This window comes from Aethalodelphis obliquidens, unplaced genomic scaffold (genome assembly GCF_003676395.1).
Source record: "Aethalodelphis obliquidens isolate GAN/ISIS:26980383/991018 unplaced genomic scaffold, ASM367639v1 scaffold36, whole genome shotgun sequence".
Taxonomy (NCBI): domain Eukaryota; kingdom Metazoa; phylum Chordata; class Mammalia; order Artiodactyla; family Delphinidae; genus Aethalodelphis; species Aethalodelphis obliquidens.
In genome coordinates this window covers 1,149,049-1,293,227 of record NW_020837980.1, presented here as the reverse complement: position 1 = coordinate 1,293,227, position 144,179 = coordinate 1,149,049, and the positions used below count along the sequence as shown (strand labels likewise).

At 38.2% G+C, this 144,179-nt stretch overlaps 1 protein-coding gene and 2 pseudogenes across 1 annotated transcript; 1 reads left to right on the top strand and 2 right to left on the bottom strand.

Moving 5' to 3' along the window:
• Window positions 1-14,862, bottom strand: part of LOC113632231 (S-phase kinase-associated protein 1 pseudogene) — a 40,500-nt pseudogene extending 25,638 nt beyond the window's left edge.
• A 19,959-nt stretch (window positions 14,863-34,821) lies between these two features.
• On the bottom strand, window positions 34,822-118,306 carry PKP2 (plakophilin 2). Its single transcript, XM_027129259.1, has 13 exons — window positions 117,978-118,306; window positions 105,782-105,894; window positions 104,760-105,433; window positions 96,843-96,978; window positions 78,663-78,870; window positions 71,750-71,927; window positions 49,537-49,654; window positions 48,510-48,674; window positions 47,420-47,593; window positions 42,176-42,329; window positions 38,079-38,268; window positions 35,256-35,343; window positions 34,822-35,125 (listed from the first exon to the last, which is right to left on the bottom strand). The coding sequence occupies exons 1-13, from the start codon at window positions 118,189-118,191 to the stop codon at window positions 35,057-35,059; spliced, it is 2,481 nt and encodes an 826-aa protein (XP_026985060.1). The 5' UTR covers window positions 118,192-118,306; the 3' UTR covers window positions 34,822-35,056.
• Window positions 42,222-56,005, top strand: LOC113632291 (very-long-chain (3R)-3-hydroxyacyl-CoA dehydratase 1 pseudogene; annotated as a pseudogene).
• Window positions 118,307-144,179: the final 25,873 nt, after the last annotated feature.

Genomic DNA, 144,179 nt, shown 5'->3' with positions numbered 1-144,179 from the left:
CCACAGCAGCACTATTCACAGTAGCCAAAGGGTGGAAACAACCCAAATGTCCATCAACTGATGAGTGGATAAACAAAGTGTGGTAAATCCATACAGTGGAATTTTATTCAATTGTAAAAAGGGTTGAAAAACTGCTACATGCTACAAGATGGACGAACCTCAAAATCATTACTGTAGGTAAAAGAAACCATATGGAAATGTCACATATTGCATGATTCTTTTTATTTTTTATTTATCATTTATTTATTTATTTTTGCGCCACACTACGTGGCTTGTGGGATCTTAGTTCCCTAAACAGGGATTGAACCCGTGCCCTCCTGCAGTGCAAGTGCAGAGTCTTAACCACTGGCCCACCAGGGAAGTCCCTGTATGATTCTTTTTATATGAAATACCCACAATAAGCAAATCCATAGGGACAGAAAGTAGATTAGTGTTGGTCAGGGGGTAGAGGAGGGGTGACTGGGGAGCTAATGGGTACCCATGTTCTTCTGAGGTGCTAAAAATGTTTTGAAGCTAGAGACAGGTGATGATTACACAGCATTGTGAATACATTTGATGCCACTGAATCGTGCACTTTAAAAAGGTTAATTGTATGTTGTCAGAATTTCACCTCGACTAGAAAAAATGCATGTTTCAGTGCTTACTGCATGCTATGAATTTCTAGTTTACCAAGATACTGAGACTCTGTAAAGATAGGTAATTTACCATATGTCATACAGGTAAAAAGAGAAAAAAGGAAGATGTACAGCCTTCTCCTTTTCTGGCTTCTCATTCCTGGGCATGACTCTCAAACACAAAAAATTGGGGTAACTCTGAATCTATGCCTCTTCCACCCATCCCTGCCTCACCAGGTCTCAGCGGAGACAGGTGACAATGATTAGGGGGTATTATTGAAAAGACACTTTCCTTGCTTGAGTGAAGACACTGACCCTCCCTCAAGTGTTTGCTGGGCTTTTTGTCATCACAGATACACCAAATATTCCAAAAGACTTGCCTCATCCAGCACAGAGATAATAATTAGCCCTGTGACCACAGCTGGCGGAAATGGCTTTCCATCACATTTTTAAAATGCCATTTTCCTCTATGGAGACTGAGAGAGGCAAGGTAATGGAACCAAAGAGCTAATTAGTTCACAATGAAGGGAGACCTCGGTCAGAGGTGATGAGAACTGAAGATTCCTAGCGTCTCCTGCGGAGCTGTCTTGAGAGCCTCTGAAGACACCAGGGAGCAAATCTCTAGCCATCCTCTTGGATTTTCTTTTAAAGAACATGTCTAGGGAAAAGAATATGGCATTTGGAGTCTGAGAATCTGGGGTTTTGAATTCTGGCTCTGTCATTTACTGGCTTTATTGCTGCGGACATCTTACCTCAGGAAGCCTCAACTACTTCATGTGGAAAATGGAAATTTAAGAGGTGCCTTGACATCTACATGTGGAACAACTCCTACAGAACACCTACTGAACGCAGGCAGAAGACCTCAGACCTCCCAAAGGCAAGAAACTCCCCACGTACCTGGGTAGGGAGAAAGAAAAAAAAAGAAAAAGAAAAACAGAGACAAAAGAATAGGGATGGGACCTGCACTAGTGGGAGGGAGCTGTGAAGGAGGAAAGGTTCCCCACACTAGGAAGCCCCTTCGCGGAAAGAGACTGCGGGTGGCGGAAGGGGGAAGCTTCAGAGCCACGTAGGAGAGCGCAGCAACAAGGGTGCGGAGGGAAAAGCGGACAGATTCCCGCACAGAGGATCGATGCCGACCAGCACTCACCAGCCTGAGAGGCTTGTCTGCTCACGCGCCGGGGCGGGCGGGGGCTCGGAGCTGAGGCTCGGCTTTGGTCGGATCCCAGGAGGAGGACTGGCGTTGGTGGCGTGAACACAGCCTGAAGGGGGTTAGTGCACCACGGCTAGCTGGGAGTGTGTCTGGGAAAAGGTCTGGAGCTGCCAAAGAGGCAAGAGACTTTTTCTTGCCTCTTTGTTTCATGGTGCGCAGGGAGAGGAGATTCAGAACACCGCCTAAACTAGCTCCAGAGACGGGCGCGAGCCGCGGCTAAAAGCGCGAACCCCAGAGACGGGCAGGAGACGCTAAGGCTGCTGCTGCCGCCACCAAGGGGCCTGTGTGCGAGCACAGGTCACTCTCCACACCTCCCCTCCCGGGAGCCTGTGCAGTCCGCCACTGCCAGGGTCCCATGATCCAGGGACAACTTCCCCAGGAGAACGCACGGCGCGCCTCAGGCTGCTGCAACGTTTTGCTTGCCTCTGCTGCCGCAGGCTCGCTCCGCATCTGTACCCCACTCCCTACCGCCGGCCTGAGTGAGCCAGAGCCCCTGAATCAGCTGCTACTTTAACACCATCCTGTCTGAGCGGGAAAAGACGCCCTCAGGTGACCTAAACGCAGGGGCGGGGCCAAAACCATAGCTGAACTGCAGGAGCTGTGTGAACAAAGAAGAGAAAGGGAAATCTCTCCCAGCAGCCCCAGGGGCAACGGATTAAATCTCCACAATCAACTAGATGTACACTGCATCTGTGTAATACCTGAACAGACAACGAATCATCCCAAATTGAGGCGGTGGACTTTGGGAGCAATGATATATATATATCTATATATATCTATATATATATTTCCCCCTTTTTCTCTTTTTGTCAGTGTGTATGTGTATGCTTCTGTGTGTGATTTTGTCTGTATAGCTTTGCTTTTACCACTTGTCCTAGGGTTCTAGCTCTTTTTTTTTTTTTTTTTTTAGTTTAGTTTTTAGCACTTATCATTGGTGGATTTGTTTTTTTGGTTTGTTTGCTTTCTTCTTTCTTCCTTTCTTTTTTTAAATTACTTTTTTATTTTTAATAATTATTTTTTATTTTAATAACTTTATTTTCTTTTTCTTTCTTTCTTTTTTTCTCCCTTTTATTCTGACCCGTGTGGATGACAGGGTCTTGGTGCTCTGGCCAGGTGTCAGGCTTGTGCCTCTGAGGCAGGAGAGCCGAGTTCAGGACATTGGTCCACAAGAGACCGCCCAGCTCTACGTAATATCAAACGGCAAAAATCTCCCAGAGATCACCATCTCAACGACAAGACCCAGCTCCACTCAACGACCAGCAAGCTACAGTGCAGGACAACCTATGCCAAACAACTAACAAGACAGGCATACAACCCCACCCATTAGCAGAGAGGCTGCCTAAAATCATATAACATCACAGACACCCCAAAATACTCCACCAGCTGCGGACCTGCCCACCAGAAAGACAGGATCCAGCCTCATCCACCAGAACACAGGCACTAGTCCTCTCCACCAGGAAGCTTACACAACCCACTTAACCAACCTTAGCCACTGGGGGCAGATACCAAAAAGAACGGAAACTACGAACCTGCAGCATGTGAAAAGGAGACCCCCAAAACACTAAGTTAAGCAAAATGACAAGACAGAAAAACACACAGCAGATGAAGGAACAAGGGAAAAACCCACCATACCTAACAAATGAAGAGGAAATAGGCAGTCTACCTGAAAAAGAATTCAGAATAATAATCCAAAATCTTGGAAATAGAATGGAGAAAATACGAGAAACGTTTAACAAGGACCTAGAAGAACAAAAGAGCAAAAAAAACAATGATGAACCACAGAATAAGTGAAATTAAAAATTCTCTAGAAGGAATCAATAGCAGAATAACTGATGCAGAAGAATGGATAAGTGACCTGGAAGATAAAAGAGTGGAAATAGCTACTGCAGAGCAGAATAAAGGAAAAAATAATGAAAAAAATTGAGGACAGTGTCAGAGACCTCTGGGACAACATTAACTGCACCAACATTCAAATTATAGTGGTCCCAGAAGAAGAAGAGAAAAAGAAAGGGACTGAGAAAATATTTGAAGAGTTTATAGTTGAAAACTTCCCTAATATGGGAAAGGAAATAGTCAATCAAGTGCAGGAGGCACAGAGAGTCCCAACAGGATAAGTCCCAGGAGAAACATGCCAAGACACATATTAATCAAACTATCAAAAATTAAATACAAAGAAAAAATATTAAAAGCATCAAGGGAAACAAAGCAAATAATATACAAGGGAATCCCCATAAGGTTAAGAGCTGATCTTTCAGAAGAAATTCTGCAAGCCAGAGGGATTGACAGGACATATTTAAAGTGATGAAAGGGAAAAATGTACAACCAAAATTATTCTACCTAGCAAGGATCTCATTCAGATTTGACAGAGAAATTAAAACCTTTAATTTCAAAAGGTAAGAGAATTCAGCACCACAAAACCAGCTTTACAACAAATGCTAAAGGAACTTCTCTAGGCAGGAAACACAAGAGAAGGAAAAGACCTACAATAACAAACCCAAAACAATTAAGAAAATGGTAATAGGAACATACATATTGATAATTATCTTAAATGTAAATGGATTAAATGCCCCAACCAAAAGACATAGACTGGCTGAATGGATACAAAAATAAGACCCGTATATATGCTGTCTACAAGAGACCCACTTCAGACCTAGGGACACATACGACTAAAAGTGAGGGGATGGAAAAAGATATTCCATGCAAATGGAAATCAAAAGAAAGCCGGAGTGGCAATTTTCATATCAGACAAAATAGACTTTAAAACAAAGACTATTTCAATAGATAAAGAAGGACACTACATAATGATCAAGGGATCGATCCAAGAAGAAGATATAACAATTGTAAATATTTTTGCATCCAACATAGGAGCACCTCAAAACAAGGCAAATGCTAACAGCCATAAAAGAGGAAATCGACAGTAACACAATAATAGTAGGGGACTTTAACACCCCACTTTCACCAATGGTCAGATCATCCAAAATGAAAATAAATAAGGAAACACAAGCTTTAAATGACACATTAGACAAGATGAACTTAATTGATATTTATAGAATATTCCATCCAAAAACAACAGAATACACTTTCTTCTTAAGTGCTCATGGAACATTCTCCAGGATAGATCATATCTTGGGTCACAAATCAAGTGTTGGTTAATTCAAGAAAATTGAAATCATTATCAACTATGTTTTCTGGCCACAATGCTATGAGACTAGATATCAATTTCAGGAAAAAATCTGTAAAAATACAAACACATGGAGGCTAAACAATACACTACTTAATAACCAAGATCACTGGAAAAATCAAAGAGGAAATCAAAAAATACCTAGAAACAAATGACAATGAAAACACAATGACACAAAAATTATGGAATGCAGCAAAAGCAGTTCTAAGAGGGAAGTTTATAGCAATACAATCGTACCTTAAGAAACAAGAAACATCTCAAATAAACAACCAAACCGTACACCTACAGCAATTAGAGAAAGAACAAAAGAAACCCAAAGATTGCAGAAGGAAAGAAATCATAAAGATCAGATCAGAAACAAATGAAAAAGAAATGAAGGAAATGATAGTAAAAATGAATAAAACTAAAAGCTGGTTCTTTGAGAAGATAAACAAAATTGATAAACCATTAGCCAGATTCATCAAGAAAAAAAGGGAGAAGACCCAAATCAGTAGAATTAGAAATGAAAAAGAAGCAACAACTGACACTGCAGAAATACAAAGGATCTTGAGAGATTACTACAAGCAACTCTATGCCAATAAAATGGACAACCTGGAAGAAATGGAAAAATTCTTAGAAAAGCACAACCTTCTGAGACTGAACCAGGAAAAAAGGGAAAATATAAACAGACCAATCAAAAGCACTGAAATTGAAACTGTGATTAAAAATCTTCCAGCAAACAAAAGCCCAGGACCAGATGGCTTCACAGGCAAATTCTATCAAACATTTAGAGCTAACACCTATCCTTCTCAAATTCTTCCAAAATATAGCAGAGGGAGAAACACTTCAACCTGAGAAACCTTCAACCTGATAGCAAAACCAAAGATGTCACAAAGAAAGAAAACTACAGGCCAATATTACTGATGAACACAGATGCAAAAATCCTCAACAAAACACTAGGAAACAGAATCCAACAGCACATTAAAAGGATCATACACCATGATCAAGTGGGTTTATCCCAGGAATGCAAGGATTCTTCAATATATGCAAATCAATCAATGTGATAAACCATGTTAACAAATTGAAGGAGAAAAACCATATGGTCATCTCAATAGATACAGAAAAAGCTTTCAACAAAATTCTACACCCATTTATGATAAAAACCCTCCAGAAAATGGGTATAGAGGGAACTTACCTCAACATAATAAAGGCCATATATGAAAAACCCACAGCCAACATCATCCTCAATGCTGAAAAACTGAAACCATTTCCACTAAGATCAGGAACAAGACAAGGTTGCCCACTCTCACCACTATTATTCAACATAGTTTTGGAAGTTTTAGCCACAGCAATCAGAGAAGAAAAAGAAACAAAAGGAATCCAATTTGGAAAAGAAGACTAAAGCTGTCACTGTTTGCAGATGACATGATACTATACATGTAGAATCCTAAAGATATCACCAGAAAACTACTAGAGCTAATCAATGAATTTGGTAAAGTAGCAGGATACAAAATTAATGCACAGAAATCTCTTGCATTCCTATACACTAATGATGAAAAATCTGAAAGTGAAATTAAGAGAACACTTCCATTTACCATTGCAACAAAAAGAATAAAATACCTAGTAATAAACCTACCTAAGGCGACAAAAGACCTGTATGCAGAAAACTATAAGACACTGATGAAAGAAATTAAAGATGATACAAATAGGTGGAGAGATATACCATGTTATTGGATTGGAAGAATCCAATGGCATGGACATATTTACACTACCAAATGTAAAACCGATAGCTAGTGGGAAGCAGCCGCATAGCACAGGGAGATCAGCTCGGTGCTTTTTGACCACCTAGAGGGCTGGGATAGGGAGGATCAGAGGAAGGGAGAAGCAAGAGGGAAGAGATATGGGGATATATGTATATGTAGAGCTGATTCACTTTGTTATAAGGCAGAAACTAACACACCTTGTAAAGCAATTATACTCAAATAAAGATGTTAAAAAAAAAAAGGGTGCCTTGCAGAGATAATATAATGAAAGATGTAGCACAGTCCTTGGCACACACTGTGAACTCCCAACATGAGAGTTATTATTGCTGTGATCTCAGGGGTATTGCTTTGGCATAACTGAAGTTGCTGCCTTCTTCAAAAAACTGTAGAGTAAACCCTTTGGAATAAGCTATATTCACCATGAACCATCTGTGTGGGAAGGTTGTATTTGTAGGATATATGTCTGTGGATAGGTAAGGAACTATGAATGAACTTGGGATGAATACCTGTGTTGAAAATTGGGGTTCAGTGTCGATTAATGCTTTGACCTAAGGTCTCTACAAGTATTTGTTTGTACTGCACTTTTTTAAAAAAAAATTGAAGTAAAGTTGGGACCTCCCTGGTGGCCCAGTGGTTAAGACTCTGCACTCCCAATGCAGGGGGCCTGGGTTCGATCGCTGGTCAGGTAACTAGATCCCATATGCTTGCCACAACAAAGATTTCACATGCCACAAGTAAGGAGCCCTTGAGCCACAACTAAGGGGCCTGCCTGCTGCAAAACTAAGACCTGGTACAACCAAATAAATAAATAAATATATATTTAAAAAAATTGAAGTAAAGTTGATTGACAATATTCTGTTAGTTTCAGGTGTACAGCAAAGTTGTATATATATATATAATTTTTCATATATATGAAAAAGAATATACATATTCTTTTTCAGATTCTTTTCTATTATAGCTTATTACAAGATATTAACTATATTCCCTGTGCTATACAGTAGGTCCACGTTGCTTATCAATTTTACTATAGTAGTGTGTATCTGTTAATCTCAAACTCCTATTTTATCTGCTCCCCGTTTGCCCTTTGGAATCCATAAGTTTGTTTTCTATGTCTGTGAGTCTATTTATGTTTTGTAAGTTCCTTTGTATAATTTTTTTAGATTCCACTTATAAGTGATAGCATATGATATTTACCTTTCTCTGATGTATTTCACTTAGTATGATATTCTCTAGGTCCACCCACATTGCTACAAATGACATTACTTCATTCTTTTTATGGCTGACTAATATTCCATTGTATATATAAACCACGTCTTTTTTTATCCATTCATCTGTCCATGGACATTTATGTTGCTTCCATGTCTTGGCTATTGTAAATAGTGCTGCTATGAACACTGGGGTGCCTGTATCTCTCCCCTTTTTTTAAACATCTTTATTAGAGTATAATTGATTTAAAATGGTGTGTTAGTTTGTGCTTTACAACAAAGTGAATCAGTTATACATATACATATGTCCCCATATCTCTTCCCTCTTGCATCTTCCTCCCTCACTCCCACCCTCCCTATCCCACCCCTCTAGGTGGTCACAGAGCACTGAGCTGATCTCCCTATGCTATGCGGCTGCTTCCCAGTAGCTATCTATTTTACGTTTGGTAGTGTATATATGTCCATGCCACTCTCTCACTTTGTCCCAGTTTACCCTTCCCCCTCCCTCTCCCTGTATCCTCAAGTCCATTCTCTAGTAGGTCTACATCTTTATTCCCGTCTTGCCCTTAGGTTCTTCATGACCATTTTTTTTTGTTTTTTGTTTTTTTTAGATTCCATATATATGTGTTAGCATATGGTATTTGTTTTTCTCTTTCCAACTTACTTCACTATGTATGACAGACTTGAGGTCCATCCACCTCACTACAATTCACACAATTTCGTTTCCTTTTATGGCTGAGTAATATTCCATTGTATATATGTGCCACATCTTCTTTATCCATTCATCTATTGATGGACACTTAGTTTGCTTCCATGTCCTGTATTGTAAATAGAGCTGCAATGAACATTTTGGTACATGACTCTTTTGAACCATGGTTTTCACAGGGTATATGCCCAGTAATGGTATTGCTGGGTCCTATGGTAGTTCTATTTTTAGTTTTTTAAGGAACCTCCATACTGTTCTCCATAGTGGCTGTATCAATTTACATTCCCACCAACAGTGCAAGAGTGTTCCCTTTTCTCCACACCCTTTCCAGCATTTATTGTTTGTAGATTTTTTGATGATGTCCATTCTGACCGGTGTGAGATGATATCTCATTGTAGTTTTGATTTGCATTTCTCTAATGATTAATGATGTTGAGCATTCTTTCATGTGTTTGTTGGCAATCTGTATATCTTCTTTGGAGAAATGTCTATTTAGGTCTTCTGCCCATTTGTGGATAGGGTTGTTTGTTTTTTTGATATTGAGCTGCATGTAAATTTTGGAGATTAATCCTTTGTCAGTTGCTTCATTTGCAAATATTTTTTCCCATTCTGAGGGTTGTCTTTTGGTCTTGTTTATGGTTTCCTTTGCTGTGCAAAAGGTTTTAAGTTTCATTAGGTCCCATTTGTTTATATTTCCATTACTCTAGGAGGTGGGTCAGAAAGGATCTTGCTGTGATTTATGTCATAGAGTGTTTTGTCTATGTTTTCCTCTAAGAGTTTGATAGTGTCTGGCCTTACATTTAGGTCTTTAATCCATTTTGAGTTTATTTTTGTGTATGGTGTTAAGGAGTGTTCTAATTTCATTCTGTTACATGTAGCTGTCCAGTTTTCCCAGCACCACTTATTGAAGAGGCTGTCTTTTCTCCACTGTATATTCTTGCCTCCTTTATCAAAGATAAGGTGACCATATGTGCATGGGTTTAACTGTGGGCTTTCTATCCTGTTCACCTGATCTATATTTCTGTTTTTGTGCCAGTACCATACTGTCTTGATTACTGTAGCTTTGTAGTATAGTCTGAAGTCAGGGAGCCTGATTCCTCCAGCTCCATTATTCTTTCTCAAGATTGCTTTGGCTATTCGGGGTCTTTTGTGTTTCCATAGAAATTGAGAAATTTTTTGTTCTAGTTCTGTGAAAAATGCCATTAGTAGTTTGATAGGGATTGCATTGAACCTATAGTATGCTTTGGGTAGTATAGTCATTTTCACAATGTTGATTCTTCCAATCCAAGAACATGGTATATCACTCCATATATTTGTGTCATCTTTAATTTCTTTCATCAGTGTATTACAGTTTTCTGCATACAGGTCTTTCGTCTCCTTATGTAGGATTATTCCTAGATATTTTATTCTTTTTTTGCAATGGTAAATGGGAGTGTTTTCTTAATTTCACTTTCAGATTTTTCATCATTAGTGTATAGGAATGCCAGAGATTTCTGTGCATTAATTTTGTATGCTGCTACTTTACCAAATTCATTGATGAGCTCTAGTAGTTTTCTTGTCACATCTTTAGGATTCTGTATGTATAGTATCATGTCATCTGCAAAAGGTGACAGCTTTACTTCATCTTTTCTGATTTGGATTCCTTTTATTTCTTTTTCTTCTCTGATTCCTGTGGCCAAAACTTCCAAAACCATGTTGAATAATAGTGGTGAGAGTGGGCAACCTTGTCTTGTTCCTGATCTTAGTGGAAATGGTTTCAGTTTTTCACCATTGAGGATGATGTTGGCTGTGAGTTTGTCATATATGGCCTTTATTATGTTCAGAAAGTTCCCTCTATACCTACTTTCTGGAAGGTTTTTTTTTTTTGCGGTACGTGGGCCTCTCACTGTTGTGGCCTCTCCCATTGCGGAGCACAGGCTCCAGACGCACAGGCTCAGCAGCCATGGCTCACGGGCCCAGCTGCTCCGCAGCATGTGGGATCTTCCCGGACCTGGGCACGAACCCGTGTCCCCTGCATCGGCAGGTGGACTCTCAACCACTGCGCCACTAGGGAAGCCCATCTGGAGAGTGTTTATCATAAATGGGTATTGAATTTTGTTGAAAGCTTTCTCTGAATCTATTGAGATCATCATATGGATTTATTTCTTCAATTGGTTAATTTCGTGTATCACATTGATTTGCGTATATTGAAGAATCCTTGCATTCTTGGGAAAAACCCCACTTGATCATGGTGTATGATCCTTTTAATGTGCTGTTGGTTTCTGTTTGCTAGTATTTTGTTGAGGATTTTTGCATCTATGTTCATCAGTGATATTGGCCTGTAGTTTTCTTTCTTTGTGACATCTTTGTCTGGTTTTGGTACCAGGGTGATGGCCTCATAGAATAAGTTTGGGAGTGTTCCTCCCTGTGCTATATTTTGGAAGAGTTTGAGAAGGATAGGTGTTAGCTCTTCACTAAATGTTTTTGTTTTATGGTATGCAGGCCTCTCACTGTTGTGGCCTCTCCCATTGCGGAGCACAGGCTCTGGATGCGTAGGCTCAGCGGCCATGGCTCACGGGCCCAGCCACTCTGCGGCATGTGGGATCCTCCCGGACGGGGCACGAACCCATGTCCCGTGCATCGGCAGGTGGACTCCCAATCACTGTGCCACCAGGGAAACCCTTCACTAAATGTTTGATAGAATTCTCCTGTGAAGCCATCTGGTCCTGGGCTTTTGTTTGCTGGAAGATTTTTAATCACAGTTTCAATTTCAGTGCTTGTGATTGGTGTGTTCTTTTTTTCTATTTCTTCCTGGTTCAGTCTTGGAACGTTGTGTATTTCTAAGAGTTTGTCCATTTCTTCAAGGTTGTCCATTTTATTGACATATAGTTGCTTGTAGTAATCTCTCATGATCCTTTGTATTTCTGCAGTGTCAGTTGTTACTTCTCCTTTTTCATTTCTAATTCTATTGATTTGAGTCTTGTCCCTTTTTTTCTTGATGAATTTGGCTAATGGTTTATCAATTTTGCTTATCTTCTCAAATAACCAGCTTTTAGGTTTATTGATGTTTGCTATTGTTTCCTTCATTTCTTTTTCATTTATTTCTGATCTGATTTTTATGATTTCTTTCCTCCTGCTAGCTTTGGGGTTTTTTTGTTCTTCTTTCTCTAATTGCTTGAGGTGCAAGGTTAGGTTGTTTATTAGAGATGTTTCCTGCTTCTTAAGGTGGGCTTGTATTGCTATAAACTTCCCTCTTAGAACTGCTTTTGTGCATTCCATAATTTTTGTGTCATTGTGTTTTCATTGTCATTTGCTTCTAGGTATTTTTTGATTTCCTCTTTGAATTCTTCAGTGATGTCTTGGTTATTAAGTAGTGTATTGTTTAGCCTCCATGTGTTTGTAGTTTTTACAGATTTTTTCCTGTAATTGATATCTAGTCTCATAGCATTGTGGTCGGAAAATATACTTGATATAATTTCAATTTTCTTATATTTACCAAGGCTTGATTTTTGACCCAAGATATGATCTAACCTGGACAATGTTCCATGATCACTTGAGAAAAAAGTGTATTCTGTTGTTTTTGGATGGAATGTACTGTAAATATCAGTTAAGTCCATCTTGTTTAATGTATCATTTAAAGCTTCTATTTCCTTATTTATTTTCATTTTGGATGATCTGTCCATTGGTGAAAGTGGGGTGTTAAAGTCCCATGATATGATTTTGTTACTATCGATTTCCCTTTTATGGTTGTTAGTACTTGCCTTATGATTGAGGTGCTCCTATGTTCGGTGCATAAATATTTACCATTGTCATATCTTCTTCGTGGATTGATCCCTTGATCATTATGTAGTGTCCTTCTTTGTCTCTTGTAACAGTGTTTATTTTAAAGTCTATTTTTTCTGATATGAGAATTGCCACTCCAGCTTTCTTTTGATTTCCATTTGCATGTAATATCTTTTTCCATCCCCTCCCTCACTTTCAGTCTGTATGTGTCCCTAGGTCTGAAGTGGGTCTCTTGTAGACAGCATATATACGGGTCTTATTTTTGTATCCATTCAGCCAGTCTATGTCTTTTGGTTGGGGCATTTAATCCATTTACATTTAAGATAATTAGCAATATGTATGTTCCTATTACCATTTTAATTGTTTTGGGTTTGTTATTGTAGGTCTTTTCCTTCTCTTGTGTTTCCTGCCTAGAGACGTTCCTTTAGCATTTGTTGTAAAGCTGGTTTGGTGGTGCTGAATTCTCTAGCTTTTGCTTGTCTGTAAAGGTTTTAATTTCTCTGTCAAATCTGAATGAGATCCTTGCTGGGTAGCATGTATCTATTCATATTAGAGTTTTCTTCTTTTCTGGATATATGCCTAGGAGTGGTATTACTGGATCATATGGTAACTTTATTTTTAGTTTTTTGAGAAACCTCCTTACTATTCTCCATAGTGGCTGTAGTAATTTACATTCTCACCAACAGTGTAGGAGGGTTCCCTTTCCTCCACATCCTCTCCAACATTTATTATTTGAAGACTTTTTGATGATGGCCATTCTGACGAGTGTGAGGTGATACCTCATTGTAGTTTTGCTTTGCATCCTCTAATGATTAGCAATGTTGAGCATCTTTTCATGTGCATGTTGGACATCTGTATGTCTTCTTTGGAGAAATGTCTATTTAGGTCGTCTGTCCCTTTTTTGATTGTGTTGGGGTTTTTTTGATATTGAGCTGTATGGGCTGTTTATATGTTTTGGAAATCAATCTCTTGTGGGTTGCATCATTTGCAAATATTTTCTCCTGTTCCATAGGCTGTCTTTTTGTTGCCAATAAATGGTGCCAGACAGTTACATATAGAAGAATGAAACTAGAACATTCTCTAACACCATATACAAAAATAAACTCAAAACGGATTAAAGATATAAATGTAAGACAGATACTATAAAAAAAACTCCTAGAGGAGAACACAGGCAGAACACTCTTTGACATAAATCACAGCTATATATATTTTTTTGATCTGTCTCCTAGAGTAATGGAAATAAATGCAAAAATAAACAAATGGGACCTAATTAAACTTAAGAACTTTTGCACAACAAAGGAAACTGTAAACAAAATGAAAAGACAACTTTCGTTTTGTTTAGGAATGGGAGAAAATATTTGTACTTCACTTTTGTGGGTGATATTGAGTCACCTGGAACCATCCTTGTCGGTCCAAGTCCTTCTTTCAGAGTACTTTTGAGAGTAGATTTTCTTTTTTTAAATTTTTGTAGCACTCTAGGCCAAATAGCAAATATATGGATTTATAGCTTTCTTGGTCTGGCCATAAGTGTACAATCTGCTTCTGCAGCTGTACTGCCATGTTCTTCAGGTATAAACTAAGAAGAATGCTGTGCCCACTTTAAAGGCTTAAGAGAGAGTTTTTCATTGAAATAGTTTTAGAACAAAGAAAAGGAAATTCTACTTTACACAGTGGGCAAATGATAACTATGTGAAACTTTTTACCAGTTAATGTTATATGGTGACTGCCGATTCTCAGTGAAATCACAGACCCTTGTAAGCCCCACAAGAGCTGGGTCATCTTCATCTTGTCATCATATCCCTAGTGCTGAGCACTGTATCTGACACATCACAGGCACCAAATAAATATCTGTTGAATAAATGAATGAAGGGTGAATAGTATTGAAAAAGTTTAGGTATGCTCAAAGATGGCAGAGCCTTAACATAATCCGAGGGAAAGTTGATAAGTATTTTTTGGGTATACTGGCTTGTTTATGTTGACACTGATGTAATAACTGTCATACTATCCCAGTAAATATTCTTTAGTACCATTTTCAGTGAGAGAATATTTCACTGGATGAATCCTTGAGCAGATGAAGTTCTTGAGAATTCCAGGTGGGTAGGTTTAGAGAGTTCATATCTGAATGGACATTGTTATACAAACAGACTGAAGAAAGGAATCAAAACGTTAATGAAGTTTTTACATTCCACTTTTAACCTGAAACCTAGGAGCCTTCAGATGCTTTCTGTACTCTTTTGTATTTTAAGCCACAATAGATTCTTTCTGCCTCTCTCAAAATTTCCCACTTGTTTTGTCATTTAGGAGGCCCCTTCTGAGCTTACCTTGTTGTTAAGCAGAACTGACCAAAGGTGAAGTTTTTCTGTTTAATGCAGACCTTAGAAGTTACCACCTGATTCTCAAATAGGGCTGAAAGACAAATGCTGGTATCATGTTCAAAATGCATTGTCCCTTGAATTCCTGTCTCTAAATATATCAGCCTTTTAACAGCAGCATGGTGATAACTAACGTGGAATTACTTACATTGGTAATATTTCTTTAGAAGGCAAAATTAGGCTTTTATATTTTGTTTTCATTACATTTAAGAAAGAACGTATCACATCCATATAAAGTAAAAGTAGAAACTCCATTTTGGTGTTTTGTATTCAAAATGGTACAGCACCTTTATTACTATAAGAGGTTTCTGATGAAAAACACCTCCTCAAGTTAAAGAGTTTCTGGACAGTACGCAATTTTGATAACTTGTCATTTTATAGAATGATACCTGTTTTCAATAATAATATGTAACTGTCATATTTTCTCAATGAACCTCAAATATTTCTAATATTTTACATAACGATTTAGAGCATGTTTATCTCATCACATTTAAATTTTCTGAGGAAAAAGGGGGCTAGACCTTTATAATCTCAATTTAACCAATCTGTGGATATGGGCTTTCCCTGGGAAGGGGGTTTATGGCTGTCTCTGGCCAAAGTCAAGTCCCAAAGAGGGACTCAGCTGAGAGATGGTGGTTGCCAGCACTCCTAGGAGGTGGGTGTGTGCACTTCAAACCCAGGATAAGGGATCTTGGTGGTACACAATGGCCTCTACTAGAAATGGAGGTGCAAAAAGTGTGTGTGACTGCCCATAGCTCGGGCTCCCTCCATTTTTTAATCATGGAAGCCCATATTTAACTTTAAAATTAGTTTTAAACTTTTTAATCATGACATATAACATACTGGAGAACTTATAATACATGTATTACAAATAGACCATTTTCAATAACTTGGAAGCCCCCACATGAATCTCCTTAATTGTATTCTCTCCAGAGGTAACTGCTGGCCTAAGTTTAGTGTTTATCATTTACTGGCTACTCTTCACAGCTTTTATTTATTTATTTTTTTCTTAATAAGAACGTCAGGCAGATTGGGTTAGGGTACACAGTTCAGTCTATAACAAGATTGTTTTTTCCTTACAAACATCTTTATTACAAGTGTTCTTTTTAATAATCCTTCCTTCCTCCCTCCCTCCCTCCTTCTCTCTCTCCCTCCCTCCTTCCTTTCCTTCCTTCCTTCCTTCCTTCCTTTTTGGCTGCATTGGGTCTTTTTGCTGCGCATGGGCTTTCTCTAGTTGTGGTGAGGAGGGCTACTCTTCATTGTGGTGGATGGGCTTCTCATTGTGGTGGCTTCTCTTGCTGCGGAGCACAGGCTCTATGTGCGTGGGCTTCACTAGTTGTGGCATGTGGGTTCAGTAGTTGTGGCGAATGGGCTTAGTTGCTCCACGGCATGTGGGATCTTCCCAGACCAGGGATCGAACCTGTGTCCCCTGCATTGGCAGGCGGATTCTTAACCACTGTGCCACCAGGGAAGTCCACATGTGTTCTTAAGCACTTTTGTACATGCATTACAGAAAGGCTGCCTCATGCATTCACTGATATAGTACTGATTGTTCTCAACATGGCAAGCAAGTAGCACTCTTACAAGCATCTTTCTTATATGTGTTCTTAAATGCTTCTCTGCATGCTTTCTTTTTATAGCTTTTGTTTTGTTTTGTTTTTCACTATTTATTTAACATTTTTATTGGAATATAATTGCTTTATAATGGTGTGTTAGTTTCTGCTTTATAACAAAGTGAATCAGCTATACATATACATATAACCCCACATCTCTTCCCTCTTGCGTCTCCCTCACTCCCACCCTCCCTATCCCACCCCTCTAAGTGGTCACAAAGCACTGAACTGATCTTCCCGTGCTATGCAGCTTCTTCCCACTAGCTATCGGTTTTACATTCGGTAGTGTATATATGTCAGTGCCACTCTCTCACTTTGTTCCAGCTTACACTTCCCCCTCCCTGTGTCCTCAAGTCCATTCTCTTTTTTATAGCTTTTTAAAGCCATATAAGTAACTATTCCTAATCAATATATTTTTTAGTTTAGTTTTGTTTTTGAACTTTATATACATGGAATCACCCCATTTTATATTGCCTTTTTCTGCTTAACATGATCTCATTTAGGTTTATTTTTATGGATGCTTGTAGCTGTAGCTCATTCTTCTTTACTGTATATCATCTCATTGTATGATGATTTATTATGTAATGTCACTGATTTGTTTTATATGGTCTTGTTTTGTTGGTTGGACTTTGGTTTTACCTTTCCTTTCTTTTTTTAAATTTTAATGGAAGTATAGTTGATTTACAATGTTGTGGCAATCTCTGCTGTACAGCAAAGTGACTCAGTTATCCACATATAGACATCCTTTTTTAAATTTTTTTCCTTTTTAATTAAAATTTTTTTAAAATTAAAAAAAATTTTTATTGGCGCTACCTTTCCTATGAGAATTTGTATTTTAAGAGCTTCTAATTTAACCAAAGCCTTAATCTCTAATTGTTGACTTCCAAGTACTGTGACAAACTAGATGTAAATATCTTATTCAAGTAGGAACCTTTTATTTTGATAGAAATATCTTCCTTATACCACCTAATCAGACTCTGTTGACCCACAAAGGATGGTTGATTTTTGTCAGGGCACAGTTAACCTCATAAAATTCAACATTTTGTGACTTTACAGTTGAAAGACTATATTCAGGAATACCGTCTTTAAAAAAGACGTCTCGGGCTTCCCTGGTGGCGCAGTGGTTGGGAGTCTGCCTACCGATGTGGGGGACGCGGGTTCGTGCCCCGGTCCGGGAGGATCCCACATGCTGCGGGGCGGCTGGGCCCGTGAGCCATCGCCGCTGAGCCTGTGCGTCCGGAGCCTGTGCTCCGCAACGGGAGAGGCCACAACAGTGAGAGGCCCGCGTACCGCAAAAAAAAAAAAAAAGAAAAAAAAAAAGACGTCTCATTTTAAAAAATGAGATTGAAAAGTTAACCAGGAGTCAGTAAATAACTGTGGTATATAGAAACAAATTTTGTGTATGGGCACCTCATGAATAATACTGAACATCATTTCTGAGTTTTATTGCTGTGATTGTCAAACATGGGGTCTTAGCCTGGAACACAGCTATTCAAAATAATGAATCATGGGCAATGAATCAAGAAATGTTGAACTTAAGCCTGCAACTCTAAGAATGGAGAATTCTGCTAATTGCTTGGGTTTTCATATTGTACTAATGCGGTGAATAGCTTTTCGAAAAAGATTAATTTGCCAAGCACAACATTTCTGGAAATGGCCTTTCTCTAATGGTTTTCCTCATGCAGAAGAAATTCCTACAGGAAACCTTGACCTTCAATGTAATTTCCAGTAGCTAAAGACAGAACAAATCAATAGCTTTTAGTTTGCTAAATGTCTAGGTCTACCCTGTTAGATCTATGAAGGCCCAGAGATACATTGAATTTTGTGATTGTAGTTTAAACTGCTTATAATTAATGACGGTGTTAATTATTTGGGATTAATTATTCTGTTAAACTTATCAGTTATTAAAATAGTAGTCAAAGATCAAGTAAAAGGTTTATGGAAAAATTACTAGATTTATATTGAAAATGACCAGATATTTAAATTACGCTTATGTTTAAGAAATACAAATATTTATGATATGCCAAAGATCCTTTTTAACATTAAACAACTCGGTTAACAAACAAAATTAGGCTCTTCTGGGAAACTAATTTCCCTAATTCCTAGAAAACATAAGCGACTGGAATACCATATTGGGGTTCAGTGAAGAAAACAGAATTCACTCTAGATATTTGAGTAGAGAGGACTTAACACAGGAATTTGGGTGTTTACACACTTGTGAAAGAGTTGGAGGAGCAGAAATTGGGAGGCCAGCTGCTGCTATTCCTGCCGTCACATGTGTCGCTGACACGGCTGACAACTCACAAAGCTGGTAACTGGACACTGGCACACTTATATCTGTTGGGACTCGCTTCCCAAACACAACAGCAGCTGGAAAATGGCCTTGACATTCATACCCAACTGTGTCATGCTTGAGGAACCTAAGCTGCATCTAAAACCCCAGCTATAAGACAGTCTGAAAAATGTAGGTTTTTGCCTTCTAGCCCCTATGGCACAGGAGGGAATTCAGAAGAGGTGGGAGTGGGTGCTAAGTGTCCAAAGACAAGATCCATGAAGCAAAAATTCCACAAATCTATATAGGTCTATTTATCATGACTTGGTAATGTTTCCTGAATACCATGATATGTAGGTCAGATATTAGATGCCTTTTGTCAGACAGAGCCCCTGTGAGACGCATGGTATTAGACAACTGTAGATGGTTTTCCAGTTGACATTTTTAAAATGTTTATGACCTAAGTTAGGTGTCTACTTAAGTCTCTTTTCATTGCATAGAAACTATTTTCTCTTGACATTTGTCAGCAAATATATCGTAGAAAATAAGCTTTTATAGTCACATAGCTTTATGTACTGTATTTCAGCTACTACTTCTTCCCCCACCAGGCAATATGCTCCAGAACATGCTTCTCTGAGGAAATCTGATACCATTATTTATTTTTCCATTGAGTAGAATTAATTCCACAACATGGCTGAAGACTGCTTTGTAAAGGACTTTATCAATAGGTTAAAGGGATCTGAGGTCCAAAATTAACTCACTGAATTAACTTCCCTTTCTCTGTATTCTTGCTAACAGTTTAACTGTGTAGTTTGCATTTTGATCTAGGACAGAGGCATTGTATTGATATCTTCTGGTTTGAAATTTTTTTAAAATTTGATTTTGTGCTAGATAATGGTGTCAAGAAGCAATAGTTAGGATTAAGTTTTATCGTGAGTTATAAAAACTAAGATAATAATAGCATAAACCCAATAAAATTTTATTTCTCTCTCTTGTGTGCAATGTCTGAAAAAAGTGGTCTAGAGCTAGTGTGACCAGGTTCCACTCAGGTCACCGTGCTGCCATACCAGAGCGTGGCCTTCATCCCGTGGTCCAGGTGAGTATCATCAGCATTCCAGGAAGAATGGGTAAAGGAGACAAAAAAAGCGAAGGGCACATGCCCACTGTCTCTTAAGGAAGGTTTTGAAGAGCTGTTGCGTTACACTTCACCTACATCCCACTGGCTAGCACTTAGTCATATGACTTTACTCAGTTGCAGGTGAGGCAGAGAAATGTAGTCTTTATGCTGGGCACCATGTGTCCTGTTAAAAGTCAAGTGTATGCCTTACCCAACTTTCATACAAATATTTACTCTTGAAGGTTATCTGAATACTCTCCCCGCAAAATCACTTTTTTCAGAAAAGGAAATTAAGTTTTACTGTTTGGCTGACCTGACACATTATTTACCTTGGGTAGAACAAATTATTTTAATAGAAAAACATACTCAATATTTCCACCTAGGTTAGCAAGAACACATTGTCTCCTGCTGCACCCCTAAGCAGCAAGAAAGGGAGTTGTTTCACTTTGTGCCCCTCGAAGTTTCCCCTGATTTGAATTCTTCAGGAGGATGGAGTTTGGTGTAAAAATGGGCAGGATAAGGGACTGTGGGGTTGTGGATCTCAGGTCAGCAGAAGAACAGTAAGCGAAACCTGGTGGCATGAGGAAGGACTGGAGGGGGCAAGGAAATTCAACACCCAGGTTTTCCTTCCTCTATCATTTCCTGTTTTACCACTATGGAGTTTGCTTTCTGCTTTAAGGTGATCCCTGGGACATCGAAAAGCAGAGGAATAAAACTGAAGGCAGAAACTGAAGCCTGGGGACCTCTGGGCAGCAGCCAGATCTACAAAAAGGAAGTAATCACTAGGAGCCAGGCATTTTGAAAACATCATCTCAGTTTATTCCCTCAACAATCCTATAATCAATAATTTTCAACTCCATTTACCAATGAGATGAAATTGACACTCAGGAAGTTAAACTCCCCAGAGTCTCACAGCCATTGAGAAGTAAAGTCAGAATCCAAACCCAATTCTTTCTACTCAGCTAAACTAATGTCTCATTGAAGTAACTGGAGATTATCCAAACACCTCAAGCTCAAGCCAACTTTCTTCCAAGGTAATTTGGTCAATGAAGGTACAACTTCTGTTCCATAATTAGCAGTTAAAGGTGAGGAATAGTAGATGTCAAGAAAAGGAGAGAATGAAAAAAAAAAAAGGAGAGAATAAAAAAGAGACACGGTAGTTTCTGAAATGATTTTATTCTACCTCTACAGTTCAATTGAGCATCATCTTCTTTTATTGTTCTCCTTGAAATCATGATTATTCGCTTAACTGCAGTTCCTAGCTCTCCTATCATTCTTCAACCATAAACTTTCAAGGACTTTGTCCTAAATGCAATGCAACAGCCATAGTAGATAAACTTGCTCTTTTATCTGCAGCATTTGAAAGAACAGTTGTCTTATAAGTCAAATGAAATCAGTTTGCTAAAAAATGTTAATTCTTTTTTCTTTGAGTGTCTCTACATAGGGCAGGCAATGTTGGTTGATTATTCTGCAGCCCCCTTTTTCCTTGCTCAATTATACACTGACTTTGTTCAAGTATTCACCATTCATGAGTCTCAGGGAAGGTAGCCCCTGCCTTCGGTGAAATATGATTGGTTTAAGAAAGGAATAGTAGGGACTTCCCTGGTGATCCATCGGTTAAGACTCCGCGTTCCCAATGCAGGGGGCCCGGGTTCCATCCCTGGTCAGGGAACTAGATCCCGCATGCCGCAACTAAAAGATCCCGCATGCCAGAACTAAAGATCTTGCACACCACAAAAAAGATCACGTGTGCTGCAACTAAGACCTGGCACAGCCAAATAAATAAATAATTTTAAAAATAATAAATTTATAAAAAAAGAGAAAGGAATAGTAGTTTCATTTTTCTCACCAGGAATTGATTTAGGAATGGATGTGTGACGTAATTCTGGGCAATATGAAATGAGGGATGTCTGATGGAAGCTTCTGGGAAATTTTTCTTTGTTTTAAAAAAAAAGAATGCAAGAAAGGAATGTTTACTTTTCTGGCCTTTGGACATGGCTCTGTGAAGGTGAGATGTTTGGAGTTGCTGCAACCATTTTGTCAACATGAAGAAATCAACCTGGAGACAAAACCTAATATGGTGAGGATGACAGCAGAAAGATTAAAGGAATCTGAGTTCTCTCTTTTTTAAAAAAACATTTATTTATTTTGGTTGTGCCCGGTCCTAGTTGCGGCATGTGGGATCTTTAGTTTTGGCATGCCTGTGGGGTCTGGTTCCCCGACCAGGGATCGAGCCCGGGCCCCCCTCACTGGGACAGCGGAGTCTTACCCACAGGACCACCAGGGAAGTCCCAGAATCTGAGTTCTTGATGACCTCCATGAACTGCTGAAATAACCAAACCTGAGCCTAAACCTGATGTTCCTGTTACTTAGGCAAAAATCATTTATTGCCTAAGCCATTTTGAGTTGGACTTTCTACTTACTCAACTGCAAATGAAGCATCTTAAGTGATAAACTAAAACAGGAGAAACACAACATGAGATGAAGAATTGGGTCATTTTAGAGATGAGACACCAAAAGTTGGAGTATGTTAATATGCTATTTAATATGTTCACACCTAATTCTTTTTAAAAAAAAGCTGCTTTGACCGTACCACTAAAATAGATTATTTATGTCTTTTAAATTTAGGACTGTAAAAATCTCCAATTGGAGCAAGGAGTAAAAGAAACAAGTTCCTGAGGAAAATAAATTTTGTCTATTTTCAAAATATTAGAATTTTCATGCACTTATTACAGGAGTGTCAATTCTGACTTAACCCCTTCTGGCTAAAAACAAAGGTATTTTCTTAATTATTCTCTGTTTCTCACTCTAACCATTTCTTGTTTTATGAGAGAGATCTATTCCAGAAGACCTGTGTAGGTCTAGAGTGCCTTAACCCTCACCACACAGTTGATGACTTTTCATTTCCCAGGTGAAGCGAAGGGCACTGTAAACTGTAAACTGTCACAGTGAAGTCAGTTTCATGAAGAGCCATGAGAGCTTCCTCAGAAAGGTACATCTCACTGGTCCTCAGCTCCAGGAACAAGTGCTCAATACATGTATGTTGAAAGATATCCTAATTGAAAATGGATACCCCTAACTTCCTTTCCAAAACAAGAAAACACCCAAAACACTGTTACTGGGAAGAACATACTGCAATGGTTCTAAGAAAATCTGCAACAATTTGGACTTGATTTTTATTCCTTGCCAGATGTGTGTTAGCAGCTTACAAGCAAAATTCAGGCTCCGGAGAGATTTAACTGCTTCTTGAAGTGGGATTTATGAAGAGGTCTGATCAGCCAGATGTAAGAATGTCTGTTGCTGTCTCAACCTGCTTCTCTGGGCTAATACGTACCTCCTGAGTTACCTTCTCATCCACAGATGCAGCACTCCAGGTGGGAATGAGATAAAATGTTCAGGAACTAGTCCTAAATCTATTGAAGTCGCTGATTTTCAGATTTTACTAAATGATGACTAAGCCCAGGTATGGTTTACTAGTAGTTCAGGTTTTTTTTTTTTTTTTTTTTTTTTTAACATCTTTATTGGAGTATAATTGCTTTACAATGGTATGTTAGTTTCAGCTTCACAACAAAATGAATCAGTTATATATATACATATATTCCCATATCTCTTCCCGCTTGCGTCTCCCTCCCTCCCACCCTCCCTATCCCACCCCTCCAGGCGGTCACAAAGCACCGAGCTGATCTCCCTGTGCTATGCGGCTGCTTCCCACTAGCTATCTACCTTACATTTGGTAGTGTATATATGTCCATACCTCTTTATCGCTTTGTCACCGTTTACACTTCCCCCTCCCCATAGCCTCAAGTCCATTCTCTAGTAAGTCTGTGTCTTTATTCCTGTTTCACCCCTAGGTTTTTCATGACATTTTTTTTTTAAATTCCATATATATGTGTTAGCATACGGTATTTGTCTCTCTCTTTCTGACTTACTTCACTCTGTATGACAGACTCTAGGTCTATCCACCTCATTACAAATAGCTCAATTTCGTCTCTTTTTATGGCTGAGTAATATTCCATTGTATATATGTGCCACATCTTCTTTATCCATTCATCCGATGATGGACACTTAGGTTGTTTCCATCTCTGGGCTATTGTAAATAGAGCTGCAATGAACATTTTGGTACATGACTCTTTTTGAATTATGGTTTTCTCAGGGTATATGCCCAGTAGTGGGATTGCTGGGTCATATGGTAGTTCTATTTGTAGCTTTTTAAGGAACCTCCATACTGTTCTCCACAGTGGCTGTATCAATTTACATTCCCACCAACAGTGTAAGAGGGTTCCCTTTTCTCCACACCCTCTCCAGCATTTATTGTTTCTAGATTTTTTGATGATAGCCATTCTGACTGGTGTGAGATGATATCTCATTGTAGTTTTGATTTGCATTTCTCTCATGATTAGTGATGTTGAGCATTCTCTCATGTATTTGTTGGCACTCTGTATATCTTCTTTGGAGAAATGTCTATTTAGGTCTTCTGCCCATTTTTGGATTGGGTTGTTTGTTTTTTTGTTATTAAGCTGCATGAGCTGCTTATAAATTTTGGAGATCAATTCTTTGTCAGTTGCTTCATTTGCAAATATTTTCTCCCATTCTGAGGGTTGTCTTTTGGTCTTCTTTATGGTTTCCTTTGCTGCGCAAAAGCTTTTAAGTTTCATTAGGTCCCATTTGTTTACTCTTGTTTTTATTTCCATTACTCTAGGAGGTGGGTCAGAAAGAATCTTGCTGTGATTTATGTCATAGAGTGTTCTGCCTATGTTTTCCTCTAAGAGTTTGATAGTTTCTGGCCTTACATTTAGGTCTTTAATCCATTTTGAGCTTATTTTTGTGTATGGTGTTAGGGAGTGATCTAACTTCATACTTTTAAATGTAGCTGTCCAGTTTTCCCAGCACCACTTATTGAATAGGCTGTCCTTTCTCCACGGTACATTTCTGCCTCCTTTGTCAAAGATAAGGTGACCATATGTGCGTGGGTTTATCTCTGGGCTTTCTATCCTGTTCCATTGATCTATGTTTCTGTTTTTGTGCCAGTACCATACCGTTTTGATAACTGTAGCTTTGTAGTATAGTCTGAAGTCTGGGAGCCTGATTCCTCCAGTTCCTTCTTTCGTTCTCAAGATTGCTTTGGCTATTCGGGGTCTTTTGTGTTTCCATACAAATTGCAAAATTTTTTGTTCTAGTTCTGTGAAAAATGCCAGTGGTAGTTTGATAGGGATTGCATTGAATCTATAGATTGCTTTCGGTAGTAGAGTCATTTTCACAATGTTGATTCTTCCAATCCAAGAACATGGTATATCTCTCCATCTATTTGTATCATCTTTAATTTCTTCCATCAGTGTCTTATAATTTTCTGCATACAGATCTTTTGTCTCCTTAGGTAGGTTTATTCCTAGATATTTTATTCTTTTTGTTGCAATGGTAAATGGGAGTGTTTTCTTGATTTCACTTTCAGATTTTTCATCATTAGTATATAGGAATGCTAGAGATTTCTGTGCATTAATTTTGTATCCTGCCACTTTACCAAATTCATTGATTAGCTCTAGTAGTTTTCTGGTAGCATCTTTAGGGTTCTCTATGTATAGGATCATGTCATCTGCAAACAGTGACAGCTTTACTTCTTCTTTTCCGATTTGGATTCCTTTTATTTCCTTTTCTTCTCTGATTGCTGTGGCTAAAACTTCCAAAACTATGTTGAATAAGAGTGGTGACAGTGGGCAACCTTGTCTTGTTCCTGATCTTAGTGGAAATGCTTTCAGTTTTTCGCCATTGAGGATGATGTTTGCTGTGGGCTTGTCATATATGGCCTTTATTATGTTGAGGAAAGTTCCCTCTATGCCTATTTTCTGCAGGGTTTTTATCATAAATGGGTGTTGAATTTTGTCAAAAGCTTTCTCTGCATCTATTGAGATGATCATATGGTTTTTCTCCTTCAATTTGTTAATATGGTTTATCACATTGATAGATTTGCGTATGTTGAAGAATCCTTGCATTCCTGGAATAAACCCCACTTGATCATGGTGTATGATCCTTTTAATGTGCTGTTGGATTCTATTTGCTAGTAGTTTGTTGAGGATTTTTGCATCTATGTTCATCAGTGATATTGGCCTGTAGTTTTCTTTCTTTGTGACATCCTTGTCTGGTTTTGGTATCAAGGTGATGGTGGCCTCGTAGAAGGAGTTTGGGAGTGTTCCTCCCTCTGCTATATTTTGGAAGAGTTTGAGAAGGATAGGTGTTAGCTCTTCTCTAAATGCTTGATAGAATTCGCCTGTGAAGCCATCTGGTCCTGGGCTTTTCTTTGTTGGAAGATTTTTAATCACAGTTTCAATTTCAGTGCTTGTGATTGGTCTGTTCATATTTTCTATTTCTTCCTGATTCAGTCTTGGCAGGTTGTGCATTTCTAAGAATTTGTCCATTTCTTCCAGATTGTCCATTTTATTGGCATAGAGGTGCTTGTAGTAATCTCTCATGATCTCTTTTATTTCTGCAGTGTCAGTTGTTACCTCTCCTTTTTCATTTCTAATTCTATTGATTTGAGTCTTCTCCCTTTTTTTCTTGATGAGTCTGGCTAGTGGTTTATCTATTTTGTTTATCTTCTGAAAGAGCCAGCTTTTAGTTTTATTGATCTTTGCTATTGTTTCCTTCATTTCTTTTTCATTTATTTCTGATCTGATTTTTATGATTTCTTTCCTTCTGCTAGCTTTGGGGTTTTTTTGTTCTTCTTTCTCTAATTGCTTGAGGTGCAAGGTTAGGTTGTTTATTCGAGATGTTTCCTGCTTCTTAAGGTGGGCTTGTATTGCTATAAACTTCCCCCTTAGAACTGCTTTTGCTGCATCCCACAGGTTTTGGGTCGTTGTGTCTCCATTGTCATTTGTTTCTAGGTATTTTTTGATTTCCTCTTTGATTTCTTCAGTGATCACTTCATTATTAAGTAGTGTATTGTTTAGCTTCCATGTGTTTGTATTTTTTACAGATCTTTTCCTGTAATTGATATCTAGTCTCATGGCGTTGTGGTCAGAAAAGATACTTGATACAATTTCAATTTTCTTAAATTTACCAAGGCTTGATTTGTGACCCAAGATATGATCTATCCTGGAGAATGTTCCATGAGCACTTGAGAAAAATGTGTATTCTGTTGTTTTTGGATGGAATGTCCTATAAATATCAATTAACTCCATCTCGTTTAATGTATCATTTAAAGCTTGTGTTTCCTTATTTATTTTCATTTTGGATGATCTGTCCATTGGTGAAAGTGGGGTGTTAAAGTCCCCTACTATGAATGTGTTACTGTCGATTTCCCCTTTTATGGTTGTCGGTATTTGCCTTATGTATTGAGGTGCACCTAAGTTGGGTGCATAAATATTTACAATTGTTATATCTTCCTCTTGGATCGATCCCTTGATCATTATGTAGTGTCCTTCTTTGTCTCTTCTAATAGTCTTTGTTTTAAAGTCTATTTTGTCTGATATGAGAATTGCTACTCCAGCTTTCTTTTGGTTTCCATTTGCATGAAACACCTTTTTCCATCCCCTTACTTTCAGTCTGTATGTGTCTCTAGGTCTGAAGTGGGTCTCTTGTAGACAGCAAATATATGGGTCTTGTTTTTGTATCCATTCAGCCAATCTGTGTCTTTTGGTGGGAGCATTTAGTCCATTTACATTTAAGGTAATTATCGATATGTGTGTTCCTATTCCCATTTTCTTAATTGTTTTGGGTTCGTTATTGTAGGTCCTTTCCTTCTTTTGTGTTTCTTGCCTAGAGAAGTTCCTTTAGCAGTTGTTGTAGAGTTGGTTTGGTGGTGCTGAACTCTCTCAGCTTTTGCTTGTCTGTAAAGGTTTTAATTTCTCCATCAAATCTGAATGAGATCCTTGCTGGGTAGAGTAATCTTGGTTGCAGGTTTTTCTCCTTCAACACTTTCAATATGTCCTGCCACTCCCTTCTGGCTTGCAGAGTTTCTGCTGAAAGATCAGCTGTTAACCTTATGGGGATTCCCTTGTGTGTTATTTGTTGTTTTTCCCTTGCTGCTTTTAATATGTTTTCTTTGTATTTAATTTTTGACAATTTGATTAATATGTGTCTTGGCGTATTTCTCCTTGGATTTATCCTGTATGGGACTCTCTGTGCTTCCTGGACTTGATTAATGATTTCTTTTCCCATATTAGGGAAGTTTTCAACTATAATCTCTTCAAATATTTTCTCAGTCCCTTTCTTTTTCTCTTCTTCTTCTGGAACCCCTATAATTCAAATGTTGGTGCGTTTAATGTTGTCCCAGAGGTCTCTGAGACTGTCCTCAGTTCTTTTCATTCTTTTTTCTTTATTCTGCTCTGCAGTAGTTATTTCCACTATTTTATCTTCCAGGTCACTTATCCGTTCTTCTGCCTCAGTTATTCTGCTATTGATCCCATCTAGAGTACTTTTAATTTCATTTATTGTGTTGTTCATCGTTGCTTGCTTCATCTTTAGTTCTTCTAGGTCCTTGTTAACTGATTCTTGCAATTTGTCCATTCTATTGTCCATTCTATCTCCAAGATTTCGGATCAACCTTACTATCATTATTCTGAATTCTTTTTCAGGTAGACTGCCTATTTCCTCTTCATTTGTTAGGTCTGGTGGGTTTTTATCTTGCTCCTTCATCTGCTGTGTGTTTTTCTGTCTTTTCATTTTGCTTATCTTACTGTGTTTGGGGTCTCCTTTTTTGCAGGCTGAAGGTTCGTAGTTCCTGTTGTTTTTTGTGTCTGTCCCCAGTGGCTAAGGTTGGTTCAGTGGGTTGTGTAGGCTTCCTGGTGGAGGGTACTAGTGCCTGTGTTCTGGTGTATGAGGCTGGATCTTGTCTTTCTGGTGGGCAGGTCCACGTCTGGTGGTGTGTTTTGGGGTGTCTGTAGACTTACTATGATTTTGGGCAGCCTCTCTGCTAATGGGTGGGGTTGTGTTCCTGTCTTGCTAGTTGTTTGGCATAGGATGTCCAGCACTGTAGCTTGCTGGTCGTTGAGTGAAGCTGGGTGCTGGCGTTGAGATGGAGATCTCTCGGAGATTTTTGCTGTTTGATATTATGTGCAGCTGGGAGGCCTCTTGTGGACCAGTGTCCTGAAGTTGGCTCTCCCACCTCAGAGGCACAGCACTGAGTCCTGGCTGCAGCACCAAGAGCCTTTCATCCACAGGGCTCCTTAATTTGGGATGATTCGTTGTCTATTCAGGTATTCCACAGATGCAGGGTATATCAAGTTGATTGTGGAGCTTTAATCCGCTGCTTCTGAGGCTGCTGGGAGAGATTTCCCTTTCTCTTCTTTGTTCTGACAGTTCCCAGGGGCTCAGCTTTGGATTTGGCCCCGCCTGTGCGTGTAGGTCGCCGGAGGGCGTCTGGTCTTTGCTCAGACAGGACGAGGTTAAAGGAGCCGCTGATTCGGAGGCTCTGGCTCACCCAGGCCGGGGGGTAGGGAGGGTCACGGAGTGCGGGGCGGGCCTGCGGCGGCAGAGGCCGGTGTGATGCTGCAGCCTGAGGCGCGCCGTGCGCTCTCCCGGGGAGCCGTCCCTGGATCCCGGGACCCTGGCAGTGGCGGGCTGCACAGGCTCCCCAGAAGGGCGTGTGGCTAGTGACCTGTGTTCGCACACAGGCCTCCTGGCGGCGGCAGCAGCGGCCTTAGCGTCCCATGTCCGTCTCTGGGCTCCGCACTCTTAGCCGCGGCTCGCGCCCGTCCCTGGAGCTCTCTCAAGCAGCGTTCTTAATCCCCTCTCCTCGTGCACCAGGAAACAAAGAGGGACGTAAAAGTCTCTTGCCTCTTCGGCAGGTCCAGACCCTTCCCCGGACTCTCTCCCGGCCAGCCGTGGCGCACCAACGCCCTGCAGGCTGTGTTCACGCCGCCAACCTCAGTCCTCTCCCGGCGCTCCGACAAAAGCCGGAGCCTCAGCTCCCAGTCCCGCCCGCCCCGGCGGGCGAGCAGACAAGCCTCTCGGCTGGTGAGTGCCGGTCGGCCCGATCCTCTGCGCTGGAATCTGTCCGCTTTGCCCTCCGCACCCCTGTTGCTGTGCTCTCCTCCGCGGCTCCCAAGCTCCCCCACTCCGCCTCCCGAAGTCTCCACCCGCGAAGGGGCTTCCTAGTGTGTGGACACTTTTCCTCCTTCACAGCTCTCTCCCGCTGGTGCAGGACCCGTCCCTATCCTTTTGTCTCTGTTTAGTTTTTTCTTTTGCCCTAACCAGGTACATGGGGGGTTCCTTGCCTTTTGGGAGGTCTGAGGTCTTCTGCCAGCGTTCAGTAGGTGTTCTGTAGGAGTTGTTCCACGCGTAGATGTATTTCTGGTGTATCTGTGGAGAGGAAGGTGATCTCCGCGTCTTACTCTTCTGCCATCTTCCCGGAAGTCCTAGTTCAGGTTTTGGCAAGATGAATTGGGCTAGACTGTGAACAAGATAAATGCCTTTTTTCCTCTTGACTATGGCTCACATCACTGCTGGTCACAGTGTTTACAACAGAAGCACAGCTTCAAGAATCATCTAGGTTCATTGATTGAACCAAAGGTTTGTGACATGCAACATACTGTAGCCCTTTTTGGAGATTTCACAATGTACGCTGCATATTAGGGGCTGTGAGAAGTCTTGTAATCCAGATTCTTTCAATATTTGTATAACTCAGCCCTTTTCAGACTTCAAGTATGGGATATTTCTTTTCACATAACACTTATAAATACTCCCAAAGATCTTGTGTTCTGAAGAACAGACTTTCAGCAACACTTGTCTGGGCCATATTTATTTTTCTCATTTCTACCTGGCCTTCTGAGGGATGAATCAGTATGTGTATGTGTGGGTGTACAAAATGCATGGCTGGGGGGAAGGTTGGGCTTTTAATTGAACCAACCTATCTGAGAAGTGAGAAATTTGCCCCAACTAACCCTAACCTTAACCCTAACCCTTAGTAGAACAGTCACAGTAAGTAGAACAGTCACAATTTGAGTTCAGGCTGGCTGGTCCTAGAATCAATCCTCTTAATCATTATGTCAGACTATCCTCTTAACTTGCCAAGAGACAAGCCAAAGAGAGCCCCACGTTTCCCTAGCACGGAGACCTGAGTCTTGCATTCTTGGCTCCCGGGGAACCCAGAGAGAAGCCATCCCACCTGGGTTTACATGGCCCCTCTGTACTTTCTAGCTATGCAGCTTTGGAATGTGACCTAACCTTTCTCTGCTTCAGGTTATTTTCATGTGTAAAATGTATTAAAAAAAAAAAAAAGAAAGAAAGAAAAAGAAGTACATACCTCATGAGGAGGCTGTGAGAAGTGCTCAACATATGTCCACTCTGGTTCAGTCAAAGCCAGTCACACAAGCCTCTGCCTACTCACCCTGGTCTGTCTTCTACTCTGTCAGGAAGACTATGTCATCTTCTACACCATGGTCTCTCAGATATTTAAAGACAGATAACACAACACCCTTCTTCCAGGCTGGATATTGCTGGGTTCTTTGTGTCTCCCTATGACTTTCAAAATGCTTTCCCTTAACATATTTCAAACTTTCCCTTAACATATTTCAACTTCTATGCCAATGTGTGGCATTTTGGTCTCTCTTTCTGAATAGATCATAAAAAAAGACAGTTTTCCAGGCTTCCCTGGTGGCGCAGTGGTTGAGAGTCCGCCTGCCGATGCAGGGGACAGGGGTTCGTGCCCCGGTCCGGGAAGATCCCACATGCCGCGGAGCGGCTGGTCCCGTGAGCCATGGCCGCTGAGCCTGCGCATCTGGAGCCTGTGCTCCGCAACGGGAGAGGCCACGGCAGTGAGAGGCCTGCGTACCTCAAAAAAAAAAAGAGTTTTCCTTTTAGTTACAGTTCTTAAAGGGTTGAAGTTTATTTCATAAGAGATGAAACTGTCATTTCCACTATAAATAAAACATTAAATCTAAAGCCGAGTTTTGTTTTGAAGAGTTTGTTTCCTTTTTAATCTATTTTCACTTCCACAATGAATACTTTAAAATGCAACAGTTACTGAATCTGAAGATAGGCCAGTTACAGGGTCATGTTAGGCATTAGTTGAATGAATGATTGCATGTTTTTCTTCTGTTACTTTAATAAGAACTGAGTCTTTTATGATACAAGAAGATACTCTAAAGAGGACTTGACCAGATGCCTTCTAAATTCCCTCCTAATCCTCAGATTCTGTGATTCAAGGCTTCTGCAATTTTGTTCAAAGTACACACATACCGAAGTCCTGCTCATTCCAATGCAGTGCCTTCATTATATATTTTATTCAGAGGAAATTTCATTTGTAACTATAGTATATAAATTACATATATATATACACGTTTCAATATATATTAAAACATACATATTATTTATATATTTAAACATATATATATATATATATGTGTGTGTGTGTGTATATATTTCTCCCCCAGCATTTTCTTCTAAGGAATTGCTTCTTCATAGGGTGATAAAATTGGTTTTAAAGTGGTTTATCTACTCATGCTGCTTATTTTCCCATTTGACATGTTAATCCCCTCTTTATCTTATCAGACAACCCTTTGGGTTTTTTCCATCTGGTATAAAATTTTTCATTTGATAGAAATCCAGGGCAGCAACCTCCCATATTCCAGAAGATCGTTAAGAATTCTTGACAAGGCAGCAAGGCCTTTAGATCTCTTAACATAAATGCATGCAGAGTCCCAGCTCAGTCCCTTTGTTCCTTTGATGACATGGGTACAGTCTGGGACACATAGAAAAGAAAAAAAGCTTTGTGTATAGACCTGTGATCAAAAGTGATATTCAGGGTGCTTCCCTGGTGGCACAGTGGTCAAGAATCCGCCTGCCAATGCAGGGGACATGGGTTTGAGCCCTGGTCTGGGAGGATCCCACATGCTGCGGAGCAACTAAGCCTGTGAGCCACAACTACTGAGCCCAAGGGCCACGACTGCTGAAGCCCACGCACCTAGATCCTGTGCTCTGCAACAAGAGAAGACACCACAATGAGAAGCCCGCGCACTGCAACAAAGAGTAGCCCGTGCTCGCCGCAACTAGAGAAAGCCCGTGCACAGCAACGAAGACCCAATGCAGCCAAAAAGAAATATAAATAAATTTATAAAAAAAATAAAAGTGATATTCAACTGCATAAGGACCTCCCTCAGAAGTGTTCATAGAAGTAAAGAAGTGAGGTTTTTGTAAACAAAGGGACAAAGCAGGACATGGGGATCAAGCATAGTCTATCTTTTCATGGTCACAGACCCACTCAATTTACTGAAATCTAGCAATACCTAGATTTGTATGTCTCTCCATTTTTACATGTTTTAGTCGCTAGCTAGTCCCATCTTTCTTATAGGAAGTGTTTCTTGGTAAAGAATTTAGGACTAATTAGGGAAGAAATACAGCAATTACAAAGTATTAAATCCTTAGTAATTAAAGTTGAATTTATGTCATGTCAATCATACCACATACACCAAGATACACAAATAAATCAGATACAGATACCAAGGCAGGCAATGTTATTTTTGCCTCATTTTGTGTTTAGTATTATTGAAGGCTCTACTAATGTCTTAAAAACACAGAAACTTCTTGAATATACATTAATTCTCTGGAGGAATAAATATACTCCAAATGCTTATCATCAGAATTCTGATAAAAGGGATATAATTTCTTTCTTCAGTATTTTAAAAATTGGTATCTAAATAATTTCATTTTGAACTAGGTTAGTAACCTAAGTCTTCTTCACTGAGCTTTTGAAATTGAAAAAATTTTAAGTTCCAAATATAATAAAGACTTTGGGAATTCCCTGGTGGTCCAGTAGTTAAGACTTGGTGCTTTCACTGCCGTAGGCTCGGGTTCAATCCCTGGTTGGGAAGCTAAGATCCCACAAGCTGTCTGGCCAATAAAACCAAAACAAAACAAATATAATAAACACTTAAGTACACATTCAAATTGAAAGTGACAATTTATTTCCTATTACACTTTTCTGGCCAAAAGGAGCTGAAGGATTTTTTTCCTTCTTACTTTCTTACAACAGATATTGTCAGATTTTTTTTTTAAAAAGCAAAATATAACAGAATTATAGTTAAGAAGATTAATTCTATCTGAATGTTATTAATCACAGCCCAGTTAAAATAACACTTAATATAGACTCACTTCAATAGATGATGCTGTCAACTTTAAAACATTAGTATTTCTCGTATCATTTCTGGACGGCCTAGACACATTTTTCCTCAACATAACTTCATTTTTTTTCTAGCTTTTCCTTGACTTAAAATAATGGCCTAAGGAAGGTCACATGAGTTTAGTGGTTCTATTTTTTAAATGTTGGGCCAAGTAGGGCTGGTTGATAATGTACTTCATTAAAATGAGCTGTGTTTTCAGGGCCCTGGCTGGTCCAGTAGTCTGAGAGGCCTAGGTTTCTTTTGTAGCCAAACAGTAGAGTCCATTCTTCCACCAGCCCATAGCAGTGGCTGAAGAAGTCCAGGAAATAGATTACACTGAATGCTACTGTCAGAAGAGATTTGCATTTAATGGTGTTAATATAGGTGAAGTATTTCCTTAAGTAAAAATCCTACTTATTCAGTATTTTGAGGGAACACTGAATTTCATAACCATAGTTGACTTTCTCTGTAGAAAAGACTTTTACATTTGCTATGATCACTTCCTTTCAATTTCTTTTCCTTATAGTCATGCATGTTCTGTGACCTAAATTTCTTAAGTTCATTGAAAATCAGAGGAAAAATTCAAGAGGATAAAAACAAGCACAAAGTAAACAAACAAGTAATTTTGTCATTACATTTTCACCTGGATAACCCCACAAATATTTCTTGTTGTTTCCATTCTGTTTCAACACTGCAGAACAAGACACTCATGGCTCAATGGTGAAGCAACGTGCATGTGAGTGACAAAACATGGAAACCAGAAAAGGAATATAAATGTAAATCAAACTTTTAAAATCCTAGTAATACAGCAGCTTCCTTCCTTATTTATTCTGTTAACGTCCATTCCACATGAATTCACATTTCGATTCCAGTAGGACATACACTGTCAGCCGTGATCAAAAAGACCACTATTTGTAGAGGGTAAAATCGAGCCTGTTGCCAGTATCCACTGGTGGCAAGCTTGCAAATGTCCTCTGGAAAACTAATAAAATTATAGTTTGATTATTTGTTTTCTGGATCCTGGGGACCATGGATATAGAAAAGGACAGCAACAGGACACGCTTTTTTGAAGTTTATTGGGCTGGGAAGTAGAAAAATAGGTGTTTTCCTTTGGGGCTTTTTGTGACTGAGAATGATGAGGTTCATATTTCTGAGAGCACTTTGTCATGTTCCTCAGTCTTTCAGGGAGTGGTAGGCTTTGGCAGTCCGGCTGTTGACAAAATCTGTCTTCTTAAACTGAGCCTTTGAATAAGCAAACAGAAATGTGAAAGGTTAACAACATTTTCACACAAGAAAATGCAGTTTTTAGTGACTTCTCACCAGGGTCAAGTCAAGCGGGACATTATTATCTGGCTCTTTTTAGCATTCTTACCTTCTTGTAGGCATTATGGAGCTCCGTGTGGGTCCACAGAGAATATAGGAGAACAGAAGCAGCTTTACTTGCTTTGTTGGAAGCACAGCTGAAAAGAAGAAAAGGACATTTTTCGGAGATCAGTGAGAAAGCATGAGGCTTCTGGATGCTGTCTTTGGACGTTCTGTAAATCTTCTTCAATTGCTGTCACTCAGGAGCCATCCATTAAGTCAGGCCACTCACCATGACAAGAGATTAGATGGTGAGCTTTAGGAGGCCAGGGGCCACGTTGGTGCTTTTGTTTTTTTAAAAATCTTTTCAAACCACTAGCAAAGTGCTAACAAATAGTTTATAAAGCAAATTCCTGATATTTATAAGGCATGTATTCTTAGAGTTTTATAATTTCTTGAATTTATTTATAGCATAAAATTTATATTTGTACATTTATATTACATATTTTTAGAAAATACTTGTATATTTATAACGCATATTTATATAGTACAAACGCATGAAAGTATGATTGAAAAATATGTGTAACTCTTAGACTTAGTGACTCCATGAATGTAGAGATTATGTACCTTTTTCAAATTAATAAATTCTTACTGGAGCAACTGTTATTTTAATACAGTTTCAAAATTTATGTTTTTGTATATATAGCAAATGGAAAGTGTGTTCCTGTTATAAATCCAAGTCCGCACTGAATTTGACATTGTACTTACTTTCTTTTTTGGCCACACTGTGAGGCATGTGGGATCTTAGTTCCCCGACTAGGGATCGAACGTGAGCCCCCTGCATTGGAAGCTTGGAGTCTTAACCACTGGACTACCAGGGAAGTCCCCTTACTTTTTTTTAAAACTTTATTATTATTATTTTTATATGTACTTTTTTTTAAACTTTATTATTATTATTTGTATATGTTTTTGATGTTCTGCTTTTAAATTTGTCTCAAACTTCTTGTTTCTGGCTAAGGATCAGTGCTTTCTTAGGTTTCTCTCTCTTCCATCACTTGAATTAGCACATGGCTGTATTTTTTCTTTTAACAAAGAAACAAAGATTTTATTTTTCCTACCATAGGAGTTTGTAAGCATGCAACCAAGAACAGAGAATGCAAAGCTGTATGAAGAAGCCCATGCTGGGTTCATTTAATAGCTAAAAGACCTTGCCTTTCATACCAGCAGTGTAAGGAGGGTAAGTAAAATTAGCACCTTACAGATTTTTTTTTTAGTACCTCAGGGACTTTTCAGAGTCACTTGCTAATAACTGAAGTACTAATAAATCCATGAAAGCTGTGGATCTCTAATATTTAAAATTGTAAGTTCTTAAATTGCAAGGGTGTTATAGTCATGAAGTTTGTTCATTAAGTTGGTTGCTTGGCACTTGGAACTCATTTATTCAAAGATGAAATGTAAATGGTGATTGGTTATCAGGCTAGCCCATAAATTATGGGTTAGCTATCCAACACTCTAGCAAGGAAGAGACAGTAGACCCAACTGGTAGGAGTTCCTTGTTGAATTTTTTTTTTCTTTTTGGAGACAGGGCATATGAGGACTGGCTCACAAATGGGACACTCAGTGCAATGAAAAATAACAGAATAGCACACCCTGTAATTTTCTAAGCTACAAGAAATTTCCAAAAGTGATGGTGTATTCCCATGTGCTTCTTACATCTGAATACTCAAATAATTAAAGTCATACTGTCTTATAGAGATTTGGTTAGAAGTTTGGATGACAACTTGGAATAGTCGTTTCTGCTTTTCAGCAATAATTCATACTTTCCACAAAGGCTGAGCAACTGCTACTTGGGAGTGGGTAAATATTCCCTGCTTTTGGGAAATGGACATTCTAACTAGGGCTCCTTTTAATCATGTGACTCGGAATGTAGTCCTCCTTCCATGTGAGCTTTGCCAAAGGGGAACTGCAGAGCACAAGGGACCTAAATTGGGCGGGGCCGTGGGGGGAAGGGTTGTTGTGCTCATTCGGGATACCACAGATCCCTATGCTAGCCTCTGCACAGCCAAGCACACATTTGTCTACTACAGGTCAAGTCCGTTTGCTTTGCAACTCATTAGAACTGGCCTATAATAACATTTGTTTTCTTTTTTGGTTACTTACAAAACTAACTTTATTTAACAAGTCAAACAATTCAGAGTCATATAAAGAGAAAAAAATAATCCTTTTCATACCCCCTTGGGATCCCATCACTCTGAGTTAACTAACAGTAATAATTTGGTTACACAATGTTTTTCATTCTCTTCTTCACCTTTTATTTTTAAAATGGGGAATATTTGAAGACACAGACACAAGGATGTGGGATGACTTACATGCATTAAACCTTCTACTTCAAAAGAGAATAAGAGATGGAAGAGATGTGATAAAGAAAACTGAGAAAGCAAGAATTTCTTGTTACGCTGCCTCCTACTTCCCCTCCTCATGCTATTACGGGTGACACCTGCTTCACATATTTAAGTGAGGAAAAGGGCATTCCTTGTCCATAGGACTCCAATTTGCCTACTTTCTTCTCTTTTTAAATCACAGCTGTGATTCTGGGAAACAATTAATTAGGTCAATAAAATGCTGGAATGCACGACCCAGATAAGCTATGGAGTTTTACTATTTCTGGATATTTTAGAAGAGAATGAGCAACTACTTGGCTTAGAGGATTCAGCTTTCACTTGCCTGATCACCAAGGACTGGAACAGATGATCTGGTCCGGCTTTACAATCTTATTTTTTGGCCATGTTGCCCATGGTACTCAATGCCTGGACATTCACAACTGCATTATTTACATATGAGAGTGGTGGTGGGGAAAGGGGAGACGCTGACAGGCAGATGCTAAAGGACTTACGTGTCACCTGTGCTTATGGTCATAATTTTCTGCAGGCCCCCAGTGTTTAGAAGATCCCGTGCATTCTGGTAACTATTTTGGATTATATTGTTCAATGTGTAACAGGCAGAGGCTGTAGTTTCAATGAGAAGATCAGTACTTGGGACTGTGTTGGGAATTATGGAAACCAAATCAGGTAGAGTTTCTCTGGCTACAAATGAAAGAAAAAAAGAACACTTGATTAAAAAGATTGTTTCTTAAACTCAAGATCCCAATAACATTTAAGAAGAAACATTTGGTTAACAAACGTATGGAAGGATGTAACCATTTTAATACTCAAATTATCAAAAAAAAAAAAAAAAAAAGATTTTTAAAAAGATGATACTTTGTGCTCAGTGTACTGGAGATCTTTCCAGAAAGCAATTTGACAGAAATGTCAAAATTTTTTTTAAATTTTCACATTTTTTGATTCAGTATTTCCACTGTTGAGAATTCATCCTGAAGACATCACTTTAAAAATGGTAAAAGCAGAGATCTTTATTATAGTATTATATATATCATAAAAAATTTTACAAAGCCTAAACATCCCAATAATATGAATATGATTAACTAAAGCACATCTGCAAAGAATATTGTGCACCCCAAAACATATCTATGAAGCATGTATAATAACAAGAAAATATTTGTTAATATTCTATGTGAAAATAACCGGTATACTTAAAGGATAAACACATATACAAGAAACCTGAGAAGAAATACACTAAAACAGTAACAGCCCTTGTTCTTCTACAATAGTATTAGTGGTGACTTAAAAATATTAAAAAAAAATTATCTGTACTGCCCAAAGTTTCTTTAATACGTAAATAACCATTATTAAAAAAAAAGGTAAAGAAACTATTTAAAATTTATTTTTTCACTACATATATAAAATCTTGGTTATAGGGTTTTCGTTTAGCTTTTTCTGTAGTAACAAGAGAGGTATTAATATTTGATGATGTCATTATACTTTGTCCTATGGTATATATTTCAGGCAATATGAATTTATACTTGATATTTTGCAAAAGTTCTTTCCATGTATGCTTTTTTTTCCTGTAACTACTTTGGACTCTCCTTGAAAGATAGAGAGCATGCTTCTATTGCTTTGTACAAATACTTCTGCCTAATTTTATTTTCTTCATCTGAGTTTATGTGACACCTTGAACTGCACTTCTCTCTCTGATACCAGACTGTAATTAGCTATGTGCCTGTCTGAATTCCAAATGGAGCCATGAGTTGCTTGAGGACAATTATTGTATTCATTTCTGGATTTCCAGCATCGATCACTATGCCTAAAATAGAGAGGTACTCAATAAAAGGAACGGAACCATATGTCTTCCTTTGATAATACCTGGACCTGATTGACAGGGAAGACATACCTTCTGCTCAAAGGTCTGAACACTTCCTTTTTCACTGTTGTCTAAGCATCTTGGCATAGTGTTAGGAGCTCAGAGCTCAGTCTTTGAAGTTACACTTTTTTAGTTTTAGTCTTGTCTCTGCCACTTCATGGCTGTGTGGTCTGGGTAAGTTACTTAACCTCTTTATGCTGCATTTTCCCAATTTGTAAAATGGAATAATAATAGTATTTACTTCACAGGACTGTTTTGAGGGATTAAATGAGTTACCATGTGCTAACTGTATCACAGTTCCCGGCACATAGTAAGCTCTCCACAGATGTGAGTAACTACCAGAAGGCTTCCTCCTCTTAGTAAGTTAAACCACAGAATGAAAGGCCTTGAGAACCTGAATTTTCCTTTTGCTGAATTTAGGTCGACAGCATGAAAACAAGTGTGAGACAATCACAACAGAAAATGTACAACTGATCTCTCTGCAGGGTGCATCAATGGCTGGCTGAGACCAGGCTGCCCACACTGAGACTGATCCCTGCTGAGAGAGTTCCACCTCTCCTCCCTCAGTATGACCAACAAGAATGTTCAATTCTACAGATCAATTTTACGGTCGAAACTTTGGGTTATGTCTGAGGAGGAGTGAGAATTAAGAGAAGTTAGAATCTCTAACATTTTATATCATGTTTGTTTTTCTTAGAAGAGTAGTATAACTGTTTACATCGACAAAGTTAAACACTACAGTACAGTAAAGGAGGGGCCATTCCGTCTCTCTACTCACACACACACACACACACACACACACCCTGAGGGCCTGAGTAAATACATTCACTTTGAGACAAAGTTAGATCTTTAATAGTGAAATATAAAATCAAAGGCCCTATCATGATATCGGAGGGTTATAGCTCAATGTCATATTATTGAAGGAGATTTTAGTTAATGCTGGTGCTTGCACATACATTATGTTATCTGATCCCTGGAAAAACACTGTTCTGTAGTGATTACTAATTTCATTCGGTTTAGGGCAGTTAAATGACTATCCAAGGTGACATGTGGCAAAGTAACATTATAGGATGCAGACCAATGTCTTCTGCATGAGACCTGTTACTCTGTCACCATGCTAAGTTGCCTATCTTCAAGTTTTTAAGAAAATATGTTTCAAGTTTATTTCTGTTAAATCTAAGTGAAATGTGATGACTTCATTCCAGGTCAGCCCATGGGAAGTTTTACTTGGCCTAGAAATCTCTCATGAAAAACACAAAGCTTGTATTTCAAACTGATTTTCATTTATTCCTGGCTATTAATACCCTGAATTAATACAAGTACTTTTACTCAAATTACATATTTGACATAAAGCCAATTTGGAATTCAAAAATTGCATTTATCTTGCTGAAGCCTCTTCTCACGATTGTCCTTAAAACAATCATGGGGAGGTTGATCAGTGAAATCACCTTATATATATTGTGGGGCTACAGCTGTATTGTTCCAACAGCTGGAGGACTGTGGAACTTAAGACAACAGCATTTCTGCCCTGAAGGCATAGGCACAGTGTGCAGAGCGCAGTTCTTCTCATCAGCTATGCTCTAAAGACGGACTTAACATTTCATTTGAGAAAAAATAAGTCAAAGGATAATACACCTGATTGAAGTGCAGCACAAAAGTCCATGAAAGACAATGAGAAGAACACTTTCATAATTTTGAGACAGTGCCTTTGGCAAGGTTTCTTTCAGATTCACGGAAAAATTTCCAGGCTCTCTACGTTCATAATGGGCACAAAGGCATTGTATGAAACCTCCTGTTCCATGTTGTGCTATTGGCTGTTTTTGAAAATGACATTGTTTAAACATAACCACAGACCTTTTGGCACTGTGTCAGTGTGTGTGTGTGTGTGTGTGTGTGTGTGTGTGTGTGTGTAGATTTCAAAATAATCCAATCCATTAAAAAAACAAAAAAAATTTTAGTGGAATTTTTGAAAAACTGAGTTTTAAATTGTCAGAAATGACTAATTTATGGAGCATTAGAAAGCATGAGTAATTTTAGCATTATCTTCCTATTATCTAATTTTATAGTTTATGACTTAATTCAAAACACATTTTCAGGTATAAAGAAAATGAATGAAAAACGTTATTTGAAAGTGTAACATAGTTATCATCTTTGTCAATAATATGGACTTAGAAAAAAAGGGGCAAGTGTGTTTCATCATATTTATTCTAAAACCTATGCCAAATCTGTTATATTCATGATTCCTTCTTTTTGTGATTATCTGTCCAACCATACCATTTTTTTCTAGTACAACAATGGCCAAGGTTCTGAGGTGAACAACCACTGTGTGTGTGTGTTTGTTTAATGTTTCAGAAGACTGGTGCTTAAGCAGGCCACACAGAGAACATTCTGAAAGACATGGCTTAAAAAGACTTCACTGGATGGCATAGCTGAGGGCTGGGAAATATCAAATATATTACCTATCTCATTAATTATTAGTACGGTCTAAAATTTCTCTTTGGTAGTAATTAGAACAAAAACAAAGCTGGATATTAAGAAAAATCCTATTTGAGACCAGTGCGAAAGCCAATGCTTGATGTCTAGGTACACAAAAACCAGTTGTATTTATCACATTTTGCTCTTTATTCACATTTTCAGCTCATCATTGTAAAAAGAATGTGATAAGGACAATGCTTTATTGCATTTGTATTTTCAATATATACACTTTACATCTAGAGACTTATACTGACTTACCAATTTCATTCTGCAGAGAAAGATTCCGAGACAAATTCCTCAGCAGAGAGACGGCAGTCTTTTTCACACTTGGATCACCGACATGCAGCATCTTTCGTGTGTGCTGAAGGCCATTTTCTTTCTGGACAACTGTCTGAGCTACTGATGCTGGCATCTGTTTTGTGAGACATATTCTATAAATACTATTGTATTTTACTTCATGGTTAAAATTTCTTAATTTCTGTAGATTACTAGAGATTGAGCGAGATGTTTTAAAAGCTAGAGATACTTTCTTTAAATTTTTATTAGGTTTTCAATTTAATTACTGGATACAGACAGTTTATTCAGTATTTTTAAATATAACACTGGATTTGGTTAGCTATTATGTTTTTTGCATCTGGTTATAAATAAAATGGGTCTGTCTTTCCCTTTCCTTTCTTTTTTATCATGATCTTTTTATTCACATTTTCAGTTCATCATTGTGAAAAGAAAAGGACGTTTTACAATCACAGTTACACTAATGTCATAAAATTTAGTGGGTAAGTTTTTTTCCCTTTTTCTATTTTCTTGAACTATTTGTGTAATATAAGAATAATTTCAACTTTGGGGGTCTGGTAGAACTCAGCTATAAAGCCAACTGAGCTGAGAAAAATTTTAAAGGGAGATGTCTTTGATTACTATTTCAATGTATTTACTGGTTGTTGCCTTATTCATCTTCTCTGTTTGTCTTGTTCAAATTTTGGCATTTTACATAATTAATAAACTTATTCATTTCTAAAAAGCTAGTTTATTCTGAAAGAGATACTGGGCTTTTAAAGAAAGGAATGTATGGCTAGTCAGATTACCTGTAACTCTATTCTCTGTATCAGATGCTGCATGGGTAAGTTGCTGGTCCAGGTCTAGGTCCACCAGAGGCAAACCTTGTTTGGAATTAGGCTGGTCACCTACTTTCACAGGGTCTGAGTACCAACTAGGCCCTTCCTAGCATCAGCAAACGTCCAACAATACTAAGACCTTAGCTTGTGTCTGCAACTTTATATATTTTTATTTGAAGCTAACATGAGGCTACCATGCCAAAAATCCATGTATTCTTGACCATTCTTCAGGGTGTCTATCTTCTCTGTTTATCTAAACTCTGCTTGCTTCCCCTACCTCCTGCACAGCGCCCTCCTTACATTCTCCACCGTACCGTCTAAAAAAGGGGTTCTTAATACAGGATCCAGGATAGGTTTCAGGGAGGGAACAGGAGGTCCTTAAAATTATTTTTGTGTTTATAGTAATTTTTTTCAGGGAAAGAGTCCATAACTTTTATTAGATAATCAAAGTGTCCATGACTCAAAGAAGTTTAATAACCACTATTTTGCAATGTTTGTTCCAAAGTTACACTTTGTCTTTCACTAATTTGCAGAACATTCCATTAGACTCTTTTCTTTCCTCTGGGAAGAATCCTTCACCTGCAGCCATTCTGTACAACTCCTCCTTGGACATGGAGGTAGATTTAGCATCCCTCTCTCTTCCCAATGGCCCATCTAAGTGATTATCTTTCCTCATATGCAAAAGCTCTGCTCTTCTGAGTCAATGTCGTCCAGCTCTATCTCTCTCATAGCGTTTTCTTTGTCATCTCAAGGCCTAGTATATAAAAATGATCACAGAATTCTGATTCATTGAGGGAAATGGGAGAGGCTGATGTGGAATGGTCTTTAGAATTTGCTCATTAAGGAAAATAAACAATCAGATTTACCAAATAGAGATTTCAGATTCCAGCTTTAGGGAATTTGTGAGAATGACTGTTAGTTATTTACAAACAGCACTTCTAGTTCATATTGCCCTGAGGTTGAGCGCCTTTTCAAATGTTTAATGGCCATATATACATTATGTTTTGTGAAGTGCCTGTTCAAATCTCTTGTCCATTTTTCTACTGAGTTGTCTATCTTTTTATTGTTAAATCGATGAGTTTTCTTTTATTTCCTAGATACCAACTTTGTTACTTATATATGTTACAAAAATCTTTTCCTCCTCTGTGCTTTGCCTTTTTACTGTCTTTTGATAGCTTGTTAATAATTTTAATGTAGTCAATTTATAAAATATTGACTTTATGTGCTTTTTATGTCTACTGTTAAGAAATCTTACCCTATTCCAGGTCAGGAAGATATTCTATGTTATCATTTAGAAGCTTTATTGTTTTACCTTCCACATTTAAATCTCATTGCTGTTGGAGCTGATTTGTGTGTAAGGTGTGAGACAGGGAACACATTTTGTTTTTTTTTCATTGGACATCAAATTAAGTGCCTTTAAAGTGTTTTAGAAACTTGAAAACTGTTTATTTCAATGATTTTTAACTTGTACAATGAATGTTTAATTTTACATGTATATACAACATAATGAGTTGATATATTGTAAAATAATTATCACAATAAATTTAGATAACATCCATCATCACACATAGTCACAAATTTTTTTTCCTTCTTGTGATAAGACCTTTTAAGATCCACTATTTTAGCAACTTTCAAATATACAATACAATATTGTTAACTATAGTCACAATGCTGTACATTACACCCCCAGGAGTTATTTATACTGTACTTTATACTTTATACTTTACACTATCCTTAGAGAATTTGCTAAATGGGTAAATTTTATCAACCCATCCCCTTTCCTTATTTATTATTTTGTGGTTTTTTGGTATCATTTAAAAAATAATGACCACTATACCTGAATTAATAAAGTTTACATTAAGGTATTCTTACCAGCAAGAAATTACTGCCATAATTTTATACTAAAATTATAGAATTTATCGTTTAGAAGCTATTCAGTCCAGTTCAGGTTCTTTGCCATCTAAGGCACATGGCCATCAATGCTCAGTGCTGTCTCAGTTATGAACACAGGTGAATGGACTGGGTATTTTTTGGAACTATGTTTAATGGTCTGCTTTTCATGTTTTTCTATTCAGTGATTCCTTTTAGAAATTACAAAGCCAGGCATTTTTTTTATCACACCATCTAAACATAGCAAAATTAGGGAAAGTAATAATTAGAAAAAATATACATGTAAGTCAAAATTTTAATAAAAAGCATCTTGTAACTTAAAAGAACAAAGGGTCCTCATATCATTGTCCCATGCTGCTAATGATTTTCTCCTATAAATCTCTAGTCAAGATCAACTCTAATAGCCTTGAGTATGGATTAATACCAGTTTAGTGTAGGTCTCCTTTCAGGGGACTGGACTGGTCTAAGGTTAGGTATGATTTAAAATCCATTGCTTGGATTCCTTTTGGACTTGGAACCCTTAGATTTCTGTTTGTTTATTTCTTTTTCCCAGCTAGATTATTACCAAACACAGGGATTTTGTCTTATTCACCACTATATACTTAGCACTAGGCTAGTGCCTTTTATGTAGAAGGTGCTCAAATACTGTTTGTTTGATAAATGAATAAAGGAATTATGTAGTCTGAATAAACTACATATTCAGAATGGCATATTCTTGTATGTTGGGTGGCAAATATTCCTGTATTGACAGAAACATGGAAACACCTCTGGATAGTTTGGATTCCATGAAAGATTCTGGAGTGGAAGAGGCTAAAATCCAAGCTTAAAGGGTTAGCTCATATTGAACCATCCTCAGAGCACAGTGAGATTAAATACATACAGATACAGCAATTTAATTTCTGACCTTTTCTATTAAGTTGGCTGGTAGTCAGTTAATAAGAGGGCTTCTGTAGTTTGGGAAAATGAAAGAAATGGTTTTGGGAAACCAAGCATGGGGAAATGGGAAGCTAAGACAGTAAATTATGTCTTTCTGTCTGTCAGGGCTCCCTGGTCACTCCCCATTTCTTTCTCTTTGCGCACAAGTACATTCTGAAGAATTTCAAAGAGATTAAAATTGGGTTGTATTCTTAACCACGGTGCTAAAATTAGAGAAATACTGGTTTTAGTATTTCACAATTCAAAACTGAGCAAAGAATGAACATGGTTCATTAAAGAATGAACATGGTTTCTCAAGTAAAGAAGAAATAATATTTTTGTTATCAACAAGAGTGCTTTCCTCTATGATGATGGATAATTAGACTGGCCATAGAGTGAACTACTTGGGGAGGGTTTAATCATTTTATGATCAAGGCAAAGAATACAAGCTTAGTTCAAATAATTAAATATTTATAGAATCCTTTATTATGTTGCAAGCTGTAAAATACATGGGGAAAGGAACAACTTTTTACTCTTTTCTAAAGTAATTAAAAAAAATTATTTTATTGGAGTATAGTTGATTTACAATGTTGTATTAAATTCTGTACAGCAAAGTGATTCAGTTATAAATATATATACATTCTTTTTCATATTTTTTTCCATTATGGTTTATCACAGGACCTTGTAAGTTTTTACTCTTTTTAATATTTTGATTTTGCTGGTATAAAGTACATCTGGAAAGAGAAGTAACTCTTTATTTTATAGTTGACTTTCTGGGACACAAAAGCACAGATAGCCTTTCCAACTGCAGTGGACATGTGTTGTCTCTGCCTTCTAGCGTTCATCCTTCCTTTCGGTAACAACACTCTGACTTTCCATTAGGGAGCCACTCCATGTGGTACAAGTGGTAGTGACCCTCGCTCACTGAAACCCCTGCCCCTGAAATTCATGTGTGAGCACATAACCCAGACTTGGCCAATTAGAACATCACAGGCTCCTGGCCACAGGTACTGGTTTGGAAATGGGCAAGTGAGACTCATTGCCCCAGTCCTTAACAGAGCTATTGGGAAAATAGTAGTAGTTTCTTTTCCTGTGGAGACACTGAGCTGGATAAGAGGTAAGCCTGAAATCACTGGTGGCTATCTTTGCCGTAATATGAGGCTAGCCTTTGAGAATGAAACCAACAGAGGAAAACAGAGTCCAGAGATAGAGAATCACAAATACAATTGCTGGGCACCTATGTCCCACCATGACAGAAGGAAAACCCACCCTGGACTCTTCATTTATATGAGTCAAGAAATTCCTCTCTTTTGCCTAAGCCAGTTCAGGTAGGATTCTGAGACTTGTAACAGAAAGAGTTCAGACTGATACTCATAAATACCAACGAGTCTTTCACTCGCAGTCTGACCTGGGTTTGCAGAAGCTGAGGCTGAAAGTCCTGCAAAGCCGAACTCTCTCTGGCAATTCCTGAGAACTGTCTTGATTGAAGCGAGAAAACTTATGTTCTTACTTCACTGTCATTTTCTGAACTTAATGTAGGTGTGTCTACAATGCCATTATTTTTAAAAGTAAGCATGATACTCACTGGTCCACTTCCTGCTGTGAGATTCTGGAGAGCTCCCAAAGATGCTTCTTGAGTGTAGTTTCGGACGCTCTTGGCAATCAAGGACAAATACATCCGTATCACGATGGAGTGCCACAGCCACTCCACGCCCTTGGGGTTGCTCTTTTCCTCTGGCATTGGCATGTCCTGGTATTGCTAACCACACACACGATGAAATCCAAAATTAATGCCTTCAAGTCATTTCTATAATTCCACACCCAAACCAAGAGACCAGAAGTACTGTCTTGTCTAGGGAGACTAATAATTAGCATAATAAGAAGCCCTTAAAATAAAAATGAAAAAGCAAATATGTATGATTCACAATCATTTAACTTTTAGCCCATAATGACTATTTCTCTCTCACAATACCCCATACTCACAACTTTACATTTCACAGCGAGAGAGAATGCAGAGAATTAAGCATTGACTGTTCTAGAATAGTTTTCAGGTTGCTGTTAAGCTAAAAGCTAAATTAGTCACATCCACTCTGAAGATAAGAAAAACAGGCCTCTTCCCTCAGAGTCTTGTGAAGTTGTCCAGGATAGCATCAGGATTCTAAATTTACCAGTCGTCCTCCAAGTTCACATACACCGTGATACTCTTGAGGAGTAGGAGAGATCACATTCCTTCTATTTCATGAAATGCCAGTCTGGACAGCAGTCCTTCCTATGTATGGGGTTTGCTTTTCGGATGTAAAAGTTTGTTTTTAGAATGTTTAAAGCTGAATGTCAGGGCTGCTTTTAATGTTAAAACAATGCTATGCCACTGGCCATGTGGCATTAAGCTTACTTCCTAACCTGCAGGGCATAGAGCAGTATGATTTGATGGCTAATAGTGTAAATCTGGGGCCAGATTACCTGGGATTCAATTCCATCTCCTCCACTAACTTGAATTATTCTGAATTAACCTTTCTGTACCCTCTGTTTCCTCATCAGTAAATGAGGGTATTAATAATACATACCTCATAGGGTAGATATAAGGCTTAAAAAAACTTAAAATGGAGCCTGACATATACTAAGTACTCAGAAACACACACACACACTTATACTTTCAAAGGCCTCCCCCAACATACCTCTTTTACTTTCCTGCTTCTACTGCCAAAACACCCAATACTTTTGTTGTTGTCAGCCTGGATATTCCGGCTTTGAAGATAGATACTCTGGGAATATTTCTCTGGGAGCTCTGCCTCCAGCTGGTAGGAGAGGTTATGAAGAATGCACACACAGTTCTCTGTGGCCTGAGAAAATAGGACATGAATATTGATCATATACATATAGATATCCCTTTGCAAGTGTTATACCACAGGACCTCTTAGGCTTTAGATCTTACAAGGTTAATTGGATGCAACAAGGTGCGCTTGGACTGCAGGGTGGCTGGGGGAGCGAAATGAGTACAGCTAGAAAGGCTAGGGCTAAATCATAAATGGTCATGAGCACAATGCTAAGAAGTAGAGGCTGAATGTTTTAAAACATTGAGGAGCAGTTCTAGTTTACTTTTAAAGAGTGTTCAGAATGATTTTAGATTTTAGGTACATTGTTTAGTAGCCACGTGGACTTGGAAAATAGGAGATATTGCTTATAGAGACCAGTCGACTACAATAATCAGTATAAAAGATGCACAAACTATGACAGCAGTAGTAGCATTAAAGAGGACTGGTTAAACTAAAGAGCATTTCAGAAGTAAAATGCACAAGATTTGTTGTCCAATGGATGTGGGATGTGAGGGAAGAGAGGAAGTCCAACATTACTCAGGTTTCTATTTTCATTTGGTAGATGGTAATAATTATTAAGAAGGTTTATACAGAGGAGTAAGTTCAGAGATGAGGGAAGAGGTGAATTTCATTGCTGAATATGTAGCATTTGGGCTCCTTTCAAATATCCAGAGTTGTTAAACAGTTAGAAATTTGGGTCTGGAAAGTAGGAAAAAAAATGAGGCTAGATAGATATTAATATTTATGAGCATGTATGGGAAATCTTAAGCTCAGCAAATCAGTTAATAAATAAAGCCAAACCCAAACAGCTACTTCAAGAATACTCTGAAGAGTCTTACTAAGACAAAATAAGTAATTCAATATGAGAGACATCTAATTCTTGTATCACCTTGTCATCTGGCTGGTAATCTGCAATGGTTCCTCTGACATAATGGACCAGTGAGTCAATCAGTCCATCACACCTTCTCATCACTTTCCTCCCTTCAGGGCCAGCTGAACTCATGTTTCTATCAGGAAAAACAAACAAACAAACAAATAAACGATCAATCATAAGACAGGCAGTGTATCTAATAGGTTTTTGTTTCAAAGTTTCTTCCAAGGGTTCGGAAAACTGTCAAATTTGTCAAAGTATGACAGACTTGTCCTGGGGTCAATAAATCATCAACTGCCTATGGTCATCAAATCTAGACACAACTTGTAAATATATTCATAACACATTGTTATGTCAATAAAAGTCTTCTGTCTACTTCATTCCAAGCACCAAGGTCAGAGCATTATTTATTTAATCTTTACACCATTTTGGAGAGGGTATAAATATATGAGGAAAACATTTTGCAGTTAAAAGGAGAACAAATGGCACATTAGCCATAGCAATACACATGTCCAAGTCCCAACTTGTGCCATGCCTTAATTCTAAGTAACTTAAAGCTACTTAAATTCTCTGGGCTTCAGTTTCCTCATTTGTAAATACAGGGTGTTAGACTATATTATTTGGAGGTTTTGTGGGTTTCAGCATAAACTGTTATTGACAAATATTAAACCAAATGATCTAAAATGTGATAATTCTATAATTAAAATGGCAGAGTGATGTCACGAAAAATGTAGTTTTACACTGCGTAAGACCTAAGTTAAAAGCATGACCTATAAACATCTTTGCAATTAGTCTATTTTTTTTAAATAAATTTATCTATTTATTTATTTTATTTTTGGCTGCATTGGGTCTTCGCTGTGGTGTGAGGGCTTCTCACTGAGGTGGCTTCTCTTGTAGTGGAGCATGGGCTTCAGTAGTTGCGGTGTGTGGGCCTAGCTGCTCCGCAGCATGTGGGATCTTCCTGGACCAGGGATTGAACCCGTGTCCCCTGCATTGGCAGGCAGATTCCTAACCATTGCACCACCAGGGAAGCCCTCTATTTCTAATTTGGCTAAGCCATGACACCTTTCTATAAACAGTGATTAAATCTACAAGTGCAAGTTGCTTTCTTATAGAGACTGAAGCTTATCAAACACAGCAAAGTAATACATGTAGGGATTATGTTTCAGATTCACATCATGTTTATATTCTGGTATTACTGTTACTATGTTCCTTTGCATTAAGTTCTTCTTGTCAGCAATTAACTATTTAAAAAATTTTGTTTTCCAAAAATGTTAACAGCTCCATCAACAAGAATGGCAAAAGAACAACGCATTCAGGTTTTTAGAATTTTGAGAACCACCCTTATTCCCTTTTGTTAATTTCACTTGCTAAGAACTATTCCTATAAATTTTATCAGACCAGTTCCTTTCACTGGTAGGTAGAACATTCAAAGCATATTCTTTTTTTTTTTTTTTTTTAGTTTGCTCCTTTTAAAAATTTTATTTAGAATGCCTACTTGTTGAAGTTGGCATCATTTTACAGATTAGAAAAATTCAATTCTTCTGTCTCTGCAAAGATTTATAATAGGTTAGGAATAACAGATTAGAAATGTAATACATTACAAAACAGTTGCCTATGACTATCTGTACATTTACTATGCACCTTAAGGAAAAGAATTCGACAGTGTGCTGTACTTACACTGCAGATAACATCCTTTTATTCTATTTTACAAAACTGACCAGTGGTAGTGTTTGAATTTATAAATGGCCATTAAACAGGATATTTAACTTAGATATATAGTTAGCGTGCTAAAAAGTGAAAATTTTCAACTGAAGTTCTGTGGCTCACAAAGCATACTGTTTTTGTGTATAATGTCTCAGTGTGATTCTGAACATCAAAAGAACTACAATTCTGAGAAATTTTGGGGTAGCATTTTCTTCTTCTTTAAAATAATACATTACACTAAGTGATTTTAAAAAGTTTCTGTTCCCAAATACTGTTTTCAATACATTTTGTCAAAGAACAAATGTGCCCAGCATTATATCAAGAACTGCAGGGAACAAGGGAGGAGTATCCAGCATTGCATCCTGCTCCCAGGGAGATCACATCTATAATACTTGACTGTTTCTAACCCATGAAAATGCAATTTCATAATCCAACCTATAGTTGAGGAGATAAGACAAATACACCTAAAACTAAGGATATGCTAATAATTTAGTGGTTGCTGAATTGACACAATGAGTTTTTGATTTTAACAAAATCCCTTCTGTGACTTTGGTTCTCATTTGAGGTTTCTAATGTAATTATTCCCGTCCTATTTTTCACTGTACCTGAAAGACTTTCACACTTAGTCCATTAAAAAAAAAAAGATAATGAATAGGCTCATAAGCTGTAAATAAAACCATTTTTCCTACAGTTTTTTTTTCAAGAAATGATTATTTGAACCAAGATCCTCTATCTACTCTCTGAGCCCTTTATGGTCATGGGATCTTAAGAAGCTTGACAAAACTGAAAAAGCATCTTTTACGGTCTCCTTATTTTACACATGGAGAAACTGAGGACCAAAGAGTTTAAGTTACTTTTCCTGGTGAGATTAAATTACTGGTGAAGTCAGGATAGGAGCGCTGTTCTTTATTCTGTGCTAAGGGCGGCTCCAGAGTAGAGCAAACCTTACCTAACATTCATTCAGTCTGCCATTTGTTTAGCAAGTACCATATGTCCCCCAACTCCAAGACAGCGTTATCATATTTTAAAGCTCCCTTTGACCTTTTCAACATCTGGCTTTGAGAGACGGCAGTAGTTTTAAAATTGCTTTGCCAAATCAAAAGGTCTCTCTCCCTAGCTAAGCCCACTACATACCTTGCAGATGGATGACTCAGCTTTGTTTAACTTCAAGTCTGTTTATTTTGGGTGAGAATGGTAATTCAATTTGGCAGTACTGCCAGTTCACACACACTAACTGTTGTCTTGTAGTCTGGTATTATCCAGACTCTACTGGCTTGAAATGGGACTTATCAGTGGTTCCTGACAGTTGATACCTTTGCTGACAGAAAGTGCATGGAACCCCACTGCTTCAGTATTTGCTCCTGCATATCAAAAATAGTTCCTACCTTACTCAACTACCCAGAAATATGAATGATAAGGGTGGATTATTTTATAGCAATACATCCATGAATAGAGGTCACTAGTCAGAAAGGAATTTGTTATTGTACCACTCTGAAAATAATCAGAAATTATTAGAAAATGATATATTCATCTTAAAGTATTTTTTAACAGCTAATACATAAGTTTTTTGGAATCAGAGAATTAACATGGCCAATCTTAGGCAGAATTGATCCTTTTACACTGTATCTCCTGAGTCCCGAGAAACATTTATCTATCACTGTTTCCTATATGCAGCCCAATAGAGGTTTAATCTGGAAAACTATCTTAAAACTATACATGAAATATATCAAAACAATTATCTTGTTGAAAAGTAAAAAAGAAAGAGCATAAAAACCACAGTACTCAATAAAAGTTGATTATCAGAGTTACCAATGAACATATTGGAAATGTTTAATTCAGTGTCTATGGTTTGAATTTGATTAAATGAGTCTATTTCCCCTGGTATAATCTAGCAGAAGTCTGAGTAAATATGTGAGTACCTTTTAGGAAATTAGAACTGCACACTGTTGTATACTGAAATTTAAATACCAGGTCCTTGGGACTAGGGGTTGGGGCCTCGGGAGGAGGTGGGTAAAGAAGGATGTGAACTACTCTAAACATAAAAGCAGGACTGTTTCAGAGATCTTCAGCTTCACTGGCCCTGAGTGGGAGGATAACAGCGTGAACTGTGGCTTGTGTTTGATATTAAGAAGAATTTTTCTGCTAATATGACTTATAAAGGGTGAGAAAAAATAGAATCTGAACCTCTGTATGTCTCTGAACAAAACTTCACATATTTACGAGGCTTCAGGTGATTTATCTGAAAACAAATCAGTGATTCCTGACTCTCTCCAGGACCATTTATCTCACACATTCCTGAGTGTCACAATGAAAAGGAGAAAAGAAAACCAAACACCCTGGACCTTGCTAGAATTAAAATAAAGAATGGTCTTTGTTAAGATTAAGGACAGTGTGACTAAATCTTAAATTTGTATGGCAAACCAAAGAGTGAACGGTGTCAAATGATAAGAATAACTGCAATTTAGTATGTGTGCTAGACATTATTATAGATACCTTGCAAATATTATGTTTTTACAAAATTCCTTAAATTACGGTGTGCTAGAATCTCATTCAGAACCCTGACCTATGACTGTTGTTTAAAGTCAGAATTACCTGCTTCTAATGGGATTTTTAATGCCTCTTCCATAAAAAGTTATCTGTGTGGGGCTACGTGCAGGCATGTTGTCAAATACAGCTAGTCTGCCAGCACTGGAAGGAAGTTTGTTATAACACAGAATGTCCAAACTTGGGGTATGGACAACTGGCCTGGTGAAATGATGAGCTAATATGAAATGTTTAAAGTAAAAGGCTATAGTTAATTACCAGGGCATGAGAATGGCAGGCAATAATAAGGCAGGAGTGAATCTTTTCAAGACATTTCACCAACAAGTAATTCTAAGATACAGAGATTTTTATTAAAAAATGGGGCTATTTCTACTGATAATAGGTGGTTTCCTACTAACATACAATTTACATGTGTATTAATGTGACCTGTCTTAAAGGTCTAACCAGCATACTGAGATAGTGAGCACCACAGTGGTTTTTAAAAAATTGTGGCTGTATCTTCATTTTCATCAATAATTATAGGCTTCCTAATACCATGTGTTATAAATTATATCCCAAGTGGTACCAGTCAATTAAGTGCTTGGTCCAAGTCCATTCAGAGACCCAATAGGTACTTGATAAGACATTGGCTGATAAGGAGGCATCCTTCTTCCTCTGGTTATTTGAGATTTAGGTCTGGGTTTTTGTTTAACTCTCAGCTGATACATATCAAACAGTTGGGCCTTGTCTGTGATTAACCTAGAGAAAACAGCAGAGGCAGTTTGTGGTTGCACAGAACAAAAGGGGAGCCTCATTTGAACTGGCAGAGGAACAAAAACTCTAGGTCAAAAGAAGGGTTTGTCTGTTATTCTGAGTCAACATCAGATCCTGCAGGTATCCGCAAACATCAGCCAAAGTCAGCTGTTCATTCTGCAAAAGGAAGCGACGTTGGGAATAGAACAAAGCTGTACAACCTACACGTCTTGTTCCTTCCAGGACAAGGAACATCAACTTAATAAAGATGTGCTAGCATCTATTACACATCAAGAAACTAGAAGGTGTAGGAAGAGAAAATCTATCCTTAAAAATCCTTTAGTTCTGCTTTCCTACATTTTCAGGTCTTCCAAAAGTATGCTGAAGAGTCAGTTCAGAGACCCCTGCGCGCGGCACATGGGGCGCCTGACGGCCGCGCCCCCTCCCACTCCCCTGCCCCTCTCATCCACGTCCCCCGGCTGCACGGCCACCATGGTGTCCAGCGAGGAGGACGGCACCAACGGCGGCGCCTCGGAGGCCGGCGAGGAGAGGGAGGCCGCGGGCAAGAGGAGGCGCCGGGGCTTGCTGGCCACCGCCTGGCTCACCTTCTACAACATTGCTATGCCTGCGGGGTGGCTGGTACTAGCTATTGCCATGGTACGTTTTTATATGCAAAAAGGAACACACAAAGGTTTGTATAAAAGTATTCAGAAGACACTTAAATTTTTCCAGACATCTGCCTTGCTTGAGGTAGTCCACTGTTTAATTGGAATTGTACCTACTTCAGTGCTTGTGGCTGGGGTCCAAGTGAGTTCAAGAATCTTTATGGTGTGGCTCGTTACAGTGTGAAACCAATATAATTTTTTTTTATCATCTTATATCTTGTTGGAGTTGCTGGTGAACTTCTTACAATATACGCTGCCTTACCATATGTGAAGAAAACAAGAATGTTCTCAATAAGACTTCCCAATAAATACAATGTCTCTTTTGACTACTATTATCTTCTTCTTATAACCATGGCCTCGTATATACCATTGTTTCCACAACTCTACTTTCATACGTTAACGTCAGAGAAGAAAGGTGCTTCACGGAGGGGTGACTGTCGAAAAGGATGATTAAATGATCCCTACAACAAGGTGCTTTTTCCAGAATAACCAGGATTACTTGAGTCCAACTTTTAATAACAAGAATAAATAGCTTCATGAAAAAAAAAAAAAAGAGTTCAGCCAGAAATCATCTGGTTGGTCAGCAAGAGTCATTTCCCCTTGACTTAGCAGGCTGTTCAAGGTAGAATGTCAAATTCCATTTTAAATGAATTATAACAGCAAACTAATTTTAAAAATATGCCCAGGAGCCACTGGAACTTGAGTAGACATTCTTAACACCTAAAGGAGAAGTTTGGGTGCTAGACTAGGACAGATGAAGATGCTTAAGATCTAGAGTAGTATTCTACTCTAGAATATGGTGCTCAGACAACCTGTATCTCCAAGATAGGCATATGTTTTTTAAAATTTATTTTTTATTGCGGTAACATTGGTTTATAATATTATACAAATTTCATGTGTACAGCCTGATATTTCTACTTCTGTATACACTACAGCGTGCTCACCACCAAGAACTGTTTTCATCCTTCACCATACAGTTGATCTCCTTTATCCATTTAACCCTCCCCTGCCCCCTTCCCCTCTCGTAAGCACTACTCTGTTCTTTGTATCTATGTGTTTATTTTGCTAGGTTTGGTTTGTTTACTTATTTTGATTTTTTGACTGTTTTTTATAGGAGTGAAATCATTTTCTACATATGAGTGAAATCATACAGTATTTGTCTTTCTCCATCTGACTTATTTCACTTAGTGTAATACCCTCAAGGTCCATGACGGCATAAACATTAACCACAGGATAGCAATAAAGTCATCAGTGGCTTTATCCAAATATATCAACTCACTTTTTTTTGATGAAGAATTTTAAAACATTTAACAGTAGTTCTATGACAGTATTAATATTTTTTGGAAAATGACTTCGAGTGTCATAAGATACAGTTAATAAGACACTACCTTCAATTTAAGATACACACAGAATTATTTTTCCCCCCCGTACGCGGGCCTCTCACTGTTGTGGTCCCTCCCGTTGCGGAGCACAGGCTCTGGACGCACAGGCTCAGCGGCCATGGCTCACGGGCCCAGCTGCTCCGCGGCATGTGGGATCCTCCCAGACCGGGGCACGAACCCGTGTCCCCTGCATCGGCAGGCAGACTCTCAACCACTGCGCCACCAGGGAAGCCCCACACAGAATTTTTAAACATGAGGATGCTTTAAAAAAAATCTCTGACAAAAATACACACTTGGTTTCAGCCTAGCACTGCAGATATTATCTGTTGCAGAGGGAGATGGGACCTTTGTGGAGAGAACTGCCAGATCACCCTTGACCAAGTGATCAAGCTTGACATCATGGACAATAGGCCAAAAGGATACCATGACACCCAACAGAAGTACACAGCATCACCCCCGACTTTTCTTATTAAAAAGTTTGACTTGAATCTAATCTTGAAGAAACAATTCAATAAACCCATACTGATACAGTCAAAAAAAAAAATCTCTGATAAAGACATTCTTGGCAATTTCATTTTCTGTTCAAGACTCATCTCATAAACTAACTGATGCAGAAAAACAAGCAAATACAGTCCTCTTGATATAATAAAAATTATTCTTCTGTTTCCTTCGCTGATTCTTCTTCCTCCATATTATCCCTATTCATGTGTTTTCTTTTAACAATTATCCCGGGGGGCTGGACCCAAAGTAGACAAATGATATTTATGAACTGGTTGGTAAGAATCAAGAATTTCTTTGGCAAACTGAAATGTCATATAATTTCTGTGAAGTACAACTTTTAATCTGGGCCCACCTGCTAAGGACACGAATAAGATAGTGGAAAATTTACTCTGAAGAGTGGGGACCTTTGCAAGGGGGCTGCTTAACATTTCTAATGAGAAAAATATTCTTTAAAACATTGGACTCAGGGAGACCAGACAGGGGTGACCAGGTAATCATGGCCATATTTGCTTCGTTTGTTTGATGTGTCTGCTTTAACAAGTTAATTATTGTTGACAGATTTAAAAATGACCTAAAACCCCTGAGGCTTAGTTTATAAAACAGTTATTTTTAAAAATCACTTATACCTTTTAAAATTACTTAAAGAGAAACTTACACAATAATTTAACTCATTAGGGCTTCCCTGGTGGCGCAGTGGTTAAGAATCCGCCTGCCAATGCAGGGGACACCGGTTCGAGCCCTGGTCCAGGAAGATCCCACACGCTGCGGAGCAACTAAGCCCATGCTCTACAACTACTGAGCCTGTGCTCTAGAGCCCTCGAGCCACAACTACTGAGCCTGTGAGCCACAGCTACTGAAGCCCACCTGCCTAGAGCCCATGCTTCGTAACAAGTGAAGCCACTGAAATGAGAAGCCTGCACACCACAACGAAGAGTAGACCCCACTCACTGCAACTAGAGAAAGCCCGCGCACAGCAACAAAGACCCAATGCAGCCAAAAATAAATTTAAAAAAATAATAATAATTTAACTCATTAAGCCACATTTGTTTGTATATCTAAAATATTCAATGTATAAAATGTGATTATGACCAACAGAGTAATATGACTAGAAATACTGCCAATTCCATTATTTATGGACTTTATATTGGTTATGTTTATACATCAAATGTTAAGAGTTTCAATAATTAACCAAATAACTGAGGATGAAGTTGATAATTCAACTTTTTATTTCTGGAAAAGTCATTCTCCAGACTGAACTATATGGATACTTCTATCAGGTTTCTGTGTTGTTTACACTGTCTCAGCTAACATTCTTCTAGTTTATGTTAAACTATTTTCTAGAAGGAAATAACCACATATTTAGATTATGGTTTTAAAAAATATATACACTACCAAACGTAAAATAGATAGCTAGTGGGAAGTAGCCGCATAGCACAGGGAGATCAGCTAGGTGGTTTGTGACCTAGCTAGGAAGGGTGGGAGGGAGGGAGACACAAGAGGGAAGAGATATGGGAACATATGTATAACTGATTCACTTTGTTATAAAGCAGAAACTAACACACCATTGTAAAGCAATTATACTCCAATAAAGATGTTAAAAAAAAATAAGTTCTGGCCTGCTTTTAAATCTATAGTCTTACAAAAAAGGAAAATACTTATTTGATAATAAGGGAAATTAGACTCTCATTTAATTACTAATTCTTAATTATTTAAATAACTAAATAGGATTATGCAGAGACATAGACCAGATAAATCCTTTTCTGTTAGGAGTATTTAGAATAAGGGATAACTGAGCAAAGGTAAATAGAATGAAAAGCATAATTAAGGAAATTCAGATTCAGCAAAGTTCTGAAGTTTGATATCCAGATATACATAAAAAATGAAATTCAGGAACACAATGACATGTTTTATTGTACAGGAGTAGATAGATATAATTGAATATATTAAAAATTTACATGGAGATATTATTTTTCCAGAAAGTAGTTGGTATTGATATTACCAAAAAACTTGCCCTTAACCCAGAGGCTCAACAGGATTAAGGCTGATAATTATAGCTTTTCTTTCTAAATGTAGTTTGCTTCCTCTGACCACTCCCCACCTTAGCTAGATTTATCATAAGTGACAATGGAAGTTTCTTTTAAGACATCATAAATTTTAGTACAAATAACTATATTACACATTCATTAAAATACATTTACTACACTATGACACATATAGGAAAGAGTGAAGTTTAAGTCACTTGTAGGAGAAATGCATTACCAATTGCTTTTCCTCTTCAACTGGCATAAAATATAATTAAGAAAAAGGAGTATATTTCATAATGTTTTATAGTAATGTTTTGTCATTTTGTCCTATTATCCTAAACAAAATGGCAAATTCTGGGGTAGTCTTTACAATGCAGAAACAATTGTGTGTTTTATAACTTTTAATTTATATTGGAGCATAGTTGATTAACACCGTTGTGTTAGTTTCAGGTGTACAGCAAAGTGATTCAGTTATACATATACATGTATCTAGTCTTTTTCAAATTCTTTTTCCATTTAGGTTATTACAGAATATTGAGGAGAATTCCCTGTGCTATACAGTAGGTCCTTGTTGGTTATCTACCTTAAATATAGCAGTTTCAATCCCAAACTCCCAATTTATCCCTCCCCTCCACCCTTTCTCCCATAACCATAAATTGGTTCTCTAAGTCTGTGAGTCTGAGAAACAGTTGTTAATCAGATTGTGGCGATAACATTAAGGCAGCAAGTTTATAAGGCTTTCCCATAAGCAAATGGTTAACAAATAATAGGAGTTTAGGAAAACAACTTTTCAGAGTTTTGTGAATTCATATTTTTAATGACTATATTGAAAAAGGATAGAGATGAACTAGTGATAGCATGATGAGCTAAAGACTGAGTGGGACATTCAAACAGCTACTCTTCCTTTACCAGCTCCTTAAATGTGACTCTCCAGTCAACATTTTTTCCCAATCCCTAGGCAACATCAGTTAAGCAACTCAATGCCTGCATTAACAGTCTTTTCAAACCTCTTCTACACTTCTTATCAAATGGACTGTGATAATCTCTTCTGGTGCCTTTCCCCCACTAAAACTGGAGTTCCTCCAGGGCAAAGATAGGTCCCATTCCCCTTTGAAATTTCAGAAATTTAAACAGTGCTTTGGATACAGCAGGCACTCAAGTACTGGAAAGGATTGGATAAGAGCAAGAGGGAAGACAGACCAAGTGGTAAAATCCCAAGAAGGCTGGATTAGTTGCTTTTCTCAAGTTTCTGATAACTGCTTCTATTATTGTGGAAGGGTCACTAGTACTTAATTTCTTCAGCTGAAGAATGAGACTGCTAACAGAGGCTTTCTCAGAAGAGTCTGTGTTTGGCCTGAAGTGTTTTCCAGAACTCTGAATGTCACTGCTCCTGGGATAGGCATTTTTTTCCATTCTCTAGTCTGATAGCAGCCCATAGTCTCACACTTGTCCACTTAAGTGCCTGTCTGACCCCTGGAGGCATTTTAATTTCTGACCTCTAAATTGTTTCCACCTCTTCCCTTTTAAGAGAACAAAGAAGACTGAGGTAAGAAAAGAAAGAAGGAAAGAAGGTAAGAGAAGGAAAGAAATAGTGAGAACCAAATGGAAGAATGGAGAAATAATGGTAAATCTTTGGTAGGAATTTTGAACATATACCCTGATAATGACCATTGGTTTTATTTATGTCACATCCAAAGGTGTCCCAAAAGTGTGGCAATCAGTGAGGTGGAACATAGAGAATTGACAGCCATGTCACACCAATTCCCATACTAAATTGACAAACAGGGGCTCGCAATAAGTATGTGTAGGAAGGGTGTACAATCAAAGAAGGCAGCTAATGAATGCTCTTTGGTAATTTACAATTCTATGGTTGTCACATAAGTCTTTTGCAGTTTGAAATGTTTGGAAGAGTATCCTACTAATCAAAATAAATTATTAAATATTTTAACTGTTATACTTCTTGTCCTAAGTAAATAAAAATAATTTTGAAAAAAAGAACGGGGCATTTTAGTAGGTTTTCTCCACTCAAAAAAAACACGTGGGGTGGATAATGCTTCATAATGCCTTCCAAGAAGACAAAGGAAATATTTCTTCTTTGAAAAGAGATATGTAAGGAGAAATATGCCTTTACCCCAATTATCCACATTTGATGTTAATCAACTAATGGAAATTCAGTGCCAGTGGTATGCCAACCAGCTTTCTGGGTTGGTGGAGTGGGGAGAGCTCTGATTTGTAGCATTTGCCAATTTCTATAGTGTAAATACTCCCACCATGGCTGATTTCAAGCTACCAACATGATGTCACTGAATGTGGAGGTATGAGGAGATCCTGACAACTGCTCTTGATGGCTCTAGCACAAATTGGGAGTGTATCAATTTATTTTTCCTCTCCTAACTTGGATTTTATTATTCATTATGCTGGCATAGTGTTTAAGAAAAAACCTGAAACTTGCAATGAACATTGTTTTCCCTATTGCAAAATTTGTATCACCTGTCAGTGAGTAACTTTAGTCATGAAAAGTATGTAATTCCAAAGGAATTACCTAAAGAAAGCACCAAGGCCCACGGTAAATGCTGCGGCAGGCAGATTCTAATTCTGTAGAAAAATGACCTGATACCTGACAGATACGGTGTATCTGACAGTTTTTGAAGGATAAGCTGTGCACGTTCTCCTGTCTGAATGTGATCGCACTGTAGCAGCTCCAGGTGGGCAGAACTGGAGTCACTGTCACAAGTTCATTAATGAAGCAAAGATTTTACCTGCTGAGCAGATTCACTCTGCACCACTGCTATCTAAAGACCAGGGAAGTCCCTCTCAGAACTGATCTCACTCTCAAGTTAGTAAAGGGACAAAGTCACTGGTCTATGCAGAAGTTCTACTTCAAAGTAGATTGAAGGAATTTAGCTACACTAACCTAAGTCAACACAATGCCCAAAATACTACTCATGCTGCCAGTTGCCAGTGGCGGAGGCCATACCTCCAATGAACTTGTAGCAGTTACAATATTTGCTAACATTTATTTTTATGTAGTTAAGATTCACTCTTATTAGAGCTAGTCAACACCTGTCTTAAAATCTTTTTAGAGTAACTTGGAGTCAGAAATAAGCAACTATTCAGAAGACAGCTCTCTTGTGAAAATTGAGACTATTTGATTACAGGTTCCCTACAGGTCCCTTTCTAACTCACATCTCCTTACTGACTTTTATACTCATTGTGACAACATCTACCCGAAGTTGTCTACAAAGCCATCTCCTCTCTTGGAAAGACCTCCCAGTTCTTATGCTTTCTATTTTCTCTGTTAATAGGAAATGTAGTGCAGAGTTCCACTTGCATAGAACTCCTAAAAAAAGACAACACTGAAATGCAGACACAATGCCCATAATGAGACCTGAACGTGACTGTACACTGGCCTACCTGACCCTGCGAGGTTGCGAGACTGTGAAGGGCAGAGGCTTAATCCACAGCAGAGCAGTCTGTAGACATGTGACTAATATCAATGTATCCAGCACACTGATGAAGAGCTTGGCCCTGGAGACAGCCTTCCTGGATTAGAATTCCAGCTTTGTCTTTTACTAGCTGTATGATGTTGGGAAAATCTCTTAACCTCTGCTCTCTGAGCTCCAGTTTCCTTATCTATAAAATGGGAAGGCCTACTTTACAAGGGTTGCCCTGAGAATAAACTGAGGAAATCCTCATAAAGCATTCTGAACAGTTTTTACAACATAAATATTAGCTATTATTATTATAAATTAGATACACAGATGAAATAATAGATATTTTAGAAGCAAATACTATGATACTCAATTTCCCAAATATTTTGCAATATTCTGCTTCTGAAAGTAGTTCAAATCAGTGGTTTGGACTGACTTTGCAAACACTGTTTAAAATGGTGTCATTATGATGGGAGTGGATTCAGGCAATAACATATCTGAAAAATGTGTGCCAACAAGGGCACTGCTTCACCCAAACCACGCAAGTCTGTTATTCCTTGTTCATAAAAGGAGACTACAGGAAAAGATGTGCAACCAACATCTTTATTTTTAGATTTCCACCTTCCCAATACACCTTTCATGTGGATATTATAATTTTTCTTCTTCATGCAGAACTTATATTTCTATCCTCCCCACACTACTAACTTTGCTTACAGAAGAAAATTATTAACTCCTTAACATGATTTATAAGGCCCCCTCAGTCTGGCTTTAGCTAATGTTTCCAACTTCTGTTTGATTACTTTCCATCACAAATTTGATACCTTGCCAGACATGATTATCCACCTAATTCCTAATGGATTTTCATTTGCTCATTCGTTCATTACTCATTTCACTCAAATACTTTATACTTGCTTACTATATGTCAGAAACCTTGCTATGTGCTAGGAATTAGAGATTAGAAAAATGCATAGGCTTAGCTCTTAGAGTTCACAATCTAATAAAAAAGGTATGTAAACAACTTCCCATAAAAATAGTAATGTAATACAAAGTCTGTACAGAGGTGACTTACCTGTAAAAAGTCCTGTTTGAATTCTTATAAACAAGTAATGGCTTTTGCCTGAGGCAGGAAAATGTTTTACAGAAAAGATTAACTTTATCTTTGCTATTATATGACTAGGAGATTAAGTAATCAGTAGGCAGATAATAGAAAATGTTTACCAGGCAGTAAAATTGAATAAAGCCTTGGCTATATGAAATTACCTATAATATCTAAGGAAAGCAAGTACTTTGTAGCTTGCTTGTACTTTGGGATATGTTTGCAGGAAAATGGGAAGTAAGATTGTAAAGAAGGTTGTGGATAGACTGAGAAAGGTTGCATATGCTGTAACTGAGGAAGGTGTCTTCTATTTTTGTTTTGTTTGTCCACCAAGTGTTCCCCTCCCTCTTGCTACTTTAACAGACCTTGTTGCTATTGTTGCCATGAAGCAAGTATCTGATCCAGGTCTGGTCAATCTAGGGGAACAGAGGCTCAAACGATACACAGCTTTCAGAAGCAGAGTCAGGGTTAAACCTTCCAGGAGATTGACATTTAAAGAAAGAAGTGCACTTTTTCTGCTGGGTGGCTAAGCAAGGGCTGCCTGTGATTTAGGGATCTGCTACGTGGAGAAGGCTTGTTTGCATTTTTAGAGAATGAGCCCAGTAGTCTTCAAAGAAGACGAGTAAGCAGAGATGAGATATACAGGCATACTTCGTTTTATTGTGCTTTGCTTTATTGAGCTTTACAGACATTGCATTTTTTTTTTAACAAATTGAAGGTTTGTGGCAACCCTGTGTTGTTAGATGATGGTTAGCATTTTTTGTAATAAAGCATTTTTAAATTAAGGTATGTATATTGATTTCTTTAAGACATAATGCCATTGCACACTTAATAGACTGTTGCATAATGTAAACATACTTAAATAAGCACTGGAAAACCGAAAAGATCGTGTGACTTGCTTCATTGCAATATTCACTTTATTGCGGTGGTTTAGAACTGAATCCATAATATCTCTGAGGTATGCCTGTAAATAGGAGACTGAGTTCTCGAGATGCTGAATTTACATCCCAGTCCTTGAGGCCATGGTTCCTGATGCACTTCTTTCACTTCCACAAGTGCCCGTCAACATCTCAGCCACATGAGCCACTTGATTTAAGGAACTTTGAATTGTGTATCTGCCATTTTCAATTGAAAGAGTCCTGAGTCTGTCATGCTAAGAACTCCGTCGCACATGGTAAGGCAATGGGAGCGACAGAAAAATTTTAAGATGCAAAATGTTTTTAAATGAATCAAAATGTTTTAATGAATCAAAAATACATTAAAAAGTGGTTCCAAGTGGGTGGAGTACTAGGAGGATGTGGAATTCGAGTCTCCACACAACTAGGGCACTTACCAGGCACTGGTGGGGGACCATGGACAGCTAAGGGTACAGGAGGAACTCCCAGCGATTGGTTGTTAATTATAGTTTTATTTTTCCTAATATATTTTTTAATCTTTCTAATTTTATTTTGTTTTTTATTCTTTGATATTGTACTGCTCCTTTTTTTCTTTCTTTTTCTTTTTTTTTTTAACCACACCACAAAGCTTGTGGGATCTTGGTTTCCAGGCCAGAGGTTGGGTCTGAGCTCATGTGGTGGGAACTCCGAATCCAAACTGCTGGACTAACAGAGAACCTCAGACCCCAGGGAATATCAATTGGAGTGAGGCCTCCTGGAGGTCCTCATCTCAGCACCAAGACCCAGCTCTATCCAACTGCCTGCAAACTCCAGTGCTGGATGGCTGAGGCCAAACAACCAGTAAGACAGGAACACAGAACCACCCATCAAAAAAAAAAAGAAAGGACAAAAAAAATATCTTACAGATGAAGGAGCAAGGTAAAAACCTACAAGACCAAAAAAATGAAGACGAAATAGGCAACCTACCTGAAAAAGAATTCAGAGTAATGATAGCAAACATGAACCAAAATCTCGGAAACAGAATGGAGAAAAAACAAAAAACATTTAACAAGTACCTAGAAGAACTAAAGAGCAAACAAACAGTGATGAACAACACAATTACTGAATTAAAAAGAATCTAGAAGGCATTAATAGCAGAATAACTGAGGTAGAAGAACAGATAGGTGAGCTGGAAGACAAAATGGTGGAAATACTGCCAGGGAGCAGAATAAAGAAAAAAGAATGAAAAGAATTGAGGACAGTCTCAGAGACCTCTGGGACAATATTAACCATACCAACATTCAAATTATAGGGGTCCCAGAAGAAGAAGAGAAAAAGAAAGGGTATGAGAAAATATTTGAAGAGATTATAGTCAAAAACTTCCCTAACATGGGAAAGGAAATAGTCAATCAGGTCCAGGAAGCACAGAGAGCACCATACAGGATAAACCCAAAGAGAAACACACCGAGACACATATTAATCAAGCTATCAAAAATTAAATACAAAGAAAAAATATTAAAAGCACAAGGGAAAAACAACAAATAACATACAAGGGAATCCCCATAAGGTTAACAGCTGCTTTCAGCAGAAACTCTGCAAGCCAGAAGGGAGTGGCAGGACATATTTAAAATGATAAAAGGGAAAAACCTACAACCAAGAGTACTCTACCCAGCAAGGATCTCATTCATATTTGAGAGAGAAATCCAAAGCTTTACAGACAAGTAATAGCTAAGAGAATTCAGCACCACCAAACCAGCTTTACAACAAATGCTAAAGGAACTTCTCTAGGCAGGAAACACAAGAGAAGGAAAAGACCTACAACAATAAACCCAAAACAATTAAGAAAATGGGAGTAGGAACATACATATCGATAATTACCTTAAATGTAAATAGAGTAAGTGCTCCAACCAAAAGACACAGACTGGCTGAATGGATACAAAAACAAGACCGATATATATGCTATCTACAAGAGACCCACTTCAAACCTAGGGACACATACAGACTGAAAGTGAGGGGATGGAAAAAGATATTCCATGCAAATGGAAATCAAAAGAAAGCTGGACTAGCAATTCTCATATCAGACAAAGTAGACAATAAAATAAAGACTATTACAAGAGACAAAGGACACTACGTAATGATCAAGGGATCAGTCAAGAAGAAGATATAACAATTGTAAATATTTATGCACCCAACATAGGAGCACCTCAGTACATAAAGCAAATGCTAACAGCAATAAAAGGGGAAATCCACAGTAACACAAAAATAGTAGAGGACTTTAACACCCCACTTTCACCAATGGACAGATCATCCAAAATGAAAATAAATGACGAAACACACGCTTTAAATGACACATTAAACAAAATGGACTTAATTGACATTTATAGGACATTCCATCCAAAAACAAGAGAATACACTTTCTTCTCAGGTGCTCATGGAACATCCTCCAGGATAGATCATATCTTGGGTCACAAATCAAGTCTTGGTTAATTTAAGAAAATTGAAATCATTATCAAGTATCTTTTTCAACCACAATGCTATGAGACTAGATATCAATTACAGGAAAAAAACTGTAAAAAATACAAACACATGGAGGCTAAACAATATATTATTAAATAACCAAGAGATCACTGAAGAAATCAAAGAGGAAATCAAAAAATACCTAGAAACAAGTAACAGTGAAAACACGATGACCCCAAACCTATGGGATGCAGCAAAAGCAGTTCTAAGAGGGAAGTTTATAGCAATACAATCGTACCTTAAGAAACAAGAAACATCTCAAATAAACAACCTAACCTTACACCTAAAGCAATTAGAGAAAGAAGAACAAAAAACCACCAAAGTTAGCAGAAGGAAAGAAATCATAAAGATCAGATCAGAAATAAATGAAAAAGAAATGAAGGAAACATAGCAAAGACCAATAAAACTAAAAGCTAGTTCTTTGAGAAAATAAACAAAATTGATAAACCACTAGCCAGACTCATCAATAAAAAAACAGAGAAGACTCAAATCAACAGAATTAGAAATAAAAAAGGAGAAGTAACAACTGACACTGCAGAAATACAAAGGATCATGTGAGATTTCTATAAGCAACTATATGCCAATAAAATGGACAACCTAGAAGAAATGGATAAATTCTTAGAAAAGCACAACCTTCTGAGACTGAATCAGGAAGAAATAGAAAATATAAACAGACCAATCACAGCACTGAAATTGAAACTGTGATTAAAAATCTTCCAACAAACAAAGTCCAGGAGCAGATGGCTTCACAAGCGAATTCTATCAAACATCTACACAAGAGCTAACACCTATCCTTCTCAAACTCTTTCAAAATATAGAAGAGGGAGGAACACGCCCAAACTCATTCTACGAGGCCACCATCACCCTGATACCAAAAGGATACAAAGATGTCACAAAAAAAGAAAACTACAGGCCAATATATCTGATGAACACAGATGCAAAAATCCTCAATGAAATACTAGCAAACAGAATCCAACAGCACATTAAAAGGATCATACACCATGATCAAGTGGGGTTTATCCCAGGAATGCAAGGATTCTTCAGTATATGCAAATCAATCAATGTGATACACTGTATTAACAAACTGAGGAATAAAAACCATATGATCATCTCAATAGATGCAGAAAAAGCTTTCAACAAAATTCAACATCTATTTATGATAAAAACCCTTCAGAAAGGGCCTAGCGGGAATTTACCTCAACATACTAAAGGCCATATATGACAAACCCACAGTCAATGTCGTCCTCAATGGTGAAAACTGAAACCGTTTCCTCTAGGATCAGGAACAAGACAAGGTTGCCTACTCTCACCACTACTATTCAATACAGTTGTGGAAGTTTTAGCCACAGCAATCAGAGAAGAAACAGAAATAAAAGGAATCCAAATTGGAAAAGATGAAGTAAAGCTGTCACTGTTTTCAGATGACATACTATACATAGAGAATCCTAAAGATGCTACCAGAAAACTACTAGAGCTAATCAATGAATTTGGTAGAGTAGCAGGATACAAAATTAATGCACAGAAATCTCTGGCATTCCTATACACTAATGATGAAAAATCTGAAAGAGAAATTAAGGAAACACTCCCATTTACCACTGCAACAAAGAGAATAAAATATCTAGGAATAAACCTACCTAAGGAGACAAAAGACCTGTATGCAGAAAACTATAAGACACTGATAAAAGACATTAAAGATGATACAGATGGAGAGATATATCATGTTCTTTGATTGGAAGAAACAATATTGTGAAAATGACTATACTACCCAAAGCAATCTACAGATTCAATGCAATCCCTATCAAAGTACCACTGGCATTTTTCACAGAACTAGAAATAAAGATTTCAGAATATGTATGGAAACACAAAAGACCTCAAATAGCCAAAGCAATCTTGAAGAAAAACGGAGCTGGAGGAATCAGGCTCCCAGACTTCAGACTATACTACAAAGCTACAGTAATCAAGACAGTATGGTACTGGCACAAAAACAGAAATATAGATCAATGGAACAGGATAGAAAGCCCAGAGATAAACCCACACACATATGGTCACCTTATCTTTGATAAAGGAGGCAAGAATATATCATGGAGAAAAGATAGCCTCTTCAATACGTGGTGCTGGGAAAACTGGACAGCTACATTGAAAGAATGAAATTAGAACACTTCCTAACACCATACACTAAAATAAACTGAAAATGGATTAAAGACCTAAATGTAAGCCCAGACACTATCAAACTCTTAGAGGAAAACATAGGCAGAACACTCTATGACATAAATCACAGCAAGATCCTTTTTGATCCACCTCCTAGAGAAATGGAAATAAAAACCAAACTAAACAAATGGGACCTAATGAAACTTCAAAGCTTTTGCACAGCAAAGGAAACCATAAACAGGACCAAAAGACAACCCTCAGAATGGGAGAAAATATTTGGAAACAAAGCAACTGACAAAGGATTAATCTCCAAAGTATACAAGCAGCTTTGCAGCTCAATATCAAAAAAACAAACAACCCAATCCAAAAATGGGCAGAAGACCTAAACAGACATTTCTCCAAAGAAGATAAACAGATTGCCAACAAACACATGAAAAGATGCTCAACATCACTAATCATTAGAGAAAAGCAAATCAAAACTACGATGTGGTATCACCTCACACTGGTCAGAATGGCCATGATCAGAAAATCTACAAACAATAAACACTGGAGAGGGTGTGGAGAAAAGGGAACCTTCTTGCACTGTTGGTGGGAATGTAAATTGATATAGCCACTACAGAGAACAGTATGGAGGTTCCTTAAAAAACTAAAAGTAGAACTACCATATGACCCAGCAATCTCACTACTGGGCATATGCCCTGAGAAAACCATCATTCAAAAAGAGTCATGTACTACAATGTTCACTGCAGCACTATTTACAATACCCAGGACATGGAAGCAACCTAAGTGTCCATCGACAGATTAATGGATAAAGAAGATGTGGCACATATATACAATGGACTATTACTCAGCCATAAAAAGAAAGGAAATTGAGTTATTTGTAGTGAGGTGGATGGACCTAGAGTCTGTCATACAGTGTGAAGTAAGTCAGAAAAAGAAAAGCAAATACCATATGCTAACACATACATATGGAATCTAAAAAAAAAAATGGTTCTGATGAACCTAGGGGCAGGACAGGAATAAAGACACAGATGTAGAGAATGGACTTGAGGACACGGGGAGGGGGAAGGGTAAGCTGGGATGAAGTGAGAGAGTAACATTGACATATATACACTACCAAATGTAAAACAGATAGCTGGTGGGAAGCAGCCGCATAGCACAGGGAGATCAGCTCGGTGCTCTGCGACCAGCTAGAGGGGTGGGATAAGGAGGGTGGGAAGGAGACGCAAGAGGGAGGGGATATGGGGATATACATATGCATATAGCTGATTCACTTTGTTATACAGCAGAAACTAACAACATTGTAAAGCAATTATACTCCAATAAAGACGTTAAAAAAAAAAGAAAAGCAGTTCTAGTGGACTGTATAGCAAATAAATTTCAAGGGATACTACCTAGAGAATTTCTGTCTACTGAAATAGCCCACCAAAGCCCAGCTCATTTGGCACCTCTGATCCCACTCAGCTGGCATGAATGGTCCTTTTGTTCTACATCCCTGCAGCACTTCACTTGTTCCTGACACGTGTTCCTGAAACTTCTGATTTAGTAGGTCTGGGGTGAAAGCTGAGAATTCTAATAAGTTCCAGGTAATATACATGCTACTAGTCCAGGGGCCACGCTTTGAGAATCATTGCTGTAACATATTTCATTGCATTCTAGTTTATTTGCTTATCTGCATCCCCTGCTAGATTAAAGGTCAGTTAAGAATTTTCTTATTCATCTTTGTAAAACTCTCAGTGGCTAATGTAATTCTTTATAAAAAACTGGCATTTGATATGCATTACTGTGTGATTAACTGTGGAGATAAGATAAACATCTTACCATAATAAATTCCCTCTGTTATCATCCAAACAGATTCCCTCAAGAAGTGAACTGTGAAACTAGAGAAAAGATCAGAAGGCAGAATATGACCCAACTTATTCTGGGCTGCCTATTTTTGATTGCATATCTATCTGGTTTCTTTTAATCCTTGGACATAAAGGACAATGATTATTTTCAAATATATATAAGAAAGCTTGAGAGGCACGCTTCTACAAAAGTTGAGACTAACGTTTCTTCCTCTTGCATGTGTTTCTATTTCCTCTTGGTTTAGCTGGCATCTGACAGCCCAGGGGAGAAAACAGTTCTAGCATTTTTTCATCCCAATATTTAGAAATGCTGATCAAACTAACGTTTTTTGTAAGCTATTCTTGTGGCAAGACATTCTATCCTTTCAGGCTTTGTTGCCTATTTAAAAACTGCAGGTTCAAAACTATTTTTTTAATCATGTCATTAAATTATATTTTTGTGAACTAAAAATACAGCATGGAGCCTGGCTTAAATCCTGTGAGACAGGAAAAGCCAGTGTGCCTGGACTTCTAGGTGTTCGGACTGTATTTCTAGTTTCTTTATTGGAAGACATGCTCTCTCTCATGAGCTAATGTGGGTAGCTTCTGGAATCAAACATGTCTGGAAAAAATACTCTTTCTACATTGTGCTTCTAGTATTTAGAGTGATGTTTATAATTTTTACCATATCTCCAGGTAATTGGGTAGAGTTTTAGACAGATCTGGATGCAATATTTAAAGTGTACAGAGAAAAGGTTGAGGGCGGTTGTAGAGTGGTATTACCTTAGGCATCCTGTGACATTGTAGAATATATCAAAATCGAGCAAACCATTTGCTTTGGGGTAGTCTCCTTCTGGCCACCCCGAAAAGGGGATGATGATATTCTCAGTCAGGGTAAGCAAGGCTTCTGTTACCATGAGATTCTTCAGTCTGTCATTAGAGGACAAATTCCACAGCAAACCTAGAAAAGCAAAGAGTACCATCAAGACAGTGCAGGGTTGGGTCAAAACGACTGCTGAAAAGATCAGTTAAGACTGTCACCCCTAGAGCTATGGCTACTTAGAAAAGGAAAAAAAAAAAAACAAGGTAGGGGGAGACAGCCCTTTTCCCAAGGGAAAGAACCTGTTTAGACCTCATTAGATGGCAATGGAAGCTGTTCCATAAGAAAAATTAAAAAAATATATATATATATATATGTATACTAGTGGTGAGACAATGGAATATTACTCAGCCATAAAAAGAAACGAAATTGAGTTATTTGTAGTGAGGTGGATGGATCTAGAGTCTGTCATACAGAGTGAAGTAAGTCAGAAAGAGAAAAACAAATACCGTATGCTAACACATATATATGGAATCTAAAAAGAAAAAAATGGTCATGAAGAACCTACGGGCAAGATGGGAATAAAGACACAAACCTCCTAGAGAATGGACTTGAGGACACGGGGAGGAGGAAGGGTAAGCTGGGACGAAGTGAGAGAGTAGCACTGACATATACACTACCAAAAGTAAAATAGATAGCTAGTGGGAAGCAGCCGCATAGCACAGGGAGATCAGCTCAGTGCTTTGTGACCACCTAGAGGGGTTGGATAGGGAGGGTGGGAAGGAGGGAGACGCAAGAGGGAAGAGATATGGGGACATATGTATATGTATAACTGATTCACTTTGTTGTAAAGCAGAAACTAACACACCATTGTAAAGTAACTATACTCCAATAAAGATGTTTTTTATATATATATATATATATATATATATATATATATATATGTATACACACACATATACATACAGAGAGAGAGAGAGGGAGAAAGAGAACTTACAATGTAAAACTATACATGTTTAATCAAGAACATAAATGAATGCCAAAAATCCTTATTGCTGTTTCTCTTAAATGACCCTACCACAAAGCTGACCTCATTAGTATAAATTCTAGGCTCACCAACAGGAAAGCTTGAAATGATCCTGTTGTAATTAAGAGTTCAGCATTTTAAAAGTCATAGTTTTCTCCCTTAGATACATACATATCTAAGGACATCTCTGCCTGCCTACTGCTCCCCACTGCCTGCAACTCCCACTTGACATCTGCCTTCCAATAATAGCAGGAAGAGCCTCTAGAATGCTTTTGCCTATGCCTGTCAACAGCAGGCTTCTCAACATACCCAATTAATATTTATTAACTCCTACCCAATGGCAGACTTTATGTCCTGACAGAATTTATGCTGGCTCTACCTCATCTACTTCTTATATTACAGTTTGGCAGAGAAGGAGAGACAAGAGCATTTTATATACCTGCCAACTTGCATGGCCTAAGCATTGGTCTAAGACTGGTACCACATTTACTCACTTAACTTTCCTATTCCTCTTGAATCCCCTCCACCCCCAATTAAAAAGAAAGGCCATATAAGCCAACTCAGGAAGAAATTAAGATAACAGGATACTGTATTTCCCAGGGCATTTGTGAGACAGGGACTGAAGCTGGGTACTGAGAGAGAATACAAAGTGGCATATACACTTAGGATTTGTTTTTCTCACAAATTTGGTGCTTAAATACCTCTGATTCAGTGGAAGGACTATACCCTTATTGCTTGCTATTCCAGTGACTCCCAGCAGGTGTCAAGTTGCTTTGCCATCATTCATTCTTCAGTAAGTTACTCTAACTCGCTATCATCCAGGAAAGGAGAAACAGAGAGGGGACAGAAAGAGAAGGGATCTTCATTTTCTTCCTATTTATGCCCCCACGGCCCAGTCAGTTAAATCTTACCTCTTAAATTTACTGCTTCATCTGCATGAAGGACAGAGGAGGCACAGATATACAGGACAGTCCACTTTATGAAAAAAGCAAACATGGTGGTCTTGCCAGAATTACATGGAGATATCACCTCCCTTGATATTAATGACTGAAATAATAGTCTGTATGGTTAAAGCTTAGTAGTTAATCAACCATACTTTTATTTGGCCCATCAGTTAGAACACTCTAGGCCTAATGTAGTCTTTTGGGCTTAAACAGTTTACTTTGTGTACAAGTAACTAATTTTTTAAATAACCAAATTTCCACCATAGCTTACATCTAGCTGCCATTACACAGAGCAATGCTGGGTCTAGTGCTTCGTGAGGACTAGAATTCTGGCTGATGAAGGTCTTTTCCTGATCAAACTGGCATTTGGGGTTAGTCATGAGCAGTGTCCCTCCGCCACAGGTTTTGCAACACAATGACTTCATGGGTCACACCTAATCTTAAGAGGCCCTGGAGAGGAACAGACAGAATAAAACTCCAAAAACTCCTAAGGTGGTTGAAAACAATTGAAAGGGAGGTCTGACGTTGAGTTTTGGTTACTAAGCTATAAAAGAAAGCTAAAGATAAGAAAGAAAAGAAAAAAACAAGCTTCCTCTTCTAAATAAGCAAACAAATTAACAGTCTCTGCCTGTCAGAGGCTTAAAAATGTGAAGCATAATATTTCCTCTCTTTAAAAAGGACCACACAGAGCACTCAAAGGAAAAGTACACCTTACAATAAAAACCAGAGAGGATTAGTTTGAATAAAGGGAGTGGAATTTTCCTCCAACAGTCAATGTCCTTTGTAGCTTGTCATGCTGTATTATTTCTACAGAAGTATAAGGTTTGGGGAGTTTTGGTATAATTTTTGAATTTTTAATGTAGGATATTGTACAGAAATGTCATGCTTGCCAAATTTCTGTATGGTACAAGGCTAAGGAAGAGCTTAAATGTTCACTAGAGATTCGGGATTGTACTTATACACACACACCCTCACACACATACATACAAAATCAATAAATGACCAATTACAAATTGGGAAAATGTGCATGCTGATATAGGACAAAGGGTTAAATATCATTAATATACAGAGTTCTTATAAATCATTAAAAATTAAATTACTAGTAGAAAAATTAACCCAAAGCCAAAAGAGTCTAATATACATAGGAATGCAGGCTCTCTAGTAACTAAAGAAATGCAAATTCAACAACTACATATTATTTTCTGTGGCTATAGAAGACAAAACCAGACCAATGAGCAGAAATTCTGAGGATGGAGATTTTGGCTCAGTGAAAGTATAAACTTCTAAGACAGCTTTGAAGAAAACAGAAAGATCTGCTTATAAGATCCAGCACTATCACTGGAGCCAATAAAAAAAATGAGCTCATCCTTTATCAAAATATCGACAAGGGGGTTTAATCTTAAAACTAGAGTGTTTGAAGAGACTAGCAGTCACCAAATGAGCCCAGTGACAAATTAGAATCACATATTCCTGGGCCACACCACAAACTTACTAAGCCTGACTCCCAGGATGAATTCCAGGAATTTATACTTTAAATATGATTCCAATTTCTCTCATTGGGAAATTAATGGTTTAGATGACACTAAATAGATGTCCCTTTCAATGATTAGATTCTATATTCCCCGATACTGTATTATATTTAGGGTTTGGATTTTCATTTGTTTCACCTTTAACTTCCGGTCAATTTAATCATAGTGCCTAAATTTCTATTATTATAGTTCTCTGTTGTAGCTATTCTGTCCGTAATTTTCTATCACTAAGCTCTCATTCTAGCCAAAAAGAAGGGGAACTGGATTCTGGTAAGGGATATACTTTGAATAATTAGCAATTATAAGAAAGATAATGATAACTGCAGTATCTAGGAACTTATTGCCAATTGATATCTACAAAATGCAGCTACCTAGTAAAGGGATTTAATAGATATTGAAACCCATGTTTTATTAATATTGCTCTTTAGGACTGGAAATATAGTTATTTAACTAAATCTGTATAATGTTTAGTAGCAAAACTTGTAAATTTTATGATTAAATCTTCAAGGAGGAGCAGGAGGAGGAGAAGTGGTTCTTTTTAAACTTGTTTTTCAAAATTATCACAGAGCAGGAGGAATACGTTTTTGCAATTTCCCTTGCATGGACATACTCCTCCTTTCACCTAACTTCTGTTAAGTCTTACCTGGAATATCACATTATAGCAAAGGCCATTTATTCAAAACTATAAATAAACTCAAGGTACCTTACTGCACCATTACAAATGCAGAATAAAATAATTATACATTTAAAGAACGTGCGTAATGATTTTTTTTTTTTTTTGCAGAAGCAGAGTGGTGGACAGACTGGGAATGTGCAATACTGAATCATAGAGGCCAGGCACAAGGTTACTGCAAGAGTAGACCAGAGAGATGAAGAGGGTTTGAATCAAGGCAGTGGCAAGAGGAGAGAGAGGAAGGGCCAAAAAGGAGCAAGGGAGAGCTCTCTGATCCAAGATCTCAAAGACAAAGCCCCTTCCTAAAGAAGTGTAAAAATGAGTCACTCTTTGCCCCCAAAACAGTAGGTGGGAGCCACTTTGATACAGCAAAACACCCAGATTATACTGGGTTCAAATCTGGCCTTGTTCTTTGCTAGCTGTGCAACCTTGGGCAACTCAACCCTCTGAGCCTCACACTGGTCATATGTAAACAGTCAATAATACCATACCTTATGGAGCTGTCAGGAAGAACAGAGATAAAAAATGGAAAGCCCAAGCTTATGACTAGCATGTAATAGAGGCTCAATAAAAAGATGTTTACAAAATAGACAAGAAAAGATTCACATATATGGTTACTCGCTTTGTGGTTTGTTTTTTTTTTAATTGGGGTATAGTTGTTTTACAATGCTGTGTTAGTTTCTACTGTGTCATTTTGTGTTTCTAAACAAAGATATAAACATGTCTAAATTAGTCAACAATTTATTTTTGAGGCCCAAAAAGCACTTATTTAGCACTTCCATTAATAGAGCTAAAGGAAGTTATTTAGTAGGATTTGTATCAAACATTCAACTATCAACTCAATTCAATTAATATGTAATGAACTCTTTCTGGTAGGGATGTTTAGCTTATACTAGAAATCCTGGGAACTGCACAATCAAACTCCATTTGTCACCTCAGTAGATTATCTAAAGAAGACAGTGGTTTCTGTGGCATCAATACCACAGAATATTCTCTGTCCTTAGCTTCCTTCTTCCTACACAAGAGAAGAGGAAGTTCATAAACAATGGATTATTTCCTTGACACAGAGCCACACATCCTCCCAACATTTCTGGCTACCACACACCCTAACCTCGATCACTCTATTACCCAAGTTTCCTGTGAACGACCAGCAGCTTCTTTGCTTTGCTAGTGATTTTCACTTTGCTGGGAATAACTTTCATTCTCCTTCAAAACGCTAGTCCAAAGCCTAAATCTCTTTTAAGGTCCACAGTGAAATATATCTCCTCATGAAGTCTTTTCTGAGTGTAAAACAGAATAATCTGTTTGATTCTCTTTCGTGGTTCATAACTGTTTTTTAATAAAGAAAATGTTAGGTTCTAAACATGAGGTTTGGTTGCTATTTTTTTGTTTTTGTTTTTTTTTAATGCCAACCATCACATAATTGTTCACGTTTTAGTAGATGGAAAATAAAATTCACAACCTCTCTAGACTGTGATTCACCCTGGTTGGTACTTGAAGGCTGCCCTCTAAATGTTGGCTGAATGAATGAATGAATGAATAAGTGATATCACTCTTAATTTCTGTAGGTGTTTTAATATAAGTCATGGATATGAAAGGAAATCTCTCATGGGACATGACAGCATGCTGGCAGAAGGGTAGTACGGTGCAACCCTTCATATAGTTTTATAAAGTTAAAATATATTGAGATAGAAAAATGTGATATTTTGAGATATAAATGGATAGAGAGGATATAATGACAACATTTTTATAGAAAAAAAAGAATACTGTTGTATAATAAAGGATGGCAAAAGTGCAACATATATTCAGTTCAACTTAAACAATATTTATGGAGTACTTCTTTTAAATAAGTATGAAGACTGTCAACTATTATCATTAAAAAAACTTTTATATGATATATTAGAAAGGGTTAAGTTCTTTGGACCTTAGTTTCATCATCCGTAAAACTGAGATTTAGTAGCCAATAATACCTAAAAATACCCCAAAACCTAAGGTTTTTGTGAGAATAAATTAAAAATGTCTACTACCTGGGACACTGAAGATACTTAAAAGTTTCCCCAAGGCAATACTACTGATGATTACACTCAGTAATGTTTCTTGCACTCTGTAATGTGTTCATGGAGCTTTAGCCGAGAGCTGATGAACCATTTTCATTTCATTTTCAATGAACTATCTTCTCTTCTATCATACGTACTATTCATTTAAATGAAACTAGTCCTCCTTTCTCCATGCTTCAAGAATTACCAAAACCATTAGTTTAGTTCTATCTGATTATTTTAGTTTTCCAATCCATGCACAGAAGGGAGATATTTATTTTTCCAAATCAGTATTTGAGTAGAAATATAAAATGGAGAACTGAAAAACATATCCAGTCATGCTTTTTTCTTTTTTGGGGGTGTAGAGGGACAGGTAAGCTAGGAAGCTCGTATTGAGAGAGGTCCAGGTGATGGAAGCTGCATAGAACTTCTAACTAAAAATATTAACCAAAAGCCTCAGAATCATTTCCACTTCAGAAAAAAGGAATTCAAACTTGACTTGAATCTGGGGTCTAAGCTAGCAGTAATAATGTTCCTTGAAAGCCCTCTCAGATAACAATGAGCCCATCAATCATTTGTTCCAGGAAACCTCAGAAAAAACAGATGATATTAACACATCTGGCTGGGGTGCACTGTGCTACCCCCTGTAATAGTCAGTAAGCACTACCTGTTATTTGTTTCTTAGTCTCCAAGTCTCTGGTTTGCTTCAGCACCTGGAGCAGCCGAGGTACTCCACTGAGTTCAGCTACCTCCAATTTGTTGTCATTATCTTCAAACACCAAGTTTCTCAAGGCCCCACACACAGCTCGCTGGATATCTTCATTCTGAATTTTGAGGAGCTGTAGAAGCTTGGGGATGCCATGAAGCTGGTTAACCTGGGGAAGAAGGAGATGCATATTTCAGATATTTATTAATTTTGATGTGGCATTAAAAATCTTCAATGTAATATGAATGAACAGATGAAGTTCACTGACTTTGTTGATAACTCCCACCAATCAATGTGTGGCACAACCTGGGACTCCAGTGTACAATATACCCCTGCTCTAAGGCAGTATCTCTCATCAAGGAGCTTAGAATAAATCTGCGAAATTAAGACTGAAACCTATGAAAAAATTAAAGGGCAAAGTTAAGTGATAAAGGGTTGAATAAGTGATAAGTGGATAGAAAGAGTTGAATAATAAAAGCCTTAATCATAATGAAGATGAAGAGAACTGGGAATCAGAGAAATAAAGTTTTATGGAAGAATATTATATTACACGAATTTTTTCCAGGACAGAACTATACAGTCAAAATAATATTTTATTTATTTTTGGCTGGATTGGGTCTTGGTTGCTGCGCATGGGCTTTCTCTAGTTGCAGCAAGCAGGGGCTATTCTTCGTTGCAGTGCGTGAGCTTCCCATTGTGGTGGCTTCTCTTGTTGCACAGCATAGGCTCTAGGCACGCGGGCTTCAGTAGTTGCAGCACGTGGGCTCAGTAGTTGTGGCTCGTGGGCTCTAGAGTGCAGGCTCAGTAATTGTGGCGCACGGGTTTAGTTGCTCCATGGCATGTAGGATCTTCCCGGACTAGGGCTCGAACCCGTGTCCCCTGCATTGGCAGGCGGATTCTTAACCACTGCGCCACCAGGGAAGTCCTATACAGTCAATATAAATAATAGAAATCACTCCCATCAGCAGTAGAAATAAAAATTCATTTACCATGGCAACTGCAGTAGCAATGCAAAACTAACCTTAAATGCAAGCTATTTTTTTTTAATCGAGGTATAAATGACATATAACATTATATTAGTTTCAGGTGCAGAACATAATGATTCGATATCTGTACGTGTTGTAAAATGATCATAATAAGTCTATTTAACATCCATCACCACACATAGTTAATTTTTTTTGTGGTAAGAACTCTTAAGATCTATTCTCTTAGAAACTTTTTACAGTCACCATGCTGTACATTACATTCCCATGACTTGTTTATTTTATAATTGGAAGAGTGCAAGCTATTTTTATGATCAATTGCTTTCAGTATTTAAAGACACTGAAATAAATTATGCAAGCATTTTAGGTAAATAACATAACTTTACGCTTTTTAATGTGCTATTTTCTTTTCTTTTTTTTTTTTTTTTTTGCAGTACTCGGGCCTCTCACTGTTGTGGCCTCTCCCGTTGCAGAGCACAGGCTCCAGACGCGCAGGCTCAGCGGCCATGGCTCACGGGCCCAGCTGCTCCGCGGCATGCGGGATCCTCCCGGACCAGGGCACGAACCCGTGTCCCCTGCATCGGCAGGCAGACTCTCAACCACTGCGCTACCAGGGAAGCCCTAATGTGCTATTTTAAAAATATTTCTTCTATACACATATGCAAGAAAGGGCATGATATTAGAGAAAGAACCAGAGGGTCAGAACTAGGAATAAAAAAGAAAAATAGAAGGTTTTGATTCTGAAACCTAAGGCTGTTTAAGAAGAGGCCAAATAATGAGTCTGAATAAAGTGACTTTGTGTTTTAGGCTGCAAATGTTATCTAAAGAAATCAGGAGGAGGATGCAGCATTGCTGAAGAGAAATGTTAAGTTGCAGACTGAGGGCTTTCTTTCTCAGAGGCTTCCACTAGCATCTGATTAAAATTTTTTTAAGTTGGTAAGAGCTTTTTGGTAAAGATCTCAGTCATTTTCACCATCTTAATGCAGACATTTTTAGGAATTAAGTTGCTGTGAATGAGCATAAGTTTCCCATTCAGATGATGTTCATCACTTATGAATGATGCCCTAACTGCACAACAGTTCCCACTCAGGAGAGAGCTGCACACCTGGTCCAGTGGCACATTTCACATTTTCTATGTCTCTCATAGACAGACAAATGGAATTTAAGACACTGTCTTCCAATCTTACATCTTCCTTTGTTAGGACTGGGGAGTAGACTAGCAAGTCAGGAATAAAAGTCAAGGTTGTAAAATAATCTAGTAAAAATAATAAACATAATAATAACCACAATACTAACAAAATAACAACTCTTCCTCCCACTTCTGTCATTAGGAGGTGTTGGCATAGTGTTAAGAATTTTATATACATTCTCTAATCAATAACTTGCAAGAACCTTAAGAGGAAAATACTCTTTTGGTCCCTTTAAGGCTTCAGTGGCAGCAGTAAGGAAGAATACTTCCACTTTTGGCTCCCTTCAGAGGAGACATTTGCAGAACAGGAGACAACTGGAAGACTGGCTATGTCTAAAGCCATTCTAATGTATTTGTATGAAAATGCTAATGATAGCTATCAATAAGATCTGGTCCAGCAGATCATCTATTTGATCACTTCATCTATTCCTATTATTACACTTCCTTAAAAGCAGAAAGGCACAACTTATTTGAAAACAGCCTGTAACTCATGTTTTTCACTAATTCTGTCAATTTCTATTTCATAGTTAGGTTTTATGATGGTTGAATTCATACGCTCTAGACTTCATAAATGGCAGCTAGACGATAGAAATATTTCATTACTTAATTTACAACTAATAAGTTGCCTTCTTCAAAATATGATGTGAAATGGCCTCCTGGCTAAATTGCATTTCCAGCTGTGATGATAGCATGAGTGAGAAGTGGCTAGTGGAAGCCTCTACTGCCCTGCCTGGGTGGCATGAATGGCTGTCTTCTGCTAATAGCACTCTAACCCATTCCCTTACCCTGTCACCTTTATCCCCTTGGCTTTCAGCACTTGCTCCAGCCTGGAAAGAAGGAACTGCAGACACCTGATACTCAGATAAATGCTGAAATCCAGCTACAGCTCTGCTCACTGTAGAATGTGACCTCCTAGTATCTGGCACCTACCTCACATTTAAAAATAGATTTTAGTTACCTTTATCCATTTTATCAAATAGATATATATCATATCAAATACAAGAAGTTGGTAATATTCTGCTCATTGCTTATAACTAGGGCAGTTGGTAGTGACTCCTATTCATATTAGTTCCAATGTTAAATGCACTGTTCTTGCCCCTCTGAATTCAGGGAAACAGGTGAGACCAGAGAGGTTGCATATGTTTGTTATACTGAATCCTCATGGGATTTGTTCCCCCTTTGGGAAAGGAAACAACCAGACTAACACAAACATCTCAGAACTTTAAAAAAAGCTTCATTTGAGATGGCTTCTAAATATGTGAAAGGGCAAAATCGCATATTAGAATTTTAACTTTCTCCTTGACTGTTCTGATTCTTTTCCCTGCCAACTCTAGAAGAATTAAATGATGAGGGTTTCTGGTGGCAAATAAGTTGAGGGAACAAACTCTGGTGGCTCCCTCATGCCTGGTGCCTTTGCTCTCAGTTCCTTTCCTATCTGGAATGCTCTGCTCACCCTGCTTTTTCCGGCAAAGTCCTACTCATCCTGCATAAGCCAGCTCAAATGTCACCTCCTCTGTGAAGTGTCACCTTCTTTCTCTCCCTTCCCTCCCATTAGAATTAATCACTCCTTGCAAATTGGTATAACCTTTCAGGAAGGCAATTGTCAATATGTGTCAAAAACTTCAAACATATTCACTTTTAGTCAACTTCATTAGGAAATAATTTGAAATGCAGACACGGACTAACATGATAATAGTAACTAAATTATTTATAATATGGAAAAATAAGAAAGCATAAATGTCCAAAGATGGGGGAAGACTGGTTAATGATTAATTGTCACATATCCATAATACTGAGGTGTCCACAGGAGAGGCACAGCAATGTTTGAACTGACATTTTATTTGTCATATAGTTCCCTCATCAGTCAAATGGGGATTGTGCAACATTAGCAGTGTGCTAGGCCCAGAGTAGTTACTCCACACATCATAGCTACTACTATGACCATTAATATGCCACCATTAAAATGAAGTTTACAATATATATATATTTTTGGCCATGCAGTGGCACGACCAGGAATCAAACCCGTGCCCCTGCAGTGGAAGCGCAGAGTCCTAACCACTGGACCACCAGGGACCACCACTTTACAAAATATTTTTAATGTTATGAGAAAATGCTTGAGGCAATGTTATTGAAAAAGTTGAATAAAATATCTAATGCATTTCTGCTCACAGACATAAAGGAGGGAATGAAACTAGGGGGTTTGGGAGAAATGGTGAGGTTATAATGTATGAATGGGGCATGCTACTCTGTATTTTTTTAAACAACAAGCATGTATTTAGGCATGCTTTTTAAAAACAAAACATCCCCATAAACAAAGCTAAATATTCAATTTGATGACAGCTGTGTACATGTATGCATTAAAAAAATCAGAGAGCAATACCAAATGATAACAATAGAAGGACTGCGGGCTTTTTTCCTTTTTTCTTTCTTAATTTCTCAAATTTCTTATAATGAGTTTGTATTAGTTTTACAATAAGATTTTGCAAGACAGTTATTGCAGTCACCGCTTTGGTGATGAGATTTGAAGCAGGCATGGAAACAAAACCAGCTTAAGAAGGGTCTTGCAGATTAAATTAAGGGATTTGTCCTTTATATTGCAGGCAAGCAGGGCAGATATTGGAAAGGTCTTGCTGGATGCTGTGAAGAGACTGGGATTAGGAGTAGATAAGAATGGAGGCAGAGAGATTAATTAGGAGGCAGCTGGATTAAAAGGATGATGGTAACAGGGATCAGCATCATGATTAGGGAGAGCAAGATGTAGGCAGATTCAGGACACTTTTAAAATATTTATTTATTTATTTTTTGGCTGTGTTGGGTCTCAGTTGCGGCATGCGGGATCTTTGTTGAGGCATGTGGGATCTTGTGTTGTGGTGCTCTGGCTCTTCGTTGTGGTGCACGGGCTTCTCTTTAGTTGTGGCATGCAGGTTTTCTCTTCTCCAGTTGTGGCGCGCGGGCTCCAGGGCACATGGGCTCTGTAGTTTGTGGCATGCTGACTCTCTCGTTGAGGCGCGTGAGCTCACTAGCTGTGGCGTGCGGGCTTAGTTGCCCCGTGGCATGTGGGATCTTAGTGCCCCGACCAGGGATTGAACCCACGTCCCCTGCATTGAAAGGCAGATTCTCTGCCACTGGACCACCAGGGAAGTCCCCAGGACACTTTTAAAAGCAGCCTTAATAGGACTTGAAGACTGCATGAACGTGAGAAGTAAGGAAGAAAGAAGGTTCAAAGTCTCTGTTTCTATTTTGGTGTCAAACTACCTGGGTGAACTACCACTCACAGAGGAGTGAGTTATTATTTCAGGGCAAGCATTGTATGATTATCTGATTGCATTCTCACAACAACTCTTTGTAGTAGGACTATTAGTTCCAGTTTAAAGGAAAGCTGAGGTTTAGAGTGGTAAAATATCTTGCCCAAGGTCACCCAGGTAATTAGGTTGCTGGGATTCACACCCAGCCCCTGGCTACTCTTGAGAGTCAATGCTTAAACCACCACATGCCCTACCTGCCAACCCAGCAGAAAGAACAAGTTTAGAAGGAGAACTGACTGGACAGTAGAGAAAAAACAGCAATGAAGATAATGTGTTCATTTTTAGATAAGTTGATATTGAGTTCAGTGGGATGTCTAGCAAATAGACGGACATGTGGTTTGGAACCCAGGGAAAGGTAAGGTCTGGAGATGCTGTGAGCCATTAGCACTCAGATTACACATTAGTGAAAGCCAGAGGAGTAGATGAGGTGGGTCAGGAGATGGTGTCAAATAAGAAAAGTCCCAGGAAAGCATCTAGGGAACATAAACATTTAAGGTACAGGTTAAGGATAATTTTTTTTTTTTTAAACAGAGGAAACCTGAAGGAGCCAGATAAATGGAAAAAGAGCCAGGAGACTCTGGGGCCAAAAGAAGAAAGTTTCAAAAAGGAATGAGGGATTGACAGTGTTAAATGCTGAGTCTTAATCAAATAAAATAATAACTGAAAAGTTGCCATTGAAGTTTATGATTTAAAATTTTGATCTTTATATTCAAACTGTAACTGTTTTTTGTAAATAACATTAAAAAACTATAGTACCATTCTTAATATTAATGGGATTTTGTTAATGCCCTTGGGTTATATTTTCACTTCTTAGATTTTCTACCAAGCATATACATGTATAGGTTTCATATAGTTTTCATGTTTCATTACTTTTAAAACCAGTGTTTGTTCTAGCTTTATTACAATGAATAAGAGCTAAGAAGGCAAGCATAGGTTTAATCCTATATGCAAGCAAAATGGTATTTACAATCAAATTAGTAATTTAGGGGATAGTGGAAATCTAGCCCAACTTGGGTAACAAGAGAAAATTTCATGTAATTCCACATTATAAAATGAAAGCATGTATAAAAATGCTGAGTTTTAAAAATTGGGAATAAAAAAAGATTTGTGTATAAAGAAGGTTTATTACTAGCTAAATATATTATTTTTAAAAATGCTTACTGGGCTTCCCTGGTGACGCAGTGGTTGAGAGTCCGCCTGCCGATGCAGGGGACACGGGTTCGTGCCCCGGTTGGAGAAGACCCCACATGCCGCGGAGCGGCTAGGCCCGTGAGCCATGGCCGCTGAGCCTGCGTGTCCAGAGCCTGTGCTCCGCAATGGGAGAGGCCACAACAGTGAGAGGCCCGTGTACCGCAAAAAAATAAAAAATAAAAAAAAAATAAAAATGCTTACTTATTTTTTCCATGGAATAAACATAGGCAAAGGGTCAGTGAGAAATACCCAAAACGTACATAACTTTTAAAAGTAAAATAGATGGGATAGGTCTTTTGAAGCAATACATAAAATACAGATATCATGAAGAAAAATATTGACAAATTTACTTCATAAGAATTTAAAATTAGGGACTTCCCTGGTGGCACAGTGGTTAAGAATACACCTGCCAGTGCAGGGGACACGGGTTCGAGTCCTGGTCCGGGAGGATCCCACATGCTGCAGAGCAACTAGGCCCGTGTGTCACAACTACTGAGCCAGTGCTCTAGAGCCCGCGAGCCACAACTACTGAGCCCATGTGCCACAACTACTGAAGCCCACACTCCTAGAGCCTGTGCTCCGCAACAAGAGAAGCCACGGTGATGAGAAGCCCGTGCACCACAACAAAGAGTGGCCCTCACTTGCCGCAACTAGAGAAAGCCCGCACTCAGTAACAAAGACCCAATGCAGCCAAAAAGAAAGAAAGAAAGAAAGAAAAGAATTTAAAATCATGCACAATGAAAGATATCATAAGCAAAGTTAGGAAACAACACTGTCACATATGTAGCAATGGATTAACGTGCATAATAGGTAAAGAACTCTTACAAATAATTAAGAAACAGACACACGTCTTGGGACTTCCCTGGTGGCACAGCGGGTAAGACTGCGCTCCCAATGCAGGGGGCCCAGGTTCGATCCCTGGTCAGGGAACTGGATCCCACATGCATGCCGCAACTAAGAGTTCGCATGCCACAACTAAGAAGCCAGTGAGCTGCAACTAAGGAGCCTGAGAGCTGCAACTGGGGAGCCCGCCTGCCACAACTAAGACTCGGTGCAACCAAAATAAATGAATAAATAAATAAATAAATAAATATTTTTAAAAAAGAAACAGAAACACGTCTTAGAAAAAATAGTCAATGAATTAAAAAATGACAACTGACTGAATAAATACAAAGTCAAAAAAACATCAAAAATGCTCATCTTCATGAATAATTAATGAAATGTAAGTGAAAAAAAATTAGTGGAAGCTCATTTGTCTGACTTACTAACTGATCTGCAGGATTAATCACATTCTCTCTTCCCTCTGTGACATCCACGGATTTTGAGTACTATCAAAGCTGTAGGTTAGTATATGTTGGTCTTTGCATTCTTATTTCTTCTAGTTTACCAAGAATAACTTAGGTTTCTTACCCAATGCATTTATGTCAGTTATACTTGTTATTGTAATTATGTAATTTACTTACCTATTCTGAAAAAGCTCTGTGTCTCTGAAAACTAATTTGAATGCTTTAGAAAGACTAGATAAAGGTGAAGAGCTTTAAAAAGCTCTGTAATTGGTTGTGGAAGAAATTAACCTGAAAGACTAGGTAAAAATATAAGAATCTAGAAGGATATGAACTCAGATGAATAAGGGCCACTAAGTTCTCATCTCACTCCAAAAAAACTAAAAATGGCAAATGAAACATAATCGGCATAGTTTATGTACGAAAGACAATGACAAACTCTGTAAGTGTGTGTGTGTGTGTGTGTGTGTGTGTGTGTATAATTTTTTAAAAGAATTTCTCTGTAACTCTGATTACCTGATCAGTTATTCGTCTTGAGTTCCAGAAATAGCGAATTTCTTCTATAAAGAGATACCTTTCTTTCTCCTTATCAGATTAACAAAAATGAACAAAAAAGAATAATATCTTGTGGTAGTAATGGTGCATGTAAATAGGCACTTTGACACCATGCTGGTGGGAGTGTAAATTTGTATAATTTGGGGGAAGATTTATAGGAGGCTATTTATCAAAATTAAAAGTGAGTCACTAGTAATGAGGACTGGATTTACCTACCATTTGAACAATTTTAAAAACCAGACAAAACATACAATAGTTTCAATAACTGGACATGAGGCAATGATGGAGAGTGATCCCTAAGAGATGGAGAACAAGCAAGGACAGCCCTACTGCTGCCTCAGATCACAGTCTAGAGAGAGTTCCCAGGCTGTGGTGCGATTTGGGAAAACCTAAGTGGAATTCAACAAGCAGAGCTGAGGAGAAAGAGTGAAGAATCCAAGAAGAACAAAGAGGCTAGTGTTTGGGGACCCTCTGCAGATCTCAGGAGTTCTCTTTCTGTGCCGCTCTTTTCTTACTGTTACTCCTCCCTGCATTTAGTATTCAGTAGAGTATTAATCAGTTCATCTTTGTGAGGAAGTTGCCTGAGGCCAGGGAAGTAACTGCCTAAAAAAGTTACTGCTCCTCATGCTCACACAGGCCCGTGAACAGGGCCTGTTCTCACTAGCCAGCCAGAAAGCCTCATAATTCATAGTACATTGGGTAGAGTTCTCAGAAGTGTCTTGCCTTAAGAAGTGGGGACTAATTAGTTCTAGAATAAATGCTGCTCTGGTCCCACCAACAAATCTTAAAAGCAAGATTTGAAAGAGTCAAACTGTTTTCAAGTAATTTAATTGTATCCTTGAGTTTGTGAAGAAAACTCAAGAACAGCTACAAATATAAAAATGTCCAGCATCCAACAAGATAAAATTCATAATACCTGGCATTCGATAAAAAATTTCCAGGCATGCAAAGAAGAAAAATATTATCCATAATGAGAAGTAAAAACAATCAAATGAAACCCACTCAGAATGTAAATTGGTGCAGCCACTATGGAAAACAGTATGGAAGTTCCTCAAGTAACTGAAAATAGAGTTGCCATATGATTCAGCAATCCCACTCCTGGGCATATATCTGGACAGAACTATAATTTGAAAAGATACATGTACCCCTATGTTCATAGCAGCACTATTCACAATAGCCAAGACATGGAAACAACTGACAGATGAATGGATAAAGATGATGTGATAGATATAATGGAATACTACTCAGGCATAAAAAAGAATGAAACAATGCCATTTGCAGCAACATGGATGGACCTAGAGATGATCATACTAAGTGAGTAAGTCAGAAAGAGAAAGATAAATACCATATGATATCACTTATATGTGGAACCTAAAATATGACACAAATGAACTTACTTATGAAACAGAAATGGACTCACCGACATAGAGAACAGACTTGTGGTTGCCAAGTGGGAGGGGGAGGTAGGGGAGGAAAGGATTGGGAGTTTGGGATTAGCAGATGCAAACTATTATATATAGAATGGATAAACAATAAGATCCTACTGTACAACACAGGGAACTATATTCAGTATTCTGTAATAAACCATAATAGAAAGGAATATGAAAAAGAATACATATATGTATACCTGAATCACTTTGCTGGACAGCAGAAATTAACACAACATTGTAAATCAACTATACTTCAATAAAATAAATTTTTTTTTTTTTGCGGTATGCGGGCCTCTCACTGTTGTGGCCTCTCCCACTGCGGAGCACAGGCTCCGGACGTGCAGGCTCAGCGGCCATGGCTCACAGGCCTAGCCGCTCCGTGGCATGTGGAATCCTCCCAGACCGGGGCATGAACCCATGTCCCCTGCATCGGCAGGTGGACTCTCAACCACTGCGCCACCAGGGAAGCCCCAATAAAATAAATTTTTAAAAAATGAAACCCACCAAGAATGGACACAGATGTTAGAATTAACAGACAAGGTCATTCAAGCAGCTATTTTAACAGTCTTCCCTACGCTCAGAAATCTTCAGGAAAGATGAAACATGTTAGGTAGGGACACAGAAGATATAAAAAAGACTCAAATTTAACTTCTAGAGAGGAAAACTATAATTTATGAAATAAAAAATATACTGAATGAGATTAATGGCATATTAAACATTGCAGAAGAAAATTTTAGTATATTTAAAGCATAGAAAATGAATTTATCCAAAAAGAAACATACAGAAAAAAGAAACCAACTAAAAAAGAAAAATAAAGTACGCATGAAGCTGTGGGACAACCTCAAGCAGCCTAATATATATGTAACTGTAGTTCCCAAAGGTGGGACAGAAGAAAATTTCCCAAACAAAATTCCAAAATTTGATGAAAAGCAGAAATCAACAATTTGAGAAGTCTAATGAACTTAAGAAGCCTACGGAAAACTGCACAAAGGTACATTGTGACCAAACTGCTCAACACCAATGATTAAGATAAAATCTTAAAAGCAGCTTGGGTAGGCAGGGAGAGACACATCATGTACAGTACAAAAATAAGGAGGACAGGACATTTCTTGTCTGAAACAATGCAGGTGACAAGACAATGGCGCAACAACTTTCAAGTACTAGAATTAAAACACCATCAACCTTGGGTTCTGTTACTAGTGAAAATAACTTTCAAAAGCAAAGATGAAATTCTTTTTCAGATATTCGAAGCTGAAATAGTTAATCGGAGATTTGCATTATAATAAATGTTTTAAAAAATTCTTCAGGCAAAGGGAAATGACATCAGATGACACCTACAAAAAGAAATGAAGAGCACTGGAACAACTTAGATAAAATGAACAAAGACTTTGGTCTCTGAATGACATAAACTACCAAAACTCAATAGGAAGAAATAAATAGTCCAAATAGCCCCATATCAGTTAAAGAAATTAAATTTATAGTTAATAACCTTCTCACAAAGAAGACTTAAGGTCAAAATAGCTTCACTGGTGAATTCCACCAAACATTTAAGGAAGAAATAATACCAAGTCCAATCAAAATCTTTCAGAAAATTGAAGAGAAGAGGAAACTTTCCAATTTATTCTATTAGGCTAGTATTACCCTCAATCTAAAACTGGACAAAGACATTACAAGAAAAGAAAATCACAGGTCAATATCATTTGTAAATTAGCTTTGTAATTTCTTGACAAAATTTTAGCAAATCTAATTCAAAAATATAAAAAGTGACAGTATATCATGATCAGGTGGGTTTCATCATAGGAATGGGTAACATTTAAAAATCAAAGTAATATATCGTATTAGCAAAATTAAAATAAAAACCAGAGAAGGATTTCAATAAATGTATAAAAAGCATTTAATAAAATTCAACAGTCATTCCTGAGGGGGGAAAAATCTATTAAATTAGGGACAGAAGGGAAGTTATTTAACTTGATTCGGTGATTTATGAAAAACCTACACCAACAGCTAACATCATACTCAATGGTAAAAAGCTGAAAGCTTTTCCTCAAAGATCAGAAGCAACAAGGATGCCCACTCTCACCACTTCTGTTCAACATAGTATTGAAAGTCCTAGCCAGAGCAACTAGGCAAGAAAAAGAAATAAAAGGCATCAAATCAGAAAGGAAGAAGTAAAATCATCACTATTTGCAGATGACATGATATTATGTACAGGAAACCCTAAAGATGTCACAGAAAACTGTTAGAACTAATCAACAAATTCAGTAAAGTTGTAAGATACAAAACTAATATACAAAAATCGGTTGCATTTCTGTATACTTAATAACAAACTATCAGAAAGAGAAATTAAGAAAACAATCCCATTTACAACTGCAGCAAAAAGAATAAAATCCTAGAAATAAATTTAACCAATGAGGTGAAAGACCTGTACACTGAAAATTATAAGACACTGATGAAAGAAACTGAAGAAGACGCAAGTAAATGGAAATACATTCCATGCTCATAGACTGGAAGAATTAATATCATTAAAAACATCTATACTACCCAAAGCAATCTCCAGATTCCATGAAATCCCCATCAAGATTCCAATGGTATTTTTCATGGAAGTAGAACAAGCAATCCTAACATTTATATAGAACCACAAAAGACCCTGATAGATAAAGGAATCTTGAGAAAAAAGAACAAAGCTGGAGGCATCATGCTTCCTTGATTTCAAACTATATTAAAAAGCTATAACAATCAAACCAGTATGATTTTAGAATAAAAACAGACATATAGATCAGTGGAACAGATTAGAGAGCCCAGAAATAAACCCACACATTATGATCAATTTACAACAAAGACGGCAAGAATACACAATAAAAGGTTTTGGGGAGGCTGCACAGCCACATGCAAAAGAATGTAACTGTACCACTATCTTACACCATACACAAAAATCAACTGAAATGGATTAAAGACTTGAACGTAAGACCTGAAACCATAAAACTCCTGGAAGGAAACATAGGCTGTAAGCTCCTTGATGTTGGTCTTGGTGATGATTTTTTGGATTTGACATCCAAAGAAAGGCAACAAAAGCAAAATTAAACAAGTGGGACTATATCAAACTAAAAAGCTTCTGGCACAGCAGAAGAATAGATCAACAAAAGGCAACTTATACAATGGGAGAAAATATTTGCAAATCATATGCCTGATAAGGGATATATATAAAGTATATATACTTTATATACTTTATGTATATAAAGTATACAAAGAACTCATACAACTCAACATCAAAACAAACAACCTGATTAAAAAATGGGAAGAGGACATGAATAGACATTTTTCCAAAGAAAACAGACAGATGGCCAATAAACACATGAAAAGATGTATCACTAATCAGCATCATTAATCACAAGGAAATGAAAATCAAAACCACAATGAGATATTACCTCACACCTGTTAGAATTGCTATTACCAAAAAGACAAGAAACCCTTGTGTACTGTTGGTGGGAATGTAAATTGGAGCAGCCACTGTGGAAAATGGTAGGAGGTTCCTCAAAAAATGAAAAATAGAATAACCATATAATGCAACAATTCTACTTATAGGTATTTATCTGAAGGAAACAAAAACACTAACTCAAAAACATATATGAACCCCCGTGTTCACTGCAGCATTATTATTATTTTTTAAATAAATTTATTTATTTTTGGCTGTGTTGAGTCTTTGTTGCTGTGCACAGGCTTTCTCTAGTTGCGGGAGCGGGAGCTACTTTTCATTGCGGTGTGCGGGCTTCTCATTGCGGTGGTTTCTCATCGCAGAGCACGGGCTCTAGGTGCACAGGCTTCAGCAGTTGTGGCACATGGGCTTAGTCGTTCTGCGGCATGTGGGATCTTCCTGGACCAGGGCTCGAACCCACATGCCCTGCATTGGCAGGCAGATTCTTAACCACTGCGCCACCAGGGAAACTCGACTGCAGCATTATTTATAATAGCTAAGACATGGAAACAACCTAAGTGTCCATCGGTGGATGAATAGATAAAGAAGTTGTGGTGTGTAAATATATATATATGGAATATTATTCAGCCATAAAAAGGAAGGAATTACTGCCACTGCAACAACATGTATGGACCTTAAAAGCATTATGCTAAGTGAAATAAGTCAGACAGAGATAGACAAACACCCTATGACCTCACTCACATCTGGAATCTAAGAAACAAATAAAACAAAAAAACCCGAAAATCATAGGTACAGAGTACAGTTTGGTGGTTGCCAGAGGTGGGGAGGGGGTTTGGGGCAGGATGCAATGGGTGAAGGGGGTCAAAAGGTGCAAACGTGCTGGGGATGTAATGTACAGCATGATGACTATAATTAATAATACTGTATTCTATATTTGAAAGTTGCTAAGACAGTAGATCTTAAAACTTCTCAGGACAAGACAAAAAATTTTGTAACTATGTGTGGTGATAAATGGTAACCAGATTTATTGTGGTGATCACTGCACAATATATACATATATCATACTGTTATATTGTATACCTGAAACTAATATAATGTTATATGTCAATTATATCTCAATTAAAAAAACAAAACAAAAAGCTGGAAAAAACTGTTGTTAAAAATACTAAAGTATAAGCCTTTTCCCTTTCTTCCAAAAAAAAAAAAAAAAGCAAGAAAAGAAAAACCACAAAAATACCCCAGATTAAATTCCTCAAAAAACAACAACAAAAAAAAAACCTTACAGGTAGCATCAGACTTAATAGTGTAAGCACAACTGAATGCTTTCCCCTACAATCAGGAACAGGACATGTCCACTCTCACTTCTTTTTAACATTGTACTGGAGGTTCTAGCCAGTACTAAATTAAAAAGAAAAAAAAGACGTATAAGTCATCCAGATTAGAAAGGAAGAAACAAAACTGTCTTTATTTGCAGTTGGCATGACCTTCTATGTAGAAATGTGATGAATCTACAAATATGCTACAAGAGCTAATAAGTGAATTAGGTAATAACACAGGTACAAACCAACATATAAAAAATCAACTGCATTTCTATCTACTATCATTGAACTATAAAAAATTGAAATTGAAAAAAAAAATTGACCATTTATAAAAGCATCTAGAAATATGATATCTTTAGGGAAAGATCTGACAAAAGAATGAAAGATCTCTAGAGTAAAAACTACAAAACACTGTTGAGAGAAATTAAGGAAGACCTAAGTAAGTGGTGCAGTATACCATGTTCAGAGGTCAGAAGACTTGTTTAGATGTCAATTCTCCACATATTGATCTACAGATTCAATGCAACCTCAAAACAAAATCCCAGCAGTTTTTTAAAATATAGAAATTGACAAGCTCATTTCTAAAATTCAAATGGAAAGCAAAACACCTAGAATAGCCAAAATAACTTGAAAAAGAACAAAGTCAGAGGGCTAACGTTACCTAATTTCAAGACTTAATATAAAACTATGGTAATCAAGACAATATGGTATTTGTATAAAGATAGGGCTTCCCTGGTGGCACAGTGGTTGAGAGTTCGCCTGCCGATGCAGGGGACACGGGTTCGTGCCCCGGTCCAGGAAGATCCCACATGCCGCAGAGCGGCTGGGCCTGTGAGCTGTGGCCACTGAGCCTGTGCGTCCGGAGCCTGTGCTCCACAATGGGAGAGGCCACAGCAGTGAGAGGCCTGCGTACCGCAAAAAAAAAAAAAGATAGACAGAGATCAATGGAATAGAATACATAGTCCAGAAATAAACTCACATATATGCATATGATCAATTCCTTTACAACAAAAGTGCAAAAATAACTCAGTACCAAAAGGCTAGTCTTTTTAACAAATCCTGCCTAAACAATTGCATATACATATATTTTAACAAAAGGAATTTTGGTCCACATCTTGCAATATATACAAAAATTAACCCCAAAAGGACTGTTGATCAACTATAAAATATTATACTTAAAAAACTTCTAGAAGAAAATATAGAAGAGTATTTTTGTGAACTTGGAGTACAGAAAGATTTCTTGGATACACCATGAAAAGTATGACCCATAAGGAAAAATTGATAAATTAGACTCCATCAAAATTAAAAACTGTTAAGAGAATGAAAAAACAAAACACAACTGAGAGAAAATATTTCCAAATCATATATATGAAAAAAGATTTATATGCAGAATCTATAAAGAAATATCAGAATTCAATAAGAAAACAAAAGACCCAAATAAAAAAATGGGCAAAAGATCTGGAAACACATTTCACCAAAGAAGGTATATAGATGATAAATAAGCAAATGAAAAGATGTTCAACATCACAGGTCATTAGGAAAATGCAAATTAAAACCACAGTGAAATACTACTACAAACCTATAGGCTCTAATAAATACTGACCATGTCAAGTGTTAGGATATCAAGGAACTGGAACTCTCATACATTGCTAGTGGGAATATAAATTGGTACAGCTACTTTGTAAAACAGTTTGGCAACTCCTTAAAAAGTCATACAACTACCATATCATCCAGGCATTCCACTTCAAGGAATTTACCCCAGAGAAATTAAAACATTTGTTTGTATACATGTGTTCATAGCAGCTTTATTTGTAATAGCCAAAACTCAAATGTCCATCAACAGGTAAATAGATAAACACATTATGGTGTATCCATACAACAAAATACTACTCAGCCATACACACACACACACATCTTTTGATACATACAACATGGATGGATCTTAAAAGATTTAAGTTAAGCTGAGTAAAAGAATCCAGACAGGGCTTCCCTGGTGGCGCAGTGGTTGAGAGTCCGCCTGCCGATGCAGGGGACACGGGTTCGTGCCCCGGTCTGGGAAGATCCCACATGCCGCAGAGCGGCTGGGCCCGTGAGCCATGGCCGCTGAGCCTGCGCGTCCGGAGCCTGTGCTCCGCAACGGGAGAGGCCACAATGGTGAGAGGCCCGCGTACCGTAAAAAAAAAAAAAAAAAAAAAGAATCCAGACAAAAAATGCATATTTACTAATATGATTCCATTTATATACAAATCTAGAAAATTCAACTTATCTATAGTAACAGAAAGCAGATCACTGGTTGCCTGGGACTGGAAGTGGGTTGTGTAGGGGTGGGATGTATTGATTACCAAGGGGCACAAGGAAACTTTGGAGGTAATAGATATGCTCATTATATTGATTGTGATGATGGTTTCACAGTATCAAAACATATGTCAAAACCTTGTCATTTTGAACCTTAGCAAGTCTGTTAAAAAACTGAACAAACAAAATTGGTGCACTTATACAAGAGAAATCTATGTGGCAGTTTTAAAGAATGAAGTAGGGCTAATAAATACTGAAGATTTCCAAGATATAGTGTTAGATAAAAACATAAAGTACTGAGTACTGTAAATAACCTGTTACCATTTGTGATTTTATTTTAAACAAAAAAGGATATTCAACCAACCCATCCAATAATTGTTTCTACATGCATAACCTATCTCTGGAAAGATACCCCAAAATTGATGAGAGAGACAAAGAGAGAAGGAGGGAGGGAGGAGGAATGAGAATGGGAGGCTGAGAGAGAAAGAGGGAAATGGGGGGTAGACTGGGGTTTGGAGTAGGAGAGAAACTTATTTTTCACTGCATACCATTTTGAACTATGATTTTTTTCCCCCACAAATGTACCACTTTTTAAAACGAACATTGATTCCATTTTGGAGGATCTGTCCTATAGCAACACTGGTGGAAATGCCAGAAGATACATGTACAAAGCTATCCATTGTTGTAATATGTTAAAGAAATTGTTTAAGGAAAACAAAAATTGGAACACATTGCTTACATTTAATATATTCTTTTAAACATAGAAAATAATAGCCTAAAATGTACAGTCATTTTCTCTCTCTCACTCCCTTTCTCTCTCAGAAAAATCTGAAACTATACAGACTGATATAAACAATTATCTCTGGGGATGGTTCTAAAAGGTCAGACAAAGACGGCAGAGATATGTGTAGTGATTTACATTCTAAGTTTCTGGATTGTAGGAAAATTTTTTTTGGCAATCAGTGTGTATTTCCTTTTAAATTAAAAGGTCTCAATAAAGATTATTTATTTAATTTTAAAAATTGAGCTACGATTGACATAACTCAATGAAGATTTTCAAAAATTAAAATAAATTAAAATTGGTTTCAGTTTGCAGTATCACCGTAATAGATGTGAAAGTGTGCTACTTTTACATCAGACTTAATATGATATGCTCACCCTTTTCCGCGCTTCAGATTTCTGGAAGCACTCATGCTGTATGAAAGTAGCTGCAGCAGAAATCCTGGACGGCGGCATGTGATCTGCCTCAAGCATACTCACTGCTCGCTCCAGAGTCATCTCCGTGTCTGCATTCCTAGACAAACAGTCACAGATTCAGCAAAATTCCAAACCTGCCCTCTCCTGTCAACTTGATCCTCCAGAGATGACTTGGCTAATATCGTGAAGCACCTAGAACGTCTGAGCCTTGCCTCCTCTTCAGCCAGAGGAATAATCAGCCTCTGAGGTCAGAAGGTATAGGAAGCTAGCAGCAGAAACACTCCAGCTCTGGTCAGACTAGCCTCTAAAGATACCACTGAATTGAGAAGAAACTTAACTCTGTTTAAGACAAACATGTATCTTACATGAAATTTAAAAGAAATTTGGTCACAGAAATTAAAAATTATTCCTACCCTGGTAATGTCACACCTGTAAGTTAAACACCTTCCCTCAAAAATCATTAGATTTTTCTCACCAGCTGCTCAAAATCTGTTATTTCACCTGAAAATCAGTTTTAAAGAAGCATTCTAAAAGTGCGCTTATTTGATGAATATAGTAGTATGTAAACAGTACAAGCCAGGAAAACTGAGTTTGTTTGGTTAAAATAAGTCATGCTAGTGTGACAGAATCCATCAGGAAAGGTAATGATTACATGCAACAATAAAAAGCCCTTTTTAAAGACAATTTTATAAACATTCTGTTACCATTTGCTTTGCCATTGTAATGACATTCAGTTTACATCTATCTAGTAACATACTTTGTCCTCTACTAATTGCAGGTGTGTAGTGTTATGAAATCTGACTCAGTTTGATACTGACAGGATAATTTACAGAGAACAAATAAAATTGCTATGTGTAAAACAATAGCTCCCAAATGCCTCACAGAAGTGGCATTTTTTTCCTCCCCTTTTACTTCTGCCTAGAGGGTGACTAGGTTAGGTAGCCTATTACCAAGGTAGATGTGCACTTCCTTTTTTCTTTTGCACATCTGCACTTCCTTAAGTATCGCCTCAGAGAAACCATACTCAGGATGGCAACACGTTAGGACTGTGGCTAAAGACATGCTTTAAAGGTAACCTAGGACTTTTTTTTGGCTTCAAAGAAGGTTACACCTGATTCATTTCAGGTAATGGAGACTCCTAAGACATTATGGGAGGGAATTTTCCAGTACCTGCTAGCAAGAACAGTGAGGAAATTCTCTCTTACAGCTGGCTAACCCACCAATACATGCGCCTGTGTACAGAGGTGAGCATGTGTATGTTGTGAATGGCTGTGTGTGTGGGTGTGGCACAGGTGAGGATAAGAGTAATGGGCCTCATGACTAAAAACTAATTTCCACTGCTTCTGAAACACATGTTCAAACACAGAAGTGTTACCTCATGAGTATAAGGGTATTAAAAATGAAGCACTTCTGGCATCTATACTGAGAATTATATAATGATCTCATATTTTTAACTGTTGGGACTTAGCAATCAAGTTAATTGGTAAAAATGTAGGCTATTTTCACTAAAACTAGAATTTGAATCACTTTTATTTAATATAAACACCCTTTTAAAAAGAGATGGAACCTCCATCCTGTTTTCCAATAGTTAGCTAGTGGGAAGCAGTGGCATAGCACAGGGAGATCAGCTCAGTGCTTTGCGATGAACTAGAGGGGTGGGATAAGGAGGATGGGTGGGAGGCTCGAGAGGGAGGGGATATGGGGACAGGTATATGCATATTCACTGATTCACTTTGGTGTACAACAGGAACTAACACAGTACTGTGAAGCAATTATACTCCAATAAAGATCTATTAAAAAAAAAGAGATGGAAATATTTCATATGCATGGACTCCAATTCCTTTACAGGGAAATCAAAAGTGAAATTAGTTTTAAGTCTTTTACCATCCACCACTACAGGTGTTTAAACTAATGAAAGATCATTCATAACCTAAGAATAACCTCCTGTTTAACACTTCTTTTTTTTCAAGATTCAGCCATTAATGTACTTCGTAAGTCATAAATGACTCAGGAAAGTTTGAATTCCCAAGTCTCTAACACCAACAATTAATTCCATTCCTGAACATGATTCACAAAGAACTTCTGCATTCACTACCAGCCAACCTAATGCTACTTTACTTTATCATTAAAAACAATTCCAAAACATAACGAAGACTTCCTCAACAAGAAGGTCTGCCACAGCTGTCAGGGCATCAATTTCCTGTTTTGTTATTGTCTGTAAAGTCCAACTCTATAACATGGCATATGTTCTGACCTCAGTCTGACTCCATCTCCTGCCATCCTCCACCCCATCTCCTCTCCCTCCCCTGATGGACTAACCCATCCTCCAATCACACCAGACTTTTAATCCTTCTCTAAACACTGCACGCCTCTTCACAAGCCACTCTCTCTGATTTTTCTAGAAAGCCCACCCTTCTACCTAATTTTTTTTTTTTTTTTTTTGGGGGGTACGCGGCCCTCTCACTTTTTTGGCTTTTCCCTTGGCAGGCCCAGGTTCTGGACGCACAGTCTCAGCAGCCATGGCTCACGGGCCCAGCCGCTCCACGGCAAGAGGGATCTTCCCGGACCGGGGCACGAACCTGTGTCCCTTGCATCGCCAGGCGGACTCTCAACCACTGCGCCACCAGGGAAGCCCCCCTTCTACCTAATTCTTAATTTTTCAAGACTCAATTCAAATATCATCACTTCTGTGAAATCTTTCCTGTAGCCCTACTCCCAGATAGAGCTATTCTTTTCCTCCTCTATTCTCCCATAGCACTCCTCCCGTTTCCCAACAAAACTGGAGTCTGCTAGTGCAACACACAGCAGTCAATCTAATGACACAGAGTTGTGGTGAGGGAAAGTACAGCATTTACTTCAGGGCACCCAAGCAAGGAGAATGGGCAGCTCATGCTCAAAATACCAGATGGCTGTCAGGGAAGGGTTTTTGGTTTTTTTTTAAAATAAATTTATTTATTTATTTTTAGGGTTTTTGTTGCTGCACGGGCTTTCTCTAGTTGCAGTGAGTGGGGTGGGGGGGATACTCTTCATTGTGTGTGGGCTTCTCACTGCGGTGGCTTCTCTTGTTGTGGAGCATGGGCTCTAGGCATGGGCTTCAGTAGTTGTGGAATACAGGCTCATTAGTTGTGGCTCACGGGCTCAGTGTTGTAGCTCGCGGGCTGTAGAGCGCAGGCTCAGTAGTTGTGGTGCACGGGCTCAGCCGCTCCACAGCAAGAGGGATCCTCCCGGACCAGGGCTCGAACCCGTGTCCCCTGCACTGGCAGGTGGACTCTTCACCACTGCGCCACCAGGGAAGCCCCAGGGAAGGGTTTTTAAAGGCAAAATTAGGAGTGATAGTTGCAGGGTGCCTGATCAGATTGTGGACATTCTTCTGATGGTGGTGAGGTAACAGGATGATGTTCCAGGAATCTCAACAATCAACCTTCTGGTTCCAACCAGTATGGGGTCTAGGTGTTGGTGGTCAGCACATAGTCACTATCCACAATGAGTGGCGGTCCTAGTTTCTGCAGAACTCAGAGATATGTGTTAGATTGTTATCTATATCCCTTCAGGATGAACTAGGAGTACTGTGACTCCAATGTTCTAATCATTAACTACTTGAGCCGGCTCTTTGGAACTCAGAGAGGGCCTAGGAGACAAAAGCCTTTCTTCAAACAAGAAACGTGGGATATGGAGGGAATTTTGCACCCAGGCAAGGCCCTGCAGGGTCCTGCCTGGTTTCACCTCAATCTCTCTTCCTCCCTACTTCCTTCCCTGCTTCCCTTTCGTCCTTCTTTCCCCCCTTTCTGCTCACTCACAAAACATTTCTTGAAGCCTGTAGAAATGTGGGTTGGGAGATGGGGTTGGGGAGGGAAGCATCAGGATGAGCAGTTGTTCCTCGGCCCCATTATCCACTGAGCAGATTCTCCAGAAGTGAGTCTTTTCAACAACTTTAGTTAATATGTTAATATGATATCAATATATGTTTTACAAAAATGTAAAGAGGAAGCAGTGTAAAATATCACTGGTCAGAATATGAGATATTATACGAAAAAATTAAAAACGGTCCTTTTTTTTAGGTGTGCAATCCCTCAGCAACTGCATTCCTGCCAATAATAATACAGCCCTGCCCTAGGTTGGTTCCCAGATATTAGAATAGCTCTGAAGGCCAAGCAAACACCAGATGATGAATGAAGAGCTCCCTCGTGTTGTCAGATGCTTAGGAAATGCAAACCACCCTACCTCACAAAGATTTTAGGTGTGATGAAAGCACTGCTTTGGAAAGATGACTTTGGAGTGGATATGTGTCTCTAGACACAGTTTTGAGGGCACTACAAGAGTCTTAGCTGAAGCAATAAAGTTGTGAACTGGGCTGTTAAAAATGGAAATGGAAAGAAAGATATAACTAAAAGAGACTTGAGGAATCAAAGAACTAGAGAGGTTGTTAATTAAGAGGATGTGAAGGGAAGTTTTTATGACATCTTTTCTGCTCTGTGCTGCTCTATGTCACAAAGTTGACTGGTGATCCTACCAGAGATAAAGTCTCTCACCTTTCTCTCCCTCTACTAATACATCACTCTTTTGTTCTCTGAATTCCTATAGACACTAGTACAATCTAGCACTTGATGTGTCTTACTTTCTTTTTTACGGATCCTCTATGGTGCTTACTGCAGTGTTGGGTACACTGGAGCAACCTAATATTCATTTGCTGAACCACCAGTCCTCCATAGGTACAGAAATCATATTTTCAGTAAAACTGATCTACAGTGTTTTACTTGGTGATTTCTTAAACCTTTTTCATTAGTCTGATTTAGAACAGTTGTTCACTATCTCTCTTTACTCCAATGTTTTGATTTTCAGCTGCATTAGAAACTGACCAGCCATTCTTCTTTTAGAAACAAAGATCCATTGTTTAATACCTATGTCATTATGTAGGTTTATAGTTTTATCTAACTACTCTATAGGAACGTTCCACAAATATGAAAGAACACTTCCTTACATGTGGGACTTTCACTAGACATAAAAAAGCAGTTTCCAAATATAGGGACTGGATAGAGGTTGAAATGTGAGACACTGCAAGGCAAAGGAGAGCAGAGTGTGTGTTCTCAAGGGCAGAGCTCTCAGGGGGCAGCCCGGGGAACTGAAATGAGCCATGGGGCACACCAAAGGAGGAAGAGAATCAGATATGGATGCCACCTTGATCATTATAGGAAATATCCCTGACGCCCTTTCCTTTCCATACATAGCAAAAATTTCAAGAAGTGTTCATTTCTATGATTTCTGGTCTCTAGGATGGCAACTTTGGGAATCATCAAGAATAGAATTCTTTCCCTTTATTTTAAATTTCTTGACCCCAAGTATTCCTTCTAGTCTTTGAAATATGATCAATTATTGTAATAAAATCCACCCTATTAAAACAATAACTCGAATTTAGAAGGGGAACAGATAAGAAAACTAACAACCACAACATACTATTCTGGTAGACACACCCACACAATACAGCTATCTGGGGCTCCTAAACTAGATTGTGAGGGGAGTGGTCAGGGAAAGGGTGGTAACTGAGATCCAGAATCATGAGTAGTCAGCCAAAGCTACTGGGAGGAGACAGATAGATAGATAGATAGACAAAGAAAAGAAGGAAGGAGGGAAGGAGGAAAGAAAGGAAGGAAAGAAGTAGGGAAGGCAGAAAGAGAGAAAGAAAATATGTAAATAAATATTTTCCATTAAGGGAAGTAAAAGAGGTTCGAGGTGGTTTGACTGGGGATGTGTTTGGGGAAGGTGATGATGACAGGTGGAGGATAGTAGAAAGAGATGAGACTAGAGTAATAAGCATAGCTGAAAACATGGGCCTTGTGTGCCATGGTAAAAAGCACAAAAATTTGGTGGAATTATGGGAAGGTTACAAATTGGAGAGAGGAATCATCATATTTGGGAAGACTATTCTAATGGTCCTAGAAAATGGTTGAGAGAGCAAGACCAGAGGCAGAGAGACCTATGCAATAGACACAGAAAGAAGGGTAAAAATTTAAGACCCATTAAGGAGAATAAAATATGGCTTGGTGATATGTGACTATGGAGGGAAAAGATAAGAATGACTCCCAGGTTTGTAAAGATAGGACGTAAATTTAGGACTTTAGTATGAGAAGATAGAAGTAGAGGGTAGGGAAGAGCTGATAGATTTAGTTTTGAACATACTGAGTCCATGACTTTGTTAGAAATACATACAGATCTAGAGTTCAGGATGGAGGACAGAGCTGAAAATAAAACACTGGGAATCACAGGATACAAGTGCAGTACACAGGGCCTCTTTAGAAGAGCACCAAGACCAGAAGAGAAGGGTTGATGAAGATGACTTCCTTGGGCATGCAGAAAAGTCTTCTCAGAGAAGACTAAGACATGGCTAGAGAAAACCAGGAGAAGCTGGTGCCCCGACAACCCAGGGAAGGGAGAATTTCACAGATAGTGGTGTCAAATGCTGCCCACAGACTGAGTAATATAAGGACTGCTTCAGATGTACAATTAAGGCAATCATTGGTAGATCTGTGGGGAGCCTATTTCAGTGAAATGGTGGGGACTAAAGCCATACTGCAGTGGGTTGATGACAGACTGGGAAGTGACAAGGTGGTGGAAGCAGTGTGGGGACACAGAGATGCAAGAAGAGAAGAATGCCGGTTGCTGGAGAGCGTGGCACAATAGTTTTGTTATTGTTAGAATCATTTTGTTAAAACTGTGCTTGGAAAAAAAAAAAAAAAACTGTGCTTGACTCAAATCCTAGAATACAGTAGGCATTTAATACATCTTGAATTATCCATTTAAAAGACTTGACCAGCTTTTTCCTCCATAATTACCTCATGTATTTTTCTTCTTTATGTGTCCATACTGACAAAGATCTGCTTTCTACAAGAAATGTTGGAAGTCTCATGCTCAATTTTGCTTTATAAAAAATATTTCTTGCTTCAAGATTAGATTAGCCCTAACATCTTTTCTCACCAGTGCCTACCTAATCAATGAGTATACTGCACAATTTCACTTAAAGGGATGATTAAAGGTAACAACTTCCATTAGAAATTTTAAAAAGTCATGTATTTAATGTTTTACCATAATGATACCACATCATTATTTTGGGAGTTACTGATGTAATCATCCATCCATTTCTTAACCTTTCTCTTAGTGAGTTCCTCAGTTTAAGAAATTTGTGTTCCACCATTAAACTTGAATAAAGGTTAACGTTCCAAAAACTAGATTAGTCAAGGTATAAAGTAAATAGGAGAGGCAAAGGAATGACTCTGAAACTTCAATTTTAATTATTCAGTATTGCAAAACAAAATCCCTCCAATCACTGATACCAGAATCAAAAAGTAAAATTATCAGGTATCAAAGGAAGGAAGAGACATCTAGAAATTAGCTGCCTTTGCTTAGCTCCATCTTTTTGTGGTAGTGTTATCAAAACAGCATTTGAGGTTCACTCTTAGCACCAGGAATAAACACTTTTGCCTTTTTCCTTCCTTTACTTCAAGGAATGATTGAGAATAATTGATGCATGCAATTATCCATTGCTTGGTCTACTCTGGAGTTAGCTCTCATTCAAAGCATATTTTCATATAGCCAAGGGGCAGCCATCCCTCAGCCATCCCTTTAGCCAGCATCTAATTTGGAACAGATGGATTAAAAGTCACATTTCCCCCGCTGAGCTGCCATACAAGCAGGTAGCTTGGCCCCTGTCCCTGAGGCAAACAGGCTAATCTGTCAATTAGGCAGCTGCCTGAGAAGTCATTGTTTTAATCACTTATCTCTGGAAGCCTTTCTCTGCAGCCCCAGGAGCACCAGCTCACACGGTAAGAGCTGTGGGAACAGAATGTGCTGGCACCGACTGTGCTGCAGATTGAGAAGGGGACTCACCCAGCCTGCGCGTCGGTGAAAGTGCTTCTCTCCGCGAGCACGTTTCCACTTCCTCCTGCTGCCACTTGGCCCACAGTCATGTGGGTCCTCCTCCCGCCTAACTCGGCCTCCCTCAGCGTGCGGGTGCTGTGGAAGGAGCTCTGATGCCAGGACGACCGCGCCGCCCGGCCCTGCGTGCCCGGCTGCACGGACGCCGGCCTGGCCTGCCCCGCAGCGGGCCCCGCAGTCACGTAGTTCTCCTTCTCCAGGAGGTTGCCCAGGCTGTGGCTGGTCCCAGGCCTGGGGTACGTGAGCACCACCGGGTGGACCTGGGCGCCGTCAAAGACGGCGTCATTCACAGACCGGTACTGGTAGCGCCTGTACGAGTCGTAGTGGCGCTGTCTGCCCACCGCCCCGGAGTGGCTGAAACCCACAATTTCTGAGCGGGCGTAGCGAGGTGGCGCGAGAAGCGTGGACCTCCTGCTCTCTTGCTGCCGCGAGGTGTGCCCGGCCTGGCTTCTCTGGCTGTACTGGTGCTCGCTGTGTGTGTACTGAGCCCGCTCAGGGCTGCTGTCCGGGGAAATCTCAAGTCTCCTCAGAGGCTGCCTCAAGAGCCTTTCTTCCACTGACTTCTGAGAGCTGTACTGCGAAGTTCCTCTCCCCCAGTGACCTTCATAAGTGGCAGCTGTACCTGTCTGCGCAAGAGAGAAATAAAGTTTAAATGAGGCATGAATCAGTTTTCATCTTTGCTGAAGATTAACTATTCTAGGACTATTACACAAGGTGTTGGTTTCTCTGAATCACACGGAGAAGTCAGCTCCTTTCTGGGTAAAATCTGTCTTTAAATAAGACTTGGTTGTCTAGTTATTTGCACCAGGATTTAATAGTTTAAAGTTTCCAGTTTTCCATGGTGTCCACTTCTCATAATTCATTTAGGAAATGGTAATACTTGAGAACAGTAAACATTAAAAAATAACCTACAGAAGTTTAAAAATGTTTTCTTGGTAACCTGGTAACTAGGGTTATATTCTTTGGTATCCTACCTTTAGCATGTCATACGTTTTAGTAACAGGTGAACGGCCCCCAGCGAAATCATTTTCAACCAAGTGTAGATTGTAGACATACTCAGGAACACTGCTAGTTCGGTGAAGATTTCCTGTAATCAAGCATATATTAAAATAAGTGGGCCAATCAGTAAATATTATATAACAATAATATATTTTAAATTTAAGTAGTTAAGGTCAGGACTTCCCTGGTGGTACAGTGGTTAAGAATTCACCTGCCAACGCAGGGGACACGGGTTCGAGCCCTGGTTCGGGAAGATCCCACATGTCACGGAGCAACTAAGCCTGTGTGCCACAACTACTGAGCCTGCGAGCCACAACTACTGAGCCCACGTGCCACAACTACTGAAGCCCTTGCTCCTAGAGCCCATGCTCTGCAACAAAAGAAGCCACTGCAATGAGAAGCCCACGCACCGCAATTAAGAGTAGACCCCACTTGCCGCAACTAGAGAAAGCCCATGCGCAGAAACAAAGACCCAACGCAGCCAAAAATAAATGAATAAATTTATTAAAAAAAATTAAGGTCAATGACAAGTACTAGATTTACATTAGTGTTTTTTAAGTGCTAGGTTATTAACAGGACCCTTGGATATGGCAAATGATTGCAGGTTATGACAACATTCTCCACAAGCTTTTCAAACTAAAAGTTGAATTAAAATTAAAAATATTTATTTAAAAAAATTTTTTTTGAGAAAAGGGAAGAAAGGAGAGAGGAGATTTTCACAAAAATCTAAAAATGTTAATTACAGTTAACAGTTCGGTAAGTCAGAGGAATAACCAAGGCAGAAACTCTGAAGCTTCCTGAGAGGATGTAGGTGAAGGCAATAAATATAATGGGTGGTGTGGTCAAAGAAAACATGGATCAGTTTGAAAAATGCCAAACCGGGGCCTGAGGCATTTAGCAACATGAGAGTTAGGCAGGAGAGAGAATCAACTTGTACACCACAAACAAATTGCCGGCTGGTTCTTAGTTTGGGGTATAACAAGTCAGCCCTTTCCTGCAGACACTGCACAGGAGGCAGCCCTTCCTGCTCAGCTCTGTGGGGCCTGCAGGGACTCTCAACTGAGGCAAGTCTTAAAATGCTCCTCTTTGAGCTTAAAAAGCTCCCAGCTTTTTGTTTGTTCTTTTGCGATCTCCCACTGCCCTACAAAAAAAAAAAAAAGCCTAATCAAAATAATAAAAGATCTCTAAAACCTAGGTAATTTCTAGTTCCCTAACTTTAACCAAAATTACTCTGTCACGTAGCATTCTTTTAGAAATCAGAGGAAAAAATAAAATACTCAACTCTTGCAGGATTGAGAGACTTGTGAAAGATGTTGGGAATAAAACAACACAGGTAGACCCTTTCCAGTACAATTGGAACATAGCAACATACTTTTCCAATAAATTGTTATAGAGTCTAACTGACAATACTTTCACAAGTTATTTTGAGGTAGAGGCGGAATGAAGAGTGTTGTTGCCAGAGAGCTAAAAAGTATGAATCCATCTCAAATTATGTTTGTATATGTGTGTTACTTCCTGGAGCCAAATAATCTGGCTGGTAAACAAGTTTTAGGCCTCAAGGGCTCCTGGCGGAGGCAGGTGCAGGCTTGTAACTGTCACCCTAAAGACCAAGAGAGTTGAGTCAAGCCAGTCTTCTCCTGTTTCCAGGGGCCTGATTTCTTCTCAAGGGTTAGCAAAAGGTCAGGCAGCTCCTTAATTTTTAACTTCAATGACAGAGGATGCCTGGAACCTGGACATTGAATAAGGGAAAGGAATCTTCCGTCCGACCCCAGAGCAAAAGCTGTGAGAGGCTTAAGTAGTAGCTCTCAATGCCTGCCTGAGGCTCCTGCTGAGGCTGCCCAGGCTGTCGGTAGTCCCCAACTCGGGCCCCGCTGTTCCTTCTCTCACCCCCACCCCCACCCCAGGCTATCAGGGAGGCAGGGCTGCAAGGGTCCTGCTGGTGTGGGAAGGGAGGCTAAATGTTTAGTTTACATTCTTTAACTCACGTTGTTGCTGAGGCTGCTAAGGCATTTTAAAGCAACTCCTTACATTTCAATACTACTTTTCTTTAAGGAGCTCAAATTATTTTATTTTTCAATACTTTGTGATGCAGAGTTAGCTATTGGCATGTCCCTTAAAAAAGAGGGAAACAAATTACTTGCTTCAAATTGTGAAGAGATTTAATATCGCGTTTGAACTCTGGGCTCATCCTTTCCACTGATCTCTACTATTTGACTGCACTGTGGCTCTTCTGAAATTGCCATTTATCAAAACCCTGGAGAGATTATTATTATCAGAGTTTTTTTTTAATGAGAACCAAAAACAGTCATTCTCTTTCCTCTAGAACCTTTACCTGGGCAACTCCAAATACTCTGTAAAAGTTCTTTATTTGCTGACATAAATCCTTAAAAGGAAGCTTCTCCTTCAGTTTTCAGATGAAAGAATTGAGACCCATTTACTGGTTCCCAAAATAACTACAAGGTAGTTGGTAACAGGGAATAAAACCAGATTAGATCTTTAAACCACAGACACTCTTCCTGTTCAAGGAAAGTTGTGACTCCTGATAGTCAACCTGCAGGATGGCTCAATAGATGTTTCTCTAGTTAAAACGCCAATCTTAAACGACAAATAACGCAGATTAATTTGCCTAGGCAGTCGTTGAGTTTGAGATCAGTATAGTGGATTAATGAATTAGCAGCTGTGTTCTAAGATTTTAAAGAAATTTTAAACTGGGTAGAATTAAAAAATAAATATTAATCAGAATGGAAACTAACCTCTTTAAGGCAAGTCATTATTTTCTGTTCAATTGGAGAATAAAACAAATAATAATATGACAGTTAAACATATAAAATAACTCAGCCATGCCCTTCTCCAAAAACAGAAATAAGAAAGCAACAAAAACATATTATACATACAGGCACATACTGCTTTAAATAAATCCAACATAAAAATCCATATTTTCTAACATGGAAAATTAGAGCATGACTATATTTCAAAGGGCTTGCTTACATCACAGAAGTATGTGGGTATCTTCCCTAAGCTGAAGAAATCTGTGGACTTGGTCTGGAGCCTCCAACTCTACTCCTTTCCGTGTGTCTGGACAAATCACCTAGATTTATTTCCCATAATTCCACCTACTAACAGAGTTGCTGAGAGAGAGGTTTACCTGAGAAAGCATACATTCAAATACTTTTAAAATTGTAAAGCAACATGCAAAATGAGATACGGTTTTAAAAAAGAATTTGGGTCACAAAATCTGTTTTCCACACATTTTCATGAATTAATCTGTTGTAGAAAGAGGGATAAACTAGTTTGCATGCTTTAATTTACACAGTGTTGTATCTAAGAGTTTTGATTCGGGTACTGAGTTTGGCTTTTTCTGGTTATTTTTGATTGACCCAGCCACTGAGGATGATCATTTTGTGGTTTTAACTGGTCATTCATTTCACTTACACGCTGCATAATGTGCTTTTGCTGTCTCCTAAAGAAGGCAATGATTTTTAGGGACTATTTCAAATTATTAATAATACTGACTCAGGCAACATTATCCACACCTTTTCTTCTAAGAACACTGTGGACATCTATGGAGCCCACTTTAAGGGAAATGCAGGACGCAGTTACAGAACTCCATCCTCCTCAAATAACAAGCAATTCAGGTCAAAGCAATTGTGGGGGCAGGGTGGAAGGGTGAGAACGAGGGGGGTTGGTTTCGATGGAAGGATTCCAAATTGCTCAGAAGACTGCAGAGGTGCAGACCTCACGGGAAATGTAATTTTCTCTCTTTCCAATTCTGAATGTTAATCTGAATGATGTGATCCCTAAGCAGCTGTTCGTGGGAAAATATCTTGATTTCTGGTCATCTATGCAAGTGTTGTCCAAAATAATGAAATATTGTTAGGGTTAAAAATAGAAAATTAATTTCCATAATCAGTTCTTTGTAGCTTTTGTGACCAGCTTTATTACCCAATTGGTTAAATTTAATATAGTTATGAAATCAAATTGACAAGCCTCTATTGTGACTCCATTACCGGTATCTGGGCACGTTTAAAAATACAGCTTCCCTTATGGTAAGCAGATGATAGAGAGTTGCTAAACAAACAAACAAGACCTTTAAATAACCTGCTTATATTAGAGAGAAGAGAGTAGCATTCACATTCAGAGAAGCATCTTTTCTTTCAAGCATCTAGCACTCTCTGAGCATAGGTGAAAAACTGATTTGGTTCACCCTGAGCTTTAAAAGGAGAATGTGTAGAGATGGAGGTATAAGAAATTCCCGTGAAAACAGGTATGCATAGAAATCAGTATGTGTTCACTACCAGTACTGATTTAAATGCTACAATTTATTGTGCTCACAATCACAAGCAGTTGCCTTCACTGTGTGGATTCACAATGGTCTTTTTGATGGAAAGAGATTAGATTCTGGAAGTCTGAAAGCTCTGAAAGCTATCACTTTCTGGTATTTGGTCTTTTCACAGCAACCTCTGGGTAGCAACAGCTCTCTTTCTCCATATACCTTAAAAAGATTTAACTACGTGACCTCTTGAAACTTATCAGAAGGAATTTGTATAGCAATTCATATTTAAATGGATCCTTAAAATAATTTACTAACAAAAGTAGGTACTTAAAAGAAAACACAAAATATGTAAGGACCCATCAAGAACCATACAACAGGACTCCTGAGCTGGTTAAAGATTTTCCTTTGCCTGTGTGGGCATATAACATAGAATTCATTTTCCTGGACTTAACATTAAAAAAAATATATTTCTTTTATCTTCTTCTGTTTTTACTTTCTAAGAAAAATGATCAGATATTCACACAAACCGCAATTCTACAACCTTGTGTGCAACTCAGGTAAGCACTTGCTCAGGCTGGAAGAGGAGCGGAATTTGTTGGCTTAAAAAACTATAGTGAAAAATTGTTTTAAAGCAGACCAAAGCCTAATAATGTTTTGCATTATTGAAAAATTAACAAAAAATGTGCAGTGCTGTAACTTACCAGTTAAGAAAGCTCACATAATCAACCATGAGGAACAACTCAGTGTACTGAGTGTACAGTTGGAAAGTACTGGCTATGAGTTCTTACAAAGTGGAATATGCCAGGAGTCAGTGTTGGTAGTACAGTGGTGAGCAGAGCTGGCTTCAAACAAAGTTGAATATGCCAGGGACAGACCAACAATCCTAGCAAAAGGTCCACACACTCCATGTGCCACTGTGTCACTAAGTCAATGGCTATCACCCACTAATAATATACTAACTAGCCACCAGAAGTCCTTATTTTTCAGGAGCCTCTTATGCAGTTTATGACATCAGTTTATGACATTTTGGGGGTAATCCTCAAATTACTGCTCTAGATAACCACAAAACACATATTTAAAAGGCCCTTAAAAAAAAAAAAAAGGCCCTTTTATACTGCAGGTGTCTATATCATGTATTTTGTTTGAGTAGCCAGAATATGTGATCATAAAATTTGTGATTATAAACTGGTAACTTAGCACACTAGTAAAGCAACTAGTAAAGTTGGTACACCCTGGAGGTTTCTAAATCTATATGAATTCCTATAATTTATCACCTTACTTTGGCATTCTTGCCAATTCATTTTCTGAGATACCTCATAATGATCACTTGTAAAACTTTAGAACCACAATGACAAATAGCACATTATACTCACAGTGATGCAACTAATAGTCAAAAAAGATGAATTTAAAGAACGTTTTGCTTTAAAAAACTTGCTATAGGTTTTTGTAATGACTCAAGACATGATATTTCCACTGCCCCTCACTTGACAGTACTAACCTCTTCTCTCCCAACTGATACATAACTGCTGTCCCTTCTTTAAATCCACCAAATCTGCCAAATGTATTTTCAGAAAACCCCTGCATTTTTTCATGTTTTTCCCCCACTGAAACATCTTGTGCGCATCACAGTGATCAAATCTTTAACTTGGATCAGGATGGATGAGGGACGGCTGCCTATACAGGGGCACAACTGAACTGAGTTTTGAGTGGCGTTTAAGAGTTAACCCAGCCAAAAGAAGGGAGAGGCGAGTGAGGGCAGTAGGGGGTAGGGATAGGAATCGAGCAAGATAAATCGCTGGTGTTTGGTTGGGTGTGGGAGTAGTGGTGATAGGACCCAGTTTGAGAAGATGCAGGCATGGAGAACTTGGAATGCCATGCTGAATAAGAATTTCACTCCTATAGAGAACAGCAAGAGACCGAAGTAATTTAAATCAGGAAATGATGTGCTGAGATTTTAGAAAGTTTACTACCTAGGTGAGGAATGAATTGGAGTGAGGCCAGATTTACCTTCTTGATATAAAGAATCACATATTTTACTACCATTTCTGGCACAGTCCTTCATCAGCACCTCACAAGTTAATGGTTGATTAGTCAATATTTCCTTGTACATTAAAAATATCCTAGTTATACACATTCAGTTTGCACTTAATCCTTCAGGCCTACATCTATCCTGTGGATTACCACAGTGGAGCCAAAATGTGAAGATGATAGTTGCATGTATGCTTTTGTCTTGGAGTGGATGGAAGGTGCTCAAATATTTCCTACTGTTTCTCTGTCATTCTGGGAATATAGAGAGAAAAAAAATTTTCCCCCAAATGCAGGCAGACGCTAAGTGCTTAGAAAAGATGACTATGTTCGTTGTGGCAAGGTTGATTCTACATCTGCATAATATATATTTACTGTCATTCTCTTATCTGTATGGCTTGTGTTTTATCTGCAATATTTTGGTATTCTATAAGTTCCTATGATCTGTCAAGAAAAGTTTCCATTTATTTTCCTCCTTCAAAGAAAAAGGTAATCAAGATACAATAATTCGGATGTGATCCTTCTCACCCGTATCCTGTGAACATATTAGTGAGATTTAAGATAAAGTGGGAATAATTTATTAAGCTTCTAATGAGCAGTATTTTCTTCTGGATATCAAGGAATTGCAGAACTTTGATTATGATGCTTTGGCCAATTAATATTGTTAAGCCTAAAGCTGATTACTCCAAGAAAACAAATATGTGAATTCTTTTAATGGTAATGGTGAGCTGTGTTTTCAAATGCTCAAGATTCTTTTTTCTAAATATGCCTTTTCATTTAAGTCTACATATTGATTGGGCTCCCCAGCTCATCTTTAAGCACTTAAGAATAGAGCAACTGTTTTTACCTCCTATATCCAATCACCATTAATGGCATAACACAAAATATACACGATAGATTTTTCAATCATTCTATTATAAGAAGACCTGAAATTCTGCTTATTGTTCTTATATTAGTAAGTCAGGGGAGTGAGATGGCTCACTCTAGCACAAAGATTAAGTTTTCTACTAATTGTGTCTATTCCCACTTCCAACACTCCTTTTACTGTTTACTCCCCTAGAAGGAGTATGGTATTTATGTCTTCATACATTTGTGTACTGGCACAAAATAGTTGGAGTCCAACATTTATCTCAGAATTGTATAACTTAAAATTCTTGAATGTCATCTGAGATAGTATCAAATGATCTTATTACAGACAATATTAATCAAGTCTGATATATAAATTCCAGAGGTTTTAGCAGCATATTTGTTATACATTATTATCATAGATAGGTTGTCAATAATATGCTTGCTCTCAGAAAAGAAAAAAATTAAGCTTTTAATAATTTCTATTCATCAGACCAGAAATTCAATGAGTGTAAAATTAATGTTGACTATTTGAAGATAAAATAAAGTAAATATGTATGACCTTATTTTAACACATAGGGGAAAAATTTAAAGCTGATATCCAAAACAATTAGGAGAATAAGCCAATGTGAACAACAAATACCTAGAATATCTAATTCAAGTAAGCTGTTCCCATGACTGGAACTTACTAACACAGGGCATAAATAACATTAATGCAGTCTTTTAAAAAGCCTAAGTGAACAGCTGTTTTCTCTTAAGGAAATTTCTTGCACCTTATCTGGGACACATAGAGCAATGTACTTTTATAATCAAACACTGTTAATACTTCCATTGATTCTGAAGCACCCCTACTCACGCCTTCACTCAAGACCTTATCCATAAAAGATGTGTTTTCACCATTTCTAGGGGAGGGGAGTTAATTTTTTTGTAATCACCATGTTGTTAACATTCTATTTCCTTTGACTTATTATAATCAGAAGAATTTCTAAAAAAAAAAAAAAAAGGCACTTTTTTTTTTAAGTCATTGCAATTGATCTGCTAGACACTGGCAGACAAGGAAGTACATTAAATCATGTAGCACTACTGACATTTTACAATCACAGCAGCATGGCCATGTCTCTGCCACCCCACCATCTAACTTTTTTTCCTTCTCTCTTGATTTCTCCTGCTTTCTAAATGACCAGTCGCCTCGCTTCCAGAATTGCTTCATTCCTGGCATTCCTTTTTTTGGCAACAAATAATTCATACAGGATTTAAACAATGTCTAACTCCCCCCCACCCCACCCCGGGCCTCTGCCCCACAAATAATACCTATTAATTGCCTTTTTTGCTACCTTAGCCATTTTTCAGTCTTTTCTCCAAAATTCTTTCTGATTACAGATATTCAAAATATCTTGGCCAGGAAAACCATTTAAGTAAACAGCATGCCTTTGGCTGATTTCCAGAGAAGCTGCAAATTTTATTAGGATATTGTTCATTGTGTTTTATACGTATCGTATACATACAATAATTTAAAGCATGACTTTCTTCCTTACCCAGGCACCCAAGGGGGAACTGTTGTAATAAGTAAAGTAGTAGTACTTTCAAAGTAAATGTAATAAATAGAATATGGACACTAAAAATTCTTCCCTTTGCTAATACTGTACTTGCAATTCTTAAATGTCTTCTATGTGACTTTTATAAAAGAATTTTTTAAATTTCCTACAATACAGACTCATCTCACAGTGCTGCTATACACCTCTGTTCCACACACCACCACCACCCCGCCCCCCACTCCCCCGTCCCCAAGAGTTACAGCCAATTTTAAAATGTTCAACACAATCTAAAATAACAAAAGTTAGAGTAATTTACAATGAAAACCATTCACTTATATAAAGGCATTAGAGAGAAGTTGACAGCTTAAAGACCCTTGCAGGGTATTTATCAACAAATCAGTCACATTTATCTCATCCCTGTTTTCAGCATATTATCTGCTGCCTCAATCTTACAGGTATGTCAACAATTCAGAATTCTCCAGGTCCCTGGAGCTAACAGCAGTTAACACCAGGGTCATTTCTTCCCGGAATTTATGTTGATACAGGATTCTTTCCAGGCCAGCACTGTTTCAACAACTGCCTGTCTGTTTCAACTTTAGAGACAGGATAGTAATACGGAAATAATAAAAACAATACTCACAACCATTAGGAGCCCCCAAACCTTTTCAAAGAACTTTAATTAAACAACATACACAAATCACCCCTGGTAATTGTTCCATGGTGTGTTAAGGCTAAATTCCTTTGAAGCTGATTTCCCCTTTGAGTCTCAGAAAGCTGAGGTTTAAAGTAAATAGGTGTTGTTTGTTGCCTTATCTCTCTGCCTGGCTTGCACTTCTGTGTAGGCTGAGTGTATTTCAGCTTGTTGGGAAGCTCCTGTTGCAATAAAAATATTTCAAACACTTTGTTTCTTAGTTGGACTCAAGCAGTTGCCCTAAGCATTGGAGCAGAAGCATCATGACAGTGCCCTTTGTTCTATCTACGATATCAATTCTGTGAACTGTGTAATATTCCTGCTGTTCCCTCCTAGAATGCTCTTCCTCCAAACCCTTCCCTCTGTCCAATCCTACTGAATTTTTGAGACCTAAAATCCCAATTCCTCCAAGAAGCTTTTCAAAATTCCCTTCAGCTAGTAGTCTAACTCATTCTTCTAAACTCTATAATTCGTTGCCTCTTCTTCCTTTGGGTAGCTTACCATTTTTTATTTGATAACACATTTTTTTAGAGAGAGCATTTTCCTTCTACAGACTTTGAACTCCTTGCTTTAAAGCAAGGAGAGTGTATGTTTAATTCAGCACCTGCATAGTGCCCTGCGTGAAGAACAGACTCACCTGATAGTTCCTGAATTCACCAAACAACATGAATGTGCCATTGTCAAGAGAACAAATCATGTGTGGGTTTGGGACTAAGCGTCCAATAAATATGGAGAGACTGACACATTCTTCATATGTGAAATGGATCTGCATATCTATCTCATATAATTGTTTTAAGGATATAATAAAATGCAAACATATTCTTGAACAGGGTCAGGCACATAGCAGATGCTCGGCAATGCTCCCTTTCCTTCTGTTCATTCCCTGCATTTATTGAATAGTTGATGTCTGGTTGCTCTTCCTAGCCAGCCATTCTCAGAGGGTAAGAAAGGATATTTCAGGTGCATCCCTTGTGTTCCTCTATGCAGAAGCAGCTAATTTGGTTTCAGTTTGGCACTGCACCTGCACAGACTAAAGGGGTGCAATGACTCCACTGGTCAAAAATTGACCTCAGTTGTCCTAGGGTCTTTAGTCAGACTCCTAAATGTAAATATACGTTCTTTTTTCCATGTGCTGTGGCAGTTCTATGTCACTGAGACCTCCCCACTCTCTCAGAACTATCTCAGTTTTATTTAAAGGAAAATGGGATGGGGGCTTAGAGAGGCTTAAGGTTTAATTAAAATCCCACTTTCTATTAATTACCAAAAAGCTTAACAATATAGCTGATGAGTAGTTTAAAAATTCAGGCTTGGGAGTTTAAGTACTACCAGTTTTGCTACTTACTACCTGTGGGAAATTGAGTGTTACTTAACTGCTTCGTTTCCTCATCTGTAAAATGGGGATTAAAGCACCCTACCTCACAAGTTTTTTTTTTTCTGGAAACATAAGTAACATAATGAATGCAAACCACAGAGTTCAATTCTTGGCACATAGTAGGTACACAATTACATCAACTGTAATTATTAAACATCTCTTTACCTTTCAAGTATGTAAATATTGATTGCCTGATCCTTTAAAATTCTTTTACATAAATGTAAAACAATATAGCTTCGCAGGGTCTGCTGTTTTAAATCTCTGATCTGATCTGCAAGCATTTTTCTTTTTCCTAATGGGTTCTACATTTGCCATTTCTCAAGTTAACTTCCTAGAGAAACAGTTCAACATTGCAGGAAACAACTGATAACCCAACTTAACTGTTTAATTTCTTTCCTCTCGTTTCCATAATAAGCCTAGAATACTTTTATAATGAAAAAATAAATTAAACAACTAGTAAAATAATTACTGAGTGGCTCTGATCATCTGACTTTTAGCAGGAGAGAAATGATATTTCACGTTCTCTAATTTTCACAACTGGTTTGCTATCTTCTTCCCCTTCCACCTCCTTTGACTATCAGTTACTAATATAGTGTTCTTTGTGTGTGTGTGTGTTGTTTTAACTCTGTTCACCTCCAAGTTTAATTTTTCGTAGGTACCAGCGCTGTGCTCACGAGTGCGTTGGCGGGGCGCAGCAAGGCCGGCGGGGCTGCTGCCGGCGGGGCCAAAGTCCCCTTCTTTCTCCTCCTCGTCACCCGTGGAGTGGGGTGATTGTTCCCCAGCCCAAACTCTCCTATCCAATCTTTTCACTTCCTAGATCAACCACTCGCTCAGTACACTGGGTGGAGTGCTCCGAAGTACCTGGGCGAAGCACCACAATCGCAATTTACAGGTTGTAGGAGCGCCAGTGTTTTCAGGTTTTCTTTTTAAAAATATTTATGGAGGTCATAGATCCTTTAAAAATTTTTAGTAAAACCTAGGGGCGCTTTCTCCCAGAAAAATGATCATACCAAATTTCTGCAGAGAATTTCAAAGTATTTACAGACTGCCGGAGCCTCCAGATGAAGTCCCCTGGGGTGGGGGTGGGGGCGGGGGGGCCTAGGGGAATAGGTTAAGAAAGGGAATCTTGGACTGAATTCTTTTCATATATATATATATATAAACACTTAATATACGTAGATACATATACGACACATCTGAGTAAGAGTTTGTTTTTAAAAACAGTGCTTTCCCAAAGTAAGCTGGTCTGAGTCTGGAGGCGCGACAGATCGTACAAAGGGCCGGCGACCCACAGGTGGGCAGAACACCAGGTTCCGCACCCTCAGGAAGAAGCGAGTCGAAGCAACTGGGCGCTGAGGGTGAGGGAGGGGGAGGGAAGGGATAAGGAGCAGGGTGGGGGCGGTACAGGGCACAGCGGGGCTCCACTCACCGTTGCCCACGAAACTGCGGCCCTTCCGGGCCAGGGTCTGCTGCACCTGCTCCTGGATCCGCAGGCTTTTGACCGCCTGGCCGCTGCTCCCCACCAGCTTCAGCTTGGCCTCGGAGGGCAAGGCCAGGCTGGAGCTGTCCAGCTGCCCCAGGATCTGCTGGCCCAGGACTGTACGGATGTAGCCGCACTCAGCCGAGGAGCCTAGAGCTGCCATGGGGCCGGAGCTGGCGACCAAGCCACGCGCCTGCCGCGAGACCTGCGGGCGAAGCTGCGGCGGAGCCCGGGGCACTGGTACGAGCCCCGCCCCGCCACGCCGGCCCCGCCTCCGGCCCCGCCTTCGCGCCGGTGAGAGGCCAGAGCTGCGGCGAGCGAGGCCTCGGGAATCCTGGCGCTGGGCCTTTGCCCGGGAGAGGGGGCGCGGCTACAGCGCGGCAAGCGCAATCCGCCAGGGAGCTGGGCCGCGCGGGCCGCGCGCGCCGACACCTGACTAGTTGAACTCCTTGCAGGGAAACGGGAGAGGGGCGCGGTCCGCCCCAGGGCGTGCACACTCTCCGCGTCACCTCGGATCCTGTGGCCCGGGGCCGCGCACCGCTCTCTTTGCCTCGCCCGGCCTCGGCCCAGCCCTCGAAAAGGATGTGATTTCCGCTTGATTGCTCCAGGGCGGACCTCCAGGCACGTGCACCCTGGAGAGTCACTTTTGTTCTTGGGCTCGGGTTTGCCTCTGGGATCCGGGAGTGAGTAGTCTATCTGGTTAGTCAGGCTCTGTCAGACTGTTCGAAACATTTCGTGGACCTGGGGTGAGAAGGGGCTATTTGGTCAGGCGGAAAAGGAAGTAGGAGGGAAATGTGCCAAGAAGATGTCTTGTGTAAAATAAGACATTTTAAAATTGTTTGTTTGTTTTGTTTTTCCTTTAGTACAGTTTCAGGGACTGTGTCCTTTTTTTGCACAGATGCCGTCCCGTAAACCTATGTTTTTCCTCACTGAGAGTTTCTGTTTTCTCTTGCACATACTCAAATTGTACTCAGTACACTCTTGCTCATCCACTCCTCTCTTAGGAACACACCCACACAGAGAAACTCCAATAAGAGAGCACACTTGCAATAGGTGATACTTTCTAACAGCCCTGCTAACGTTGATGAAGTCCTCTTTATGATAGGCTCTTTGTAGGGGTCCCATGGAAGGAGCCTCTGACTTTCAGTCCTATCTTCCACAACTTATACTTACCCGGCTATTAGTTATGTTTCACACTTAGTTGACTTCTGAGAACTTGAGAGCTAAGCTCAACAGAAAGAGTCCTTGACCTTAAAGTTTACAACAAAGCCACTCCATTCGTCCTGCTTTCCCTCTTTAGACTTGAAAAGCAGAAAGAAAACACCTACCCCTGGTATTAAGATAATCTTCCCTTTGATTGCTTGGGATTGTATGTCCACTTTCCCTCAAATCACTCAGTTATTGCAGAACCCCACTTATTCAGTGGCTGGAGAACACAGCTTCCCCTGTCCTCATTTTCCTACAGCATACCCTTCTAGCTTCACACACACACTTAATGCACAGGTATAAGGCCTTCCGGGGGTGAAGAGGAAATCAAGGGGCCCAAAGCCTGGACAGCTGGAGCGGTGATAGCTCTGCCACCCTTTGTCAGCTTAAGTGAAGCCATGTGGATGGTGGGTCTTGGATGCAATTCCTTCTATCCCTGCAGGACCAGTCTTGTGAAGAACTCAATTATATAGCCAGATGTAAACATCCAAACCTGGTGCTGAGATTCAACTGAAAAGAGAAGGGTGAACTGAAGGGGAAGTGATATAGAGACTTCCAACATCAAACTCCATTCCTGTTCCCTTCTTCTTCCTCTCCCCCCTCCCTACTCCTGGCCTCCTGTGGCAGCTCTGTGAATGCTGCTTTGAAAGACAATTTCAGTACCTGCCCCACAGGGTCAGCTGGGTCATTCTTTGTTTTTTGTGCCTGGAGAGCCATAACTTACAAGGTCAGCTCTGTTTCCATCTAGATCCTTCACCACGGGGGTGGAGAGGAATGTTTCTCATTTATTTATTTGATTGAGCCAAACTTCATTTACTTTTGTCCTTTCAAATTGATTTTTTTTCCAAGTGTGATGTTGTAACTGACTAGCCTAATAGCCTATTGAGCACGTAGACATCTTGGTATTGGGTAGTTGCATGATTTGACAGGATGGTTAAAAGCACAGCTTGTGAATGAGGCAGATCTGGGTTCAAATCTTAACTTGTCCTTTGTATACAGTGTGGCCTTAAGCAAGTTTCTTTACATTTTTAAGCCTCAATCCTCTTAACTGTAAAATGGGAGTAATAAAAATACCTACCATGAAGTGCTGCTGTGAGGATTAAATAAGTGGTTCATAAGAAACACCCAATGAATAATTGCTCAGTACTCTTTAACAAACATCCTCCTGAGATCCAGTTTTGGATTTCCTCACCTCCTTCAGGTCTCTGTTCATATGTCAACTTATCATTTGGATGAGATGCTTTCTCTCTCTCTCTCTTTCTCACACACACACACACACAGTCACTATTTGCCTTCTCTGCTTCATTTTTCTTCATAGACTTATTTTCATACACATGCTTTATGTTTAATTTATTTGTTGTTTCCCTACTGGACTGTAAACTCCATGTGAGCAGGGACTGTTTTGTCCACAGCTGTCTCTAGGACCTAGAATAGGGCACATAGTAGAAGATAGAGATATGTTGAATGAATGAATGAATGATGTATAAAAACACTTATATATTACATGAGTACTCAACAACTGTTAGTATTTAGGTATTCTACTAGTTAGCTATGTAATAGTCCCTGTAAATAAAAAACAAACTAAACTGAGGTAATTTTTGAATGCTTTCAGAATTCAATGATTTATTAGAATAATCCCTTTGAAAATAAGGTAAACATAGAAATTAATTAAAAGAATAACTTTGGAGGTGAGAATCCTATTGCAATAACAATGGTTATTTACAAGGTAAGAAATGCAGACTCTGGCATTGTGCCCCCAAACATAGTCTAGATGTACTTCTGTTCCAACAGAGTGCAGGCCCTGTCATTTTCTCTGCATTTACTGGGAAAGCTGCCTAGCCGATTTCCTAAACTGTGAGCAATACGTGTGAGATAACTGCTAATCGTAGTTTCTAGCCAACAAATTGAAGCATGGAAATTAAACACTATGAATACTTTTGTGGTGTTTTGCTGTTCTACAATCTGCTACTTTTTAGTGTTTAGGTTCAGTTTTGAAAACTCTTCCATCTCTTTTTTTTTCATTTACCAACAGAATCTGATAAAAGGAAAAAAGAAAGTAAAATCACAGGAAGTTTGAAGTGGAGTGTAAATAACAGATAACAATTATGAGGCTACAGTTCCTTCTGCTGGAAACCTACAATAAGGATTCAAAAATTCTTGAGTTTTAAACTTGCATTTTTATCTGATTTATACACTATAGCCTTAAAACACTAATCTTTTATTGTTTTCAAATCTATAGTTAGGGCTTCCTCAGTATAATCTCTATTTTCTTTAACCATATATAAATTCCAATATGAAAAATCCAGGAAGTCACTAAAAGACTAAACATAGTATAAATTTTAGAGCAGAAATAATATTTTAGTAGAAAACATTAAAGAACATTAATGGCACCAAAACTCTTTGGTTCAGATTTAAAAAATAAACTCTAACATTTTCATGAGTATCTTCCCTTATGAAATATTTTCCTGTTACTATTTGTAGGCTACTAACATCTATTGCTTTTAAAACCTATTTCCCAGGAATTCCCTGGCAGTCCAGTAGTTAGGACTTGGTGATTTCACTGCAGAGGGCCCGGGGTTGATCCCTGCTTGGGGAACTAAGATCCCTGCAAGCCTCGCAGCCCGGGCAAATAAATAAATAAATAAAACGTATTTCCTAAATTAGTGTAAGAAACCTGGCAGATAGAAAATTTAATATAAACCACGGGCTTTATTTCCTCTTTTAGCAAATGGATATGTCGCCAAGGCAATGGTAGCAGGTTTATCTTTAGCCACATATAATGAGGCTGGATCAGGAGTGGAAAAGGAAGCTCTGAACATGAAGATGCTGAACACCACTCTCTGATGGGGACTTTCAACAGCAGTGAGGGTTAAAGTGTTTATCTTTAATGCAGATGTTCATTTTATCTGCTATTTTGGATATATTGTGAGTGTGTAGGTCTGAAAATTATTCTTTTTAAAAGACCCCAAATATGATGTGGGAGATGGAAACCAGGTGGGCAACCATGAGGGCTAGCAATGAGCAATTTGTTCATACAGAGGCTTTCAAAAGTTCCTTTCATGACTCATGGGCCTGTATGCTTTCGGTACATCAGTTAAAACTAGTACCTTCTGGGTGGATGACTACAGCTGATACATTAATGGTTGTCAGATCTTCCATCTCATGGCCAAAGAGGCTGAAGGGAGGGAACAATTTGGTGGATTTCCACCATAAATTTTTGGCTTCCTATGAGACAATGTTTCTTACTTCTTTGTCTCTGCCACAGAACCTAGCAATGAGATTACTAGCAGGTGCTCAATAAATAGTTAATTGAATGTAACCTCTCACCTATGGGCATTTTGATTAATTAGCTTGCCTCAGAGGGGGCCCAGGTGTAGCTGGGGATCCTGAAGGCGGTGGCTTGGCCTGAAACAAAAATCTCAAAGTGACTTGAGTGCCCAAGGGAGCACAATGTTTAGTGTTTTTAAGCTTATGAAGCTATGAAGCTTAAGTTTATGAAGGTATCAGAGAAATTTGGTAGAATTGATTTTTTGTAACTTTGTAGAACAGCAGTCCCCAACTTTTTGGCATCAGGGACCAGTTTCATGGAAGACAATTTTTCCACGGTGTTGGGGGCATGGTTCAGGTGGCAATTCGAGGGATAGGGAGCGATGGGGAAGAGCAGACGAAGCTTTGCTTGCTTGCACACCGCTCACCTCCTGCTGTGTGACCCGGTTGCTAGCAGGTGGCAGACCGGTACCGTGGTTTGGGACCACTGTTGTAGAGGATCTAGCACCTCAGCATCATGCATTGTTTAAATTTTTAAAATTATTGCACTATACACTTTTTGAGTGCTTTGGAAATTATTTGAATACATGATAGTGATTGATATACGTGTATGTATATTCAGTGACAAATAAATTATCTGTATTTTAGATTTGTCTCCTTTTTCGATACATACTATTATTTTTTTGCAATTCCAAAAACTGAAGTATTATATTCCATGTAGAAAAATAATACAGGCTTTGATTTTAAAGGCCTCATCACCCACCATTTTTCCTTCACAAATATTATCATAGAATGATATTGGGCTGGCCAAAAAGTACCTTCGTTTTTAAAGTAACAATAAAAGACACATTTATTATTTTCACCAAGAACTTTATTGAACAACGTATTCACCCTTTTGTTCCCTACCTTTTGCCATTTTTCAAGCAAATTCATAATTCCATCTTCCCAAAGCTTTTTATCTTTTTCAGCAAAGAACTGTTCCAGGTGCCTTTTACAGTCTTTTACAGGGAATTGAAATTTCTTCCATTAAGAGAATTTTGTAAAGATTGAAATAAATGGAAATCTGAAGGTGCAATGTCTGGTGAATACGGCAGATGACTCAGAACTTCCCAGCCAAGCTGTAACAGTTTTTGCCTGGTCATCAAAGAAACATGCGGTCTTGCGTTATCCTGATGGAAGATTATGCGTTTTCTGTTGACTAATTCAGGACTCTTTTTGTTGAGTGCTGCTTTCAGTTGGTCTAATTGGGAGCAGTACTTGTTGGAATTAATCGTTTGGTTTTCCTGAAGGAGCTCATAATAGAGGACTCCCTTCCAATCCCACCATATACACAACATCACGTTCTTTGGATGAAGACTGGCCTTTGGTGTGGTTGGTGGTGGTTCATTTTGCTTGCCCCACGATCTCTTCCATTCCACATTATTGTACAGTATCCACTTTTCATCGCCCATTGCAATTTGTTTTAAAAATGGAACGTTTTCTTTACATTTAAGTAGAGAATGGCACGTGGAAATACGGTCAAGAAGGTTTTTTTCACTTAACTTATCTGGGAACCAAACGTCAAAGGGATTAACATAACCAAGCTGGCGCAAATGATTTTCAACACTTGATTTGGATATTTTGAGTATGTTGGCTATCTCCAGTGTGGTATACTGTTGATTGTTCTCAATTAATGTCTCAATTTGATCGCTATCAACTTCAACTGGTCCACCTGACTGTGGAGCATCATCCAGCGAGAAATCGTCAGCATGAAACTTCACAAACCGCTTTTGACACGTTTGATCAGTCACAGCACCTCTCCATACACTGCGCAAATCTTTTTTTGAGTTTCAGTTGTGTTTTTACCTTTCTTGCAATGATAAAGCATAATGTGCCAAAAGTGTTGCTTTTCTCCTTCCATCTTCTATATTAAAATGGCTACACAAAAATCCAGCAATTTTGATAAGTCTTTTTTAAATGTACGCTGATATGACAGCTGTCATATACAACCTAACAAAATTGTTTCCAATGAAGTTAAAGACAACTAAGTGCTACTAGGGCCATCTTACAGAAAAAACTGAATGAAACTTTGGGATAACTCAATACTTTAAAACATCCTCATAGAATGGTAGAGTGATATAAATAGTTTCCTGAGGCCAGAGCTTGATTTAATTTGTTGCTTTACCTTCAGCAAGTTACTTAAATTCACTGAACTTCAAGTTCTTTATTTGTAACGTGGTGTCTTTAATAGTATTGCCCTCACAGTATTGTTAAGAAAATTCATTTAGATACTAAATATAAAACACTTAGATCTCCTAGTCCATACTAAGGATATCATTTATCTATAATTACAAAAAATCCACCCCAACGTTTAAGAGCTTAAAGAAACGATTTTTTGGATTGGTTCAAGATGGCAGAGTAGAAGGACGTGTGTTCACTCCCTCTTGCGAGAGCACTGGAATCACAACTAACTACTGAACAATCATCAACAGGAAGACACTGGAACGCACCAAAAAGATACCCTACATCCAAAGACAAAGGAGAAGCAGCAATGAGATGGTAAGAGGGGTGCAATCACAATAAAATCAAATCCCATAACTGCTGGGTGGGTGACTCACAAGCTGGAAAACAATTATACCACATAAGTCCACCCACTGGAGTGAAGATTCTGAGGCCCACATCAGGCTTCCCAATTTGGGGGTCTGGCAATTGGAGGAGGAATTCCCAGAGAATCAGACTTTGAAGGCTAGCAGGATTTGATTGCAGGACTTTGACAGGACTGGGGGAAACAGAGACTCCACTCTTGGAAGGCACACACAAATTAGTGTGTGCATCAGGACACAGGGGGAAGGAGCAGTGACCCCATAGGAGACTGAACCAGACCTACCTAGTAGTGTTGGAGGGTCTCCTACAGAGGCAGGGGGTGGCTGCGGCTCACTGCTGGGACAAGGACACCGGCAGCAGAAGTTCTGGGAAGTACTCCTTGGCATGAGCCCTCCCAGAGTCTGCCATTAGTCCCACCAAACAGCCTGTAGCCTCCAGTGCTCAGTCACCTCAGGCCAAACAACCAACAAGGAGGGAACCCAGCCTCACCCAACAGCAGACTAGCAGATTAAAGTTTTACTGAGCTCTGCCCCCCAGAGCAACACCCAGCTCTACCCACCACCAGTCCCTCCCATCAGGAAGCTTGCATAAACCACTTAGATAGCATCATCCACCAGAGGGCAGACAGCGAAGCAAGAAGAACTACAGTACTGCAGCCTGTGGAATGAAAACCACATTCACAGAAAGATAGACAAAATAAAAAGGCAAAGGACTATGCACCAGATGAAGGAACAAGATAAAACCTGAGGAAAACAACTAAATGAAGTGGAGATAGGCAACCTTCCAGAAAAAGAATTCAGAATAATGATAGTGAAGATGATCCAGGACCTTGGAAAAAGAATGGAGGCAAAGATTGAGACGATGCAAGAAATGTTTAACAAAGACCTAGAAGAATTAAAGAACAAACAAACAGAGATGAACAATACAATAACAAATGAAAACTACACTAGAAGGAATCAATAGCAGAATAACTGAGACAGAAGAACGGATAAGTGACCTGGAAGACAGAATGGTGGAATTCGCTGCTGCGGAACAGAATAAAGAAAAAAGAATGAAAAGAAATTAAGACAGCCTAAGAGACCTCTGGGACAACATTAAAGGCAGCAACAATCACATTATAAGTATCCCAGAAGGAGAAGAGAGAGAGAGAAAGACCCAAGAAAATATTTGAAGAGATTATAGTCGAAAACTTCCCTAACATGGGAAAGGAAATAGCCACCCAAGTCCAGGAAGCACAGAGAGTCCCAGGCAAGGTAAACACAAAGAGAAACATGCTGAGACACATAGTAATCAAACTGACAAAAATTAAAGACAAAGAAAAATTGTTAAAAGCAACAAGGGAAAAATGACAACATACAAGGGAACTCCCATAAGGTTAATAGCTGATTTCTCAGCAGAAACACTGTAAGCAAGAAGGAAGTGCCCCAGTATATTTAAGTGACGAAACAGAAGAACCTACAACAAAGATTACTCTACCCGGCAAGGCTCTCATTCAGATTCAACAGAGAAATCAAAAGCTTTACACAAGCGAAAGCTAAGAGAATTCAGCACCACCAAACCAGCTCTACAACAAATGCTAAAGGAACTTCTCTAAGTGGGAAACACAAGAGAAGAAAAAGACCTACAGAAACAGACCCAAAACAATTAAGAAAATGGTAATAGGAACATTCATATGAATACCTTAAATGTGAATAGATTAAATGCTTCAACCAAAAGACACAGGCTCACTGAATGGATACAAAAACAAGACCCATATGTATGCTGTCTACAAAAGACCCACTTCAGACCTAGGGACACATACAGACTGAAAGTGAGGGGATGGAAAAAGATATTCAATGCAAGTGGAAATCAGAAGAAGGCTGGAGTAGCAATACTCATATCAGATAAAATAGACTTTAAAATAAAGAATGTTACAAGAGACAAGGGAGGACACTACATAATGATCAAGGGATCAGTCAAGAATAAGATATAACAATTATAAATATTTTTGCACCCAACATGGGAACACCTCAATACATAAGGCAAATGCTAACAGCTATAAAAGTGGGGGACTTTAACACCTCACTTACACCAATGGGCAGATTATCCAGGCAGAAAATTAACAAGGAAACAGAAGCTTTAAACAACACAATAGACCAATAGATTTAATTGATAATTATAGGACATAACATCCAAAAACAGCAGATTACAATTTCTTCTCAAGTGTGCACAGAACTTTCTCCAGGATAGATCACATCATGGGTCACAAATCAAGCCTCAGTAAATTTAATAAAATTGAAATCATATCAAGCATCTTTTCTGACCACAACACTATGAGATTAGAAAGAAATTACAGGGAGAAAAATACAAACACATGGAAGCTAAACAATACGTTATTAAAAACCAAGAAATCACTGAAGAAATAAAAGAGGAAATCAAAAAATACCTAGAGAAAAATGACAATGAAAACACGACAACTGAAAACTTATGGGATGCAGCAAAAGCAGTTCAAAGGGGGAAGTTTACAGCAATACAATCCTACCTCAAGAAACAAGAAAAATCTCAAATAAACAATCTAACCTTACACCAGAAGGAACAAGAGAAAGAAGAACAAAGAAAACCCAAAGTTAGTAGAAGGAAAGAAATCATAAAAATCTGATCAGAAATAAATGAAAAAGAAACGAAGGAAACAATAGCAAAGATCAATAAAATTAAAAGCTGGTTCTTTGAGAAGATAAACAAAATTGATAAACCTTTAGCTAGACTCATCAAGAAAAAGAGGGAGAGAACTCAAATCAATAAAATTAGAAATGAAAAAGGAGAAGTTACAATGGACACCACAGAAATACAAAGCATCCTAAGAAACTACTACCAGCAACTTTATGCCAATAAAATGGACAACCTGGAAGAAATGGAAAAGTTCTTAGAAAGGTATAACCTCCCAAGACTGAACCAGGAAGAAATAGAAAATATAAACAAACCAATCACAAGTAATGAAGTTGAAACTGTGATTAACATTCTTCCAACAAACAAAAGTCCAGGACCAGATGGCTTCACAGGTGAAGTCTATCAAACATTTAGAGAAGAGCTAACACCACCCATAATTCTCAAACTCTTCCAAATAATTGCACAGGAAGCAACACTCCCAAACTCATTCTGTGAGGCTACCATCACCCCAAACCAAAACCAGAAAAAGATGCCACAAAAAAAGAAAATTACAGACAAATATCACTAATGAATATAGATGCTCAATCCTCAACAAAATACTAGCACAAATCCTCAACAAAATACTAGCACACAGAATCCAACGACACATTAAAAGGATCACGTACCATGATCAAATGGGATTTATGCAAGGGATGCAAGTATTCTGCAATATACGCAAATCAATCAATATGATACTCCATATTAAGAAATTGAAGAATAAAAACCATATGATCATCTCAATAGATGCAGAAAAAGCTTTTGACAAAATTCAACACCCATTTATGATAAAAAAAAATCTCCAAAAAGTGGGCATAGAGGGAACTGACCTCAACATGATAAAGGCTATATACAACAAACCCACAGCAAACATCATTCTCAATGGTGAAAAACTGAAAGCTTTTCCTCTAAGATCAGGAACAAGGCAAGGATGTCAACTCTCGCCACTATTATTCAACATAGTTTTGGAAGTCCTAGCCACGACAATCAGAGAAGAAAAAGAAATGAAAGGAATACAAATTGGAAACGAAGAAGTAAAACTGTCACTGTTTGCAGATGACATGATATTATACATAGATAATCAGAAAGATGCCACCAGAATTTACTAGAGCTAATCAATGAATTTGGTAAAGTAGCAGGATACAAAATTAATGCACAGAAATCTCTTGCATTCCTATACATTAACAACAAAAGATCAGGAAGAGAATTTAAGGAAAAAATTCAAATTTCCATTGCAACAAAAAGAATAAAATACCTAGGAGTAAGCCTACCTAAGGAGGTAAAAGACCTGTATTCAGAAAACTATAAGACACTGATGAAAGAAATCAAAGATGACACAAACTGATGGAGAGATATACCACGTTCTAAGGTTGGAAGAATCAATACTATGAAAATGACTATACTACCCAAAACAATCTACAGGTTCAATGCAATCCCTATCAAATTACCAATGGCAGTTTTTACAGAACTAGAACAAAAAATATTAAAATTTTTATGGAGACACAAAAGACCCTGAATAGCCAAAGTATTCTTGAGGGAAAAAAGCGGAGCTGGAGGAATCAGGCTCCCAGACTTCAGACTACACTACAAAGCTACAGTAATCAAGACAGTATGATATTGGCAAAAAAAGAGAAATATAGATCAGTGGAACAGGATAGAAAGCCCAGAGATAAACCCACGCATCTATGGTCAACTAATCTATGACAAAGAAAGCAAGAACATACAGAGGATAAAAGACAGCCTCTTCAATAAGTGGTGCTGGGAAAACCAGACAGCTACATGTACAAGAATGAAATTAGAACACTCCCAAACACCTTACACAAAAATAAACTCAAAATGGATTAAAGACCTAAATGTAAGCCCAGACACTATAAAACTATTAGAGAAGACATAGGAAGAATACTCTTTGACAAACCACAACAAGATCTTTTTTGACCCACTCCTAGAGAAATGGAAATAAAAACAAAAATAAACAAATGGGACCTAATGAAACTTAAAACCTTTTGCACAGCAAAGGAAACCATAAACAAGACCAAAAGACAACCCTCAGAATGGGAGAAAATATTTGCAGATGAAGCAACTGACAAATGATTAATCTCCAAAATTTACAAGCAGCTCATGTAGCTCAATAACAAAAAAAACAAACAGCCCAATCCAAAAATGGGCAGAAGACCTAAATAGACATTTCTCCAAAGAAGACATACAGATGGCCAAGAGGCACATGAAAAGTTGTTCAACATCACTAATTATCAGAGATATGCAAATCAAAACAACAATGAGGTATTTCCTCACACCAGTTAGAATGGGCATCACCAGGAAATCTACAAACAACAAATGTTTGAGAGGATGTGGAGAAAAGGGAACCCTCTTGCCCTGTTGGTGAGAATGTAAATTGATACAGCCACTATAGAGAACAGTATGGAGGTTCCTTAAAAAATTAAAATAGAATTACCATATGACCCAGCAATCCCACTACTGGGTATATACCCAGAGAAAACCATAATTCAAAAAGACACATGCACCCCAATGTTCATTGCAGCACTATTTACAATAACCACGTCATGGAAGCAACATAAATGCCCATGAACGGACGAATGGGCAAAGAAGATGTGGTACATATATACAATGGAATATTACTCAGGCTTAAAACGGAATGAAATTAGGTAATTTGTAGAGATGTGGATGGACCTAGGGTCTGTAATACAGAGTGAAGTTAGAAAGAGAAAAACACAAACTACCACTGGCATTTTTCACAGAACTAGAACAAAAAATTTCACAATTTGTATGGGAACACAAAAGACCCCGAATAGCCAAAGCAATATTGCGAATGAAAAATGGAGCTGGAGGAATCAGGCTCCCTGACTTCGGACTATACTACAAAGCTACAGTAATCAAGACAGTATGGTACTGGCACAAAAACAGAAATATAAATCAATGGAACAGGATAGACAGCCCAGAGATAAACCCACGCACATGTGGTCACCTTATTTTTGAAAAAGGAGTCAAGAATATACAATGGAGAAAAGACAGCCTCTTCAATAAGTGGTGCTGGGAAAACTGGACAGGTACATGTAAAAGTATGAAATTAGAATATTCCCTAACACCATACACAAAAACTCAAAATGGGTTAAAGACCTAAATGTAAGGCCAGACACTATCAAGCTCTTAGAGAAAAACATAGGCAGAACACTGTATGACATAAACCACAGCAAGATCCTTTTTGATCCACCTCCTAGAGAAATGGAATTAAAAACAAAAATAAACAAATGGGACCTAATGAAACTTAAAACCTTTTGCACAGCAACGGAAACCATAAACAAGAGCAAAAGACAACCCTCAGAATGGGAGAAAATATTTGCAAATGAAGCAACTGACAAAGGATTAATCTCCAAAATTTACAAGCAGCTAATGCAGCTCAATAACAAAAAAACAAACAACCCAATCCAAAAATGGGCAGAAGACCTAAATAGACATTTCTCCAAAGAAGATATACAGACTGCCAACAAACACATGAAAGAATGCTCAACATCATTAATCATTAGAGAAATGCAAATCAAAACTACAATGAGATATCATCTCACACCAGTCAGAATGGCCATCATCAAAAAATCTAGAAACAATAAATGCTGGAGAGGATGTGGAGAAAAGGGAACACTCTTGCACTGCTGGTGGGAACGTGAATTGGTTCAGCCACTATGGAGAACAGTATGGAGGTTCCTTAAAAAACTACAAATAGAACTACCATATGACCCAGCAATCCCACTACTGGGCATATACCCTGAGAAAACCAAAATTCAAAAAGAGTCATGTACCAAAATGTTCATTGCAGCTCTATTTACAATAGCTCGGAGATGGAAACAACCTAAGTGCCCATCATCAGATGAATGGATAAAGAAGATGTGGCACATATATACAATGGAATATTACTCAGCCATAAAAAGAAACGAAATCGAACTATTTGTAATGAGGTGGATAGACCTAGAGTCTGTCATACAGAGTGAAGTAAGTCAGAAAGAAATAGACAAATACCGTATGCTAACACATATATATGGAATTTAAGGGAAAAAAAATGTCATGAAGAACCTAGGGGTAAGACAGGAATAAAGACGCAGACCTACTGGAGAACGGACTTGAGGATATGGGGAGGGGGAAGGGTGAGCTGTGACAGGGCGAGAGAGAGTCATGGACATATACACACTAACAAACGTAGTAGGGTAGATAGCTAGTGGGAAGCAGCCTCATGGCACAGGGATATTGGCTCGGTGCTTTATGACAGCCTGGAGGGGTGGGATAGGGAGGGTGGGAGGGAGGGAGACGCAAGAGGGAAGACATATGGGAACATATGTATATGTATAACTGATTCACTTTGTTATAAAGCAGAAACTAACACACCATTGTAAAGCAATTATTCCCCAATAATGATGTTCAAAAAAAAAATCTAGAAACAATAAATGCTGGAGAGGGTGTGGAGAAAAGGGAACCCTCTTGCACTGTTGGTGGGAATGTAAATTCATACAGCCACTATGGAGAACAGTATGGAGGTTCCTTAAAAATCTATAAACAGAACTACCATATGACCCAGCAATCCCATTACTGGACATATACCCTGAGAAAACCATAATTCAAAAGGAGTCATGTACCAAAATGTTCATTACAGCTCTATTTATAATAGCCAGGACATGGAAGCAACCTAAGTGTCCATCAACAGATGAATGGATAAAGAAGGTGTGGCACATATATACAATGGAATATTACTCAGCCATAAAAAGAAACGAAATTGAGTTATTTGTAGTGAGGTGGATGGACCTAGAGTCTGTCATACAGAGTGAAGTAAGTCAGAAAGAGAGAAACAAATACCGCATGCTAACACATATATATGGAATCTACGGGAAAAAAATGGTCATGAAGAACCTAGGGGCAAGACGGGAATAAAGCACAGACCTACTAGAGAATGGACTTGAAGATATGGGGAGGGGGAAGGGTAAGTTGTGACAAAGTGAGAGTGGCATGGACATATATACACTACCAAACATAAAATAGATAGCTAGTGGGAAGGAGCTGCATAGCACAGGGAGATCAGCTAGGTGGTTTGTGACCACCTAGAGGGGTGGAATAGGGAGGGTGGGAGGGAGGGAGATGCAAGAGGGAAGAGATATGGGAAAATATGTATATGTATAATTGATTCACTTTGTTATAAAGCAGAAAGTATCACACCATTGTAAAGCAGTTATACTCCATTAAATATATTTTTAAAAATAAATTAATTAATTTAAAAAAAAGAAAAAGTAAAACAAATATCGTATATTAAGGCATATATGTGGACTCTAGAAAAATGATACAGGTGAACCAGTTTGCAAGGCAGAAATAAAGACACAGATGTAGAGAACAAACTTATGAACACCAAGTGGGGAAAGTGCAGTAGGGGTTTGTGGTGGTGGGATGAACTGGGATATTGGGATTGACATATATACGCTAATATGTATAAAAATACACAACTGATAAGAACCTTCTGTATAAAAAAAATAAAATTCAAAAAAAAAACCTAATGATTTCTTTCTCATGATTTGTGGTTGACTCCACAATTCTTCTGTGGGTCTTGCCTGGGTTCATTCATGTGGCTGAGGTCAGCTGATGGCTTGGTTGGGGCTGGTTGGGTGGTCTAGGACAGCCATTCTCATGAATCTGGGGTCTCAACTTGTATGGCTGGAACATCTAGGATGGTTGACCCTCTCTTTTCATGTGGCCTCGCGTTCTCCAGTAGGCTGGTTTCGGCTTCTTTACAGAGTGTTCTTGAGCAGCATCTAAGAGAGCAAGAGCGAGGCAATAGACCTTGTAGGCCTAGGCTCTGACACTTGCCCAATGTCATTTGACCACAGTCTGTTCATTAAAGCAAGTCAGAAGACCAGTCTAGATTCAAAGGGCAGTGAAAGACCCACTTCTTAAGGGAGTGATCACAAAGTTTTATTGTGGCCATCTTTGCAAACTGTCTAGCATACTTTCTGCTCAATAAAAGGTAGCTGCTATTATTATCATTATTATTCAGAATTGGCTTATCTCTTGAAAGTTGGCAGGATTGTTGTTATTACCTTTTGATGGCTGGAGGAGTGAATCTAAAGGAAAGCAGTCTTGATTTACCCAAGATAGTGGATACATGTAACTCTCTGCCTGTTACATCAAAGCAGTTTAAACTCTATTCAGAGGAAGCTTGGATACCCTTAGAAATCAAGTGCAGTTAATCCAGACATATTTCACTGGATGTGAAGGATTCCCTGTTGGTCCCCTACTGGTTCAAAAGTGGATGGACTTCCAGTATTTTCATCATCTCAGTTATGTCACTGGTGCTCCAATGATCATCATCTTGGATTATATTTATATATACTTATTAATAATTTGAAAAATTATTAAAAATGCAAATTTGAACCTCAAAAGTGATTAATAGTATAATTTTATTGTGGCATTCCTACTTATAATGATAAAAGAAGAATACATGACACCTTTACAATAATAAGAAGGACAGCATACTATTCACTTGGAATATCATTGCTGTAGTCCAAAAGAAGAGCAATTACCAAGAGAACATGTAGATGAGAAAAGGTAGACAATTGTTAGTCCAACACCATTATTTCACATTGCTTTTCCATTATAGTCGTAGTCCATTCATGCTGCTACACAAAATATCATGAACAGCGTAGCTTAATAACAATAGACATCTATTTCTTAAGTTCTGGAGTCTGAGAAATCCAAGATCAAGACACCAGTAGATTCAGTGATTGGTGAGAACCCACTTCCTGGATCACAGAAGGCATCTTTTCACTGTGTCCTCACATGGCAGATAGGGAAAGGATCTCTCTGGGGTCTGTTTTATAAAAGTACTAATCCCATTCATGAAGGCTCTACCTCCATGACCTATGCATCTCCCAAAGGCCTCACCTCCTAATACCATCACATTGGGCATTAGGTTTCAACATATGAATTTTAGGGGGACACAAACATTCAGACAAAAGCAATTCTGTTCTGTTCACTTTTATTAGGTCTGAAGAATGGACCCCAGTTTAAAAATTGTCCAGGTGAGGTTGAGCAATGGGGGTAGTAACCTTTTTTATTTCTTGATGAAATATACTTGTGCCTTAGTTCTTTCCTCTTCCTGGAAGATGCTTTCCCCACATTTTCATGGGATTGACTTCTTGTCATTCATATTTGTTTAACTATCTCCTTCCCAGAAAGAATTTTCCTGGCCAACCAGTCTGAAGTACCTATCCTATCACTCTGTACAAAGCACTTACAGGACCTAATAGTTTTCTTATTTACAGAAGTATATGTATTCATATTTGTTATTTCCCTACTAAAATGTAAGATTCATGGAAGCAGAAAGTTTTTCTTGTTCACCAATTCATCTGAAGTTCTTAGAATCCAACATATAGTAAGCTCATGGGATTTGTTAAATGAATGCATAATAGAAATACATTTAAATTTTAGTTCTTCACTCTTTAATAGAATTTAAGTGTGGGGACAAATTGTTTTGTGTTTTTCTGAAAAAAAATGGTTTATAATGGAAGATGGGATTCTAGACTTATTTATTGATACTAATTTTATTTCACCAGATTGAACTAAACTAGTCCAAATTTAGAACATGTCCAGGTGTGCTCTTTTTAAGCTTTAAGTGTTGTATCTTAGATAGCAGGAAACATTTTGAAGAAATATTCTGGCCATAGAACCAAAGTCACATAGGAATCCTAGTGATTGCCCTGTGAGGCAGAAAAAGGGGTAAGAAAGTAATCCTTCTGAAGTTGTGATTGTGGCAACAGCTTCTGATAAAATGGTTCAGAATGATTTGGTGGGTGTTTTGATTGACCCTGCTAATATTTCAATGTTGTAGGTTTCAGCAGAAATGTTAAGCTTTGGAGCCATAAATAACAAGGCAATAGTTGACTCAAGTGAAATTTCAAAAATGTTATCAGGAAAGCACTTAAGTGAGGAAATGACCCCATTAACGATTGGTTGCATAAGGAATCAAGACAGCATTAATTTCATGGCATTCTAAGATCTTTTTCATCAACCTCACTGTACCAAGCTGACTTTATCTCACAGTATGGAACTCTCCAGTGCAAACATTCTGAACTAGCCAGGCTCAAATTCTTATCACACCCTAAAAATTGTTGGTGCTCATTTACTCTGATTTTCAGTGGCTGCCTAGTTTATTTCTACCCGTCTTTTAAGGTCCAATTTATGCTTCCTCTCCTTAGCAAAGCTGATTTCATTTGCCCCCATGGGTTTCCCCTTGCCCTACCCTCCAGACTCCTTAGATTCATTTGTTTTTGCTCCTGGGAATTAAACGACATGGCATTTTTAAGAGTTCAGACTCGTTCCTGAATAAGGATCACAGTTTTATGTTTGTTTGCTTATGTAATATACATAAGATAAAAATTAAGGGATAAAAAAGTAACCAGTAAGTGTATGATATATAAAGAAATATACCATAATAATTCAGAACTTAGGCTCTAATTAGAGGCTAAATTAGGTAAACCTGGATTATTTTTCATACTCTGACACTTTATACTTATTTCATCTTGGTCAGATTGTTAGACTTCTCTAAGCCTTAGTTTCTGGCTTGAAGATAGGGGTAATAAATAATACCACATTTAATAGGGCTAATGTGACAAGTGAAATAACAGATATAAAAATTCTTTATAAATCATAAAGCATTATGTGAATGTTAAATATTATCTTGCATATTTTAGAATGTTTGATATGTACCGTCAAAGTAACAGATTGTGTTAAAGCTAACAATATGCAAGACAGTAGCTGAGAACTTGGTATCCAAAAGAATAAGGCACATTCTTGTGCTGGAGGCCTTTCTATTGTAGATAGGAAGATAAAACAAAAATATGTCAAAATTTAAATAACAATAGCATGTCAAAAGTTATTCAAGGTAACAGTAAAGGAGGTGGTACAGTATGATGTGCCAAATAAATTGGAAAGATAAACAGTATTCCTGAAGTCCCAAGAGTAAGAGATTGCTTTCCAGTTGGTGCAATCAAGAAGGATATTTGTAGAGGCTGTGACTAGGTGTTAACTGAGCCACATCTTGAGGGCGGGTAGCATTTGATTAGGTGGAAAGTGGGCAGAGGGTATAAGAAGGTGGGCAGCAGATGTTTGGAGGTAGAAAAGTGTGATAGTTGGAAGTCTGACTAGGAAAATAGTCTGAACCAGAGTAACTTCAGCTTATGTTCGCAGATCCAGTTGGGCATTATAATGAAAGAGGGAACTTTAAAAATTATACAGATTCTAATTAAAATTTAATCTTTTAGAATGCCAATTAAATCAGAATCTCTGAGGTGTGGCATCTGGAATCTGTAGCTTGAAAAAACTTTCAAGGTGATTGTGATGAACAGCTAGGTTTGGGAACCACAAGTAAGAAGGATTAGTGAACCATAAAGCAAGAAATTTAGTTGAGGTCCAAATTCCAAAGGCCTTGGATATTAAGAGTAGGTTTTGCCCTTTATGTAACAGCAGTTCTCAAATTTAGTAATGTATGGATATCTTTAAAAGGGAAAAATATCCTTGGGGACTCCATGATAAAACTGCAGGAGTCATAGAGAGAATCATAGAAAACTGTGGAGAATCATAGAAAACTGCCACCAACTTGTAAGAAGTGGATTGACAAAATAATTATTCAGATTTGGTAATTTGCAGGTATTTTCTTGAAAATAAGTGGAGTAAGTCTGCCAATTCAAGGATACTAGCTACAAGTATTTGTTACAAATGACAAGATTCAAGCTTTTAAGCAAAACTTAGAATTTCAGAAAACATGTATCTGCCACCATTGTGACCTTGAAAGCTTCCCATATTTTTCTAATGAGATTTATGGTGATATTAACAAATATGATTTTTTGGTTATTGTGTAATATGATGTACCAACATTTTGAGGAGAGATATAGCTCAGTAAACCAACATTTATAATGTTAAAATCATGCATGGATGAAAGAGCTATTCAAAGTGCATTAGAAAAATGGATTTTAATGTTACCAACTAGGAAAAATTCATTAATATAGTTTCGGATTCCACATCACAACTAACCTTTAAGATTCTACCATTTGTTACATTTTCATGTAGTATCAAAGAAAATGCCTACAAATATCTGAAAAAGCTATTAAACCACACCACCCCTTTTCAACTACATATCGGTGTGCAGCTAGATTTTCTTCCTATACTTCAATAAAACAACTTATCACAACAGATTGAATGTAGAAGCAGATATTAGAATCCAGCTGTCTTACATTAGTTGTGAATATATAAAAATTCCACTTGTCTCCAAATATTTTCATTTTGGAAAATACAGTTATCTTTCTAAGACATATTTATGTTAATATGTAATGGCTCCATTATTTTTAAAAATTCTCAGTTTTAATTTCTAATACAATAAATATTGATAGACATGGCCAACACAATCAAAAGCTCTTTGGGTTCTTTAAAAATGTTTGAGAGTGTAAAGAGTTATGGAGACCAAAAATTTTGAGAACTGCTGGTTTAATTGAAGTAGTCCTACCAATTCCTTTAGTTTTCTGTCTTAACGGAGGCTGGTGGCAGGAGAAGAGATGTGGTACAAGAAGTATTACAGCTGCACCTCAAAAAGTTATAGATAAAATTACCGTATGATCTAGCAATTCCACTCCTAACTACACCAAAATTAATTAAAAACTGTTACTCAAACAAATGTATCAATACACACATGTTCATTGCAGAGCAGTGTTTTTCAAATTAGCCAAAAGGTGTAAATAACCCAAATGCCCATGAGCAGATGAATGGATAAACAAATTGTGATATAGACATACAATAAAATGTTATTCAGTCATAAATAGGAATGAAGTATCAATACATGTTGCAATACAGATAAGACCTTGAAAACATTATGCTAAGTGAAATAAGCTAGACACAAAAGGTCACATATTGTATGATTCTGTTTACATGAAATATCTGGAATAGGTAAATCCATAGAGACAGAAAGCAGACTGGTGGTTGGCAGGGCCTGGGAGAGGGGAACGGGGAGCATTGGGTTGGCCAAAAGGTTCATTTGGGTTTTTCCGTAAAATGGCTCTAGTAGCACTTAGTTGTCTTTAACTTCATTTGAAACAATTTTGTTGATTGTATTGTGACAGGTGTCATATCAGTGTGCATTAAAAAAAACACTTAGCAAAATTGGTGAAGTTTTGTATAGCCATTTTAATATTGAAGGTGGAAGAATAAAAGCAATGTTTTTGGCATTCTATGTTGTATTATTTCAAGAAAGGTAAAAACATGACTGAAAAGCAAAAAAAAAAAAAAAAAGATGTGTGCAGTGTATGGAGAAGGTGCTGTGACTGACTGAACGTGTCAAAAGAGGTTTGCAAAGTTTCATGCTGATGATTTCTCGCTGGATGTTGCTCCACAGTCAGGTGGACCAGTTGAAGTTGATAGCGATCAAATTGAGACATTAATTGAGAACAATCAACAGTATACCACACTGGAGATAGCCAACATACTCAAAATATCCAAATCAAGTGTTGAAAATCATTTGCACCAGCTTGGTTATGTTAATCCCTTTGACGTTTGGTTTCCAGATAAGTTAAGTGAAAAAAATCTTCTTGACTGTATTTCCACGTGCCATTCTCTACTTAAATGTAAAGAAAACGTTCCATTTTTAAAACAAATTGCAATGGGCGATGAAAAGTGGATACTGTACAATAATGTGGTATGGAAGAGATCGTGGGGCAAGCAAAATGAACCACCACCAACCACACCAAAGGCCAGTCTTCATCCAAAGAACGTGATGTTGTGTATATGGTGGGATTGGAAGGGAGTCCTCTATTATGAGCTCCTTCAGGAAAACCAAACGATTAATTCCAACAAGTACTGCTCCCAATTAGACCAACTGAAAGCAGCACTCAACAAAAAGAGTCCTGAATTAGTCAACAGAAAACGCATAATCTTCCATCAGGATAACGCAAGACCGCATGTTTCTTTGATGACCAGGCAAAAACTGTTACAGCTTGGCTGGGAAGTTCTGAGTCATCTGCCATATTCACTAGACATTGCACCTTCGGATTTCCATTTATTTCAATCTTTACAAAATTCTCTTAATGGAAGAAATTTCAATTCCCTGTAAAAGACTGTAAAAGGCACCTGGAACAGTTCTTTGCTGAAAAAGATAAAAAGCTTTGGGAAGATGGAATTATGAATTTGCTTGAAAAATGGCAAAAGGTAGGGAACAAAAGCGTGAATACGTTGTTCAATAAAGTTCTTGGTGAAAATGAAAAATGTGAGTTTTATTTTTACTTAAAAACCGAAGGCACTTATTGGCCAACACAACTGCTTAATGGGTACAAGGTTTCTTTTTGGGGCGATGGAAATGGTTTGAAACTAGTTAGAGGTGGTGGTTATACAACATTGTGAATATAATTTATGCCACTGAATTGTTCACTTTAAAATAGTTAATTTTATGTTATGTGAATATCACCTTAATTAAAAAAAAAATCATGGCTGGGTCATCACCAGATACAAAACCTGGCACTTGGCATAGATTCAGAATCTCTTTTTCAATTTTACTCAAGTAAGCATAATTAATGATATCTGTTTTCTTTCTGTTGGCAGTATTTCAAGTATCTGGTGTTAGTGTAATCAGTACTTTGGCTATTATCAGAATTAGCAGTGCAATTTTTTTCTTGGTATTCTTCCTAGTTGTTTTTTCAGGAAAAAGGCAGAATTAGGCAGTATGTTAAAATCACATCAGTATTTCTTATATAAATGATTGGTTTGGGCAAGTCTGTTTTTAGTCACAAATCTCCTTTGAAGTCTAAAAGCAAGCAAGAAACTTGATATTGCTGACATTTTTTAACAGGAGAGCTATAGAAATGTACTGAGTGTTACAGAAAGAACACAAGAAAACATAATCTTCATTTTATCAGCCAAAGGTGGGATTACTAATTAGGTTCTTTGTCCAAAGGATAGGTTCTTCTGTCCCTCACTTAGCAAAATTTTGAGAAATATCCTATACATGTTGGATTGGGGCAGAGCTGCTGGCTCACAGTTCTCGAGTTTGCCATCAGCCCTTCTTCCCTGGTAACCAGAAACAATATGACTCATCAAGAAGATTGCATATTATACCATTATGCAGGGCTCTTTGTATTTAACTGGTAGTCTAATTTTCCTTGAGGTCTGCACACTGGGCACTTAATAAATTGGTCAGTAGCAAGGTGATCATATTTCTGATAAGACAAAGCAACATCTAAAGGAGAGTGCAAAAACCTGAGAAGGTGTTTGAGTTAGAATTTCTGACCTTCAGATTAGGGTGTGGGGGTGGAGGAGGCAATATTCTGGCTTCAGTTTCTTCATTTGTAAAGATAAGTTAATGGTACTATTCACACAAGGTTTTATGAGAGAATGTACTTATGTAAAATGTCTTATTTAGGATTAGGTATGTAATTGGCCAGTTTAGGGAGTGCTACTGTTGTTGTTGCTTTAAAAATATATTTGACATATAACATTGTGTAAATTTAATAAGGGAGTTTGTTTTTATTGCTTGTCATAAAAGGGAGGATCAACAGCTCAGTTTTCTTTCAATTGAAAAATAGATATATCAATAAAGCAAAATATAAAATTATTGCTATTAAGGGAATGTATGCTATGTAATATTTAAAGAAGGGAAAAATAAAGAGGCAATATGACAAAAAGAAGATTAGAGTAAGTTGAATGAGAAATGGAGTGCAACCAAAAAATTCCTTTTGAGTGATGTATGAGGATGTGAAAACGTAAAATTGTTCAGTTAAATAGAATATCAGGTCAGCTTATATTCTCTAATGTTACAAATTAGGAGAGGTATAGGGCAAAGTGGAACAGAGATTTCCAATCCTTACTGATGCTGAAACTTGGTCTCTGTGCACCGGTGCCAAATTGATTCTTAGAAACAGGGTTCTGGGTGCTTTGCCATGCAAAGGGGGACATGGTGGGCTCCTGCCCTCGAAAACTGTGTGTCCCACCTGGAAGGATTTGGTAAGGAGTCTTATAGCAATGGTTCAAGGGTGGTGTGGCTGATAAGATTAGGGTGTGTGCAGGGACTGCACTCCTTTTAATCTGGCCTCAGGTGGTATTCTCTGGAATAAAGAATGCTGGCATCTTCCGTTTATTGGGGGTTTTAGTTCTATAAAAAGTTCAAAAGATATTGTTATGTGTATCCCTTGTGTCAGAGCCAGGACCCTGCCCCAAGGCTGTACTATTGTTTCTTGGCTGCTCTTTCCTCGTCTCTGCATCCTCTCTCTTCCCTGATTAACAACTCTTTGAATCTGCCCTTTGGGACTCTGGGAAGGTTGTGGAGGCTGGAGTCTGTTCCCTACAAACAAGGAATGGCTTCCATGCCCAGGAGCCCCACAGGATCCTGCTCGGTTTCATTACTGATATTTAGAATCACTCTGAGAAACTTAAAATATAAATCCCTATGCCCCATTCCAGAGATTCTGATTCCAGAGTTCTGAATCAGAGTTCTGAACCCCATTCCAGAGTTCTTGGGTGGAGTCCAGTGATTTGTGTTTTAAAAAGATCCCCAGATGAATTTTGATACATAGCTACATTTGAGAACTGCTGATATGGGAGTGGAATATTTGTCTTTGTCTAGTAATGTCTGCTCAGTATCTTCATGTAATTGCCTTCTCTCTGCAGAGCAAGAAAAAGAAACAAGGTGGAATAACCCAATTTAAAACTGAAACAGTCATTACCTCTAAAAAATATCCGTAAGAATATTAAAAGTACATTTGTCTAATTTTTCTTTTCTGGTGACTTAAGAAGGAGGCAACATCTATTCCTCTCCAAAGCCGGAGATGAGCTACAGTAGTGACATCAAGTGGTTGTCATAGGGTATTTCCCTTTTTATTTGGGACCTTGATATTTAAACAAATTAAATTAAATAGTGTTGTTTTCCTTTTCTTCCTCCAAACAGAGAATGTATTCTTTAATGCTTATACATTTCACTCTCTGGAAATGCTAAAAGAATGAAAAAAACAACAAACAAAATTTGACCCTGACATGTGATCCTTTGAATGCTGATCCAATATAAACACCTTTGTTTAGTTGTTTATAGAACCAGGTGGTTTCAGTGAAGTGAAAGAAAGCCTAAACTAAACTCAACATGCAAAAACTATGATAATGCTGATGAAACAGTCAGTGTATTTAAAATAATAAGACACATAAATTAGGGAGCACTATGAACTTGATTAAAGTGAGACTACTCCAGGCTGATGCCAAGAACTCAATAGACTATCATGAAGGTCAAAGCTCCCTTTGTAATCATCTGTGGTAAGCTAAAGCTTAAGTATCCAAAGAACAACAACACTCAAAATGTCTTGATTAAACAAACAAAGTAAAAGTAGATTTGGAAAGCTTTTATACTCTAAAGACCAAAAATGTTTATTGATACATAACGCTTTATGCAACTCAATCCGTGGAAATCAGATTTTATAGGAGAGAAAGTAGAGGTGGCTCTCAAGATTTCTACTTTATAATAGCATTTGTCAAAGATCTCCTTTAAACAGTGACCTCACCTGTATAGTTATACCATGACTAAGTTTATAAAAATTTTATATACACACTTAAAAAAATACATTTGCTAAACAGAGTAAGACATGCCCAAATTACAAACAAAAGAAAGAAGAGGAAGTTAGGCAATTAATTGGCATGTAGACGAGAAAAATGTATTTAGTTACTCTGGACCGTGACTCTTTCAAACACTGGCAGAAGAGAACACAATTATAAAGAAGAAAGCATAAAGGAAATGGGATCACTCTTGGTCTATTTGTCTCAGGGACCATCATTTTGTATGTAGAACCAACCAACCGATTTGGTTAAAGAATCAACAGTAAGCATCCAGATTAGCCACTTATACCAGGCTACCTGTGCTATTGTGAGAACTGTAGGACAAAGTCACCAATTTACAGGAAGTACTCTTTACTTTTCCTCCTGTGTTTCTCAAATGTCATTTTTCTTAGTTTTTCTTCATTATGTCTATCCAACACTTCTAAAATCTGAAAAGCAAAGGAAAGATGTCTCATTTTAAAATGATATATTTAACCACTATCTAAGTTGGGGAAAGGACTGGTCCTTTGTTTAGCTCCTAGATACTCATTTTAAGTCATTAGTAGAAAGCTGTCACATTTAGAAAATTGGCAAGAGGAAAATTGATATAAAAACTAAAAACAGCAGTTTTTAGTACATGGATCATGAACTTGCTGTCATTGACAATGTAATGATCAGAAATAATAAGCAGGGAGAGAATTTTTAGGAATTATCTATTTTTGAGCTAAATGTTCTAAAATTTGTGAATGACTGAGTGATGAGGCATTCGTCTGCATTTCACATTCATATGGGAATAATAGGGAGAGATTAATGAGT

Excerpts from the sequence above, each read along its gene's own strand:
- PKP2 (XM_027129259.1), bottom strand. The coding sequence starts at position 118,191 with ATGGCAGCTCTAGGCTCCTCGGCTGAGTGCGGCTACATCCGTACAGTC. Across the intron at positions 105,434-105,781 it reads AAACGTATGACATGCTAAAG|ACAGGTACAGCTGCCACTTA; the intron begins GTAGGATACCAA and ends TCTCTTGCGCAG. Across the intron at positions 49,655-71,749 it reads AATGTCACAGGATGCCTAAG|AAACATGAGTTCAGCTGGCC; the intron begins GTAATACCACTC and ends TTTTCCTGATAG.